This window comes from Hyperolius riggenbachi, chromosome 8 (genome assembly GCF_040937935.1).
Source record: "Hyperolius riggenbachi isolate aHypRig1 chromosome 8, aHypRig1.pri, whole genome shotgun sequence".
In the NCBI taxonomy this organism is placed as follows: domain Eukaryota; kingdom Metazoa; phylum Chordata; class Amphibia; order Anura; family Hyperoliidae; genus Hyperolius; species Hyperolius riggenbachi.
The window spans coordinates 230651177-230788580 of NC_090653.1; the positions used below are offsets into that span (position 1 = coordinate 230651177).

The 137404-nt window shown below is 45.0% G+C and overlaps 1 protein-coding gene across 2 annotated transcripts; it reads right to left on the reverse strand.

Moving 5' to 3' along the window:
* Nucleotides 1-18733: 18733 nt before the first annotated feature.
* Nucleotides 18734-115786, reverse strand: FAM120C (family with sequence similarity 120 member C). Of its 2 annotated transcripts, none has more exons than XM_068248301.1 (16): nt 115021-115786; nt 63652-63898; nt 61895-61977; nt 51783-51911; nt 50130-50232; nt 49008-49090; nt 46603-46886; nt 45055-45325; nt 42800-42971; nt 36605-36854; nt 36408-36522; nt 36109-36318; nt 33910-34111; nt 33693-33831; nt 27626-27686; nt 18734-24521 (listed from the first exon to the last, which is right to left on the reverse strand). In XM_068248301.1, the coding sequence occupies exons 1-16, from the start codon at nt 115537-115539 to the stop codon at nt 24297-24299; spliced, it is 3093 nt and encodes a 1030-aa protein (XP_068104402.1). In that variant the 5' UTR covers nt 115540-115786; the 3' UTR covers nt 18734-24296. The 2 variants fall into 2 exon arrangements, with proteins under 2 accessions (XP_068104402.1, XP_068104401.1); XM_068248300.1 differs by having other exon boundaries at nt 33693-33834; nt 115021-115784.
* Nucleotides 115787-137404: the final 21618 nt, after the last annotated feature.

Sequence of the window (137404 nt, forward strand, 5' to 3'; positions counted from 1 at the left end):
CATGGCTTTAAAAAATTCCTGAACTGAAGATAAAGCCTCATGACCACTAGGTAGACTATAAGCCCATGACTGTGAATCCCCTGAGAACAGTGTCTTAATAAAAGTCACCCTCTGGCTCTCGGAACCTGAAGAAACAGGTCTCATTTCAAAATAAGAAAGGCAGCGGTTCCTAAAATTCTGAAAATCTGACTCATGCCCTGAGAATTTTTCGGGCATGGGCATTCTGGGTTCAACGATTTGAGGGGACTGCCCTGGTGCGCCTGCAGTCTGGAGGGCCCGAACGGCCTCAGACAGCTGGTTGATCTGTGCCTGTTGGTTATTGACCGTTTCGGTTAAATTGTTCACCGCTGTGGTCAAGGCCTCAACCTGGCCGCACAGAGCGTCCATAGACATGTTGGTCTGCTGTTCTGTAACGATAGGTGTCCGCAATACAGATGTCTGGTTATTAGGTGATCTGCAGTATCACCAATAACCCAGACACTATACCTGATTATGTGGTGATCTGCAGAATCATCAATAATGCAAGTATAGCCAGCACAGAAGAGATACTAAATAACTGAGTATAGTGCTTGGTGCAACAGTAAGTACTGATAGGTTTAACTACACCTCACCAGAGGAGCTGGTGGGTACTAACAGTACAGAGCCCCTCACCAGAGACAAGGGCTCCCTGGTGAGAGTAGAGTGGTTAGACAAATAGAGTCGGTAACAGATGGGCAGATAAAGTACAAAATCGACAGGCAAAGGCAACAAGGTTAAACAGGCAGATGTCGGCAACAAGATTAGATGGGCTAAAGTACAGAAGCGTAATGCAAAAGGGTAGTCAGAAACGAGCCAGAGTCATACACAGGAGAAAACACAGAATACAATCAATGAACTAACTATAGATAGATGTATATCAAAAACACTGCATATACATCTATCTCAGCAGGAACCTGACTAGGTCTGAGCGCTAACACGTAGTATTCGCAACAGCAGACAAGTTGCGAGTGAAGATCAGCTGCTTAAGAAGCTGCGGTGACCCAGCGGCAAGCCCCCCGGAGCCCAGCCAATCCAGAGCGGCGGTCGCGTCCTATGACGAGACGCGACCCGTGGGTCAGGTGATGCGCCTCCTCGCCGCATAAAGGTCGCCCCGCTGAGCACGCGCTAGGGCGACATGATGGGCAACAGAAAGACCCGTCCTCGGCGTGCTAGACGCCCGAGGTATGGGAGTGTGACTGGGCAGGGAGGTAGAGGCAGCTGCGGCGGCAGTACCATTCGCCGCAGCTGCCCTAGTGATATTTATTACAGGCACACAGTCCATTGCGCATGGCCTTGTTCTCTCATATATCCCTATGGATAAAGACAAATCTCATATCTTTTAGCCATTCAATTGAAGGTAATTTTTAAGGTACTGGCAGGGGTATATTCCTACACGTGTAAAAACATTTGAAATCAAATTTAGATGCTGCAATGCTAAGCTTCCTTTCTTTGAACCCATGGATCAGTAGCAGTGAGTGCCCCTCAGTTAGGGATGGTCATTTAGGTGCAAATCGTTCCTACAGGATTATGCACATTTTCAACACAAATGTACGCAGCTTGAAAGTGGACAAATCCATCAGTCGTTAACAGAGAGCTTGTCACAGGAGCCCTTAGTGGTCTGACCGCACTTAGCCTTCTAAACGGTGCCAGCGCACAGATCGTGCGAACTCTGGTCGCAGTCAATGCGCAGGAACCGTTAAGAGATAGCCGCAGACAAACCACGAGGGCGCCTGTGAGATACGGGTAATTACAACTCACACACGATTCAGGGTATACTGCCACCACCGCGGTTACCATGGGACCGAGGAGCCCACTGACTGACTAATCCTGCGAATAAAATGGTTAAACACACGATATTCTGTCTAGCCAACAACAAACAAACAGTAGCGTATCTTCAGAGACCCGGGATCAGTTCTGTGTGTGCTGATAAGCAGGGTAGCGGACAGTGAATGACTTGGAGAAAGTCGTTTATTCACGCAATATAAATAATTAATATATACAGACAATTATTAAAATCACAATTATTAAGACAGTCATAGCCAGTATAAAATAAAAAGGGAGAAAATACTTATGGTTTGTGGAAATATGTCCTTTTGTGGGAAAATCATAAAGTTCAAGCAAAACGGTTTCAAGTTCTTAAAGCTCTTGGTTTCAATCAAAGTTCAGCAGAATTCTTTGTTCCAGGTTACAGAAGATGCCAATCAAGATGGCCGCTAGCACATGTGTCCTTTGTTTCAGATGGGTCAGCAAAATGGCCACCAGCCCTATGTCCTCTGGCTGGCAGCAGGATGTTCTCAGATGGGTGGAATGGGAGGACTCGCAGCCCGCCTGCTGGCCAGGTGCTTTTGATGAAGCTGGTTTGGGGGTGTGGCAATGCCGGCCCCTCTGAGTCACCAACCAATGCCAGTCCATTCCCTCTGAGAGATTTTAGGGCTAAACTTATGAAATGCTGTAACTCCTGAACCATACATGTTATATTTAGGGGGGTAACAGCTTCATACTTGGTGGAAAATACAGATTAATATGATATCCGACATGGCTAGTGCAGCAGATCAGGGTCCTGGGTAGATTCATACCTGGGTTGTAGGGGCCCCGGGCCCCTCTCGACTGGTATCAAGAGATCCAGCATGACCCTACGGATAGAATGATACCGCTCTCATAACCGCCCTATTTATTGTATTCTGTAAATGGGCAAAAGATTATATAGTACATTCATTTCTTCCTGCTAAGGCTGGAGCCAGGCTGACTGGAGTCCAGCTGTGTCTGCTTCTTGGGATCTCCCTCTATGAAAGGCCCTGTTGGCTCCTTCAATTAACATCTGAATGTGAGATCAGCTTAGACAAACTTTGAGTTTACACCTCTGGCTTAATCAGCAGTCACAGGGCCAGTCTTCCTGCCAGCTGCTAACAGGGGAAAAAAACTGCCTATTTAAAAAACCAGGAATGTCATTCTCTAAATCGCTGGCCTGACTACACTCACGGGCAATCGGCGCAATAAACCGATTGCGTTCTCGTTTCTCACGGCTGTTCCGTGACAGAGCTCTGGTAGGAATGGACCAGGTAGTGCTATGGACACAAGGACACCAATGTGTAGCCTCAACGTCTGGGATCAATCAGTGTGAGTATACATACAGGTATACTCCTTGTGCTCTGATTTCTGTGCTGGACCCTTAAAAGGACATCTGAGGTGACATGTGACATGAGATAGACGTGTACGTACAGTGCCACGCACACAAATAACTAGGCTGTGTTTTTTCTTTCTCTGCCTGAAAGAGTTAAAAATCAGGTATGCAAGTGACAATTTCTGTCTCTGTTTCTGTCCCTCAGTGATAAGTAATTGCAGCCATAAAACACTTTCCTGGCAGTAAATGGCTTCTGAGAGCAGGAAAGAGATAAGAAGGCTCAATAGTTCATAGATTTTAGCTCTGGAATACTTCAATTAATTTGTCAGAGGTCATGAAACAGTAAAAAACTTAAAAAGCAGATTTAAATATAAAATAAAATAGTGGCATAACTAAAAATGTAATTTTTAGAAGGAGGATAGATAAAATTGTTTATTTCCATCCTGGATGTCCTTTAACCTCCTTGCCGGTTATCCCGAGCTCAGCTCGGGGTAACCTGCGCAGGAGGATATCTCAGGCCCCGCTGGGCCGATTTGCATAATTTTTTTTTTGTTACAAGCAGCTAGCACTTTGCTAGCTGCTTGTAACTTCCGATCGCCGCCGCTCGCCGCCGATCCGCCGCAATCCGCCGCGCTGAGTCGCTCCCCCCCCGCCCCAGAGCCCTGCGCTGCCTGGCCAATCAGTGCCAGGCAGCGTTGAGGGGCGGATCGGGATTTTAGCTCGCTACATGATTTAAAAAAAAAAAAAAATGTGCGGCGCTGCCTCCTTGCCGGATTTTTTAGACCGGCAAGGAGGTTAAGAGGGGCACATCAGAATCTCCTTCTCAGTAAAGGAACCAGGCTCCTAAGCCTCCAGCAGACCAGATAGGCCAGTTGCAGAGGTTGTGCAATCGAGAGTATAATGCTTTGGGGAAAAAAAATCAGCTTTTAGACGATTACCGATGAAGATGAAGAAATTAAAAAAAAAGGCATTTTTATAAAAAAAAATTAAAAATATTTATAAAAAAAAAAGAAACAACTGTGGAGCAATCTGACCCCACCAACAGAGAGCTCTGTTGGTGGGGGAAAAGGGGGGGGGGAGTAAACACTCGTGTGCTTTGTTGTGCAGCCCTGCAGCTTGGCCTTAAAGCTGCAGTGGCCAATTGTAACGGTTGGGTGTCGTAGCTCAGATGTCTGATTATGTGGTGATCTGCAGAATCACCAATAATTCAGACGCTATACCAGATTATGTGTGATCTGCAGAATCACCAATAATGCCAGTATAGCAAGACAAAGAGCTGAGTGTGTGGTGTTTGGTGCAACCGTAGCTTTAATAGTTTAGCGAGACCTCACCAGAGGGGCTGGTGAGGTACTATCAGGACACTGACTGTATACTTAAGTACAGTAACTTTAATAGTTTGGCAAGACCTCACCAGAGGGGCTGGTGAGGTACTATCGGTTCACTAACCGTATAATAGAGTACTATCCCAGCAAGCTGGAGATACAGCAACTGAAGAGAGAGAATCTCCCGAGGAGCGGGTGATTCAGACAATACTGCAGACCTGAGATACAAACAGTCCTGCACTAATGATTACATGTGGAGCAGGTGATTCAGACTGTACTGCAGCCTAGGTGTAGAAAACACAAACAGTACTGCACTAAAGAACAACTTCACCAGCGGAGCTGGTGGAGCTAGCACCTCACCAGTGGCGAGGGCCCACTGGTGAGTAGAATGGTCTGACAGGCAAGGTTCGGCAACAGAGAGGTAGGTATCGGTACAGAATCATGAGACAAGAGAGTAAACGGTAATCAGGCAGAGGTTCAGCAACAGGAAGGTACGTATCGGTACAGAATCGTGAGACGAGAGTAGTCGGGAATCAGGCAGAGGTTCAGCAACAGATAGGCAGATAGGCAAAAGTACAGGATCAGAAAGCAGGATCAGAGTCAGAGAAATCGCTAAGAGTCATACATAACACAGGAGATCAATACAATAAGCAATATCCTAGTCTAGGTGTGAAGTCCTTGGCATCAACACCCGGGAACTAGTCTAACAAATAACAATAGCAAGGTAGCAATATCCTAGACTAGGTGTGAAATCCTTAGCATCAACACCTGGGATCTAGTCTAAGGTCTGAGCACTAACACGCAAGTATTCACAACAACAGACCAGGGCAGGATTACCGACTAGGCAACAAAAGCCGTTGCTTGGGGCCCCATTCAGAGTCAAAGGGGCCCCATCAGCACATAAACCAGCCCTCGCCATCCTGTCAGCGGTGGCTGGATGGTATAATGGTTAAAGGGACACTGAGCAGTGCAGTAACTATGGAAAGATGCATATCATTTTAAAGCTCTCTTTCTCCTCTTTCCAATGATATATAAACCGCCGCCCTATGCCTTTTAGCTTTCGCTATTTTCGCAATCGAAATTACGGCCACTGCAATTTCGATCGCAAAAATAGCGAAAACTAAAAGGCGTAGGGTGGCAGTTTATCTATCATTCGAAAGAGAGCTTCAAAATGATATGCATCTTTCCATAGTTACATTGTATTACACAGGACGACTTTTCTCCAAAGTCGGCAGCTCGATTCAGCACAATGCAATGAAATATAAGGAACCCAGGGGGATATAATTACAAACTTCATGCTGGTAGGTGTGAGGATGTAATTAATTAGTTGTGGGTATGCTTAACCACTTGAGGACCCACCCTTTACCCCCCCCTTAAGGACCAGCGCTGTTTGATGGGATCTGTGCTGGGTGGGCTCTGCAGCCCCCAGCACAGATCAGAGGGCACGCAGAGCGATCAGATCGCCCCCCTTTTTTCCCCCCTGTGGGGATGATGTGCAGGGGGGGTCTGATCGCTCCTGCTGGTGGCATGTTGCGGGGGGGGGCACCTCAAAGCTCCTCCGCGGCGACATTCCCTCCCCCCCCTCTCCTACCTGTCCCCCCAGTGATCCGGACTGCACATCGGCGGCCCGCAGGCTATTCACGGAGCCCCCCGCCGTGATTTGACAGGAAGCAGCCGCTCGCGTGAGCGGCTGCTTCCTAATTAATCAGCCTGCAGCTGGCGACGCAGTACTGCGTCGCTGGTCCTGCAGCTGCCACTTTGCCGACGCACGGTATAAGCGTGCGGTCGGCAAGTGGTTAAAGGCATACCCACAGGCACTGCTCAGAGTCCCTTTAAGGGCTCTGCCTCTGACACAGGAGACCAGGGTTTGAATCTCGGCTCTGCCTGTTTAGTAAGCCAGCACCTATTCAGTAGGAGACCTTAGGCAAGTCTCTCTAACACTGCTTCTGCCTATATCGCACGTCCTAGTGGCTGCAGCTCTGGCGCCAGGAGAAAAGCGCAATATAAATGTTATTTGTCTTGTCTTGTCAAATGATGCCGTGCGCTGCTGATTGTCTTCAGAGCCAGGCTCTCCTCCTAGGTCACCCTCCTGCTACTGTGCGCTCTGCCGCTGCCCACTCCTCCCTCCCTTCCCACAGAGAACCACAGCTGCAGCAAGAATGAAAGCTTCAGATGGCAAACGCTCACTCACCTATCCATGATCCAAGCGATAGAGATCCCGTCATCTGAAACCCATCTGTCTCTTCTACAGTGCAGCCGCTCGCTCTGAACTTCCTGATTCTCAGATCAGACAGGAAGTAGGAAGTAGTAATAGTAGTAGTAACAAAAAGGTCAGCACTCTAGAGGAGACAGATGGGCTCCGGATGACGGGACCTCTATTGCTTGGATCGCAATAGGTGAATGTGAGTCATCTGGTGCTGTCATTCTCCCCCGCTGCGGCTGCCTTCTCTGCTGGACTATTATATTCACTGGGATGGAGGGTGCATGGTGGCTGTCTAGTTTGGGAGAAAATCGGTTGTTCGGTGGTGGGGGGGTTATGTAATTCTGTCTGGGGAACGGCTTCCGGTTTGGCGGTGTCCAGAGCTTTCTGCTATTGCCAGGCTGGAGATGCAGGGGGAAAGTGCTGCTGCTGTGATATCTGGCGCCCTCTTCACAGGGGTGCCCCAGCCCCTGAGTGCAAATGTCCCAGCCATTCATCTCTCACTCTGCATTTTGCCGCTGCTATTCCCTGCATTGTGCACCCACAGAGGAAAGCGGGCTGTTGCCCATAGCAACCAGTAGCTCGGCTGCCGCGGTGTGTGCGGCATGTTGCTGTGCAGCTGCATCTTCTGATTCTATTACGACATGTTGGGGGGGCCCAAATCAGTTACTTTGCTTAGGGCCCCATTTAGCCTTAATCCGGCTCTGCAACAGACAACAGCAGAATAAAGCCCGGAGGCTTAAAGGGAAGGTTCAAGCAAAATAAAAAAATGAGTTTCACTTACCTGGGGCTTCTACCAGCCCCATGCAGCCATCCTGTGCCCTCGTAGTCACTCACTGCTGCTCCAGTCCCCTGATGGCAGCTTGCGGACCTCGGAGGTCGGGGGCCGCATTGCGTACATTTTTACGCATTCCCGCTAGTGCAGGAACATTAATGCATACATTTTTACATGTTACTGGTTCAATGCGTACATTTTTACGCATTGAACCAGTAATGCTTAAAAATGTATGTGTTAATGTTCCTACACTAGCGGGAATGCGTAAAAATGTACGCAATGCGGCCCCCGACCTCCGAGGTCGGCAAGCTGCCAGCAGGGGACTGGAGCAGCAGTGAGTGACTACGAGGGCACAGGATGGCTGCATGGGGCTGGTAGAAGCCCCAGGTAAGTGAAACTCATTTTTTTATTTTGCTTGGAAATTCCCTTTAAGAAGCAGAGGAGACCCCACTGGCACGCCCCCCTTGGATCAGCCAATCCTGGTCGCCATGGGACTCCTCTGACGTCAGCCAACCAGCAGGTCAGCTGACGGGCTTCCTCCTCGCATAAAGGTCCCGTCTGTGCGCGCGCGCGCGCGCTAAGGCGACCCCCTGCACGGAAGAACGTTCTGTCCTCGGCGTCCAGGACGCCGGACGGAAGGATGGCCGCATGGAGGCAGCTGCGACGGCGGTGCTGTTTGCCGCAGCTGCCTCGTCTCTTACACCAATTAAGTTAAAAAGAACCAGGTCTTTAGGGGGGTTTAACACTGCGGTCCTCAAGTGGTTAAGGTTTATTGCTCTTATGCTATTTTGTGTATAAGGGCCCTTATAGGGCTTGTAACATATGTAAAGCCTTTATTTTAGGCATAAAAAATGTGTCAGTCATGTACTTCACAGGCAGTTAGTGATGAAGAGGCCTCCTAGTATAAGATGTAATCCCTTCATTTCAGAAATGCTTAAAGTAAACCTGAGACATTAAAAACGACTTCCTCCAGTCCCCAGTGTTTGTTGACCTCTGTGTCAGTCCCCTCTATTTTGCTGCGGGGTCCACTCTCCAGCCAGGTTGTTGTGTGCCACTGCGCATTCACAGTCCTGATGGCTGCTCTCATGGCCGGGGTGTTCTGCGCAGTTACAGTCTTAAAGCAGTAGGATCAGCCATACTATTCCAGGGGAAAAAAACACATTTAAGTAGATAAATACTACTTACATAACACATGTATTGTACTGTCCAGGTTTTGATTTCAGTGAATGTTATATAGTAAATTACGAGAATTCTGTTCCTGGTGGGGGCCATGTCTTTTGCCCACAGTAAAGGCTAACTCGTGATGTCATTTCTGCCCTTTACTTTTTTTTCTTGTCTCCTCCAATCACTGAGTCATCTCAGCCTTGCTTGTAAACACGAGTGAGTAGGGGGATCAGGTTTCAGATAAGCAGCAGCCAGGGAAATAAAGGGAAGAGGAGGAATATATTATAGATAAAAATAACCCCCAGCATGCAATTCTTTGGCACCGACTACTAAAGAGCCAGTGCTCCTAAGGTATATGATAACTCCAAATCATAACAGCAGAAAATGTTTTGAAAGTTTTGAATGCAGCATTAGCATTGTTATCACTTAATACACTCAGACCAGTTGCTGTTGAAATTAGATTTTTATGGTGACGATACCGCTTTAACGAAGTGGTTATCAACAGGCTTAGTCAGTGACTTTACCAGGGCTGGCAGCGGGGAAATGGAGGGAATAGGGATGATGACAAGGGAGCAAATGGACTACAGGGGCTGGAGAAAGACATCTATGTGCCTCACCCCTCCTATGGAATGCCCTTTCATAGCACATCCGCCACTCTCCCACCTTTGAAATCTTTAAGGGCCTGTTCACACTTATAATCGCAGAACGCCGTTTTGCAGGAGTGATTTTCCCGCGATTAGCGCGGAAAAATCACTGGACACTGCGGCGGTTTTGGAGCGATTGCGATTGGCACGCTAATCACGATCGCTAATCGCGGAACGCTCGTCGCCGGCAAACCGCTGCATGCAGCGTGGTTGTGGTTATCGCTAACCGCAACAGTGAGAACACTGCCACTCGCTACATTGTGTAGCGTTTTTTGCTAAACCGCTAGCGGTTTGCCGTGAGCGAGAATCGCGCGATTCCGGCTCAGGTGAGAACGGGCCCTAAACGCTCCCTCAAAACCCACCTTTTCCGACAAAAGCATACTCTCTAACCTAGGCCATGCAACCACTAAATAACCTAATTACGCACTGCCTGTACATATACTGTACACTTTCCCCACCTCTTGCTTCCACTCCATTCCTTTAGATCAGGTATGTCAAACCGGTCCTATGAGGGCCGAGGTCCTCACACATTTTTGACCAAACTTAAATGAATTGATGGGTCTGAATCAGGAGAGGTGTGGTCCATCAGGTAGAACACATTCCTCTCTTTCTCAGTCCATCCTAAACACTGGCATGGATCTGGCCCTCCAGGCCTGGAGTTCGACACCTGTGCTTTAGATTGTAAGCTCGCAAGGGCAGGGCTCTCACCCTTTTGTGTCATGGAATGTTATTAATTTAATTGCTTGCACTCTGTTAGACATTTATACATTTTAGTCATCATGGCAAATTTGCTATTGTAATCAGCTGTTCTGTATTTTGTATCAGTGTGCATATTTGATGTATATCATTGTCTGTATCATTATGTATCCCTTGTTTGTTTTCTTACATTGTACAGCGCCACGGAATATGTTGGCGCTTTATAAATAAATAATAATGTCCAGTCTGTATTGCAGTTCACACACATTTTAACGTGTGTGTTATACAATACATTAGAGTTCCCCTGTCCTGTCCTCTAGGCCCACCAACAGTACATGTTTTGCAGAAAACCACGAACTTGCTCATTAGTTAACCTCCTTGGCGGTTTGGACGAGCTCAGCTCGTCCATGTACATCAAGGAGGATTACTCAGCCCCTGGGGGGGTCTTTTTACTTACTTTTTTTTTATTTCAGAATATGTAGCTAGCACTTTGCTAGCTCCATGTTCTGTCCGATCGCCACCGCTATCCGCCGCTAAAGGGGCTGTTCCCCCTTCCCCCTGAAACGCCTAGCGCAGCCTGGTAAATTACCGCCAGGCTGCGGAATGGGAAGGATTGGAGCTCCCCATGACGTCATGTCCGATCATCAACATGGCGACGGGAGAAGCGACGATAGGAAATCACGCTTCTCGCGGGATCGCGGACGCGTAAGTATGGCCGGCGGGTATTGGGAGGGTGGATGCGGACGCGAACAGCATGGCGTACTGCTGTAGCTAGCAATCCGCTAGCTACAGCACGCGGAAAAAAATATTTAACAAAATGGGTAATGCGTACTTATGTACGCATTACCCAGAACGCCAGGGAGGTTAATTAGTGTCCCTACAGAGCTGATTAACTACCTCTGTGAATTTATACAACACATGCACTGTTGGTGGGCCTTGAGGACAGGGTTGGGGAACGTTGCACACCACTGTGAATCCATCCTAAGGGCCTATTTCCACTACACACGGATTCTGGATGCAGAAAACTGACTCCAATGAATGCCTGTGGGAAATCTGCATCAGAAAAATTGCGTTTAGTGGAAACAGACCCATAGGCATTCATTGGAGTCAGTTTTTCTGCATTCAGAATCTGCATGTAGTGGAAACAGGCTCTAAGTCAAGGCGAGGAGAAATCTTACAATGGGCAAACACTGACTAAATAATTGATAAATGAATTTTGTAATAAAATTATATTTTTTTACTACAGTTCCTCTTTGATATATTTTCTCCTCTGAGGGATATATTTTCCCATGTAGTTTTTTTTCTCCTCCAACACCCACTACAGCTTCTTTTCCAGAAGCACCTGCAGGGTCTGAAGAAAGATGTGGTCAAGCAGACAGATTTCTGACTCTTCTTTGAGAATGCTGAGGTGGCTCAGGGGCAGGGCCGGCCCGCTCATGAGGCGGGGTGAAACTTTTGCCTCAGGCGGCAAATTTCCAGGGGCGGCATCCGCCCGTCCGTGCGGGGAGCCGGCCGCCGAGCTGGAGGGGTAGCTGGCAGGACGGGGGTATTGGGCCTAGCGGCGGGGAGGGGGGGTCGGACCCCCCCCCCTCCCCTGGGTCCCCCGTCCTCCGCTCCCCTCCAGCCTTACATAGAAGCAGCCGCTATTTGTAAGAGGCACGGGCAGGGAGGACTCACCTCTTCCTCGATCCAGCGTGCGCTCCACTGACGTCACTTCCTGCAACGCTGCAGGAAGTGATGTCAGTGGAGCGCACGCTGGGAAGAGGTGAGTCCTCCCCGCCCATACGTCTTACAAATAGCGGCTGCTTCTTCTATGTAAGGCTGGAGGGGAGCGCAGTTCGGGGGACCCAGGCGAGGGAGGGGGGGTACGACCCCCTCCCCGCCGCTAGGCCCAATACCCCCGTCCTGCCAGCTACCCCTCCAGCTCGGCTCGGGGGGTGGCGGCGGAAAAAAATTTTTTGCCTCAGGTGGCAAAAAGTCTAGGGCCGGCCCTGCTCAGGGGTGGAGGTCCACTCAGGAGGAGTAAATTAAAAGAAAGAAACAAGGAAAGTTCACACTGTTGCCTGAAGAAACAGGTAATTTATTAAACTACATCAAGACTACTTTAAAACTAGTAGCTGAAAAACCTAAACCACCTTCAGTTAAAAATCCATGATTGACTTGACTACTAATGAATAGAAAGAGCCAGATCAGTTTCCATCCCTGAGTGAAAGTATAACTTCCGGGTTTGAACCTGAGGTCTCTGGAAATGCATTTGTAAACGAGGTATCCAATATCTTCAAAAAGAAAAAAACACAATATGCAAGCAAAAAAAAAAAAAAGCGTTTGTGGAACCCATTGCTTTAGTACAAATGTAGTGATTTTAGGTACAAGGTTGCTGAAAGATTAGCGATTTTGAGATTCGTTCTATTGTATGCTCATGTGCGTGTAAGTATGTATTTGGTTTTCTAATCATTTTAAACTGCCTTGAAGGCGCCACAACTATAAACTCCCTAACACATATCGGTTTAACCTCTCTCTCTCCACTGGCACCTTCCCCTCGGACTTCAAACAGACCACTTTACTTCCCTTGCGAAACAAAACCACAACCCCTCACTCCAATCGAGCTACTGCCCTATCTCTCTCCTCCCTTTTGCATCTAAACTCCCGAAGCATCTAGTCCACCAATGCATGCCCCTTAGCTCCAACTCCCTTTTCAATTCCCTACAATCAGGATTTCAGCCAGCCCACTCCACAGAGTCTGCCCTCACCAAGGTCATCAATGACCTCACACTCGCCAAGGCTGAAGAAAAGTACACCATCCTCCTCTGCCTCTCATCAGCATTTGACACAGCTGATTATTCCGTTCCTCCTAGCTATGCAATCTGCAGGTATCCAAGACCTCTCCCTAGCTTAGTTCTCCTCAACCTCAAATCATTCCTTTAAAGTGAACCAGAGACGAAGCACCCTCATGTATTTTACTATATATATATATATATATCTATCTATCTATAATATATATATATATATATATATATATATATATATATATATATATATATATCAGTAGGAACATTAGAGAAAACACCTACCCTGCTCTGTTTAATTCTTCACTGTTCAGCTTGCTTCTCATCAGCCCTGATAAAATCCATGACTGAGCATTTAGTCTGGCTTTGTTATAATGACTCAGCTATAATGATTGCTGAGCAGAGCCACAAGGGGGCAGGCTTGGGTTTGAAAAGACATCAGAGAACACAGACTCAGCTATGATGATTCCTGAGCAAAGCAAGACTGAATGCTCAGTTGGGATTTTATCGGAGCGGATTAGAAGCAGGCTGAACCATGAAGAATGGAACAGAGAGCAGGGTAGGTGTTTTCTCTAATGTCCCCTCTGATATATATGTTCAAATACACGAGGATGCTTCGTCTCTGGTTCACTTTAAGGCCTCCTTCAATGGTTCTTCCTCAACCTCCACCCTCCTCTGTCGGGGTCTCCCAACACTCTTGTTTTTGGCCCCCTGCTGTTCTCAGTTTACACTGTCTCCATCCTTCAACTATATACCGACAATATTAGATCCACTTCCATACCACGGATCTCTCCACCACCACCATGGAGAAGGTATCCTTTTGCCTCTCATCCTGAATGTCAGCCAAGTTCCTAAAGTCAAACCTGGATAAAACAGAACTAGTTTTCCCACCCTGTACAAACTTACCTCCAACAGACATCTAGGCCATGCTACCAAACCATTGCTAGGGCCTGCAATTTCCATTTACGCAACATTTACAAGATCCAGCCCTTCTTAACCTCGGACACTGCCAAACTCCTTGTCCATGTCCTCATCATCTCCTTCTTGGGACTACTGCAACACCATAATGTCAGTCCTCCTTCATAACCGCATCGCCGCCCTACAATCCATCATGAATGCAGCAGCCAGACTAATCTACTCCTCCCACCATGCTGTCTTCACAACTTCTCTATGCAAATCCCTTCATTGGCTTCCAATCCGCTTCAGAATTGGCTTCAAAATCCTATATATGGCCTACAAATCTATACACAAGTACTACCCGACCTACATCTCCAACCTGGTCAGCAGATACACATCTGATCGCCCACTTCGCTCCAACAACCTCCTCCTAACCACTCCTATGCACCACAACAGGACTTCACTAGAGCTGCCCCCACCCTTTGGAACTCTCCCGCTGCCAATCAGGCTTGCCCCCTCCTTCAAACAAGCCCTCAAAACTCACCTCTTCACGGAGGTCTACCCCACTTCAACATTGCCCCAACTCTGCCGAGAACCTCTCAATGCAGCCCCCCTACTTTTGTGTCACCACCCCCTATCTCTAGATTGTAAGCCTTTGGCAGGGCCCTATCTCATCATACTTGATTGTGCACTCTACCAATGTGAACTTGTATTATTGGGACTGCAACTCCAGCGTATGATCTGGCATTGTATTACTACCTGTATTGTGTTGTGCATATATTGGTATTACCTGTATTGTGTTTTCAGTCATCTTATCTTACTGCACTGTACAGCCCTGCATAATATGTTGGCCCTATATAAATCATAACCTTTCAGCAGACCAGGCTATGGACCGAGATAACCAAGGAGAGCATTGCATTTTTTCCACTTAATCAAACAATCTCCAGCCAAACAGAATCTTCACATATTGGGCACATGGTAAGACATTATTTTCCATAGAACCAGTGTGCGTCTCTAGATTGCAGCCACACATCACATGGGACTACAACATTAGCTATAATGGCTACCAAGAGCAGAGGGGATGCAGTTTGTAACATTCCCAGCTCTTTTTTTTTTTTTGTCCCCCTACCCTGCAACTTCCAGACATTTTCACAGCATTCAGTGAACACCATAAAATGATACAGATAATGTGTGCAATAGATCAGTGTTTCTCAACATTTTATTGGTATGTACCCCTTTTAGAACCTTGTACTCACCAAGTACCCCCTAGCATAGTAAACATTATCACAAGTACCTTTTGACAAATATATATCTAAAGAGACACTGAAGCGAAAAAAAATATATGATATAATGAATTGGTTGTGTACTATGAATAATTACTAGAAGATTAGCAGCAAAGAAAATATTCTCATTTTTATTTTCAGGTATATAGTGTTTTTTCTAACATTGCATCATTCTCTAATATGTGCAGATTACACAGCACTCAGCATTCAAAATGAGTCTTTCAGAGCAGTCTGTGAACTAATGACCTCTCCTCTGGCAGAGAAAAAGTAAATAGTTCACTTACAGTTGAGATAATAAAAGTCAGATAACAGCCCTCTCCACGACTTTGAAAGTCGTAGAGATTAATGGCTTTTTTGTATAGAGATAACTGGAGTTTCTTAACTCTTCCTGTACTGGAAACAATTAGACTGATGTATCTGATCTTAATGTTTTATTTCTTAGCTGTACTACACATACAAATCATAATATCATAATTGTTTTTTCACTTCAGTGTCTCTTTAATTGTAGTGCATGAGAATTGGTCCTAAAATACTAATTTGGTGATGTTTAAGTAAGATTTATCTTTTTTCTAAAACTCTGACTGTATTGTTCTTATGTTAAGTATATCAAGCCCGAGTACCCCCTGGAACCATCAGAGGTACCCACTGGGGTACGCGTACCACACGTTGAGAACCTAGGCAATAGATAAATGTGTATATGCAGATGTAGGACCTACAGAGAAGTTGTTCTTCATATTAAAGCATCTCTCCTGAACATAAATTTAATTTTATTGAGATACTGTGCAGCAGGAAGTGACATCAAAGGCCACAAGAACATGGTGGAGGGAATGGCATTTCTAATAGTTAATTCATGAGACACTACCTAGCACAGAATTCCCACAGGCTCTGCATCTATGGTGGTGTTAGGGAAAGCCTGTATTCACGCTGGATTTTCACTTGAGATAATTACAAATGAGCATCCTGGGTAATGGATATCTATAGCATGTGTGCGTGGCTTAGGAATACTAGATTGTATGCTTTATTGGAGGCGATGACAAGGATTTCCCGCCTTCGATCAAAGCTTGGATTAAGAGAGTTGACTATCGTGGCTATGGAAGAATGAATATTGCTCGCCAGTGATCGAACAAATCGATATAGTCTAACCTGTTTTGTCTGGGTGGATTTCCAGTACTGAGGAATGTAAGGCTATTATGAATACCTGAGGGCTGCCATACGCTGGTTGATTGATCAGAGAGGGATCGATCTGTTGGTCAATCTAGTGGCAGAGAGGGATCTATTGGCTGCCCATACACTGCACAGAGATTTCAGCATGAAATCAATTCAGAACCTGTGGAGCTGCCAATGCCTCTGCGCCCTGCTCTTCCGGCCAGCAGCAATACATTACCTGTCTGCCGCCGCTAGTCCCCTGGTCCGTACAGTCCCTTTCTCCTGGCCCTCTTCACTTCCTGTCCCGTCCTATGACAAGCCAAAAGCTTAAACAGTAGAGGGCGCTCTGTTTGAACTCCCCCTTCTCACAGGATGGAACAGGAAGTGAAGAGAAGATGCAGAAGACGACCAGCTGGAAAAAGGGACAGCATGGACCCGGGGACTCACACCAGCGTACAGGGGATGTATTGCTGCGACGGTCGTCGGCGAATCGAACCCCGCTAACAACACGCTCCCATCCCGCCGGCGATGGAGCGAAATTTACTGTACTGTGTAGACGGCGACCCCGCCGTCTAACATTCTCCCGAGCGGTAATAGTTGCTCGGAGACTGAAGATGGGGCGGAGCTCTGTCCCCCCAAGGACATGCACACGCAGCCTGCGTGTGATCTTCAGTAGCCGGCTCCAGGACCTGACGCCAATTGGCGTTAGGCGGTCCTGGGGCTGCCGCCGAGACCACGCCCATTGGCGTGGGGCAGTCTTGAAGTAGTTAAAACATTGCAGTTATACCTGTGGCCATTGCTTTAAGCCTGTGTATGTTTACTTCATTGTTTGTATGTTATTCTTTCATTGACTTTTCATAATAAACTTGAATTGTGAAAAAAAAATATGTGACTGAATGATTTGAGTGATTCCATTCACTCTGTAAAGCACTGCATTATATTAGCAATATGGGTACTTTGAAACTATACACTTTGCGTTGCGGAAGTTAGAAGTGTGATGCAATGCATACAGTACACTGCACTGTCGCGCCAATGTAAAAGTACCACATAAATATAATTGTATCATGTTGTAATTACATTGTCCATTGCAAAAAAGCGCAATGGGCAGTGTGAAAGGGAATAAACTCAAAAATGCCGTGGCTAAATGTGGGCGCAGGGCGAAAACGAAAGGTGGCTCACCCTGCTCTAGCTTAAAGAGAAACCGTGACCAAGAATTTAACTTTATCCAAATCAGTAGCTGATACCTCTTTTTACATGAGAAATCTATTTTTCACAAATGGATCATCAGGGGGCTCTGTATGGCTGATATTGTGGTGAAACCCCTCCCTGAGGAAACTGTGAGGACCACGGTCCTGGCAGTTTCCAGTCTGTGAACCTTGTAGCATTGTGGGAAATAGCTGTTTACAGCTGTTTCCAACTGCCAAAAAAGCAAGCAGCAGCTACATCACCTGCCAGCAGTAAAAATGTCACCATATGATAAATGTCAGAATGTAAATCTGGGATTTAAAAGATTTTACAATGGGCAAACACTGACTAAATCATTTATACATAATTATTGTAAAAATGAAGCACTTTTTTATTACATTATTTTCACTGGAGTTCCTCATTAACTCCTGCCCGTTTTAGAAACGATTCCCCTACTGACGATCTCCTGGCACTTTGAGTCCGCCAGGAGAAAAGCGCGATATAAATGTTCTGTGTTTGTTTAAAAACTTCTCAGGATGCTTAATTCTGGCTTTGGCCATTGCCAGCAGCGAAATTATCCCTTTTGCCATTCGGGCAATTTCTGATACCAAATAAGTTACTGAGCGCCGCTACTGCTGTTATTTACATTATGGCCTCTGGCGGCCCAAATCCTGGCCGCTGTGCTGAAATTAGCTGAAAGGAGCCTAAAAGTGACCCTAGAGCAGATTTTTTTTTCTTTTTTAGCAGATGATTGACTAGTACCTCAGTCAGGTGCTCATTCTGCTTCCTGTGTAAGTTGACCATGACCAGCAAATCCGATAAGTACAAACCGACCACCTGACAAACTGATCAAATATTTCTCCATAATTTCTCCCAGGGGAATTAATCATGTCCAGTTAGCACTATATGAACACTCAACCAAATAAAACAGACGAAATAAAACACAACACTTTTTTTTTTACTAAAAGAATAGACTTTATTAAGCATTGTAAGTCTTTCTAACTGGAAACCAAGCTCCTCCATGAAGCATTCCTAAACATTCTGCATCGTAAGTTCACCATCTCAGCAACAGACATTCCCAGAGTTTAGCCGCTCTAACTTACATTGATAAACTATGGAGATGCTGGGGGTAGGAAATTACAGGACGGGAAGATTCTGGGAAGTGGGAAATAGTTACACATTACCCATCCACTAAACAGGTGACTAGCATAAGGGGGCGTTTATTAACAGGGGAGAAAATATAATCCAGAAGCCATGTTTTATTTTTTTTTTCCATTGTAATTAAACACAGACAGTATCCGTTAAACATCATGAATTACTACTGAAGATTCATTGCAGTGAAAGTTTCACCTAGCTAAAAAAAAATTAAATAAACTCGAAAGAGAAAGCAGAAGTTTATATTAATTGGGTTCAACAGGGAGCAGGCTTACAAAATATATACGTACACTTTGAAAGTCAGCAATAGTTGCTTTCAAAGGCTCTGTTTCTTCTTGGAAAGAAAAATTAATCAGCAATTAGTTACCACTAAACCAGGAATAAAAGAAGCAGTATATCACAAGTACATGTGCAGCAGATACAGATGGGTTAAGGTTACACCCAAAGGACTTTAGGTGCAAGGAATTTTTTTATTTTTTTGTCATTTTTAATTTTTTTTTAAACGGTTTCTTAACATTTAAACCTTAACAAGAAAATGTTGTTAGTTTTATTTTTATTCTTTTGTAGAACATCTAAAAGAAAAAACCTTAAAAGACACATTAATTTAGCAGTTATGTGTTAGAATTATCTCCTAGGATGCGTCACATCCTTAAACTTGAAAGAAATAAAATATACGACAGTAAAAATTAGGAAAAAAACAAAAAAAGAGAAAATTGGTAAAGATGGCTGCCCTTTTGTGAGACATCAAAAATATTTTCACAATAAGTTGTGTTTAAAGAAAAAGATGTAAATATAAAATGCGGACAGCGATACACTTCACCATCTTCCCCGCTCAACGCAATCTAAGCTTTTGGATGATCAAACTACAAAGCACTAAGACTAAGGGCAAAGGAACACAGTTTAATGTGTACTGTTCGCTCAAACTGAAAGGCCTACGAACATTAAATCACTGGACCTAATTTGTTGTGTTAGTGACGGACGCCTGTAAAGGCCCAAAAATCCTGGGTGTGGGTGCTCATCTTTGATACATCAAAGTACTGTACTGCACAGCTACGTAGCATCAGATAAACTGTCAATCTGCACAAAAACAAGGAACATTGAGCAATACCTATTGTTCCCAAAACATCCTACCCTTTTTTTGTGGGGTTAAATTATGAGCAATTCAAGACTTATTCTTGGGAACCTACCAAAATCAACACATTAAAGGAACAGTATTATATCAAAGATACCCCAGCCACCCACCCTCCTCTTGAAGATCAGAACGTAGCAGGATATTTGAATAATGAAAAATATATCATTTTTCTAATGTGTACTAAATGGGTTTTAGCCAGCAATTTGTGGTCAAGTTACCTTTCTGAAGTCAAACCAGGCCTTTCACAAAACAAGAAAACAGGGTTCTTAAAACCACTGGCTGCTGTATCATTATGTATACACCAGCTTGATCAGCATACAATGACCAAAAATAGCTGAAATGTGTGCTTAATGTCAGAAAGGTAGCAGGGAAAGTGCAGCTTTAATACTACTACGTGGCATAACTGAGATTAGCAATAACTTTAATTCAACATCAGAACATGGTTAGTGAAAACATTTAAAGAAGCTCTGGTGATTTATCACTCACCAGCTAAATAATGTGTACAGAACACTAATTTATAAAAAAAAATTACATACAAGGTGTACTTTGTATTTAAAGAGACTAAATCAATACGGCAATTAATGGTGGATCATTAAGTGGATGTTCATGTGTGATTAAAATTAGTTTTCATTGTGAAATGCAGTAAAAGAAAAACACGAATTTAAGTTGTAACGGTTTACAAAATAAAATAAAAAAGTCTCAAAATATCACAAGTTGATATCTCAGGTGGGAAGTGGTTGTTGGGTTTCCCCCTGTGAAATATCAGAACAGGTTCCCCCCATGACTTGTTTTGCCCTTCATCAGTCTGCATAGCTGTACATGAAGATGGGCAAGTTTGGAGGCCACTGTGGAAAAAAAAGGGAATTTTCCAAGTAGAACTCAAGTCCGTCAGGTGGCCATTGTAAGCAGAGGGGAATTTTTCGTCACAATTCCCGGGTTTCGCATTCCCAGGATGCTATTGATAACAATGCCTAAAAGAAGAGGTCTGAGCAGCAGTGCTTCAAATGTCAACATCGGAAGAGAAGAGCTTGTCGTAGTGGTCACAGTTATCCTCCTGTTCCACGACAGAACTCAAGTGACCAAGTCGGTTGCACTGCTGGAATTGTATCTCTGAGGTTTGAAAAGACCATTGTTAATGATACCTCCCTTCTTTAATATATCTTGAAAAAAATGTAATGTACATGCCGTTTTATAGCCACGGCACAGCAATAACATAATAGCCAGCTTGGAACTGGGAAAACTCAACTCAGCTTTTGCTGAGGACAGGCTGGCTTACTCCTCATTAAGGGTACGAGGGGAAAATGCTATGTTGGAATAAAAAGATGTCCTCTTCTGCTAAAAGTCAGTAACTGGTATCTATATCTGTGTCCTAACCATTTGTTTTCATTATGGCAAAACAACTAGATTTTTTTCGGAGACATAGCACATTCATGATGGCGAGTCCAAAGAGTAATATATGCAAAGCATCCGATAACTAGGTTCAAGGATGTATAACAACTTTCTACATAACAAACAGATATAATGAACTTATGGCTGCGCACTTTTGTTTCTTTGCACATAAAGTTCAAAATGTGCAGGGAAACACCTTCAATTCTCGTCATCAGTTTTATGTAGACAGCAGTCAGCTGAATCACTCGCCATTTCCTCCATTGGTGACTGAGTCCGGGAGAACTGTGCCCGGATATCCAGGGCTCAACCACGAGCTACAGCCAATCTCCCTGTAGATGTTGCCTATCGAGTTCCTCTTAGAAATGAAAGAATGGGTGGTTCACCTTAATCAGCATCCCTATACATGAAACATGTTTTGGTGGCCTAACCCTCTACATGGAAGAGACAACTGACAGGAACACAAATACTGACCTAAACGATTGTAACTGCTGCAAAAAGTCAAATATAACTTCTTGAACTACCAGGTCAACGTGTCAAAACTACAATTCTTATAATTGTTGCCAGTACACAACTGCAATTTCTGTGTGGCCCATTTTCAGCTACACTATGTATGTCCAGCCATGAGAAGGCTATGCAGGAAACTAAGGTCTCTGAAACACAACTATATATGGACACGTTTCATGTTTAAGTATATCACAGGGATGACGCCCGTGTGCAGAAATGATCAAGAGCACTTCAAAAAAGTGCACTAAATTGTGTGGGAAATATTTTACAACCATAGAAAAAAAGATGTATGTTTGTGCCATACCAAGTACATGTAGAAAGTCAGTTGGGATGAAACTATCATCCTTAGACCACATAGTACTCTACAGTTACCAAACAGTTAACATATTGGGAATATTAACATATTAAGAGTCCTTACACACAGTCCTAATTTGATTTTACATAAAAATCAACCAAGGATTGCTACACCTATCTACAGGAAATTTGACTTGCAGCCAAGTTGTATCTGAAAGAAGCAAACCTTACTTCAATCGAAACCTTTTATAACTCCCCTCTAGAGATGAATTGTGATTGGCTCTCATCCGTTAGACCGGTAATAAAGAAACGCCAACAAAGCAGCTCTAGGGCAACCGAATCATAGAGAAGATTCATTGCAACTATATCGAGAGACAACTTAGCTCTGCAGTTGTGTGGAGAAACCATATATGCAAGACTATGCAAAAAAAAAATAAAAATAAAATAACCAGTGATTCATGAGCTCAAATGTCCAAATGAAAACAAATGTGATACGGAAGAGGGGGCACTTTAAGGTGTTTAGAATGTGGGCTTATTTTCTATGGTTACTGTAGGTGGATAAGCCCCCGCAAAGATTTTTTTTTCATAAGTTTATATTGTTAGGTGCAGAGCAAAACACTGCAAGCCCCTCAACCAAATTAAAAGCCAATAGGTGCTGGGGTGTTTTTTTTTTTTGTTTTAAAAAACAAAACAAAAATAAAATAAAAAATATAAAAAGTTTTGCTCATATCCATTAAGTTTCATAGAAGTGGGCATCAAGCAAGGTTTCCAACGGGAGCGCTGGACATGAGAGCCAAGTTTGCCCTCTCCTGTTCTATTAAGTTACATGTCCGGAGTACGGTTCCGATTTACCACAAACCTCCCCCCAGCAGCGGCAGCGTTCTCGAGGAATACTGGTTCTGCTCAGGATGCAAATGTGGCTGTTACCTAAATATATATTTATAGATTACATAAATAGATCTTTCTCTGCCTCTTTCTGTACATAAAGTCTGTGCACAAACATATGCATATTCACAATATACACAGTGAGCCTTTTCAGACAAGTTCTAGAAGCTTACTCTGCATGTGCCCATCCGTGGCCTCTGCCGACAGATAAACACCTTATAAACCTACAATCATTCACATTACATTTCATCACGACAGGTTTCACCTCTTTGGCGTCAAGCAATGTGTGGTGCTCTCCACTCGTGCAATGGGTGATCTCATTTGCAAACAGTAAAGGCATATCTCCTAGTGCTAAGGAGTAAAAGCTATAATGTATAATAATTCCATCCTACACCCTCCACCCTTCCCTACCCCCCAAACCCCTCTCATTCTCTTTCTGAAATTCCAACACAGAGGTCTTTATTTAACAATTATGCGCAGTTACCCACAGCAACCAGATTTTAGCAGCTTAGTGCAATCAGATTTGTGAAAAAATAGACTTAGTTGACATGAATTCCTGCACTTTTTAGAATGACGTGCATTATCAAATAAAGGCCTGAGTGTTCGAATGTAAACTACTCATTGCAAATGGCTTAGGCTTCCTCTGAGAGCCCTCAGAGGATCTATAGCAATACTTGACTTTTTACTGGACAAGCATAAAATCCTGCCCTGCTAATTTTACAGGGACTAAAAAAAGCTAAGGCAAATACAACTCTGATTAGGATGGCTTTGGCCTTCTGTAGGAGGAGCAATTACAAGGTGCATCTTAGCAGCATTACGCAATTTGAAAGGTGCTCAAGATTTTCTTTTTTCCCATGAAGGAGATGGAGGCAGCTTACTGCATCAAATGACATAACCCAGCATGACACAGGCTTGACCTTATCTGAAGGCAGGAAAAATCTGCCCAAGACAACTTCTTTCCTGAAATCCCCCTTTGTACAAAGGCCATATTTATATTTATACATATATATATATGTACATATAAAAAATAATTAATAAAATTCAGACAAAAAGTCCCACATTATCTACAGGTTCGCTAGTCTGGCAGGAAGGTTCCTCATTGGAGGATAGAGGAAGGAGAGAGAGAGGGGGAGGTACAGCAAACCAATAGGAACGTGGCATTACTGCTGAGATTGTTCTCTCACATTAATACTGAGAGTTAGCACATCATTATCTGGTCTTTGTAGGATAGGAACCTCCGTTCTTCTACACAGGATTCATTAGATCTCCGTCATTTCTGGGGTGACAGTGTAGAGTTGTTCTGCAGTCTCTCTGCCCCATCTCACACACATACACATAATCTGAAAAGGATAGCTTATTCTTTCCCATGGATGGGGTTAGCAGCTCCACAGAAGTGATAAAGCCATAACTGATCAATTCTTCTACATAATGTAGATCTGTAATAAAGATAATAACTTGTGCAATACACCGGTTCACAAATTCACATACTCATTTAAACTGTATGTGTTCTATAATTGGGGCAGAGGACTGCAGGTTAAGCAACCAGCTCCTGCTTTGATTTCACAGGTAAGGGTAATAAAGAAAACTAAAACCAAAAAAACTGCAGACTGTTGCAGGTTATTTGAACTGATATTGTCTAGGGGCATAAGGTACCTCCCTCTCTCCTCCTCCAGTGCTTGCCCTGTATGTCCCTGCACTGCTTACTCCTCCTTTTGGAGGGCGGTTGGACCCAGTTTGTCGTCTCTGCAATTGTCCCCGCCATCACCACTTATTCCAGTGAAGTGAGTGGCGTTGCCATTGCTGCAAGGGTCGCTGCAATCTCTGGATAAGGCACATGCTATGCTTTGTGGGTTGGATTCTTCCTCTGTAGCAGTGTTTGCACTGGTCCCGTTCACTTGAGAGGGGCTCCGATTGTCTGTAGACCCCTATAGAATGCAAGAGGAAATGCTTATGTTATAAATATTACATTTTGTTCTATACAGTACTAAGAAGGAAAAAGCCTAAAGACAAAGATCACCTTGCTGTATATTACCCTGCAATGAGTGTTGGAGCAATCCTGCAACATACTGTAAATGTCTTAACGTGCAATTTCTCTATGGGTCACACTGGCAATATGGTGGTTAAGAAGCCAGCACGCTCGCCTTGCAGCACTAGAGTCCCAGGTTCGTTTGCCATCCGGGACAATATCCGTATGGACTTTCCAGGTTCCACAGGGGCACTCTAGTTTCTTCCCACATTCAAAAAAATACACTGGTAGCTTACTTGGCCACTACCCAAATTAGCCTTAAAGGATACCCGAACTGAAATGTGACATAATGAGATAGACATGTGTATGTACAGTGCCTAGCACACAAATAACTATGCTGTGTTCCTTTTTTTCTTTCTCTGCCTGAAAGAGTTAAATATCAGGTATGTAAGTGGCTGACTCAGTCCTGACTCAGACAGGAAGTGACTACAGTGTGACCCTCACTGATAAGAAATTCCCCTTTTTTACCTCTTTCTTGCTCTCAGAAGCCATTTTCTGCTAGAAAAATGTTTTATAGTTGGAATTTCTTATCAGTGAGGGTCACACTGTAGTCACTTCCTGTCTGAGTCAGGACTGAGTCAGCCACTTGCATACCTTATATTTAACTCTTTCAGGCAGAGAAAGAAAAAAAGGAACACAGCATAGTTATTTTTGTGCTAGGCACTGTACATACACATGTCTATCTCATTATGTCACATTTCAGTTTGGGTATCCATTAAGGTGGCCATACACCATACAATATTATATATATATTTTACAATCCGTGAATTATGATTGACTTTAACCTCCTGAGCGTACGCCGCTCAGGAGGTTTTGTTACTTTTTGTCAGATTCCAAAATAATTGTACCAAATGACTGTAAAGCTTATAGCTAGGGGGGTAAAGTATAAACGGGGTGATGGGGGGGGGGGGAACGCAGGGGAGCGGCAGGTGCCCGACACTTGTACTAGCTAGCCTAGTGCTAGCTAAAGGGTTTACAGTTATTTGGGACAATAATTTTATAATGGGGGACTCCTGGGGCCACAGAGTGGTATGCCCGACAGTGTCGAGCATACCGCTAAGGAGGTTAAAAGTCAAAACTTTCAATTTTTCTGTACAACCAATAGTTTTTTTTGAAAAACTGGAAAAATCCAATCTTTTTATTGGTATGGTCAGGACATTAGGTTTTGAGCTCCCTTAAAGAGACACTGAAGCGGAAAAAAATATATGATATAATGAATTGGTTGTGTACTAGATTAGCAGCAAAGAAAATATTCTCATATTTTTATTTTCAGGTATATAGTGTTTTTACTAACATTGCATCATTCTATAATATGTGCAGATTACACAACATTCAGCATTCAAAATGATTCTTTCAGAGCAGTCTGTGAACTAATGACCTCTCCTCTGGCAGAGAAAAAGAAAATTGTTCACTAACACTTGAGATAATAAAAGTCAGAAGACAGCCCTCTCCACGACTTTGAAAGTCGTAGAGCTTAATGGCTTTTTTTGCATAGAGATAACAACTGGAGTTTCTTAACTTCCTGTACTGGAACCAATTAGACTGATGTATCTAATCTTAATGTTTTATTTCTTATCTGTACTACACATACAAATCATAATATCATAATTTTTTTTCCGCTTCAGTGTCTCTTTAAAGGGACTCAGAGCTGAACAAAGTAAAAAGATTTATACATACCTGGGGCTTCCTCCAGCCCCATTTGCTCGGATCGCTCCCACATCGCTGTCCTCCACCGCCCGCAGCTTCGGGAACCGGGTCCTGTCACTTACGTCAGTTGGAGCCAGTCTATGCAGGAGAAGTGCACCCTCTACCTATCTCTTCTGCGGCTGCTGGATACCTAGAGGGCGCACTTCTCCTGCGTAGACTGAAGCCGACTGACGTAAGTGACGGGACCCGGTCCCCGAAGCTGCAGGCGGTGGAGGACGGCGGCGTGGGATCGATCCGAGCAGATGGGGCTGGAGAAAGCACTTAGTATGTATAAATCTTTTTACTTTGTTCAGCTCTGGTACACTTTAAAAGGACAGAGGGTGACTTGAATTATTCAGTGTACTGTAAGTCACTACAGAAGAGGCGAGTAGTGCTTTATAAGTCCATAATAAAATGTGTAGGGTTATTTTTTTTTTATTGATCCGTAAATACCTTTTGATGCCTTTTTTTATTTATTTTTTTTAATATAAACTTCTGAGCTCTGCCCCTGGAATTTCATTGGGTAATAACAGTATTACTGCAAACTTTTGGAATGTGGATGGTGGGAGAAAGCTTTGAAGCTGGAATGTTCTAATCCAATCACAGAAATGCAGGAATCGCTAATCATACACTAGTATCTGCAGATCAATATAAAGGCCCAGTTCACACCGAACAGAACAAAAACTGATACATGTAAAAACGGATACATGAAACGGATGCAGAGTTACAGATTGCCCAGCAAGCTCATGGTGAACCTGAACTCCTAGGAGTGCGTATGGGGCTAAAAAGTTTCAATAAGCCCTCTTACTAAAATGCCACTTAAAACAGATGGTATTTGCAATCATTTAGGTTGGAGAGAGCATATGATGTCTCCCACAATGCATCACTACTGAATATGCAAATTGCCCCTTTGTCGTCCCGTTAAGCTAAACACACCTCCAGAATCGCTGGAATGCAATGATGTGTCAGCTTGTTAACTGTACAGAGCCACAATTTTTGATCCGTGACCCTCTACCCCGTTGGCGTGGTGTGAATGCAATGTGTGTCGATCGGAAAAAAATCCCCCCCCCCCTCCCCAAACTTGTGTGTTCGATGGAATGTACCAAGCGGTTCCAACTGAACGAAGCAATGTGAATGGATCCATTGGTTAACATTGGATCCATTTGCATTAGTTCCGGTACGATCCGCTAAACGGACCTCTTAAACTGCCGATGTGAACCGGACCCAAGGAGTAGGCAACTGTACATCAAAATGCATTTAACAATTTGCAAGCAGAATATCTGATAGGTGTGTATTATGCAATTCATTATCACATACCTGCTTGTTCACCTTTTTATTGTTTTTTGCCATTTTATTTGCAGCTGGCTCTCTTCCACGCCTACAAGAAGAAAAGAACAATCAGATCTGGAACCAATCTACCATAACAATTTGTATTAGCAGCAATTCTCACTGCTTACGGATCTGAAAAACACAAATGTTTATAACACAACTAGAGAACTAACATGTTGATGGGTGAAACCATTACAATCATCTCAAGAACATAAGAATTCTGTACCGCTTTATTCATGTGGCTTAGTTTAATGCAATTTTAGAAGCGATGTGCAAGGACTTTTGGCTACAAGTTACTGTATATACTCACGTATAAGTCTAATTTTTCAGCACAAAAAATGTGCTGAAAAGTCCCCCCTTGGATTATATGCGCGTTAGAGGAGCAGAACGGATAGTGTTGTAGGTTTTGTTACTGGAATTGGAGCATAAGGATCATGCACTAGTAATCCTGCTCTTACCATCTGGCTCCATACTGTTTCCGCGCCCCCATCCCCTGCAACATGGTGTGTAGAGTGCGCTGCTCAAGACAACCTGTATCCCCCGGCATGTGGAGCAGAGCATGCCAGCAACCTTTCAGCTGTGCAATGATCGTGAACTCTTCCTGTGTGGCATCTTGAGACACAGTTGTATTATCCCTGGGGCACATCTGGCTATGGGGAGGGGAGGCGACTTGTACTGGGGGCACATCTGGCTTCTGTGGAGAGGGCTATATTGGGGAGGGGGTTTATACATGAGTCAATCTCACTTTTTCTTGTTTTCTTAGTGAAAAGTGGATACCTCGGCTTATATGCAGGTTGACTTATAAGCGAGTATATACGTTCAGGCAGATATCTGGGCAAGTCTCAGCTATATTAGTAAATGGCTTATGTCAATGGTTCCTCTGATTAGAAGAACCTCAGGTTCATCTAAAAGATAAAAGGAGACCAGGAGCCCAATGGTGCAGAATTCAGGTTCAGGAAAGCAAATTGCTAAGGATGTATATACGCACAAAGGCAGGTTGCAAATCCTTGCAACCACCGCCAGAGCAGGCGTGAAATTAACCTTCTCCGCTCAGTTTTCCAGGTCTGTTTACAGGAAGTAGGTGGTCGCACTCGGGAAGTTCTTTAGGACAACTAAAAAACTATCACCTTTTAAAAGGAGGTATGACAAGACACTTACAGGGACACTTAAGTCTCTGAAAAAAATGAGTTTTACTCACGTGGGGCTTCCAGCAGCCTCCTGCAGCTGTATTGTGCCCACGCCGACTTCTTCAGATGCTCCTGGCCCCGCCAGCAGCCATTTCCGGTATCGTCGACAGGCCGGGAACGCAAGTGATTCTTCGCGCTCCCGGCCACAATAGCGCCCACTATGCTGCTATAGCATTTAGCAGCATAGAGGGCGCCATTGTGGCCGGGAACGCAAAGAATCACTCGTGTTCCCGGTCTGTCGGCTCCTGTCACCGAAACCGGAAGTGGCTGCCAGCGGGGCCGGGAGCATCTGATGGAGTCGGCATGGGCACGATACAGCTGCAGGGGGCTGCTGGAAGCCCTAGGTGAGTAAAACCTTTTTTTTTTTTTTCAGAGACTTAAGTGTCCCTTTAAAATAGGTGGAGGCGCCCAATGCATAAAAGATAGGCTAATAAGCTATTAATCTTATAAACAGAGAGGGAATCTTACCTCTCTTGAAGAATTTGGACCAGTTTATTGAAAAAAGGTATTTTATTCAAGCACATAAAATTGACAACGCGTTTCGCGGGTACTTGCCCGCTTCCTTGGGTCAGTAAAAAAAAACAGGTGCCTTAATTGCTATGGCTGTGTAGCAAGCATGAGCACCTCTCTATGACACAGAGGCGCTCATGCTTGCTACACAGCCTTAGCAGTTAAGACATCTGTTTTTTTTTTACTGACCTGAGGAAGCAGGCAAATACCTGCAAAACGAGTTATCAATTTTATGTGTTTGAATAAAAGACCTTTTTTTCAATAAACTGGTCCAAAATCTTCAACAGAGGTAAGATTCCCTCTCTGTTTATAAGATTAAGCTTATTAGCCTATCTTTTATGCATTGGGCGCCTCCACCCGTTTTAAATATTAGTAAATAGGATACTAACCTGAAATCATACCCGAGGCAAAGCTACCTAAGGTAAGTACAGAGGTATGTTCATGCTGGATCCACATACATCTATGCATTCTCCGTTCCTATTTTTGTTGACCCCAGTCTCCATAATTGCTTAAGTAAAATTCTCAGGCAGGAAGACACAGTTTGCCACAATGTTCACTCTCACCTAACCTTTTGCAGACCAGACGGCTCAGGTAGTTTTAAGACCAGAGCGATCCGTATCCATTTTAGTTATGTGATTGTTGTGATTGTCTCACAGCAATCACAGGGTCAGGAGCCAATGAAATTGGCCCCTACCCGATATACAAAAGCTCTGCTGTCAGTGTCACAGCAGAGTGATTGGTGAGAGTGATGGGGATGATTGAAATCTATGAATGACAGGAATAATAGCTACCAAACAGGGTGTAGATTTCAATAAGCATGGTCCGGAAGCTGTTAACCACTCTATGACCGCCTCAGGCGGTTGCAGAGTGGCTCCCCCAGGACCGCCTAACGCCAACTGGTGTGAAGTCATGGGGCAGAGATTAGCAGGGAATCCGCGCACGGATGCATGCGCATCCCCGCTGAGAGATGGAGCTCCGCTCCGTAAACAGCCTGCCAGCCGCGAAATGATTTTTCTTTTGTACAGCTCTGCGATCTAGCGCAGCGCTGTACTGGGGACAGCCCTGTCACTTGGCTGTCCCCTGGAGTGGCTCACATTCGGATCCGTCTCATAGGCTGATGCCTATGAGAGGTGATCTCGCAACTGGATCTCAGAGGGAGGGAAAAAAAAAAAAAGCACAAAGAAAAAAAAAAAAACACAAACCACAACATCGCAGCAGCAATCAGATGCCACCAACAGAAAGCTCTGTTAGCGCCAAGAAAAGGAAGCAAGATTCATTTGTGTGCTGAGTTGTATGGTCGTGCAGCAAACTATTAAAGCTGCAGAATGCTGAATTGTAAAAAATGGCCTGGTCACTAGGGGGGCGTAAACCTGTGGTCCTCAAGAGGTTAAAGGAATACTTAAGTCAAAAAAAAATAAAAATATAAAATAAAAGATTTTTACTCACCTGGGGCATCCCTCAACCCCCTGAAGCTGTATGGTGCCCTCGCAGCCTCGCTCCGATCCTCCTGTCCCCGCCGGCGGCTACTTCCGGGTTCGGCGACAGCCGCCGACAGGCTGGGAACGTGAGTGATTCTCCGCGTTCCCAGCCTCTATATCACCCTCTATGCTGCTATAGCGTATAACATACGCTATAGCAGCATAGAGGGTGATATAGCGGCTGGGAACGCGGAGAATCACTCACGTTCCCAGCCTGTCGGCGGCTGTCGCCGAACCCGGAAGTAGCCGCCGTCGGGGACAGGAGGATCGGAGCGAGGCTGAGAGGGCACCATACAGCTTCAGGGGGCTGAGGGATGCCCCAGGTGAGTGAAAATCCCTTTTTTTTACTTAAAGGGAAACTAAACTGAGAAGGATATGGATTTTTACTTTTAAAATAATACCAGTTGCCTGAATCGCCTGCTGACCCTGTGTCTCTAATACTTTTAGCCACAGCCCCTGAACAAGCATGCAGATCAGGTGCTCTGACTGAAGTCAGACTGGATTAGCTGCATGCTTGTTTCAGGGTGTAATTCAGCCACTATTGCAGTCACAGAGATCAGCTGGACTGCCAGGCAACTGGTATTGTTTAACAGGAAACATCCATATCACTCTCAGTTAAGGTTCCCTTTAAGGGGAGTGAATGGAGCCGGGAAAAAGGAGGAAATGAGGGTGAACTCAGAACTATTTGCATTTCATTGGCCATCCCTATGTAGCATTAATCTTTTTAAAACCAAGGGGATACAACTGCATTTTTTACTTTAGTGATTATTAGTTCTTATGGCAGCTTAACTGAACTGGCACAGATTATAATATAGGAAGACATAGTGGTATATAAACAGTTTCCAAATCTGCTTACTTGCATAGATCAGTCAATTGAAGTTCAGAAATCCTTTAAGCACTTTGTCTTGAATGAGATTAAATGCAGGGTAGCACAAACCCCACCCCTGCTGCTGTAACCGTCATCTTACAGAAAGCTCTCAGGGCTGGTGCACACTACAAGAGCTTTTAGCTAATGCAATGCTATGGGGCATTTTATAAAAAAAAATTGCATCGCTCCGGTGAGAACACACACATAGGAGAACTTTAGCAAAAGCTTTTAAAATCACAAAGCGCTTAGAAAAGCTCTTGTCGTGTGCACCAGCCATCACTCTGCGAAATGAACCTGTCTGGCTAAACCTATCAAGATATTAGCATATGAACACAGTAAAAACCTCAATGTAGAACTAACCATCTGAAGACCAATAAGCTGAAGCTATATTTTTACTCTAGGTCCATCTGCAATCTCTCTGCGATTCAGTAACATCTAGAGAAAAGTATGGATCCTTGATGTAATTCACAGGCAATGCAGGAAGTAACTCTGACATGCAATGATATTAGACTGGAATGCGATATATTAACTAAAGAATCATACTGAAGCAAGTTGAAAAATAATTAGATACTCACCTATGGAGAGGGAAGTCTCTGAATCCCATAGAGCCTTCCCAGGTCCCCCTGTTCCACCCCTGTGTGCAGTATGGATTTGTTAAACTTCGGAAGTACTCAGGGATGCACGAGGGGGGCTGAAGAGGTATTCGACCAAGCTGGTCAAAGAAGTTTACTGGGGCCAAGTTGTGGAACAAGAGGACGGAGAGAAGACTGGGAAGGCTCTATGGGATCCAGAGCCTTCTTTTTCCATAGGCGAGTAACTGGCTGATCCAGAGGCTTCTCCTATTCTCATCCACCACACTTATGCTTGCTGGGACCCTTTTATTCACAATTACAAACCGTAGACGCAAGTTCAGCCTGTGCTTGCGCAGTAGCATAAAGGGAAAAACTAACCTTGCACAAGTGGCTATGCGCTATTGCGCAGGCTGTACTTGTGCCTGCACAGTGGGCCACAGTCATACATGGACAGGAAAGCGGCTGTACTAGACAAGCCCTAGTCTAGTACATTCAGTGGGTCCCAGCACTGGATAGGTAAGGTTGAAGTAGATGGGGGTAGCTTCTGGACTATCCACAGTGGCTTCCCATAACTGAGGTAAGTATTCCCTTTGACTTTTTTTTTAAAAAGTGGACCCATAGTCTTGCATAGCGCACAATGAAAAGTATTTTATTCCACATATAGTTGCTAAATAAATTCACTGCACTGGGCTCTGTGTTCATCTAGATCAATTAGTTCTTAGCAATAGCTGTGACTCAGAGGCAGCTCTCAGCCTGTATAGGAAACACCAAGGCTTAACCCTTATAGTGCTCCCGATAAAAGGACAGGAAGTTACATCTGCAGGTTTTCTTTACGATTTGCATAAACTGTAATGAAGATTTTTTCCCCTAAAGGTCATCATGCTGCGGCTAATCTTTTAGAACAGAGAGGAAGTTCTGAGTTTAGATCCTGGTGGTACGGCTGTCCAGGGAAAAATTAGCTGAAAACTGTTTTAAAATTCACAAGACTGACAAGACAAAACAAATAACATTTATATCGCGCTTTTCTCCTGGCGGATTCAAAGCGCCAAGAGTAGTAAAATTGTGGCCCCGGCAGAAAAGAAAAATTTAAATTTTAGACATGATTTTGCATTTGAAACCTATTATACCCACAATGTATACTGACCCTTGCTTGACACATTTTGGTAAATTACAGGCAAACATGTAATGAAAGTTAATTGAACCAATTTTTTTCGCAGAGAAATCCAGCAGAAATTAAACACCAGGGATGTTAAAGGATTGTCATATGTAAACAGCAGTTTGGATGCTGTCCTACGGTGAGAATATACAAAATACTAACATTGATATGACTGGAATGAGTTATTTTTTTTAACAGTGAGACTTTTAGTTGCTGTTGTATCCAACAGGGAAAACACTACTACTTTCCACTACACAAGATGGGAATGGTATCCACATGCTTACCCTTTTCCTGGACCCCCGACCGAAACCACTTGCATTCCAAAAGCTCCTCGGCCACGGGAAGGTTTACTGCCTGCCCACTGACCAACGACCATTCCAGCAATCTCCAGCTTGCCCCCTTGTGGTGGAATAGGGTGAACGCCTGCTAAAATTGGAAATGGTATGTGAGTGCCATCTGACAAAGACAATTTAAAAATGTTATACCAGTTTAGGTAAATACCTGAAAAGCCTCTGTTTCTTCCAGGAGGTAGTGGGGGCATGGAACCCATGGCTCTTGGATACAGTGGAACAGGGTAAAACGGTGGCATCATTGGGGGCATGAAAGGTGGTGGAGGGAGAAGTGGAGGAGGCGGTTGACGATTCAGATTAATCCCCTCCAAGATGCTCTGTCTCATTTTCTCCACTTTAGCTGCCTGTTCAGCCTAGAGTAAAATGCATGAACAAAACCTGTAAACAACTTGATTTCTTTGTCATTCACTGAAGAACCTGGGGCTTCCACCAGGCCCCTGCAGACATCCTGTGTCCGCGCCAGTCCTCAAGGATCCTCCAGTCCCCCGCAGCCAGCCTGTTTTGGGCCAGAGCGTCTGCATGGCCTTGGCTAAAGGCGTCCCTCAATACAATAACATATCTGTAGCACTTTTCTCCCATAGGACTCGCTCCAGTCGCCGTCCTGCACATGCATGCAGGCGCACTGGCGCAGCGACTGACCAGTTGTCAAAAAGACTGGCTGCAGGGGACCGGAGGATCATTTGCGTACACAGGATGTCTGCAGGGGGCTGGTGGAAGCTCAGGGAAGTGACTTTTTTTTAACTCGGTTAAGGTTCATTTTAATGTGTGTTGAAACTAGACAATCCACTAAGCATTATTGAAAAGTCACCGCACTAAAAATAAAATTACAGAGAAGTGAGGTAAATTACCGATTTGTGCAGTAAATACTTCAATTAATGCCAATTCACAAAGATTAGAGAATTCCGTAAAATGAGTAGAAATGTTTGGCATTTACCTCCAGCCTGAACCTGTCGGTAACTAGCAATCATCATGCGGTAAAATTGACAGACTTAACCTCCCTGGCGTTATGATTATTTCCACATTTAGGATGTAAAAGCTGTAAATTTTTTTCACAAGCTTTTAAACCCTAAAAACAAGAAAAAAACATACCACTGAGAAATCTGTAGCAGCTCCTGCATAAAACTCACTCAGACACGGGATCACCGCTCTGAGCTGCGGATATCTGTTCCAAACCTGAATCAGGACTACTGCTAAGGAGGTTAAGGAGACAGCCAATAGAAAGAGCCACTTGGTCCTGCTACTCACCCCATTTGCTCCAATGCACTGCCGAGTGGGACACCAGAAAGAAAAAAAAAAAAAGAAAAAAAAGAAACCCACAAGAACAGAAAAGGATACATTCAAAGAGCTTTTTTAGTATCCCTTTAGACATGCAGATCTATCATATATAATGATGCACACAGAGGAGGGTCCACTAGTAGCATATATGCACATATAAAGGGATGCCAGAAAATCCTTTTACTAAGTCAAGACCATCACAACTTGCTGCAGAGACCCTTGAAAAAAAGCATAATATACTGAATGCTTTATTTTACCTATTTTTTTTTTCTTTTAAACCAAACTGCCCTTCGCCATAGTCTTACTTTAGTTTGAGGTTTTCCACTCCCTCCATTTATTTTGTTCTGTTATGCAGAAAAGAAACTTTTCCATTGGTTTGGACTAGTTGGTTGGGTACATCCCCTACTGGACCAAGTCACCCAAAAGACAACTATGAATAAGAACCCAAAGGCGTTCTATCTAGGGAAATGCGACTGCTGCAAAGCTTTGAAATTCTGTGTTCTCCATCAATATGTGGGAGGTGAACTGGGCCAGTTTGACAATCTTACCCCACTCCAGGAAGACTCAATCAGAAGTGAGGTGGGGGGTGGGGAGAGATTTGTATTCTAGGCAGGGTGGTGTTTCGGGGCAACAAACAAAGGCTGACTTGCATTGAAGGATTACAGCATAAAGTCAAAAATATAAAGGTACTTACGGGTTAGTGCCTCATATTATGCGATTAATCATTATGTAGGGAGAGGAGGCAGCCCTCATAGCGGGAAAAAAGGGGCAGAACTCTGTGGCAGGAACAGATTTGGGTCAGAGCTCAGTCAGAATAACTAGCTGAGTGGAGAGAAAGCTTTCCTCTCAAGGGAAGATATGATGCAGCTTCCTCTCAACTCTGACCATCCATTGTCTTTACTTAGAAAACCATTGCACAACAATATCCTGAGCTGAAAGTTATGAAATCAACTACTTTAAAAAAACAGACCTTACGGCCTCTACATTCTTCATGCATAAAATCCTAACTGGTGGTTTTATGTAACCTGGCAATAGCTGATGTTATAAGACTTTTATTGAGAGATCCATTTCTTACCTGTCCATCACAAAGGTCAATCAAAGGTGCTTTCTCTCTTCCTGCTCTGATCAGCTTGCTCTGGAACAGCTTCCCGTCAAAGTAAATCCATGGGCAGCAATGTTCCCAGGGCACCGGCTGGCCACAGGCATCATTGGCAAATAGTGCAGTATCCACTCCACTCATGAACAGAGCTGCAAGCTGAACCCCGCGGGCATCTAGCTTTTCAATCTAGAGGGTAAAAATATTAACAGAACAGTTATGCAAAAACTACACTAAAAGTGGATTAAACAAATTAATGTCATCAAGAGGCCCATTACCTTGAGTTCCTGTAATTGGTCTGGTTCATACAACTGTGCAGATACAGCTTGTGCCAGAAAGGCATCCAGCTCATGTCTAAGCAATATTCTTCCTCCTGGCCATTGCATCATATACCTACAAACAAAGAAATTAATATGACTCCTACTAGAAGAGACCGCTATCTCTGCACAGTGCACAGACTATTGTCTCCTCTTACCGTAGTACACAACACATCAGGAGGAGATGTGTGGGCACATTAGCTGGGTTTAGCATGCTAGGTGTGTCTGACTTCATGCAGGCCAAGAAGGCTCTCATTCTGCGATTCTTGTCCTCTACGGCTTTGCCAAGCCACAGCTTCTTCAGATTAGGGCAGGTCCATTCTCTGAATGTCAAGGCTGATACCAGCTCTGGAGTCTGAGGAGACTTCCCTTTATATGCAGACCACTCCTTGATGATCACTGGTGGCACTGAAATGGTAAAAAAATCATAGAAACTCAGTAACAGATTTTCTCTTAATCAAAAAATCAGTAAGGAGGGGGTAGAGAGAAAAAAATATTGCGAGTTCAGTTTACTAGTACTGTAGTACGAGTGGGCTCTTTCTTTGCATACCATACATTGAGTTTCCTGAACACAATGGAAGTTTGAGTTCTGAAAATTTTACCCAGCGAAATGGAAGGAAAAGTGGTTTCAAAGCAGCCATGGATTAACCAGAAGTGGGCTGGAAATAAATGACCGCCAATGCCAATAGACTGATCTACAACAAGAAGGGGACTGGCAACTCACCACTGAAACTGGACCTGTGAAGAACCCAAAATATATTTGTAAGAACCTACATCAAAACTTTCATACCTTCTCCCTCCCTGGCAGGACAGATGGAGACATTGGTTATCTGCATCATCTTAAGATTGTTGCAAGAAATTCCCTTTTTCACTTGGAGGTCTTCATTTTTAAGGCACAGCGCACAAGAAGATGGGTTAAGGTTTTGTGCTTAAAGGGACTCCGAGCAGTGCAGAAACTATGGAAAGATGCATATCATTTTAAAGCTCTCTTTCTCCTCTTTCCCATGATATATAAACCGCCGCCCTACGCCTTTTAGTTTTTGCTATTTTCTATTATTCTATTATATTGAAATTGCCGCGGCCGTGATTTCAATCGCGAAAATAGAGAAAACTAAAAGGCGTAGAGCGACGATTTAGGGGTCGCCAGAAAGAGGAGAAAGAGAGCTTTAACATGATATCCATCTTTCCATAGTTACTTGTATTACACAGGACGACACTTTCCCCAGTGTCAGCAGCTCCATTCAGCAGAATGAAGCTGCTGACTTTAGGAAAAAGTCGCCCTGTGTAATGCAATGTAACTATGGAAAGATGGATATCATTTTAAAGCTCTCTTTCTCCTCTTTCTGGCGACACCTAAATCATCACCCTACGCCTTTTAGTTTTCTCTATTTTTGCGATTGAAATCGCAGCCACGGCAATTTCAACTAAAAGGCGTAGGGCGGAGGTTTATATATCATTGGAAAGAGGAGAAAGAGAGCTTTAAAATGATATGCATCTTTCCATAGTTTCTGAACTGCTAAGGAGTCCCTTTAATTGCTTTCCCCTTATATGTTTGTCTAAAGTTTGATTTAATTAATTGCTCCATGTGTTTGGGTTTCCTGTGAGCACTACCTAATCTACCCACTTCCCAAAAACTGGTAGGTTAGAGCAGAGTTCCCCAACCCTGTCCTCAAGGCCCACCAACAGTACATGTTTTGCAGGAAACCACACACAATCACAGGTGGGGTAGTGTCTCAGCAGAGCTGATTAACCACCTCTGTGGATTTCCACAAAACATGCACTGTTGGTGGGCCTTGAGGACAGGGTTGGGGAACACTGGGTTAGAGGACTTCCCCAAATCAGCCCTTAAAGAGGAACTCCAGTGAAAATAATGTAATAAAAAAGCGCTTCATTTTTACAATAATTATGTATAAATGATTTAGTCAGGGTTTGTCCATTGCCCAAATCTTTTAAATCCCTGATATACATTCTGACATTATCACATGGTGACATTTTTTACTGCTGGCAGGTGATGTAGCTGCTGCTTGCTTTTTTGGCAGTTGGAAACAGCTGTAAACAGCTATTTCCCACAATGCAACAAGGTTCACAGACAGGAAACTGCCAGGAGTACCATGATCCTCAGAGTTTCTTGTGGGAGGGGTTTCACCACAATATCAGCCATACAGAACCCCTGATGATCAGTTTGTGAAAAGGAATATATTTCGCATGTAATAGGGGTTATCAGCTACTGATTGGGATGAAATTTAATTCTTGGTCACGGTTTCTCTTTAAATGGGGATAGGACTCTACGTTAGGAACATTGTATTGTAGCCTCCATTAAGGGACAGTTTGTGACATGAATTATTTAGTTAACTCTAAAGCACTGCGGAAAATGCCAGGACTTTATATAATAAATGGATAATAGCAATAATAAGGACAGAGCGTTCCCAGGAAATTCTTAAATTTTTAGCAGCAGTGGTTAGCCTTAAAAACAGACTCATGATCTAATGGAACACAAGGCCTAGATATTCACCTGAACCGTCTTATTTAAAGGGGAAATCCTGCTTAAAATGCAAGCTTGCTATAAATCTAGATCTGTGCTACTCAAATCATTTTGTAATTTAATGTTATTAGCACTCTAAACACAGAACTCTTGCTATGGTAACAGATTATCATTGAGGAACGCTCATTAATACCCTGCACTAAATCATTGAATGGCAGCAATTTTTAACATGCTTACTTGCCAGTTTCTGTTAGGAGACACTGTACTGAGAAATGAAGCCATGTACCGTATTTTTCAGACGAGAAGATGCACCTAGGTTTAGAGGACAAAAAACAGGGGAAAAATATATATATATACTAAACCTGGTGCATCCATGGTGAAGGGGCATCTCATGGATTATGCCCACTTTGTACCTCATGCCTATGCACCTCTTGTCTCCCTGTGTTCTCCTCTGTCCCCTTGTGTCCTCTTCTACGCCCTCTGTGTTCCCCTTGTGTCCTCCTCTTTGCCTCTGTGTCCCCATGTCCTCCTCTGCATGGGCACATTACAGGGCATCCCCGACATTGCAGTGGGTTGGAGGTTCATATTCGCAGGCGTTCACAAGTCAGGAACTCCCTGCATTTGGACTTTTTCCCCCCACTTTTGGGGGAGAAAAAGTGAGCCTTATAGTCCAAAAAATACAGTTCCTCTTGATCCTGACAGAAATAAGACTATACAGTCAGTACTGCTAGAACGAAACAAACGCTGACAGCTGTAAAATCTTAGATTTGTACTTGCTTCCCATGCAGTGGATGTGTGTAGACCTAAGAGCACTGACACTAAGGGGTTCTCTCTTCTCACCGGCGTACCTACCGGGGATGCGACCCCCTCAGCCGCAGGGGGGCCCGGGGCTGCTCTGGGGCCCGCTCACTGTGCGCGGGGGGAGCGCTGCTCTGGACCCCCCAGCAAGGTGCTCAACTGGCCGCAGCGTCTAATAGACGCTGCGCCAGTTCATTCCCTGCAGCCCCGCTCCAGCAGCCTGCATAGTCTCCGGCAGGCAGAGCAGGGCTACGGCAAGATGGCCGCCGAAGAAGCCCTGCTCTGGAGACTATTTGTGTCTCTAGTACAGGGCTTCGGCAGCCATCTTGCCATAGCCCTGCACTCTGCCTGTCAGCGCGGGAGATGTGCTGCAGGAGGACTCGGGGAGCTGCGAGCCAGATGCCGGGAGAGGAGACTTCTGTCAGGTAAGTGAATTGTTTTTTTTTTCACAGGTGCATTTTTTTTTTCTAGTGTCTGCTGCCCACATTGTGATTTTCAGGTGTCTGCTGCCCACATTGTGATTTTCAGGTGACTGCTGCCCACATTATGATTTTCTGGTGTCTGCTGCCCACATTACGATTTTCAGGTGCCTGCTGCCCACATTACGATTTTCAGGTGTCTGCTGCCCACATTACGATTTTCTGGTGACTGCTGCCCACATTACGATTTTCAGGTGCCTGCTGCCCACATTACGATTTTCTGGTGTCTGCTGCCCACATTGCGATTTTCTGGTGTCTGCTGCCCACATTGCGATTTTCTGGTCACTGCTGCCCACATTGCGATTTTCTGGTCACTGCTGCCCACATTGCGATTTTCTGGTCACTGCTGCCCACATTGCGATTTTCTGGTCACTGCTGCCCACATTGCGATTTTCTGGTCACTGCTGCCCACATTGCGATTTTCTGGTCACTGCTGCCCACATTGCGATTTTTAGGTGTCTGCTGCCCACATTATGATTTTCTGGTCACTGCTGCCCACATTGTGATTTTCAGGTGACTGCTGCCCACATTATGATTTTCTGGTGTCTGCTGCCCACATTACGATTTTCAGGTGCCTGCTGCCCACATTACGATTTTCAGGTGTCTGCTGCCCACATTACGATTTTCTGGTGACTGCTGCCCACATTACGATTTTCAGGTGCCTGCTGCCCACATTACGATTTTCAGGTGTCTGCTGCCCACGTTACGTTTTTTTGGTGTCTGCTGCCCACATTGCGATTTTCAGGTGTCTGCTGCCCACATTACGATTTTCTGGTCACTGCTGCCCACATTGCGATTTTCTGGTCACTGCTGCCCACATTGCGATTTTCTGGTCACTGCTGCCCACATTGCGATTTTCTGGTCACTGCTGCCCATATTGCGATTTTTAGGTGTCTGCTGCCCACATTAGGATTTTCAGGTGTCTGCTGCCCACATTACGATTTTCAGGTGTCTGCTGCCCACATTACGATTTTCAGGTGTCTGCTGCCCACATTGCGATTTTCAGGTGTCTGCTGCCCACATTGCGATTTTCAGGTGTCTGCTGCCCACATTGCGATTTTCAGGTGTCTGCTGCCCACATTGTGATTTTCAGGTGTCTGCTGCCCACATTGCGATTTTCAGGTGTCTGCTGCTCACATTACGATTTTCTGGTGTCTGCTGCCCACATAAGGATTTTCTGGTCACTGCTGCCCACATTAGGATTTTCTGGTGTGTGCTGCCCACATTATCATATTCTGGTGACTGACTGCTGCCCACATTAGGATTTTCTGGTGACTGCTGCCCACATTAGGATTTTCTGGTGACTGCTGCCCACATTACGATATTCTGGTTACTGCTGCCCACATTAGGATTTTCTGGTGACTGATGCCCACATTGCGATTTTCTGGTGACTGCTGCCCACATGGCGATTTTCTGGTGACTGCTGCCCACATTGCGATTTTCTGGTGAACTCTGCCCACATTACGATTTTCTTGCCCACATTACGATTTTCTGGTGAACACTGCCCACGTTACGATTGTCTGGTGAATGCTGTCCACGTTACGATTTTCTGGTGAACGCTGCCCACATTACGATTTTCTGGCCCACATTACGATTTTCTGGTGAACACTGCCCACATTACGATTGTCTGGTGAATGCTGTCCACGTTATAATTTTCTGGTGACTGCTGCTCACGTTACAATTTTCTGGTGACTGGTGCCCACATTACGATTTTCTGGTGAACTCTGCCCACATTACGATTTTCTGGTGAACTCTGCCCACATTATGATTTTCTAAAGGCCCACATTACGATTTTCTGGTGAACTCTGCCCACATTACGATTTTGTGGCCCACATTACGATTGTCTGGTAAAATGCTGCCCACTTCACAATTAATTTACAGTGAAACACTGCCCCATTACGATTATTTGGCACCTATGGGGGGGGCCCCATCCAAATATTCGCAGGGGGGCCCAGTGATTTCTAGTTACGCCCCTGTCTCTTCTATGTTAAATATTTTAATTTGATTCAAAATTTAACAGTGCACACGTTTGTTCTCTTTCATCAGAGGCAGTAGTTTGTCAGCTAAAGAAGCTTCATTATTTTTACAAGAAAATAAAGATGGCAGCCTTCATGTTCTTTTCACTACAATTTTTTTAAGCACCTCTTTCATGCAATTATCTTCTGTTACTGAGTTCTCTGCCTTTATTTTCACTTTACTGTAACTCCATTAGCAGCCACACAAATGCCAATAGTACACATTTCTGCATGAATCTGGCAGTGACAAGCTGGCTGTTAAATAATGTAAGGCAACTCAGCAACAGAGAAAAGATTGATAGCAAAACAACAGATTAAAATATCTTTAGGAAGATTAGGTTTCAGATAAGTTAGCTTAGCAGAACAAGAGACTTCACAGGCCAAGAGAAAAATAAACTAGCTGAGACAGGAAACAGGCAAACCATACACAGACTGTGGTTACTCGTCATATCATGTTAAATGTTGTGAAATGCTCAAAAACGGTGCAACATCCAGAGGACATGAAACCATGATGTAAAACCATTGAACGTACGACCACAAAACAGAAAAAACCAAACAATAAATGTACAATATCCTTACCATCTAGTGGCAAGCGCCGACGCATGGCTAGCCGCTCCAGTCGCCTCTGGGTCTCAGCTAAGCTGAATAGGACTCCGTATACATACTGGCGAGCTGGGCGGAAAAGAATTGCAGCAGGTGGAAGATCAGGGTTGCATTCATCCTCAATGCACACTGGCAGTTTTATCTCACCCTATAGTATGGAACGAAAGGAACCAAAAAGGTTAAAAAGGACCCGACTGCTTTTGACAGTACAAAACTGAAAATTCAGGTTAATGTGTCTGCACTTGAGATATGGGCATTAATGATAAAAATTATTTAGAAAGACACAGAGTTCTTCACCCCTCATCTGCTGTAAGCTACAGAGAAACAGAGGCTAAGCAATACCCCAAACTATCTTTCATGAACCTTTGGCTGACTGTTTGTCCCGGTTAGTGTACAATTGGGCGCTTGACTTGAAGCCCAATCTGTGGTACGGAGAGGGGAGGTGGAAAGGACAAGTATGTGATAAATGTGAACTATAACAGTGAATGATATGCAAATAGTTCCTGTATACAGGTATATTTTATGCAAATTTTATGCAGCTTGGCATTGGGCCTATCAAAATCCACAGGAAGTGCAGCTGACTGACCAAATTCCAAGCTGCATACAGTTTGCATAAAATATTCCATGCTAGTCAGACTGATTTGCATATGGCTATGCAATATCTAGCTTGGCAGATTGTTGTTGAAGAAGCTGCCAACATCAGTGGACGTCTGAAATCATGATACACTTTTACACAAAACAATAACAGACATAGGTTTTGGATAACAAATTTAATGACTGTACATAGCTTTACACCAACAGATTTTATACAATAAAGCAGGCCATACACTGGCTCGATTCACGGCCGTTTCGACAGCAGATCCGATCCTGGGATCGGATCTGCTGCCAATCGCTTGCGCTAAACGCACCCGCCGATCCGATTCCCTCCCGAAATCGGATCGGTCCGTCGATCGCGCCGTGCGGGAAATTACCCTCGATCGCCCGCCGGTAGGAGCGCGTCGCTTGCGGCGTACGATTCGGGCCCGATCCGAGCATGTATACATTACCTGAAGCTGGCTCCGGGGTCCTCTTCTCCTCGCTGCACCGCATTTCCGCATGTCCCAGTGTACGCTTATACTTCCTGTGTCACTCCGGTGACCAGGAAGTTGAAATAGAGGGCGCTCTATTTGAACTTCCTGGTCACGGAGTAACACAGGAAGCGCCGGGATGGAGCAAGAACAGCGGTGCGGTGCAGTGCAGAGAAGACGCCCGGGAGCCAGCCTCAGGTAATGTATACGGGGGGGGGGGACAGGCGGCAGGAGCAGCTGAACAGATTGTGATCGGTTTCAGGCTGAAATCGATTCACAATCTGTTTGCAGTAAAGGCAGCCATACGATCCCTATCTGATCAGATTCGATCAGATAGGGATCTGTCAGCTGGTCGATCTAATGGCACATCGACCAGTGTATGGCCACCTTAAGTTGGTGTGAATGCCCTGAAATGTATGCCTTTACTCATCCTACCTCTTGTACTAATGCTGATGAGTCACACAGGAATATAACTATGACAGACTACACGGAGTGCCTATCCTCACAAAAATTATCCTGGCTGAGGATGGAGGGCGAAGTCTCTTATATCACAGTGGGGGAGCAGTCATTTGTGCCAGCACCTTATGGTTCCCGAGCTGATGAATGCAAATTTGAAAAGTGTTATTTTCCTTTGGGCACAGCATATTACAACAGTATCAAGGGTCTGAGTTTTGTTAGAAAAGAAGTTGTGCTAAATAATAGGAACCATTTCCAATCTGCACAATAAATGTTAACAGGTGACATGTGATCACTACGGTAGCAAGTACTGAGTGTGTAGTACATATTGCGGTGTCGCTGCATCAGCTGGGTGCCAGGAGAGGCTGCAAATAGTAAAATATTGGTAAATGAAGTTACCAGTATTTTTCTATATACTAAACTAAACCTAACCCTTAGGTGTTGGTGTCTAAATTTAGCGCCGCCCCTTGCCTAATGCCTAATCCTTAACCCTCCGATGTTGATGCCTAGCCCTCCTGCCTAATCCTGACACCTGATAGTTGTAGACGATCGGATACAATTATTTACAACCATTAAATGCATTGCGGCACCCAAATCACAGCTAAGGCGCCCGGTAGCTGAAATATAACACAGGCATCTATTAGACGCCTGCCAATCGCAGCAATCAAAGGACCTGATTTGGTGTGTGTCTGTGTGTGTAATACGCACCTTGGTGAGAACATGGTAAATGTATGGGTACATTAGGCCCCGACGGTGTCTGTGTTCTGCCACCCTCAGAACCTCGGGGGCCACTGGAGGTAGAGGGGGTGTGGTAATGTCCATGTGATTTCTTGTTGCCATGGATAGCAGGGATGGAATCTGTGATTCGTTTTGTCCCATATTCTGTGTGGAATCTCCAGGTCCGGATTGGTGTCCCCAGTTCTTGTCTCCAGAGGACTCATCCCAATTAGTCTTGTGTTGTCGGTTGTCAGTGACATGACTGTGTGAGGGGAGATTAAGAAAGAACTATTGCCATCTCGTAAAACACACCATATTTTATTGTTTTTGGCATCTCAGACAGATTCTTGTAGGACATCCATACATTCAAACGAAACAAAAACTGTCTCTTCTGAGCCCTATGAGTGGGAAGCGGCATAGATTGCCTCTCACCCTTCCTCCCATAGTGCTCTTTTGAAAATGGCATGGCCCTTGGCAGAAACCCTCTCTGATGGAGAAACTATAACTGGGTGTGTCACTCGGGGAGGAGGGTGCATCTCAGACAGCCAGACCGATGCAGAATACAGAGTAAGTCAGCCTGTGCAGTTCTATGCATTTTGCTAGCATAGGAAAAGCAGACAGTTTTTTGTAAGAAATACCTGGCATTCTGCTTTAACTCTGAATCCAGTGTTCTCAATACATAAATTCCAACCTTCTGCATGGAATGTCAATGCAGATTAGCATTTCCTGCAAAGCCAATTTCTAATCTGGTTATAGGAATTTCGTATGTTCCGTTTACAGATGTCGAAGGAGTGACATTTACGGTAGATTTGCAAGAAACAGTCTGATTAGTGTAAAAACTGTTTTGAGTTTCCTGGGAACTATGGAGACTAAGGCCTCTTGCACACTACAAGTGATTTCGACAGAATTTTACATGCGATTTTGAATTGGTACTGCATGCTGCCTTTCTCTGTTTTGATAGCATCCAGGGAAAATCAGAATCGCAAATCGGATTTGCATTGTGCAGGTGGCCTGAACAGGATTCAATACTGGTATTGCTTAGAGGCTGCCTTGGCTTCCTTCTGTTACTGGCAACATGTTATCTAAAGAAAGCTTTATAAGATGGGCACAGTTATGATCAATAAATTGGCAACTGTAGTGGGGGTACACAGCCTCAGTAACAGTCACAAAGAAAGCCATAGTTTGAGAGGTTCTTGCCGTCTATCAATTTTGTTGTACTGTGTTGTGTCACTGCCAAGGGCAAGCACAGGAATTAGGAAATTGACAGTTTTGAAATCTAGTTTGAACAGACACAGATGTAGCATTGAGAGCAAGTTAGAGTGCCACATGTTTTGCTTGCAAAAGCAGCAATACGTATATTTATCATAATTGCACTTAGCCATTGACTTTTTAGAATTCTTACATTTTTCATTATTGTTTGAAGGGTAAAAACACAATATAGCCAACCAAAACATATCTTTATGGACAATATTATAAATCTACAAGTATCAAAAAATAAATAAAAATGAAATACAGCTGCTACTATAGATTTAGGCTTACTTAGATGCAGCACCATTCTGGTCTTCATCTGAGGAAGACGATGGTGAGGACTCGTGGCCAGAGGATGGAGAAGGCTTCAAAGTCAAATGATTTTGGAACTTGGAAGCAGTTGTGTCGTAAGGCATGGACCAGCCTGAGAAAGGTCCCCCTTTTAAAAAGTGATCGTCATGAAAGTGAGACATGTCTCCCATAGGGTGGTGAGGAAACACAAAACCAGAATTAGGTCCTGGAGGAAACTGATGATGTGGATATGGAAGCTTCGGTGGCATCTGATGATGGCCAAACTGGAATAAATATAATTATAAATACATTAAATTCCTCATGTGAAATACAAGCCAAGCAAAATGGTAAATCTCTAACGTTTAAACTTAAAATTATGAAAGCCAGAAACATTTCTTAAAAATGAGAAGCATACCTGGCTCAAATGTGCAAAAAGGAACGATTTGCACGCTTATTTCCACAATCCTAAAGTGGTGAATTATGGGTGTTATATTCTAGACAGGTCATACGCCAGGAGAAAGAAAATCATAGATGGTCAGCACTACGTGAAATTGGCTCTGTGTGTGTCGGCAGGATACTCCTTTAATTCAAAAATGTCAACGGTGGCACACTGCGTGCTCAGGACATATGTGTCAGATCAATGTCATAGGCAAAAAAAAAGGAGAAAAACATCCGCCACTGCAATGAGCATATTACATGTTGAATGGTGTTCAGATTGTGTTCATACAATGCGTGTAGCAAAACAGCCAGATTATTAAAAAAATTAACAATACAGTCCTACCGTGGATTAAATGGCAGTGGGTGTAGTATGGGCAGCCTAATGGCCGTTTCGCACGGCGGTGCTTCTTCTGAGGCTAAACCATAATATTTGTGGGGTTCCTCCAAGATTAAAGAGACTCTGTAACATGAAAAACATCCCCTGGGGGGTACTCACCTCGGGTGGGGGAAGCCTCGGGATCCTAATGAGGCTTCCCACGCCGTCCTCTGTCCCACGGGGGTCTCGCCGCAGCCCTCCGAACAGCCGGCGACTGTGCCGACTGTCAGTTCAATATTTACCTTTGCTGGCTCCAGTGGAGCCGCTGTGGCGACTTTCGGCACGGAAATAGACGGAAATACCCGATCTCCGTCGGGTCTGCTCTACTGCGCAGGCGCCGGAAACTTGCGCCTGCGCAGTAGAGCAGACCCGACGGCGATCGGGTATTTCCGCCTACTTCGGCGCCGACAGCCATCAGAGCGCCTGCGCAGGAGCCAGGAAGGTAAATATTGCGTCACCGCTGTACGGAGGGCTACAGCGAGACCCCCTAGGGACGCAGGACGGCGTGGGAAGCCTCATTAGGATCCTGAGGCTTCCCCCACCCGAGGTGAGTACCCCCCAGGGGCCGTTTTGTCGTTACAGTTCCTCTTTAAAATGTTGAGAAAGGCTGGTCGAATGGATGTACAGTAAGCTCTTGAATGGATGTACAGTAAGCTCTCGAATGGATGTACAGTAAGCTAGGCTGTGCTCACTTTTATTATCTAAGCAGTTAAATTATTCTTGTATTTTTTTTGCTCTCAAATGAAAGAATGATTTAAATGGTACCTAAAAGGGGGAAAAAATGGGTTTAACAGTCGTCCCAGTCTCTCGCCATCATTTCTCACTGCTCCATTTAGCTGCTGTTGCCCACCGTATGCTGCCAACTCGGCCAGTCGCAAGTCACCACGCATGTGCAGCCCCGCACATCCTGCGCATACACAGTAGCAATTTTAACTTACTGCACAAGTGCAGAACGCTCCCTGCTACGCAAGTGTGATGGAGGAGGCATGGTGCTGCACATGCAGCATTCAGAGGAGGACAGCTGATGGAGTAGCGCAGAATGACGCCAAGGGACCAGAGTGACTTCAGGGGGGTGGAAGAAACCTCAGATAAGTTAAACTGCCCACTTTTATTACACATTTCTGAAACCAGGGAGGATATTACAGCTTGCTATTAACTTTCCAATAATTAAAATTAATATAACAATAAAACATTTGTAAAGCACTTTTTTCCCTTAGGACCCAAAATGCATAGGCTTGTCTCAGATCATGCCAACATTTGGGAAAAGATGTTGAGCAGCTTGAGCATGTTCAGTTAAAAGTAAATAAATAAATGAATACAAGGCCCTTTTCCACTAGCAATCACAATCACAAACGCCAGCGATTGCGATTTTTCATTTATTTTGCTATGCGATTTTCATTTGCATTGCATTATCCCTCTGAAAATCGCTCCAGAAAGCGATTGCGATTTACAAATCGAATCACTATAGTGAAAAATACTTCTCATGATTTCTATGATAAAGTAGCAACCCTAGCGATTTAAAAATCACTAGTGATTTGCGATTCAGCTATGTAGTGGAAAAAGGCCCTAAAGATCTAGATGACAAACTCACCATGGCCTTCCCAACAGGCATTCCTCCCATCTGGTTGTGTGGATGAGGCGGCACACCAAACTGATTGGGCCCATACCCGGCAACTAAGAGGGATAACAAAAAAAAAAACTTGCTTCAACACATACTGACATAATAAAACGATTTATTTGTGAAGGTCAAAAACCTATTGGGCTGGGGTCACACCTGAGTCCACTGAAAACTGCTGTGTTTTTTCCATGAACGATTCCTTCTCACCACACCTGGCTGACAGCCAACAATAGGGAATAGTGTGCAGATTTTTTTTTTTATTACTGCAGCGGGAAAAGCACATTACTATTACTTTCACTGTAATGCGATTCTCCATTAGGAAGCATTATGTGTGTTTTTGCATTGTGAAAAAACCCCATGCATCTTGGCAAGTATGACCCCTGCCTTATTATAATAATGTTGGAGGATGAGAATGTTTAGTTCAAATTCATTATCAAACTAAAATAAAAAAAAAAAAAAAACCTCAACATTAGTTGTAAGACACAATCTTCATGAAAACACTGTAAAACCCTAGCAGTGACTGGCACACTGGAGTTACTTGGGTCTGAATGGCATTTTTAGCAGACAGCGACTGTTGCCGACATACACTTTTAGCAAGTGTAGACTGACACTGCTAGTGCTTTTGCTAGCAGGCATTTTTCCCTGACTTCTATTAAATCACTAGTCAGCATCACCAAAATGCTTGCAGCAGGATTTTTGGTAAAGCAACCCTGTGCCAAGCTTGCATGTGAACTGGCCTCACTGAGAACAATGGAGTTTACATTGTCCTAGCACTTCGTTACAACTATAATGCTGGGGATACACGGTACGTTTCTGTACCATGTATCGACCAGCTGATAATATTCAGCTGGCCCGATCAAGCCGCTCGACTCCCGCCCACTCTATCCCCGCCGGCGGACAATGGCAGGGAATCGAGCGCTGATTAGGACGCGCCGGCGGGGACGAGCGGCAATCGATCCGCGCGTACGAGTGGGGACGCGGCTGGGCTCGATCCGGCGGCTAATCGAGCCGCCGGTCGACCATTCTATTCCCACCATTACATGTCACCAAATGTCAGGAATCCCTTGCAGTGTTAATTAGCGCTCAATGACATACCAACAAACGGTGACGGGTTCATCTGGGCTGGACGCTGTTTGGTTGCAACTGAATAATATTCCACAGCTTTTTTGAATCGTTCTATTTTGTCTTCTGTCCTGGACTGAAAAGTAAGTACATACAGACTTTTAAACCTTCAAGTATATCATGCCTGTGAGTGATAAATACAGAACCAAAATTAGAGACTTCAATCACAGTTAACCGGTATGGAGCATTCTCTGGTGTTCAAAGATCTATTGATACATAGAGCTGGTCAATGAGATGCCACTTTTTAAGACTTTCAATGCAAATTGAGCGGAAATTGCATGCAGTTTATTTCCCCCTATTGGGCATGCATGGACTGTACTCATGCATGCAGTTGTGTTCATCCACGGCCCCACGATAATGGTTTTCGTGTAAAATGTCAAAATTGCTCTGGTCTATAAAGTGGGAACAACCTCTTGACATGAAACAAAGAGGAACTCCAGTCACGTACACCAGATTAATATATACAGACAGTCCCCTACTTACAACTGGATAGCATTTAACTGCCCAGAGGAATGTCGCCAGGACAGGTATTTCACCCTAATGTATTGCCCCCCCCCCCCCCCCCCAACCCCGTTTAGACTTTAGTTGCTCTTTAAAAACATAGAAAGAACACTGCCTACTTTCAAATGCAGAGCTGCCCAAAAGTAAACCATTTATCCATACATTTTAGTATGTGCAACAAATGACTTCAGGTACAAAAAATTTGACTTGCAAACAACCTCCTATAATAGAACCGGTTTGTAAGTCGGGTGATTGCTTGTATTCAGTTATACTAAAATCATACTTCAAAAATCACTAGTCCCTTTATACTGCATATTCTGGCGTATAAGACTACTTTTTATCCAATAAAATGTTTCTGAAAAGTCAGGGGTCGTCTTATGCGCCGGGTGTCATTGATGTCGGGTGATACGCCCTATCCTGTTACAGACTCTCAGATCTCGCTGCTGAGGACTGTAGCGAAGCGGCGCAGGCGCACATGTGCGAGATCTGAGAGGCAGAGAAGGAGGTAAATAGGATACAAGGGTAGGACAGAAGGGTGAAAGAGGCGTGTTTTATGGGCACAGTGCGATTTATTCTTCCATACCGCTCTGATAAACAGGGAGAAAAGGAGAGCTGACCAATCCAACCAATCACCTATATTCGGTTATATACTGGGTACCACATACAGTACAGCACCAGTATCTGTTCATACATAGCACCAGTATATGATTATATTTTTTGTTTTTTTGGGTGTGCATTGGAAGAAAGGGATAGTCTTATATGGCGAGTATATCCCAAACTCTATATTAAAGTTGGGGGGGTCGTCTTATACGCCGGAATATACGGTAACTGTCGTCTGACATCTATTAAGGTTCATACAGAAATGATCAGTGACATTTAAGGTGCCCATACGCTTATCGATTTTCCTGTTCAATTTCCTCAATTTGCATGAAATAGATTCCCCAAAATAACAGATCTTTCTTTCAATAATAAAAATCGATGTGCAGTGTGTGGTAGGAACTGATAATTTCACCACATCCACTGGCAAACTATAAGTGTATGGCCAGCTTTAAACTATCTACACAGCCTATTCATAATTTTGAGATATCCAAGATAACAGATCTGACAAAAATAAATAAATCTCACCTGAGAGTGTCTGAATATTTCCTTCCCCACTGTATCCAAATTGGAAGCATCCTTGATAGTTGCGACGTATTCGGAAACGGCCTTTATTACAACATCACAAGGTGGCAAGACCAGCTGGTGGGCTCGGACCTGGAAGAAGCAAGTACTTCAAGTACAAGTAGAATGTGTGATCTCCATTAGCCTTTTACTATGCAGCTTTATACTTGGTCTATTTTCCTGCCTGGACTATGGCTGATACCAGACCCGTTTGCTTACCACAGTTCTGACATGTGACAAATATAAATCCTATATGGTGACTTGTTACCCCCCCCCCAGTACACGTGGGAAAGGTGAAGCACTGACTGCATTTGCAAGTCATTTGTAATTTGGGAACGAAACAAAGTTTTCATTGAGCTCATAGTCATATTTAATTTGTTACATCTATACAGTTTGTCCTTGTATTCAATTTTCTGTGTCCATTACCCAGTTAACGGCATCCTGACTTATTAAAACATCCTGTTTGAGCCTGTTAATAAGTTTCTCGTTCCTGCCGCTGCTCTGCGAGTGTTTGTGCCGCTCCCACCGCCGTTTCCATCAGGTCTCCGCGATCTGTGATTGGGGAAGAGGACCGAACGATCCTCTACCCAATCGCAATGCCTGGAATGAATGGACATGACTGCGATTAGCGGCCACATCCATTAATAAAACAGGAAAGAGTCACAGCGTAGTTAATTGTAAAAAAAAAAAAAAAAAGTGAACACTTCCTATAAAAAGGGAGAGTGTTCCCTAGTGCCTTCTTGTGGCCAAAAAGTTAAATTACACATACAGGCACATACATACACAATATTAATAAACATAACTTGCACTTCCAAAGGAACCCCCCCCTCCCCCCCCCCCCAAAAAAAAAACCCACAAAAAAAAGAAAACAGTTAAAAAAAAAATCATAAATAGTTGCCTTAGGAACTATTTTTTTAATCTATATTTTATGAGGGAAAATTACTTAGGGGCTTGTAATTATGGACAGGACAACCCCCCCCCCCCCCCCCCGAAAAATAACACCTATATTTCCAAATAATATATTGTCGATAGGGACATAATTTTAACGGTTTAATAATCAGGACAACTTTGCAAATAAAATGTGTCTGCTTTATCCACAGAACGTTTAATTTTAAAATTATAAGGCTAGGGCCACACTAGCTCCGGGTGCGGGACGCATCCGCGGTCTGGGCTCCGATTGTCAAAAACCGGAACGCAAACAGATCCGTGCTGCCTTTTTTGCAGCACACGTTCTGGATCCGTTTGCGTGTTTTTTTTTGTTTTTTTTTGCTAGGGGGTAGTAGCCACAATAGGGGGCTGCGGGCAAAGCGGCGGCCAGGGGCGTCACATCTGCGCTCCCCCTCCAGCTCGCACATAATGTAATAAATTGTACCTAAGGAAGTTTGGCGAGCCTGGCACTTCCGCCCACACCGCTCAAGTCACTTCCTGCAATGCCGTCTTCTGTATTTCAGTGGGCGGCATTGCAGGAAGTGACTCGAGCGGTGTGGGCGGAAGTGCCCGGCTCGCCGAACCTCCTTTGGTACAATTTATTACATTATGGGCGAGGGGGAGCGGGGACAGGGGGCACCCAGGTGAGCAAGGGGGAGGGTGTGACCCCCCTGGCCGCCGCTTTCCCCGCAGCCCCCCGTCCTGGCTGCTACCCCCTCCAGCATGGCGGCCCCATCCTTCACCAAGGAACACTGGAAACTGATCCGTTTCCAGTGTCCCAAAATGTCAGTGAAGGGGGAGGCCCGTTTCTCCATTGATTTTCACTACCCATACGTGTATACGGGTCCGTGAAAAATGCTGCAAGTCCGGACTCTGCGTTCCGGGTTTAAAAACGTATACTGCGGATCGCACGCGGATACGTTTTTAACTTGAGTGTGTACTGTTCCTATTTTTAACATTGGTATCCGTGGCTCAGTTTTTTGTCCAGGACAAAAAAACGTAGCTACGGATACGTTTTTAAAGCAAGTGTGAACTAGCCCTAATGGCCAAAAGCGGAGAAATAATGATTATTTTCCATTATTTTCTTATTTTTCCCGTTAAACCGCATTTAGAATAAAATAATTCTTAGCAAAATGTACTACCCACAGAAAGTCTAATTGAAGGCGAAAAAAACAAGGTATAGATCATTTTGTTGTGATAATTAGTAATAAAGTTATCAGGGAATAAAAGGGAGGAGCACTGACAGGTGAAAATTGTTCTGGTCCATTAGGGCAGGGGTCCCCAACCTTTTTGAGCCCGGGGCCCACTATCCCAACTAAAATTTTATCCGGGGCCCCCAAGGGGGGGGGGGGGGGGCTAGTGGCGGCGGCAGCTCCCTCTTTTTTTCCCAGATTCCACAGTATAGCAAGTATAGTTAGCCCAGTATAGCAAGTACAGTTAGCCCAGTATAGCAAGTACAGTTAGCCCAGTATAGCAAGTACAGTTAGCCCAGTATAGCAAGTATAGTTAGCCCAGTATAGCAAGTATAGTTAGCCCAGTATAGCAGCCCCAGTGTCGCCAGTACAGTTAGCCCAGTGTAGCCAGTAGTTACCCCAGTGTAGCCAGTAGTTAACTCAGTATAGCTGCCCCAGTGTCGCCAGTAGTTATCTCAGTGTAGCCAGTAGTTAGCCCAGTATAGCTGCCCCAGTGTCGCCAGTAGTCAGCCCAGTGTAGCCAGTAGTTAGCCCAGTATAGCTGCCCCAGTGTCGCCAGTAGTCAGCCCAGTGTAGCCAGTAGTTAGCCCAGTATAGCTGCCCCAGTGTCGCCAGTAGTCAGCCCAGTGTAGCCAGTAGTTAGCCCAGTATAGCTGCCTAGGTGTCACCAGTAGTTAGCGCAGTGTAGGCGGTAGTTAGCCCAGTATAGCTGCCCCAGTGTCGCTAGTAGTTAGCCCAGTGTAGCTGCTCCATTGCATCTAGGAGAGGTGCCCTCTCCCCCCCGCGGCCGCCGCTCCTGTTACCTTATGAGCGGGCGGTCGCTTCCTTATATTCCCCATAGCTCCTCTCCTCTTGCAGCATCTCGTATTATAGCACCACTTCCCGCGCGGCTGCTGTGAGGAAGGGAAGGAAGCAGGGCAGCAGCTTCGTGTAGCGGCGATCGCCGTTATCATGGGAACGCTGCCCCGCCTCCTTCCCTCCTTACAGCAGCCGCACAGGAAGCGCTGCTGTACGAGATGCTTCAAATAGGAGAGGGGCTATGGGAAATATAAGGAAGAAAGTGGCCGCCCGCATAAGGTAACAGGAGCGGCGGCGGGGGGAGAGAGAGAGAGAGAGAGGGAGAAAGGCCAGATCCGCCACGGCCCCCCAGAAATTTGCTCACGGACCACCAGGGGGCCGCGGCCCCCAGGTTGGGGACCTCTGCGTTAGGGTAAAAACCCTTGGGGGTGAACTGGTTAAGCAACTGCCAAGTCAAAATCCTTAGAAGTGAAAACTTATTTGGCCAAATAAAATTATTCCGATTCTGACTGAAGCATCCAAGGAAAGTCAGGCTTTAGTGACAGCAAGCAGACTAATCTACCTATCCTCGCATACCCATGTGGGGTTCAGAAGCGAATTGGTGGGTGGAAAAGATGGAGTAAGAAGAGGAGGATTGTTCATTGTTGCAGCAGGCATTTTCCAATTTACTTTGCAAAATAAACAGAAACTTTAAAGTGAACCTGAGGTGAGAGTGATATGGAGGCTGCCATATTTATTTCCTTTTAAACAATACTAGTTGCCTGGCAGTCCTGCTGATCTATTTGGCTTCAGTAGTGAACTGAATTACACCAGAAATAAGCATGAGGCTAATCTTGTCGGTTCTGACAATATTGTCAGAAACCCCCAATCTGCTGCATGCTTGTTCAGGGTCTATGGTTGAAAGTATTAGAAGCAGAGAATTAGCAGGGGAGCCAGGCAACTGGTATTGCTACAAGGAAATAAATATGTCAGCCTCCATATTATTCTCACCTCGGGTCCAAGCAATTTAAAAATAAAAAATCCACTTACCTGGGGCTTCCTCCAGCCCCCTGCATCCGTCCTGTGCCCACGCCACAGCTCCAGTGGCTCCTGGTCCTCTCCGGTGGAGATGCCGACCTCGCCAGGCCGGCTTCTTCTGCGCTCCAGCATGCAGCTCACTGGTCACACTGACGTCATCCGGGCTGTACAGCGCAGGCGCAGAACTACTGCTCCAGCGCAGTACAATCGGGATGATGTCAGTGCGACTCTGAGAGCCGCTTGTGCAGACGCAGTGGACACCTTGCGCTGAAGGGGACCCTGGGCCATTGGCGATGAGCGAAGCTGCGGTGAGGGCACAGGACGGCTGGCAGGGGTTGGAGGAAGCCCCAGGTAAGTGGATTTTTTGTATTCTTAAATGGCTTGGATGTATCCTTTAACACAAAGTTAAGTCTAATGGACGTAAAAACTACGCCACAACTAAGGCTTTAATCAAGTAGCTGTTCCAAATACAGTAAAGAGTCAGTTTCAACAGCCACCACTTCCGCAGTAAAACATGCACATGTATCTGTGTGTATTGAACTGACAGCTACTCAGCACTGAATCTTTGCTAGCTCAACATGATACACTCTCAGGGAGCACTCATACAGTCAGTAGAAACATGGACAGTAGTCTGTGAGCACATCCCAGAGATTGCAATCATCGTCACTCCTTTCACCAACTTCTGCATGGTCAATAGTCTTATCTCATGCGAGGTACACACCATACAATTTTGTGTTAGATAGAGGGTTCAATAGATAATTTCTGACATGTCTGATCTTATTTTCAATCGTTTTTTTGATCGATTTCTCATAGAAGTGAATGGAAATAGATAAGAAAAGATAACAGAATTTAATCGGAAATCGATCGGAAAATCGACCAAAAAAACTAATTGTGTGTACCCAGCATTAGTGACAGAGGTGCTTTAAAGAACAAGCGACACCCATGCTAACCTAGAAATAAAAAACACATATATAAGTAGATAAATACTACTTCTACTTAGATAACAGATGTATTGTGCTATCCACGTAATTAATCCTGTGAATTTTACAAAGGAAAAGCAGAAAATCCTATTCTAAGCAGTGGCCATTTTGCCAAGCTAATGCTGACATCATATGCTCCCTGACTCTTGTTTTCCCCCCTCCCTTCTCTTGCTCATTGTGTATTCTTTAGCTGCCCTCCTCCCAGAGTCCTCAGACCCTCCCACTGAGGTGTATACTAACAACTGCACTGTCTATTTTTTTATTTACTCATCCAATCAATGAGTCACCTCACCTTGCTTGTAAACACAAGTAGTCAGAGGGTGTTTCTGATAAGCAGCTAGGAAGGGAAATAAATGGAAGAGGAGGAATATATTCTAGATAAAAAGAACTCCCAGCATTCAACTCTTTGGCACTGTTTGACACTGGGGCCAGTGCTCCTAAAGTATGTCATAACTCCAAACCATAACAGCAGAAAAAGTTTTGCAAGTTTTGCATCCAGGATTAGCATCTTTATCACTTAATACACTCAGATCAGTTGCTGTTAAAATTTGATTTTTATGGTGACAATACCGCTTTAAGGAGAGCTCGAGTATAATAGTTCAATAGGATACCAAATGCCTTCCCCAGTGCAGCACCTGCACAGCTGACAGCACTTTTATGCTTACATTTACAACTCTGTGTGAATGATTTGCTGGTTAGCTTTCACTAGCAAATGTGCAGCGCTTTGTGATCATATGTCAACATTTGAATAACACTCAGATTACATACAAAGGAGGAAAGTGAAGACAATGACTCTGGTATTCAAACTGCTAGGCAGCCAACTCTAAAATATTAATAGGAGTACACAAAGTAGCAGGAGAGATCATCATAATGGCGGTCTGTCCTACAAAAGCCATGCGGCCTTCCCAAATCCAATCTCACACAGGCAGATAGTTTCACATCTGATCTCTGAGATCAGCAGAATTTCCCAACAGATGGGGGAGGAGCTGACCAAATTTAAATATTACTGTTGAACAGCAGCCAGAATTTGTTTTACTTAAAAAGTCAATGGGAATCTATACGAAACAACAACAACAAAAATATCAGCCGCATACTTACCCCTAAGAAGAGGGAAAGCTCCGGGTCCTATAGAGCCTTCCCCCTCCGGTGTCCTCGTTGCAACGGCAGCTCCTCCGTTTGAATCCTCTGCAGCGGGGGACTTTGGAAGTCTTCGAGAGCCAGGGCCTCTCGAAGACAAGCGGCTCCATACAGTGCAAACTTGAGTACACGAGAGAGGGGGCGCTCGCTTGCACGTGCACAGCGTGGAGCAGCCTGTCTACAGGAGCACTCGGATTCCCGAAGCCTCCCTTTGGCGGCAGAGAGACCAGTATTTGACCAAATTGGTTGAATACTGCTACAGGGGGAGCAAGCACTGGAACCGAGAGAGGAGCGGGAAGGCTCTACAGGACCCAGAGCTTTCTCTCTTAAGTATCTGGCTGATATTTTTTTTTACTAGATTCCCAATGACTTCATTCACACCAGGGGTATGCAGTGGCCATGTGTAATCTACCACCCTCATAACATTTTCATTACAAGGAGGGGTTAATAGGGAACTATGCCTTGCATATAGATCCTTAATTGCCACCTCGTTCAAGTGTAATTTCTTGTTTGGGGAACTCTTTGCGCAAGCACTCCAGTTCAGCAGATTCTTATTATAAGCATCTCCTGTAGCAATGGTAAAGTACGCCTAAAAATCCAAAGAACAAAGAAAGGTCTGGCACTATAGTTTAATAAAGCATGGTGACACAAAGTGGCAAAGTACAAAAAAATTGCATTGCATGTAAGTGACAGGCTTGACAGACATCAAGGAAACGTGTCAGTGTCATCACAAGAAGTGTCAAATGGCTATACCTGGGTGTCGGTGGGAGGTAGCGGATGTGGGCGCCAATAGGTGCACGGCCTAACGACCGTTTCGCAAGTCAAACGCCAAGCTTCTTCCAGTGCACACCTTGGAAGTGCACACCTCGGAAGAAGCTTGGAGTTTGCCTTGCGAAACGGTTGTTAGGCCGTGCACCTATTGGCGCCCACATCCGCTGCCTCCCACCGACACCCAGGTATAGCCATTTGACACTTCTTGTGATGACACATTTCCTTGATGTCTGTCAAGCCTGTCACTTACATGCAACACAATTTTTTGGTACTTTGCCACTTTGTGTCACCATGCTATGTTAAACTATAGTGCCAGACCTTTTCTTGTTCTTTGGATTTGTATGCATATCTTGCACTTGTCTTGAGCACAGTTTTACTGGGTGTTCACTACAGCATTACCCGAGTGCCTGCCAGCTCTCCCATACAACTTAAAGTACGCCTGAACTGAGAGGGGGATATGGAGGCTGGCATATTTATTTCCTTTTGAACAATGAGGATTGCATAGCTGTCCTGCCAAGCCTTTGTTTCGGATGCTGGGAATACACCATACGTTTTTTTCGGCAGATAGATGGATCGATAGATAATTTCCGACATGTCCGATCTTATATTTGATCAATTTTATGATCGATTTCTCATAGAAGTGAATGGAAATTGATGAGAAAAATCGATCGTAAAATCAATCGGAAATAAGATCGGACAGTAAATCGACTGAAAAATCTCATCGTTTATTACCAGCATTATGCTAGGTACACACAATGAGATTTTCTGACAGATTTCCTGCCAGATTGATTATTACCAACATGTCCAATCTGATTTCCGATCGATTTTTTTTACATAGAAATCATAGGAAAATCGATCAGAAATCAGATCAGACATGTTGGAAATAATCAACCGCTCTGAAAAACTGTAGATCAGAGCAGTTTTCCAGGCGTTTTTGTTACAGAAGCTGTTCAGTAACAGCTTTACTGTAACAATATATGAAATCTGCTACCCAAAAACGCTCCAAAAAACGCTAGGCATGTTTAGAAAACATGCCTAGAATTGCTCTGAAATCTGCTTCAAAAACCTCCAGCGTTTTGCAGATCTGCTAGAGGTTTTTTGTGTGCACTGTGCCTATGGGCAGATCAACCAATTGACAAATCTTGCTCTGATTGGAGAGAGATTTGATGGCTGCCGCCCATACGGTGCAGGCAGATTCCTAATCAATTACAGCATAAAATCTATCAGAAAACAGCCTTATGACGCCGTCTCCGCCGCTTCTCCCCCCACCTACGCATTGAAATCTCACCTGTTCCAGCTACAGCTAGTGTCCAGCTGCCACATTAACATTTGGGGGGGCAGCGGCCGGGGGTTCTGTCGCAATTGTCATGATATCACGCGCCATTACCAATGGGCACCTGATCGAAAACGTAGGCTCAAGATTTCATACTTTCACCTAATTTTGCCCTGAATTCGGTTGAATCCTCGATTATCGAATCAGATGGTCAATCAGGCCCCAAAATTGATAGATGTATAGCCACCTTTAGCCATAGACCCTGAACAAGCATCCGTATCAGGCGATTATGACTGGATCAGCCACATGCTTGTTTCAGGTGTGTGATTCAGACACTACTGCCACCAAAAAGATCAGCAGGCTACCCAGGCAACTGGTACGGTTTAAAAGGAAATAAATGTCAGGATCCATATACTTCTCAATTCAGGTGTCCTTTAAGGCGCGTTGACACGCTAGTCTAGTGTGTAATGCTGGGAATACACGGGTCAACCCGGCGGCTCGATTAGCCGCTGAATCGACCCCCGCCGCCGTCCGGAACGATTCTCGCTCGTCCCCGCGGGCGCTTGCTTATCTTCCGCTCGATTCCCCGCCCGCGGGGATCGAGCGGGAAATCTATCCGGCGGGTCATCGGACCTGTTGGATATTATCAATCGAGCCATCAGTGGCTCGATTGATAAGCCTGCCTCGACCCAGTGTATGCCCAGCATAAGATCCAGAATGCCACATTGTCTCGGCTGAACACATTGTTCCCCTTCTTAACCTCATTAAACAAGAGATAGTATGGCTGACAGAGCTCCTCTTTAAAGCCCCGTCAACACGAGGCGATCCGGCGGCTCGATTAGCCCCCGGATCGCCTCTTCCGCATCCCCGCGCGTACCCGCCGCATCCCCGCGTGTCGGATTCGATCCGCCCTCGTCCCTGCGCCGCTTATCTTCTGCTCAATTCCCTGATTTTGTCCCCTCGTGGTGAACGAGCAGGGAATAGGCGGCGGCAAGATCGGATCTGACGGATCTTATCAATCGAGCCGCATCAGCGGCTCGATTGATAAGGAACATCGCTCCGTGTAGACGGAGCTTAAGACCTCTCCAGCATGGCTAGTTTTCACTAAGTCAACTGAGGATCTTTCCTGATGTTATTACATGCCCCGCCTCCTCAATTAGAGATGTGGTTTCTATTATTATACAGGGAAGCTAGGAAATGTAGTTTGGCATCAATTTTTCTTGCTACGTTTATTGTTACATAGGAACTTTTGACCAGCACACCACATGAATCTAGAGGGTAGGAAGCAAGCCATATTGTAGTTCGGAGCACATTAGGATTATGAAACAGGTATTGTCAACTACTTTGCTTTTTAAAATCTTTATAACCAGTTATTATCCTGATTGCTATTAGAATCTTGGGTTAAGTCAAGCTTTTATGTGCACAACTGTATATGTGCAAAAATATACCAGAGATGTCAACTGTGTTCACCAGTAAACGAGAAGAGAAAAAGGTTTTTTTAAAATCTAGTGAATTCCAAATAAATACAGCTCCCCTTTAATTAGGTGTCGTTTCCACTGTAGCATTGTGTTTTTACATCAATGCAAATTTTCTGAAAATAAAAAAATGCATAGTATGTAATGGCCCTATTTTCTATCTTCTGATCTTCTGCTTAGTAACAACATTACAAGTTCCCTTTTCTGGCAAGAATTTGGATGCGAAAATGTGTATTTGGATGCAATGTTTCGCATTATATACAAAGAAAAAAAAAAAAGCTTACGGCATGTGAAAATATAGAATAGGCTGTCAGCTTTTTTTCACGCACACAATTTCATGGCAAAATTTGCACGGAATGGAAACTAGCCATTCACAATCACTGGTTTTTATACAAATGCAAATTTTCATTGTGAAAATTTGCAGAAAAATCGCACAAGTGGAAATCTAGCCTAATAGTGGAAAGATAACTGAAAAAAAACATCAACAAAAAAACAACACAATCACCTTCAAAGAGGCAAGAGGATGGTCTGGTCCCAGCAAGCTCCAGTGAAATGCAGCTAAATCTTCATCAGGAAGAATATGGTTACCTAAAGAAAGAATATTACATATTTCACTCCAGTGACAGACATGACATACATGAATTATAAAGGGACCCTAAAAAAATAAAATAACACAGAACATGGGATGTGTGTACAGCCCCAATCTTACTTGCAACTAGCCTTCGTTACTGTATTCTCTCTCTCTCTGTAAGGGTAAGGGCCTGTTTCCACTACACGCAGATAGGATGCAGAAAAACTGACTCCAATGAATGTCTATGGGAAAATCTGCATCAGAAAAATTGCGTTTAGTGGAAACAGGCCCATAGACAGACATTCATTGGAGTCAGTTTTTCTGCATCCAATGGTAGTGGAAACAGGCCCTTAAAAGAATGCAGAGCTCCACAGGACAATTTTTCTGTAGTTTTACTGTAGGGAAACTCATAACTAACTATATGTTGTAAACTACTGTGTGGCAGAGAAACACACATTAAAGGGAACCTGAAGTGAGGGATATGGCGGCCCCCATATTTATTTCATTTTAAACAATGCAGATTGCCTGGCAGTCCTGCTGATCCTCTGCCCCCTAGGACCTTTTTACACTTCCTGCGGTCCATATTTCTTTGGAACTATAGTCACTGTATGGTCATATCTCAGTGGTGTGACCTTTTGGGACCGGTGCTGTGGCAGAAGAATCGCACCGGAGGGTTTGAAGTGCAGCCTTATACTTTTAGCCATAGACCCTGAACAAGCATGCAGATCAGGTGCTCTGACTGAAGTCTGACTGAATTAGCCCCATGCTTGTTTAAGGTGGGTGATTCGGACACTACTGCAGCCACAGAGATGAGCAGGACTGCCAGGCAACTGGTATTTTTTAAAAATAAATAAATATGGCTGCCTCCATACACCTCTCACTTGAGGTTCCCTTTAAAGTCAAAATGAAGCGAGGAAACTCACTTCAAAATGAGATAATTACCAAAGGTGAGGGAAGTCTCTGCTTACCAGAGTCTCCCCGGTCCTCTGTCCGTCCCGTTTGGAAGTCCACAAGCGAGTGCAGTTAAACCAGCACAGGAGACTTGGGCGCAGTCTGCGACACCATAGCCTGTAATAGGAATTACGGCTACAGCAGCGCACATTGAATAACTTCGGTGCTGTCAGAAGACTGAGCTGAAGTTGCTTTTAAAAAAAAATTGTAATTCGGCCGCTAGCAATAGCTGGAAGCCGAATGACATAATTCCTCACCATCTGCGTCGACCTGGAGGGTGAATAGTAATCAACACTGATGGGACTTGTGCAGGATAAGCTATATATCGGCTGTATCCTGCGCCCAAGTCTACTGGCGGCAGATTCATAGGTACGCTCCACAAGCGCTTTCAAAGAAGAGTACATCCATACTGCTTTCAAGACTATCATCAATTTACAAAGCTATTTTGTGTACATGTAACAGTATAACAGATAATTATAATAACAGCTGGAATACATGAACTACCGACAATGCATACAACTGTCCGGGCATTTCCTTTACCCCATTATAACACAAAAATTGCTGTAACAGTGATGAAACTAGACAAAAAATATCTAACTGAAGCTACGATACTTATTTTTGGATATCCCAGGACCTGAATAATTGAGAACCTTCACAAAAAAAAAAATCAGACATAAACAACGCTTTGCAGAGTTCTTCAACCTCACCATTGCTCTTTTGCCCATTCATGGTTATCTTACCCAACAGTGCAGCAAAGATGGGGAAGTTGCTCATTTTCAGGCCAAGTTGCTTGGCAACCTCCTGCATTAAGAATTGGTTGGTGGTGAGATTCTTTCCATTCCAGCTAAGCTTGAGAGCGTGAGAGCTGTAGTAAGATGGGATGTTACACAGAGCGTATTCAGAGTCATGGGCAATGAGGCCGTGGAATCCATTCTCCCGAAAGAAGGAAACCACTTCTAGATGATGGTCCTCCAAACTCTGAAATACCTGCAAAGCAAGAAAGGAGGACTGTGAAACATACATGAGGGTTTTAATATGCATCTATACAAAGTCAAAATATTTATGGGCAAGAGTGGAAAAATGTAGTTATAAAACGTTGTATAAACCTCAACCACAGCAGTGCAGATTAACAGGCCCTATCCATCTCTGCTGGATTAATAAACAGAGTCCTACATCTTAGCAAAGTAACATTACCATTACTACCGCCAGCAGCGTGGGGCGATATACACAATTAGCACGACCAGCAGTACTCTAGTAATATGAGCAGTGGTACAGGAACATGCATTACCAAAGCAACGCTCGCAGTACTAGAGTACTGCAGGTCACAATAACTCGCAATACGCTGCCGGTAGTACCTGTAATATTGTCATGTGCTTCTCCACGCTGCAATTTTACCACTGATTAGTGAATTAGGCCCAATGACTGCTCTACAGAAGGAGTCAAGACAGGCATATCAAAGTAATACTGTAGAAGACACAGTACACATCAAAGTAGCAGTCCATTTATTTATTAGGATCTTATGAATATAACAGGTTGAAGGACAGACCTGGAATACCCGGTCAAAATTTGATTCCATCACAGTTTTAACAGCTCTTTTCTTACACAGATAACCACAAACATGCACGGTGAGGACTACACAAAGGTAACTAAAACTGCTTTTACATAGACGAAGTTGCCTTCCACTGCTGCACTCAAAGTGAAAGCAAAGATCTCATGTTAATACTAGGAGGGAAAGTGTTTTGCAAGTGTCACTGGTGCTGATGAAAAAGCAGATGGGAAATCCTACCCAACCATTACCCCACCCATCCAAGAAACACAATCTCATCTGGCCTAGTTCTCAGTTTCTCCAGCAGTAGAAGAGAGAAGCTGAATTGCAGAGGTGGCACAGCTGTTAACGGCCATACACACTTGCAACTAAAGTCTCCTAAAACAATTGTCTGATTGTTTCGGACACCTTTCAAGTGTTTACAGGTGCCACTTGACTGCCCGTTAGTGATCAGGCATGCTAAAAAAAAAAAAAAACACACCAACCCCTAGTTACTTTCTGCTGTGTGCAGCTTGCTCCCGATCATCCTACACTTTCCCCACTCCATAGAGCAGAACAAATTGCTCAGCAGAAGTATGTTTGCACAGGAAAAGCATGCCCAAAATAATCAGAAATGATAGCTTCAGGCAACAATTATTGAGCTAGCATCCTTTCCTTGCAGGCCTGAAGTCCCAGGTTTGGAAGTCATCCAGGACTTGTTTGCCTGGGTTTCCTCCAACAGTCTAAATACATACTAGAAAGTTAACTGGTTTCCCTCCAAAATTATTATTAGATTATGATAAGGATTACACTGTGAGCTCTGTACTAAAAGCAATCTTCCAGCCGCGAACAAATTCAGGTAAAACAAGTTCACCAAATAACAGAAAGTTGTAATTGCAATTGAGACATGCCCAATACACCGAGCTTATTTCTACATGGCTATTTGATGGCAGAATGCAATGTTTGGGAGTATGTTAGAGAAAGGTGTGCACTATTTTTTTCTGTCTTCACGGTCCACAGCATTCTACTTTTCTAACAGGCTCTGTACTTCCATCAATTGTAGAAAAATTACTGTTATAATTTAAGTAGGCCTCAGTTATTACTTCCAGCAATTGTAGAAAAATTACTGTTATAATTTAAGTAGGCCTCAGTTATTTGGCCTGAGGTTTAGGTAAAAGGCTTGTTCGCAGAATATACCTTTAAAATAGAGTTTCTCATGATTCCTACTTTCATGCTCTCTATATGCTGACTGGAACTCCTAATTCTAATTATTTCCTTTCTTTATGTAATCTGGTATAATGGATGCTGTATATAGTTAGTCTAGATGTAACATAGAATAGACACAAGAAGACCTGATTAACTTCAGCAGGAAGGTAATCACGCAGCTGTAACGCAACATTAGAATCTGCTTGGCTAGGATATGATGAACTTTATCTGTATATCGGTTTCCTGAATAAACAACTTATACTTTGAAGATGACTGAGAAAGTCTATCTCCTGCTTGCTGTGATGAATCGTGTTTGCAACTCTCGCTGATGAGTTTGCTGGTGCCGGAGAAAAAGGTGATTTATAACAGTGGTGCCGATAAACCCTTCACTGTCTAGCGAAACAGGCAGACAAGGGCCAGGGGCCGAAGTTTTCAAGACATTCCACAGCGAAACGAGCGGAGTAGACGCGGACTGGGAAGCTTATCAAGCTGATAAGTGGTGTGCGTGAGCCAGCACACGGGCTGCAGTTCGAGGAAATCAGCAGCGAAACTCTTGGACGTTAAAATTAAGCTGCAGGTGCACATGCAGTTAAAAGCCTAAACAGGATCGTGAGTTGTGGGAGCGCTCCGAGGCCGGCTAGCAACTGCCACGGGAGAAGATCCACTGAGTAAAGTGAGACTCAGGAGCTCCAGGTGTGTCGTATCAGAAGTTTAGTGGGGAAGTTGCTAAAGCTAATCGAATTGGCAAGCGAATAGAAGTCCGCGGACCAGGCACGTATGGTTTACGTTGTTATATTGCATTGTCTTTATTGTATTTGGAGTTGTACAAGGTGATAATGCATTCTGTGTTATGTGCAGCTGGTATGTTAGGTTGGAGGCTGCGTACTTCTTCCCCCTCCCGTGAGTGGTGGGAAGGGGGGGGGGGTTATAGCTCCGGTGTAAAGCGTACATAGTGCTGTCTTCAGAGTTTAGGTGCTTTAATGTGTGGGTTCCTGTGTTGCATGTTACGGCTTACATAGTGGTTATGTCCACATTTGTCACAGGCATGTTTTCTTTCGCTGGTCAGATGTTGATTGGGTTTTTTTTTTTTGTCTTTCTCTCTCTCTCTCTCACTTCACAGAGAAGGTCTGGGAGTCTGGGAGTTTTGCCAGATGTATGTGAACTGTCCCCCGCAGCAGAGATAAGGGGGGGGGGATGCAGGTTACAAGTAGTGGATGGGGGAGTGAGAGAGAGTGAGGACTGGGTCAGAAAGATGGAGAGAGAAGCTAGATAAGCAGCGTAAAGATTACTGAACAGTTAGTGCCGGCTGTATTAATTGTTTGTGTGTTTTTTGTTATGTTTCTGGGCTGTGAGGCTAGTTAGTTGTCAGTGGACAGCAGAGTTTAGAGTTATACAGCACGCTCTAGTAGTTATGAGTTATGTCTGAAATAAGCGGGTGGCTGGTTTTATGGAGAATCGCACGTCACTGGGGATTCTAATGTATGAAGCAGCTAGGATCACAGCTGGGACGGGGTTTTTCTAAGGTTTTTGCATGCATCCGAGAGTGTATGTAGCGGAATGCTGATTTTCTGCAGTGTGTAATTATGCTATATGTAATTAGGCATAAAATGTTTGTTCTGTTTGATTTTTTTTCCTAATGTGTATAGGATTAAGAGGTTGCTATGGGAGATTGCATAGCAGCCATCTTAGCTGGCAGTCCAGGACTCAAAATGGCGGCATTGGGGAGGGCCCACCCCCACGAGTCATGGCCCCCACACGCTCCCACCCCCACGAGTCATGGCCCCCACACGTCATGGCAGGGAGGGAGGAGGGGCTGGGGGATCCACATCACGTCAGGCTGTGCTCATGGCCACGGGCAGAGCAGCTGAGAGGAAGGGATGGTAGAAGATAATGAGACATTCTACTGAGTATCTCGGATCCCGGAGTATTTCCCCAGAGCCTGGGTCCAGGAAAAGGAATGCCAGAATATGTGCACCAAGCAGTTGCTGTGAGACTAGCATGGTCACGGATAGGAAGTGTTTCCCAGCTAGGGGCATGGAGACATGTAGAAGTCAGATATTTCCCAGGGAGCGATTTGCAAGCGCAGCGCAGATCAGGGAAGTATCTGTACTGGGTTGCTTAGGGGATTATTCCTTAAAGTAAGGCACCTTAATGGGTGGCGCAGCATGAGTTCCCAATAGAGTATAAGGGGGGACAGTGCATCAGGGGGTGCCAGAGTTGGGGAAAAAAAGGGAAGTTGACCAATCCAGGTATCTGTCGCCGCGGCTGCAGAGCGGTAACGATTTTTTCCGTTTTTTGTCGTGGACAAGGCCAGAGCTTGACGAAGAGGTCAATGCTGGGCTGGGGCTGTTTGTGCGTTTTTCTCGTCCACTGATTGGTCAGATATTTTTTTTTTCCAGCTCCTACCAAGTGTAGCACAAAGAACAAGAACTGGCAGCAGTTCATGGGGCAATTATAAAGATGAAGGAATTGCCATTTACAGAATGACAGTGTATCAGTACAGGTTTGCCATATGACTACCTACCAAGTGGGCATTCAGGGATCTGCATACAGGCATATGACGCTGGAATGCTTTTTTTTTTAACCAAAAAGAAGTTTATTTTGCATATAGTACATGTACAGGCAAAAACTGCATCCACAGAACACAAGGGATACATTATATACACATCTCAATGCATAATTCAGAGATACACAACGCATTGTGAACACCCAATTGCTGTAAATTCAAAAAAAAGGTGTCAAACCATGAAATATTTGCAAATTATAACTATAGAATCTATTATAGTGGGCGGAAGTAGGCTGGTCTGGTGCGTTTTAAAGGACATCAAGGAACAGTAAGGGGGAAATAACCCATTAGGACAACTAAATGCAGCTTAGCGTGACACATAGATTACAGGTACTGGTATACAGTGGAGGAAATAATTATTTGACCCCTCACTGATTTTGTAAGTTTGTCCAATGACAAAGAAATGAAAAGTCTCAGAACAGTATCATTTCAATGGTAGGTTTATTTTAACAGTGGCAGATAGCACATCAAAAGGAAAATCGAAAAAATAACCTTAAATAAAATATAGCAACTGATTTGCATTTCATTGAGTGAAATAAGTTTTTGAACCCCTACCAACCATTAAGAGTTCTGGCTCCCACAGAGTGGTTAGACACTTCTACTCAATTAGTCACCCTCATTAAGGACACCTGTCTTAACTAGTCACCTGTATAAAAGACACCTGTCCACAGAATCAATCAATCAAGCAGACTCCAAACTCTCCAACATGGGAAAGACCAAAGAGCTGTCCAAGGATGTCAGAGACAAAATTGTAGACCTGCACAAGGCTGGAATGGGCTACAAAACCATTAGCAAGAAGCTGGGAGAGAAGGTGACAACTGTTGGTGCGATTGTTCGAAAATGGAAGGAGCACAAAATGACCATCAATCGACCTCGCTCTGGGGCTCCACGCAAGATCTCACCTCGTGGGGTGTTAATGGTTCTGAGAAAGGTGAAAAAGCATCCTAGAACTACACGGGAGGAGTTAGTGAATGACCTCAAATTAGCAGGGACCACAGTCACCAAGAAAACCATTGGAAACACATTACACCGCAATGGATTAAAATCCTGCAGGGCTCGCAAGGTCCCCCTGCTCAAGAAGGCACATGTGCAGGCCTGTCTGAAGTTTGCCAATGAACACCTGAATGATTCTGTGAGTGACTGGGAGAAGGTGCTGTGGTCTGATGAGACCAAAATAGAGCTCTTTGGCATTAACTCAACTCGCTGTGTTTGGAGGAAGAAAAATGCTGCCTATGACCCCCAAAACACCGTCCCCACCGTCAAGCATGGAGGTGGAAACATTTTGCTTTGGGGGTGTTTTTCTGCTAAGGGCACAGGACAACTTAATCGCATTAACAGGAAAATGGACGGAGCCATGTATCGTGAAATCCTGAACGACAACCTCCTTCCCTCTGCCAGGAAACTGAAAATGGGTCGTGGATGGGTGTTCCAGCACGACAATGACCCAAAACATACAGCAAAGGCAACAAAGGAGTGGCTCAAGAAGAAGCACATTAAGGTCATGGAGTGGCCTAGTCAGTCTCCAGACCTTAATCCAATAGAAAACCTATGGAGGGAGCTCAAGCTCAGAGTTGCACAGAGACAGCCTCGAAACATTAGGGATTTAGAGATGATCTGCAAAGAGAAGTGGACCAACATTCCTCCTAAAATGTGTGCAAACGTGGTCATCAATTACAAGAAACGTTTGACCTCTGTGCTTGCAAACAAGGGTTTTTCCACTAAGTATTAAGTCTTTTATTGTTAGAGGGTTCAAAAACTTATTTCACTCAATGAAATGCAAATCAGTTGATATCTTTTATTTAAGGTTATTTTTTGGATTTTCCTTTTGATGTGCTATCTGCCACTGTTAAAATAAACCTACCATTGAAATGATACTGTTCTGAGACTTTTCATTTCTTTGTCATTGGACAAACTTACAAAATCAGTGAGGGGTCAAATAATTATTTCCTCCACTGTATAAACACAATTTAGGATATAGAATGTCACGCCTCTAGCAAGGAGTGTTCTCTTAGGCATATTAAGTTAGATAGGTAGGGTTTATTTACGGTTTTTCCATTGGTCCCAGATTAGGTGGAATTGGGGTGTACGGCTCCTGTGTGTATAGACCAGTTTTTTATAGGCCAGTCCATCATCCAAGCGTTTAATCCAGCTGGGGAGCGGCGGCACCACAGGAGACAGCCAACGTAGGGCTATCTCCTGTCGCGCCGCGAATAGGACCTCACGAATAAATGTCTTAGTGCAGGGCTGTAGGCCCTCATCTTGGATGACCCCCAACACACACAAAATTGGGTCAAGGGTTATTGGGGAGCCCATCTTATCATGTAAGAATTTTATTACTTGCTTCCAAAAAATGGTTATTTGAGGGCAGCTCCAAATTAAGTGAAAAAAAGAGGGGGCATCAAACCCACATTTAGGACACAACCTGCTGGCTTTTGCATCGTATCTAACCACACGAGACGGGGTAAGATAAGCCTGATGTAGAATATATAACTGGGTGGCCCGGTCTCTAATGCACACCGAGACTCTTTTAACTGCCTCCAAGGCCTCATCCCAATCGTCATCCTCCAAAACCAGTCCCTCACTAAGCCACCGCTCTTTAGACACAAGAGTGCGATCGCACGCACCTCTTTCTATTAGTTCTTTGTAAATGTCTCCTATTTGGTGTTTGGTGGGACCGTTTTCAATTAAATGCAGTATACTGTGGGGCTCTATGCATATGGATAACTTTTTAAATTGTGCCTGGAAGGCGTGTTTCAATTGCAGGTATCTAAAATGGTGAGCTGTAATAGTGGGGTAGCGTTCTAGCAGGGTGTTGAATGAGGCAAGGTTCTGTCCATTCATTATGTGACCCAGAAACCTAATTCCAGCCCTTTCCCAGAATGCTGGGTCAGGGATGGATTTGAACTCAGGGAGTTGTGGGTTGCGCCAGAGCGGGGTATGGGGGTCATACTTAGTAGAGGAGTGAAGTCCGCCCACTCTCCTCCAGACAGTGCAGGCTTGTGTTAGAATTGTATTGTGTGATTTATTTGGAGGTATATATTCACGTAGAATGTCCAAGGCGACACTCTCTTTTACAGGGTCATTGCTGTATCCAAGAGCTTCAGGGTTATACGTGTCATTGGTGGAAAACCAGGTAGCTATATGTTGAATCTGGGCAGCAAAGTAATAATGCTGGATAGATGGAAGGGCTAAACCTCCCAGGCCATTTGGGTTTATCAAGAGAGAGTATTTAACACGGGGTCTCTTATTGTTCCACACAAAGGATAGAATAGTGCCTCTAAATTTCTTGAAGATTGATAGCGGTATGTATATAGGGGAGTGGTGGAGGACGTACAGGAGCTTGGGAAGCAGTACCATTTTGACCAGGTTTATTCTGCCCACTACCGATAGGTATAGTTTGGACCAAGCCTTGCATTTTGTCTGTACAAAGTTAATAAGGGGGAGTACTTCCGATGTCATATATTGTTTGGGGTTCGAGTGGATTAGCACCCCAAGGTATTTGAAGGATTGCACTATTTGTAGTGGAGTGGACGATCGGGATAGAGGCATAGGAGGGACATCTAGGTACATCAGGACCGATTTGGATTTGTTCAATCTTAGGCCAGAGTAGTAACCAGATTCCTCTATTGTGTCCAACGCAGCCACAAGAGAGGGGCCCGGGTCCCCTAAGAATAAAATCGTGTCATCAGCATATAGGCTGACCTTTTCTTCTGAGTGTTCTGTACAAAATCCGTGAATCATGGGATTGGCTCTAATGCGACAGGCCAAGGGTTCTACAGCTAAAGCGTAAAGGAGAGGGGATAAGGGGCACCCCTGCCTTGTTCCACGGCCTAGTGAAAAGGACTCCGAGATCCACCCGTTCGTGCCCACCCTTGCCTTAGGGGCCTGATATAGCAGTTTAACCCATTTGCTGAACACCTCCCCAAAGCCAAACCTGGCAAGGACTGCCTGGAGGTAGGGCCATTCAACCGTATCAAATGCTTTGGCCATGTCTAGAGAGGCAACAGCCCTACTGCCTAAGTTGGAGTGGTTGGCTTGCAAGTTAGTCATTAAACGCCGAATGTTTATTGCTGTGTTTTTCCCAGGCATAAAGCCGGTTTGGTCAGGATGAATTAGTGTTAAGATTACTGAGTTTAATCTAATGGCTAGTACCTTTGCTAGGATTTTAATGTCTGTTGTAAGGAGGGAAATTGGGCGGTACGAATCGCATATGAGGGGGTCCTTGCCAGGTTTGGGTAGAACGATAATGAGGGCCTCCGTCATGGAGGGGGGGAGTTGGCCTGTCTTGAAAGCTGCTTCATAGGTTTGTAACAGCAGCGGTATGATAGAGTCAGAGTATTTTTTATAGACTTCAATAGGAAGGCCATCCAAGCCCGGAGCCTTTTTATTGGGGAAGCTTGCTATTGCGGTGGATAGTTCGTCCTGGGTGATAGGGGCATCTAATGCCATGGCCTGATCTGGAGTTAGCCTAGGGAGCGCTATCTCAGACAGGAAGATCTCGGAGTCCGTTTGTGAAGCCAGAGTTTTACTAGCGTAGAGTGACTTATAGTATTTATAGAAGGTTGCATTGATTTCAGCACACCCAAAGACTGGCGAACCAGTTGTGTCACTGATGTGGGTGATTACAGGGGGCGAGGTATAAACCTTTGAGATTCTAGCTAGTAGCGTGCCTGCTCTTTCGCCTTGTTCAAAATGAGCTTGTTTATTGAAAAAGAGCTTGCTTTTAGTGATTTCTTCTATAATTTGTTTGTGTTGGCGCTCCAACGTCTGCCATGTAGCTAAAGTTTCTGGAGAGGGGTTAAGTATATAATGAGCCTTAGCTAGGTCAATTTTGGTAATAAGGTCTGCCTCACGCTGTTTTGAATCAGTCTTACAGGTACTTACGGCCTGTATCATTTCACCCCTGGTATAAGCTTTGAATGTTTCCCATACCAAAAGTACATCCTCCTCGTCCCTGTGGTCAAATATGAAGCTGTCCAAGTGTGCAGTTATTAGGTCATGTGTATTTATTAGTTCTAGCCAGAAGGGGTTCAGCTTCCAGAATTGAAAGGGTGGTTTTGAACCCCAGTCTAAAGAGAGGGTTATTGGGGAGTGATCAGACACTAGACGCGGCAACGCTCCAACTTCCACCACACATCTCAGGGACATGTGGGATGCTAGAAAGTAGTCTAGCCTTGAGGAGGTCTTAAAAGTAGCAGAGTAGCACGTATAGAGTTTATCTTGCGCATTAAAGTTACGCCAAACATCAACTAGTCCCATTTCTGCTATTAAGTTTGCAAAGGAGGTGGGTTTGTCTACCCGAGGGGGAATTCTGTCAAGGTAGGGATTACCCACTGTATTAAAGTCCCCCATCCACAGTGCCTGAGCGCACTGATGCTGTGATGTGAATTTTACACCTTCTTGGAGCACTGTGGCACAATATGGAGGGGGGATGTATACGTTGAATATGAGCAGCTCGGTTCCGTTTATCTTGCAATGAATAAAAACGAATCTGCCGAATTGGTCACACCTAACGTGCAGCGGCTGAAACTGTAGTGATTTTTTTATCAGAACAGAAACACCTCGTGAGTATTGAGAAAAGGTGGAATGATAGGACCATCCGACCCACCCCCGGTTTAATGCCAGTATTTTGCCTCCGGAGATGTGGGTTTCCTGGAGCGCCACCACATCCGGCCTGTGTCTATTGAGGTAGTTAAAGATCATATGCCTCTTCATGGGGTCGTTCATACCCCTTACGTTCCAGCTTATAAATTTCAGCTTAAGTGACTGCATTTATAGGCGAGGTGAGTATCTGAATATAGCGTGCAATTGCACTGGTTATGTTTAGTAACTTTTCTGAAAAGTGGTTCATCCAAAGCGCTGCTGCGCCTGCAGAAAGGCCCGTACCCTGTGTTATTTGTAGCGTTCTGAACATTTATAAACCCAAACTTAACTTGAAATAAAATCCCCGGCCCTAAAACTATCCCTAGCCCTCCCTAGTCGGCCCAAACGTGGGCAGACCCTTATACCCTGAACTGACAAAAGCAACAATCAACAGCTAGCCAAACTTTGACCAATGCTGTTGGGGGGTAACTTGCGGAAGCCTACCCTGCACCTTGATTGCGCTTGTACAGAAAAACCTGCAAAACAGAAAAGAAAAGTTGTATATTTACCTACAGTTGGGGGGTGGCGGGGAAAAGGGAGGCGCCCCAGCAAAGAAAGGGGCCGTCTCCTATTTCCCGGCCCTCCCGCCTTAACAAATCACATATTTCCCAACATTCACATAATGCATCTAAATGGCAATTTATAAGCCTTTAACTATATGCATAAGACATAGTACATACATATGTGCATCACACGGCCTGTGAGAAAATAAAGAACTGAAACATTTGTATTTTGGCATCTATTTCAGTTTGCGTTCATGACCTGGGGGATCCTGGGGGAGTTCCCTCTTGGTGTAAGCGACTGACTTGCAGGGGGTCTACTAATGGTCGGTATCCAGAGCACCATTTAAGGGGAGCACAGAGTGGATTTAACTAGGGTAGTTGTGCACAGGGCATACTAAAACGTATGCAGATAGTCAATCTAATATAGAGCATGAGTTAAGTGGTTGTTAGGTGAAGCTAACAGGTCATGAACGCCAAAATAGTGAAAGCATCTGTATACTCAGATAACGTAGAGAGACGCTTCAGTAGTGTAAGTCTCTGAGACGGGACAAGCAGGCGTATTCCGTAAATGTTTATGGCGGTGAGGTAAAAGAAATCCGGTTGTGTGATGCGGGCTTGGTTGCATAGATAAAGTCATCCGGCTTGAGGTGATAGTTCCGTATTGCCGTGGCACATATGTAGCAGTTATATGGAGTGAGGAAAGGCCCCGGAGATAAATGGCAAAGAAAGCAAGTGTGGAGATATTGTGGACGCGCCATCGCTTCGATACGTGAAAAGAGGCTGGTATACTTGTAGGCCCTAACGGCGTGCTTTAGGAAGCTGGGAGTTCGCCTGGGGGAAGGACCCGGACACCAAGCGTGCCACTGTGTGGGTGCAGCAGGGGTGGGGGGAACAAGCGTGTAACTGTAATGTACTCACTCATCTGTTGAATGTTGGCTGCGTGCGGGAGATCGGTTGGCTGCTGGGTGCTTCTCCAGCCAGTCCGCAGCGGCTTCTGGAGTGTTGAAAAAGTGAACACGGTCGTTTTCCACCACCCGTAACTTGGAGGGATAAAGCATGGCGTAGGCCATACCTCGATCGCGAAGTTTCTTCTTGACATTGATGAAGGTAGCACGTTGTTTCTGTAGATCAATAGAGTAGTCGGGGTAAAACGAGATACGGGCGTTCTCATAGCTTATTTCACCCTTGGCACGGGCTTCTTTAAGGATTGCGTCTCGGTCCCTGAAGTTTAGCAGCTTCATGATGAATGTGCGAGGGGGTGATCCAGGCGGGGGCACCTTCGGAGAAACACGATGGGCCCGCTCTATTATAAACACGGAGGAGAAGGCCTCTCTGCCAAATACCTTGGTAAGCAGCTTTTCCGCAAACAGTTCCGGTGAGTTGCCCTCTAGTTTTTCGGGTAAGCCAACTATCCGAATATTGGAGCGCCTGTTGCGATTTTCCAAATCCTCTTGGCGGTCTCGGAGAGTTTTGACCTCAGTCTGGGTCTGTGAAATGTCGCGCCGCGCAGGCTTCATTTGGTCCTCAAGGCGTCCGACTCTTTCCTCCGTCTCCGCCACTCTGGTACGCAGTGTCTGCATGTCAGCTCTGAGGAGGGAGACATCCGACCTCACCTCCTCAATCTTAGTGGTTATAGCTGAGAGGGCTGCTTGACACGACGTGATGCCTTGCATTATTTGCTGAAGTGACGGGGCAGGCACCTCAGAGTCCGACGTCTCGTCGCCATCTTGGGCCTCGTGTCTGAATTTCGCCAGCTTGGCGGCCGCCTCAGAACCCTTTCTCGTCATGGCTAAGGGTACCTCCGTGCTCACGGGGCAATTTTAAGCCGAGAATATCCAGTTGTGTGCGAGTTGGAGTGGGAAATTTAGGTCAGGATAGCTTTTATCGGAGGTTCAGGCGGGAGCTCACGTCTTGCACGTCTTACTCCATGGACTTCCGGCCACGCCCCCCGACGCTGGAATGCTTAGCCCTGCACCCTGTGTAGTTTAAGTGCAAAGTGCTCCTACAGGGAGGCAGCCATTTTTTTGTAGTCTGGGGGTAGTAGCACAGCAAACATTGGTCAGAGGGTACACTAAACAGGACGTCGAGCAGTGAGGGCTGCAATCGAAGTTCTAGGTAAGTCAATGCGAAAAAGAGTAAGAGCATTGCAGGCTCACCTGCAAAGCAGCAACAGGTGTGTGGCATCCGTAATCTGTGTATGCGCCGGCTGCGTATGTACAGAAGGGGGGATGTGGAGAGAGTTTGCAATGAGGTGAGAGCTTCCGAAGGTGAAGTCCGCGGGAGCAAAATTTTAAACAGGTAAGTACTTAGGATAGTACTTAGGTAGGGGAGAGGAGATTAACTCCAGTCTACCAAAAAGAGTAAACAGAGTTCATGAGAACCATAAAGCAACGAGATCAATTACGGTATATATAATGATCAATTTAAAGTGTACAGAGTACAAGCCGCAGGGCGAAACCCAAATCATTAATAAGAATTGATTTGTTTGTATTTCGATTTCAGGAGTTTGGCAATATGGAATCGAGACAGCTGCAGGGCTGGCAGCAAAGACAGAGATGTCAGTCGGATAAGCGAAAGATTCCAGATGCCAATCCGAGTTTGGGGAACAGCGAGATTCCTGAGATTGGAAAGAGATTAAAAAACGAGATTCCTGAGATCGGAAAGAGACTAAAAAAAACTGACTGAGCAAAGCATAATGCAAAGTGCTAATGTTTTTCTTTCCCAAGGAGGTGCTTTTATAATGAAGAGTACCGTGCTGATGATGATCCTAGGCTGCCATTTCGTCCTAGGAGAACGAAGAGAGGACATTCTCATGAACAATAAGGGGTAAATGAGAACATAAGTGTCAGGTGCAAACAAATTTCATGGCACAAGGTGGGTTCAGAAGCTGGGATCTGCGGATCAAGCTATTTTAGGGGCGATTGTAAGTAGGCCTCAGTTATTTGGCCTGAGGTTTAGGTAAAAGGCTTGTTCTCAGAATATACCTTTAAAATAGTTTCTCGTGACGCAGGCAGAAGCATCTCAGTGTCTGCTTGAAGCAGATGATACAAGCAGATACTGAGAACATGTTCCTGAAGGAAGGCCACAGGCCTACACTGCCCCAGACAAAATGGACTACGGGAACAATCAACATAGGCCATATTTACAAAATACCACATTCTTGTAAGTGAAAAGTAGCATTGAATATTAATCGAGTAGGTGTGTATTATGACACCACAAGGGGTCGAAGCCAATAGCCGGGTCTGGGGGATGGCTAAGATGAGGTCACATTTAACTCTTTCCTAGTCAGTATTAAAGGGCCGGACAGGCCGACGGAGCGCACTCTGATTCCTACTTTCATGCTCTCTATATGCTGACTGGAACTCCTAATTCGAATTATTTCCTTTCTTTATGTAATCTGGTATAATGGATGCTGTACATAGTTAGTCTAGATGTAACATAGAGTAGACAAAAGAAGACCTGATTAACTTCAGCAGGAAGGTAATCACGCAGCTGTAACGCAACATTAGAATCTGCTTGGCTAGGATATGATGAACTGTATCTGTATATCGGTTTCCTGAATAAACAACTTATACTTTGAAGCCGACTGAGAAAGTCTATCTCCTGCTTGCTGTGATGAGTCGTGTTTGCAACTCTCGCTGATGAGTTTGCTGGTGCCGGAGAAAAAGGTGATTTATAACAATTACAATAGTGTTCATTAGTTTTAATAAACGTTCTAGCGTAAGGAAAAAAACAAAAAAAAAACCCAAAAAACAGCCACAGGGTATTGTATATCACAACGGAATAAAATAAAAAAAAAGTTGAAGTTTAAGTCACGTTTCAACAAATCTGAAGAAATACCACATACGCAGCAATATTATTATGCAATGTTTATGTAATGTGATGCCCGTTATGATCAACTATATATAAAAACACTCTAGGTGTGGAGACTGGGTAAAGGCTTGCCATAAGTTTTAACCACTGAGGCCTCTTTCACAGAAGGACGTTGCGTTTTGATGTGACGTTGAAGTTGCAACGCAAATTACAACGCAATGCCCCAAAAAAGTCGCAACGCAACTTAATGCCCTGTTACGGTCACATAAAGTAGAGCATACAAGCAATGAAAAGTATGTTTCCAAGTCATTACGGAGCATGTGCAAACAGTCCAACGCAGCTAATAATGTGTATAACGCACTGCATGCAGTACTTTCACTTAATGTGCAGAGTTAGTCACCAACGCAACGTGTGCACTGTGAACGGGGCATTGATTTTTCATTGCAGTGAGTTATTCTGTGTTAAATGTTGTTTTAACGTGCAACTTTAAAGGGAGGGTTCAGGGTGGCTGTTAAAAAAATAAAAATGCCCATCCACTTACCTGGGGCTTCCTCCAACCTGTGGCAGCCAGGACGTGCCCTCGGCGCCGCTCCGCAGGCTCCCGGTCCCCTCCGGTGGCCGACTCGACCTGGCCAGGCCGGCTGCCAGGTCGGGCTCTTCTGCGTTTCAAAATGCGCCTCACGGGTGCGCGCTGACGTCATCGGACGTCCTCCGGGCTGTACCGCGCAGGCAGTAGTTCTGCGCCTGCGCAGTACAGCCCGGAGGACGTCCGATGACGTCAGCGCGCCCCCGTGAGGCGCATTTTGACACGCAGAAGAGCCCGACCTGGCAGCCGGCCTGGCCAGGTCGGGTCGGCCACCGGAGGGGACCGGGAGCCTGCGGAGCGGCGCCGAGGGCACGTCCTGGCTGCCACGGGCTGGAGGAAGCCCCAGGTAAGTGGATGGGCATTTTTATTTTTTTAACAGCCACCCTGAACCTTCCCTTTAACATTGCACTGTGAAAGAGGCCTTAAGTCTATCTGGACGGATATATCCGTCCAGATAGCCTGCACTGCTGCCCAGCCCTGTGCGCTCGCTCCCGCTGCCCTATTAGCCCGGAGATCAATGAATGGGAACACAGTTCCCAATCATTGATCTAAGTTCCTGTATGAAAGACCGACACCGTCAACGAGGCGGTTCAGTCTTTCACAAATTCCCTTTCTGTCCCTGCCACGCATCACTTCCGCTTTGCGGAGAAATATCCGCATGCAGAAGTGAGCTGCAAGGGCATCTTGTGGCCAAATAGTAAAATTACATTTGGAAATAAAAATTTCCAGATGACTTTTTTTTTACTTTTAAAATTGACCCCTTACCTCCCACACTCCCCGAATGGTACACTTTTTTATTTTTTTAAATAAAAAAAAAATTACATAGGTACCTTAGGGACTGAACTTTTTTAATATGTATATAGTAAAGTATATTACTGTCATTCTTTAAATTATGGGCTTGCAATAAGTGATGGACGCAAAACTGAAAAAATGCACCTTTATTTCCAAATAAAATATTGGCGCCATACATTGTGATAGGGACATAATTTAAATGGTGCAATAACCGGGACAAATGGGAAAATATAATACATGGGTTTTAATTACGGTAGCATGTATTATTTTAAAAACTATAATGGCCGAAAGCTGAGAAAATGAATATTTTCCATTTTTCCTTATTCTTCCTGTTAATATGGATTTATAATAAAATAATCCTTAGCAAAATGTACCATCCAAAGAAAGCCTAAATGGTGGCGGAAAAAACAAGAGAGATAATTTCATTGTGATAAGTAGTGATAAAGTTATTGGCGAATGAATGGGAGGTGAAAGTTGCTCGGATGCATAAGGTGAAACAACACTGAAGGCTGAAGTGGTTAAATTTCTATTATGTATAGGAACAGTGAAACAACCATTTCACCAATGCCCAGGTTCAACAGATATTTATGTGAATCAATAGTTTCTTGTATGTCTAACAGGCAGACTAATTGCTGAATATGGAATCCATAGGTCAGTATACCTGTCACAAAAGTCCACAGATGGCCCATTATTAACCGTTTGAGGACCACAGGCTTAAACCCCCTAGTGACCATGTGGCAAGTATAAAAAGGTACTTTTATTCTTCCATGCAAGAAAATCCCTGACATCTAAATAGAAGCTTAGCATGTTCCCTACATTCCCAAGATTGGATTGATGTGGTGAATGCCAATATGCCTCTCTATAAACGTTATCAGTCTAGAGCGCAGTTCAGTAAATTTGATGAAGTTTGTTCATTCTCATGTTGCAATAATTCATCATCTTGATATTAATGCAAGAGTGAGTGACATGCATGATTACTTATATTATCAAATCTTACTATAAGTTCAAACACTAATGTGTAGTAGTGTTATGTGATGCTTTATAATCTATTGGCTATTACACACCTGAACCCTCTATGGCACCTTTAAACTGTAGTATATGTGATATACCGTATATACTCGCAAGCAAGCCAAATTTTTGACACCCCCAAAAGTGGGCCAAAAGTTGGGGGGGTCGGCTTCCCCCAGTGCCCATCCCCCTCCCCACCCGCCGTTGCTATTAGCTTACCCGGCGGCTTCCAATACTCTCCTCTCCGTCTCCTGCACGGGGCATGTAAATAATTCACAGCAGCTCGCCCCACAGCTGCTGTGTGATGACAAAGGAAGCTGTAGGGAGAGCGGTTCCCATAGTAACGGCGATACACATCGCCGCTAAGGAAGCCGCTCTCTCTAGGCTTCCTCCGTCATCACACAGTAGCCGCCGTGGGGCGAGCTGCTATGAATTATTTACATGCCCCGTGCAGGAGACGGAGAGGAGGGTATTGGAAGCCGCCAGGTAGGCTAATAGCAGCGGCGGCTGCGGGGGTTTACCTACACATACTGGGTCGCTATACTGGGCACTAATCTACCTATGCTAAACACTATACTAGCTATAGCTATACTGGGCACTATACTAGCTATGCTGGGCACTATACTAGCTATACTGGGGCATGATACTAGCTATACTGGGGCACGATACTAGCAATACTGGGGCACTATACTAGCTATACTGGGGCACTATACTAGCTATACTGGGGCACTATACTAGCTATACTGGGCACTATACTAGCTATACTGGGCACTATACTAGCTATGCTGAGCACTATACTAGCTATACTGGGCACGATACTAGCTATACTGGGCACGATACTAGCTATACAGGGGCACGATACTAACTATACTGGGGCACTATACTAGCTATACTGGGCACTATACTAGAACACACTGGGGGGGGGGGGGGGGGAAGGAAATCACACGGCCAGCATTTCCTACCCCCGAATTATATGAGGGTCAATCATTTTTTCCTGGTTTTTCAGGTAAAAGATGGGGGGGGGGGGGGCTTATATGCGGGTCAGCTTGCTTGCGAGTATATACGGTACTTAACACTTTCAAGTGTAACTGTCGGGCATAAAATCAATTCTTTATTTTTATCTGGTAAACTAGTAATAGGGATGCTAACCAGGCAATCCAAAAGTTAAAATCACTATTACTTTTCTGGTTGATAAATGATCATTCACCAGTTTACCTGACTTATTTGGTACACACAAAATTTGGTACACAAAAGAAGTTGCAGGGCATGCTGGGTTGCCCTTTTTTTGCTGCTCTACTTCCCCTCAGACTTCACTAATGCAGCCTGATTGGCTGAAGCCTCTTTCCCTCCTGTTTTCCCCTCACCATACCTCTGTTCCTCTCTGATTGGCCAATAGTTCTCATGCTGAGACAATGCACTTTCTATATTGAAGGGCAGGCAAATCAGGCAGAGGAGAGTACGGGAGGAAATTACATCAGGATTGGCTTCAAAATAGCCACAGTTAATATGGGAAATGCTAAGAAGGATTTTGTCTTTTTACTGTAGAAAAATCACTAAAATCAAAATGTGGACAGTGCAATACATATTTAAGTAAAGCAAGTATTTATCTACTTATATATGTGTTTTTTTGCTGAGATAGTATGGCTGACAGCTCCTCTTTAAAGAGAACCCGAGGTGTGTTTAAAGAATGTTATCTGCATACAGAGGCTGGATCTGCCTATACAGCCCAGCCTCTGTTGCTATCCCAAACCCCACTAAGGTCCCCCTGCACTCTGCAATCCCTCATAAATCACAGCCATGCAGTGAGGCTGTATTTACATCTGTAGTGTCAGTCTCAGCTGCTCCCCCGCCTCCTGCATAGCTCCGGTCCCTGCCCCCGTCCCTTCCCTCCAATCAGCGGGGAGGGAAGGGATGCAGGCGGGGACTGGAGTTCTGCAGGAGGCGGGGAGAGCAGCAGACTGACAGTATAGAGATAAACACAGCCAGCTCTGACAAGCTGTTTGTCAGCAGCACGGCTGTGATTTATGAGGGATTGCAGAGTGCAGGGGGACCTTAGTGGGTTTGGGATAGCAACAGAGGCTGGGCTGTATAGGCAGATCCAGCCTCTGTATGCAGATAATATTCTTCAAACCCACCTCGGGTTCTCTTTAAGGTCACTGTACTGAAATTTGAGACTTTATCCCATTCTCGGATTTCTTGCACAGTAAAACAGGTTTTACTTCAGAAGCATGCAGTGTTTGTCTTTATGCATCTTGTTCTGTGCAATCTGTGCAGTTCGCTAGTCCTAGCTAAAAACATCCCCAGAACAAGATATTAACTTAATCTGTACTTTTCCATTAGCAGGGAATACAATGGGGCAGTGCAGAACCTGAGGGGTGGAGCAAGGAAGAGAAAAATTGAGTTTCCTCGAATTAAAGCAAGATGATCCAGCATGCCAGATTTCTCGCTGACATATTGGGGATCACTGTACACACACTAGAATTTTAACTACGGCCATCTACCTTTAGTCCCCTATTAACCTTTACTAACAATGAAAACTCTGGGAGGGTGAACCAGGGCTTTAAAGTGGATCTGAACTCTTGCACAGGACACAAGGAAAACAGAGAGAAATGCAACTTTGTGTTTTTAGAGAAGAGCCACCGCATCTTCAAGTAATCACAAGTGTAATTTCAGCTCTGAGCTGTGTCAGCACAGAAATTATCCCTTTGTCCGCTTCCATAAATGCAGGAAGTAGACACTGCAGATTTATTGCAGGAGTTCTGTAAGCTGTAACAAAGAAACATTTTTCTTTAAAGAGAACCCGAGGTGGTTTCTAAGAATGCCATCAGCACACAGAGGCTGGGTAGGCATATAATGCCCCGCCTCTGTTGCTATACTGCTCCCCCTGCGCCGTGCTAGCCGATTGGAGGGAAGGGACGCAGGCAGGGAACGGCGCTATGGAGGAGCAGCAAGACTGACACTGCAAAAGGTAAACAGCCGGCTAAGACACGCTGTGTGGCGCAAGCATGGCGTTTGATTTATGGGGGCACAGCAGAGCGCAGGGGGAGCAGTATAGCAACAGAGGCTGGGCATTATATGCAGACCCAGCCTGTGAGCTGATGGCATTCTTAGAACCCACCTCAGGTTCTCTTTAACTACTTTGGCCTCCTGGACGTACTAACTACGCCCAGGAGGCCATGTGCGCGTCCGCAAGCTCCCGCAGCCGATCGCGCACGCGCGCTCCCTGCCGCGGATCGTTAGCCCACGAATCAGTGAATCGGGCTATGGTGCCCGATCCCGGATTCCTCTCCCCCGCAGAAAAAGCGACAGCTTCTCTCAGAAGAACCGCTTTTTCTGGCTGTTGCGTCCCCCATACGTCCCTCTAAACGTATGTTATGCTTAGAGTGATGTCATGTAAACAAACTCATGGCCGCCATCTTGTGGCCAAAAAGTAAAACTACAACTAAAAGTAAAAAAAAAAACCTTAACACACATTTACATTATAAAAGTTCTGTTTACATCCCACCCCCCCAAAAAATACCCAAATAAAATGTTTAATATAAAAAAAAAAAACATTACAATAATTAAAAAAAAAAAAGTCAATATTTACCTAAGGGTCTAAACTTTTTAAATATCAATGTAAAGATTAAATATTTCTATACTTTTTTTTATTTTAAACTTGTAAATAGTGATCGATGCAAAATGGAAAAAATGCACCTTTATTTCCAAATAAAATATTGTCGCCATACATTGTTATAGGGACATAAATTTTAATGGTGTAAGAACCGGGACATATGGGCAAATACAATACGTGAGTTTTAATTATGGAGGCATGTATTATTTTAAAACTATAATGGCTGAAAACTGAGAAATAATGAATTTTTCAGTTTTTCTCTTATTCTTCCTGTTAAAATGCATTTACAGTAAAGTGGCCCTTAGCAAAATGTACCACCCAAAGAAAGCCTAATTGGTGGTGGAAAAAAACAAGATATAGATCAGTTCATTCTGATAAGTAGTGATAAAGTTATAGGCTAATGAATGGGAGGTGAACATTGCTCGGATGCATAAAGTGAAAACGACTGAAGGCTGAAGTGGTTAAAGGTTATTTGCATGATCTTGCTTAAAAAATGCTTATCTTTTAGAGCAGAGAGGAAAGTCTGAGTTCAGGTTTTAAATGCTATATATCTGCAGGCCAGATTTTATTCCAATGTTAAGATATCGACACACTCTAAATATGTAAGTAAAATGTATTCCTAGGGGTCTACTAGCTGCACACTGCACTGATCTCTGCTAGAAACCTTTGCTTCTCAAATGTTACCTTTGCATTTGATTAACCACGTTGCAAGGCTTAACATACATAAGGCTTAACAAGGCTTAAGGTACACAGATGCGACTATAGTCGTTTGAAACGATCGTTCCCCGATCGTTTCAAACGACGATAGTTTAAAAAAAAGCAGCCAACGACCATTAAGTCTAACGTCGGGCGAGCTAGATCGTTAAAAACGAACGATCTAGCTCGGTGGATTTTTTCCAACGACGATCGTTTGCAAAAGCAGTACATTGTTGGAAACGATAGTTCATACTAGGTTTGACATGCGCATTTAGCTATTTCTCCATGGAACTTTTCATTTTTATGCGCAAGCGCAATAGTTGCTTTACGTGATGTAACGTTCGTTCTAACGATCAGATTGTTACACACTTAAAAATTAACTTTACTTAGGTCGTTCTTTCGTCAATTAAAAGTTCGTTCGTCATTCACAACGAACGATCGTTGTCGCATGTGTGTACGTAGCTTTACATTCCCTGTGTAAATTGTGATTAGCACATCAGCATACAACACTGAGGTCAGAGGTATGGAATGACCAGGAATCATTTCTAATTGTAAACAATGGGAGAGATGGGCCAGTGTTGAAACTGGGCTCAACAGTAACAAAAAAAAGAAAAAAATATATGGCATTTTCAGAAAAGGGGATCTTTCATAGTCCCTCAAGTACACACACAGTGGTTTGCAAAAGTATTCGGCCCCCTTGACGGTTTCCACATTTTGTCATATTACTGCCACAAACATGAATCAATTTTATTGGAATTCCACGTCAAAGACCAATACAAAGTGGTGTACACGTGAGAAGTGGAACGAAAATCATACATTATTCCAAACATTAAAAAAAAACAAAAAAAAAACCTGCAAAGTGGGCTGTGCGTAATTATTCAGCCCCGAGTCAACACTTTGTAGAACCACCTTTTGCTGCAATTACAGCTGCCAGTCTTTTAGGGTATGTCTCTACCAGCTTTGCACATCTAGAGACTGAAATCCTTGCCCATTCTTTGCAAAACAGCTCCAGCTCAGTCAGATTAGATGGACAGCATTTGTGAACAGCAGTTTTCAGATCTCGCCACAGATGCTCGATTGGATTTAGATCTGGACTTTGACTGGGCCATTCTAAAGCTGGCCACTAACGGTCCCATTTCTAGCGAATAATCGTTCGAGCGATCAGAAATTCTGATCGGAAGTGAAATATTGTAATACATTGTTCACTACACCATCAACGAACCTATCTTTGCTTCCTATCTATCACAACCAACAAGAAAATCCAAATTTTGGTTCGACGAAAATTCATTCGGACGACATTTTTTTCACTCGTTCATAATCGATTGTGTCCACCAATGGAGATTATTTACAACCAATCCGATCAGAATTTCTGATCGCTCCTACGATTTTTCGCTTAGAAATTGAACCGTTAGTGGTCACCTTAACACATGGATAGGTTTTGTTTTAAAACATTCCATTGTTGCCCTGGCTTTATGTTTAGGGTCATTGTCCTGCTGGAAGGTGAACCTCTGCCCCAGTCTCAAGTCTTTTGCAGACTCCAAGAGGTTTTCTTCCAAGATTGCCCTGTATTTGGCTTTATCCATCTTCCCATCAATTCTGACCAGCTTCCCTGTCCCTGCTGAAGAGAAGCACCCCCAGAGCATGATGCTGCCACCACATTTGACAGTGGAGATGGTGTGTTCAGAGTGATGTGCAGTTAGTTTTCCGCCACACATAGTGTTTTGCATTTTGGCCAAAAAGTTCTATTTTGGTCTCATCTGACCAGAGCACCTTCTTCCACGTTTGCCGTGTCCCCCCACATGGCTTGTGGCAAACTACAAATGGGACTTCTTATGCTTTTCTGTTAACAATGGTTTTCTTCTTGCCACTCTTCCATAAAGGCCAACTTTACAACTTTGTGCAGTGCACGACTAATAGTTGTCCTATGGAAAGATTCCCCCACCTGAGCTGTAGATCTCTGCAGCACATCCAGTCACCATGGGCCTCTTGACTGCATTTCTGATCAGCGCACTCCTTGTTCGGCCTGTGAGTTTAGGTGGACGGCCTCGTCTTGGTATGCTTAGTTGTGTCATACTCTGGAAATCTGCTTTGGAAATCTTTTTGTAGCCTAAGCCTGCTTTCAATTTCTCAGTAACTTTATCCCTGACCTGTCTGGTGTGTTCTTTGGACTTCATGGTGTTGTTGCTCCCAATATTCTCTTAGACAACCTCTGAGGCCCTCACAGAGCAGCTGTATTTGTACTGACATTAGATTACACACAGGTGCACTCTATTTAGTCATTAGCACTCATCAAGCAATGTCTATAGGTAACTGCACTCAGTCCAAAGGGGGCTGAATAATTACGCACACCCCACTTTGCAGTTATTTGTAAAAAAATGTTTGGAATCATGTATGATCTTTGTTCCACTTCTCACATCTACGCCACTTTGTATTGGTCTTTCACATGGAATTCCAATAAAAATTGATTCATGTTTGTGGCAGTAATACGACAAAATACTGAATACTTTTGTGCAGGGGCGTAGCAATAGGCCCTGCAGCCCCTGCGCCCGCGGGGGGGCCCGGCCCCCCCCCCTGGGGCCTGCTCGGGGCCGTTTTGTGGGTGCTGGAGGGGTGGCAGCATGAGGGGAAAGCCTTGCCCACAGTCGGCGGGGAGAGGGGTAGTTCCCCCCTCTCCCTCACCTCGGGGCTCTCCCCTCTGTGCTCCCCTCCAGCTCGTAAGTGTGTGGGGCTGTGGTGGGCAGCGGCGGGCAGATACATACCTGCTTCCGTGCGTTCCATCGGAGACTTCTCGCTCTAGCGGCTGACGTCACTTCCGGAAGTGACGTCAGCCGCTAGAGCGAGAAGTCTGCGATGGAACGCACGGAAGCAGGTATGTATCTGCCAGCCGCTCGCTGCCCACCACAGCCCCACACACTTACGAGCTGGAGGGGAGCACAGAGGGGAGAGCCCCGAGGTGAGGGAGAGGGGGGAACTACCCCTCTCCCCGCCGACTGTGGGCAAGGCTTTCCCCTCATGCTGCCACCCCTCCAGCACCCACAAAACTCCGAGCGGGCCCCAGGGGGGGGGGGGGGGGGCCCGCTCTGAAAATCTGCAGGGGGGCCCGGTGGGGCCTAGTTACGCCCCTGCTTTTGTGTGTGTGTGTGTGTATATATATATGTATATATATATATATATATATATATATATATATATATATATATATATATATATATATATATACATACATACACACACATACATACATACATATACATATATTCTACACACACAGCTACATACACAGTAGAGTTTCACTATGGTTAGTAAAGTTGGTCCCAGAGTCTCAGAACCATGCACCTGTCTGATTATACCAATATATCCAGTTCTAATATAGTACTTGGCCAGGTCCTTTGAAGATTACTATAAGGGGACCTGGGCTGTGGAGTCGGAGTCGAGGCAATTTTGGGTACCTGAAGTCGGACGTTTCATAAACTGAGGAGTCGGACGTTTCATAAAACGGAGGAGACGGATGGTTTTTGTACCAAATCCACAGCCCTGGTAAGTATTAGACTGAGGGAGTCGAGGAGTAGGAACCATTTTGGGTACCTGGAGTTGGAGGTTTCATAAACTGAGGAGTCTGTGTTGGAGTCGGATGATTTTTGTACCAACTCCATAGCCCTGAAGGGGACATTTACTGTTATGCATAGTGTGAACCTAGTCTAAAACAGATAAAGTGACATCTCTTTTACTATGCGTTTGAAATGCGCACACTTGGGTTAACATGCATGGGAATAGTAACTGCTCGGTTTACAATTCATGCCCCTCAGTACAAAAAGAATGCTAAACTTCCAGGTTTAGTTACTAATTGCATGGAGAGACAGTGGTGCGCAGAAGGCATACAGGATGTCTTTGTATCAGCTTCAGAATGTCTTCTGTTCTTTCATGTTGTACCAAAGACACCTCCGGCAGTATTACTGTACAGAACTAGTAAAAGTGCTACAATCAGAAGAGAACATGTATTAACATACTGGCTAAGTTAAAAAAAACCTTACGTGATCGTCCAGTTTGTCAGAGATATCACTGCATCTCTCTGGGACTTTATAGATGTAAGGAACTGTTAAAGTCACCAAAACATAACTATTATGAAAATGATAATTCTATCAGTTAGAATAGAAAGGTGATACGGAGGTGATACAAAACTTGAATGACAGGAGTGTGGTCGGAGTTTGCTGCCCATGTTACAAAGCTTGATTGATTGACATACATGCAGGCGGAGTCTGCAACCTGCCCAGCAAATGATGTGGAAGCGCTGGGAGGAGGGAGTCACCAAAACAAAAAGTGACAAATCACACAATACAAAAAGTGACTCAGCATGCCACCTGCCCAGCTTATGATGTGGAGGTGCTGGGAGGAGTGAACCGCCAAGACGTAGTGTGATAGCCTGCAGGGTGGGCGGAGTCTGCCGCTCATAACACAGTGATTGACAGCTGTGTGGGCGGACCCTGCCGCCCACCCAGCTAATGTAGTAGAGATGCTGGGAGGAGTGAGCCGCCACGAGTGTGAGAGCCTGCGGGCGGAGTTTGCCGCCCGCTTCGCTGATTGGCTGCACACTAGTAGGCGGAAGTTGGGAGGGGGAGAGTGAGCCGCCTCCATCACGGTGACTGTAAGCACTGACCCTGAGCCGCCGGAAACTGCCGCTGCACAGAGCGGGAGAGGGGACTGCTGGACTGGCTGCGGAATGGGGGGGGTGAAAATCGTTGCTTCATCGATCACGTAATCGTCATTTCCGTGATAGCGATTTAGATCCAAAAACGATTTATCGTTCAGGTGTACCACCTACACCCTGGTGGTCTACAGTGGGTGAAAAAATAAATAAATAAAATTATATATATATATATATATATATATATATATATATATATATATATATATATATATATATATATATATATATATATATATATATATATTATTTTTTTCTATTAATTATTTATTTATTAGGCACAAGTACTTTGGGTTGGTCTTCAAATCCAACTAAACCCATAATTACCCATGTTTTATAACTGTGCTCAACTGCAGCTGTACAGCTTGTCCATTCATATACAGTATAATCGTTATAATAAACCAGGGCTGTGGAGTCGGTACAAAAATCTTCCAACTCCAACTCCTCAGTTTCTGAAACCACGACTCCGACTCCGGGTATCCAAAATTGCTCAGACTCCGACTCCTCGACTCAGACTCCTTAGTCTAATACTTAACAGGGCTGTGGATTTTGTACAAAAATCATGCGACTCCGACTCCTCAGTTTATGAAACCATGACTCAGACTCCCACTCCGGGTGTCCAAAATTGCCCCAACTCCACAGCCCTGTAATAAACTCTGATATAGTAAGCATTTGGGTATAATAAACTACCTCTCCAGGTCTCAGCCAATCCCCATTATAAGTCTATGGAAGCAATGCCTGATATAGTAAACTGATATAATAAAACTTCTGTTATAGTAAACCTGTTTTTGGACCCTACGTGATGCTGACTCATGCTTCATGTCAGCATGAAACCCATGGTTGGCTGCTCTCTTCAGACTGGTTGCAAGTGATTTGATGCATTTTTTAACCACTTAAGGACCAGGGGTGTTTTACAGGATCTGTGTTGCGTGGGCTCTCCAGCCCACAGCACAGATCGAGAATAAGGCAGGGCGACCAGACTTCCCTCCCCTTTTTTTCCCCACTAGGGGGATGACCTGCTGGGGGGGTCTGCTCGCCGCCGCTCCGTGTGGCCGAGCGGGGTGGGCTCCTCAAAGCCCCCCTCCGCAGCAGGATTCCTCCCTCCCTCTCCTTCGCTCCATGGGTGGCACAGGACGGCGATGCGTCCAGCGCCGCCTCTGATAGGCTTCAGCCTATCACACGGCGGCGATCCCCGGCCAATCAGAGACCGGGGATCGCCGATCTCCTTTACGGCGCTGCTGCGCAGCAGCGCCGTATTGATGTAAACAGCTGGGATTTCTTCCCCGCGTGTTTACAATTAGGCTGCGAGCCTCGATCGGAGGCTCGCAGGCTGTTCACGGAGACACCCTCCGTGAAATGACATGGAACGGCCGTTTCCATGTAAAACCACAAACGACCAGCCGCCGCCTATCGGCGTTAGGCGGTCGTTATGTCGTTAAGATAAAAACAATGGCACCGGCACTGGATATACAGTACTGTACAAATAAGCAGCCTGGGGAAAATGAGGAATAACGTGAACATAAACAAAAGAGGATACAGTGTTAATACTTCCACTTTACAATCACCGATAAAAGTATTGTCACAGTCCTCCCACAGGATTGTGCACACTCCCAGGTATCTCTTGCCTTGTTACCGATGACGCTCCTAGTAGCACGTGGAATGCAGTACAGGCTACTTTTCCTTGTAATGCAGATCAGATCGTGCCTATTCATTGCAAAACTAGGAGAGTAGAGTCGTCCTGCACGCGGAGGTATCGGAGCCATTCACATTACAGATGAGAGGCTTATTATGTTTGGCTGCATTTTTAAGAGAGGCTTCATGATTGGCTCAAGTGGGAGCAGAAAGTTTTGCAGGATATGTGCTGCAAGTTTCACCCTTGGAGGCATTTCAGCCACTCACAGGAAGCGAGTGGCTGCCTCTATTCAGTGACAGCTGCAATTGTAACCTCCTTGGTGTTAATCCCAAGCTAGGGTCGGGGCGGAAAACTGCAGCTCAGAGCGGTAATCCTGACCTGTGCTCGGAGTAGCCACCGGAGGCTGTGTGCAAAGCAATGCGCGCAGTGAGCATTTCTACATACCTCCCAGGGGATCCAAACGTCGGCCGCCATTCTTCTTCCGCTCCTCCGAGGCTCTGCTTCCTCCTGGTGAGATCGCCAGCTGTTGTTATGATGACAGCCGGCAATCTCACTTTAGAGTTGCAGCGCCACCAGGAGGATGGAGGGAAAACTGCAGCACTGGAGCCAGGGTGGTGAGTGGTTGTGGAACTGCTGCAGATCTCCCTGGCAGCATGATTTTTTTCCAGGTTTTAGGGTCTGGAAGGGTGCAAAAAAATTGCACATCTTTTAGACCCTAAAATCCGGAAAGAATCATAACGCCAAGGGGGTTAAGGAGCCTGGATACTATACCAGCAATTTGTCCAGCCTGGCTACTAAAGTATATGTAACCTTGTGGTTCACCAAATGTGCAAGTGCTTGTACTGTACCGCCAACGGGTGGGGAGTTGCTCCTTTGCAGCAGAGAATGTACCAGGGCATATGCTGGGCCATTTCTAGGACAATTTCTGATATAGTAAACTACAGTATAGCCCCTTAGAGTTTACTATAATGAGATTATACTGTACAAGATCTCTGCACTGGCTACTTCCTGTTCAGAAAGGGTTTGAAAGACCACTTCCTGGAAACTACAAATCCAGAGAAGGCTGTGCCAACATAATGACTGATCCAAGCTGCCAAATGCCTATTGAACATAGAACAGGTGGGGCAGTGAACTGTACAGCCAAACTACTGCTGCTGCTGCTGCTACTACTACATCTGTCAACACCTTCAGACATTATCCACAGTAATAATAGGAAATGTAATCTAGCCTAAATAGTTATTCATAATCCTGGAGTCACATGGTCACTTCCTGACTGACTGATCCACCCACCAGCGAAATCCAGAGGACAACAAGCAAGCTGTACTGCAGCTTCATCAGTCCATTTGACTCATGAGAAAAGTATTCTATACATTACTTATATTCACTTACCCTGACAGCTATTTAAATTGACCTTGTTCAATTTTGAGCTTAGTTGGGCTTTAAAAACATGTAGGCTCATTTACAAAGCCCTGAAATAAAAAGTGGTGTTCCACAGATGAAAACCAAGTGTTGCCTTTTTCCACTGAATTCCACTCACTACAGCCCATTCAAAGCAGCAAAGTGATTCAGAAACTACATTTAGACAGCAAAGAAAGCTCTTGCCCCTTTAGGGCTTGTGTGTACAAAGACTGTGAGTCTCCTCTGCTTTTCTGAAGTATCTCATATGGGTCTTAAAGAGACTCCGTAACAAAAATTGCATCCTGTTTTTTATCATCCTACATGTTCCAAAAGCTATTCTAATGTGTTCTGGCTAACTGCAGCACTTTCTACTATGACAGTCTCTGTAATAAATCAATGTATCTTTCCCCTGTCAGACTTGTCGGCCTGTGTCTGGAAGGCTGCCAAGTTCTTCAGTGTTGTGGTTCTGCTATGAACTCACCCTTTCTGGCCCCTCTATGCACACTGCCTGTGTGTTATTTAGATAAGAGAGAAGAGAGAAGCTGCTCTAATCAGCTGGATAAATCCTCCTCTGAGCTGGCTGGGCTTTCACATACTGAGGAATTACAAACAAGGGCAAAGCTGTTTGCAGGAAGAAAAGAGCAGCCTGAAACTTCAGTGCATGGGGGAAAGAAACACACAAATGATCTCTTGAGATTCAAAAGGAAGGCTGTATACAGCCTGCTTGTGTATGGATGTATTTTCTATGTGTGGACATACTGTACATCAACCTACTTCCTGTTTTGGTGGCCATTTTGTTTGTTTACAAACAAACTTTTTAAAACTGTTTTTAACCACTTTTAATGCGGCGAGGAGCGGCAAAATTGTGACAGAGGGTAATAGGAGATGTCCCCTAACGCACTGGTATGTTTACTTTTGAGCGATTTTAACAATACAGATTCTCTTTAAATGTAGTGTTAACACTGCAAGAATATTAACCGAATAAAAGTGAAGTATAGCTTTGAACATGTACATGTACAGTGAGACACAAAAATTTGGGCAATCTTGTTAATTGTCATGATTTTCCTCTATAAATCGGTTGTTACGATAAAAAAAAAAAAAAAAAAATTAGTCATATAGGACAGTGTTTCTCAACATTGTACTGGTGTGTCCCCCTTTTAACCACTTTTACACAGGAACAAAACGAGCAGACATTACTAAGTAACTAATGTTACTACAGTTACCATAATAGGCTGGGGGAAATGGGTCACCGACCCAAGTCAATGAATGCAAAGAATAAAAAAGAACTAGAAGTCCCCTTTAAGAAAACGATAATTAACCTTCCAGGTTTTCTCAGGCCCTGCTGGGCCGATTTGAGTAATTTTTTTTTTGCTGAACGCAGCTAGCACTTTGCTAGCTGCGTCAGCACTTCGATTGCCGCCGCCCCGCGTTCAATCGCCGCTGCCCCGCGTTCAATCGCCGCTATCCGCGTCACAACACAGCCCCCCCCCCCCTAGACCCCTGCGCTGCCTGGCCTATCAGCGCCAGGCAGCGGCAAGGGGTGGATCGGGACTCCCTTAGACGTCACGACGTCCATGAACAAGCCCCTTGCAGCTTAGGCGGAACTAGTCGGACGGCGTTGGTATTGCCCTTGCAGCTGGTCCTGAGACCAGTTCATCCATTTTATTAGGTGAGCCTTGCGCAGCCATTCTCTCCTTTCTTGCTGTTACTCAATCTTAACTTTGTTTTCACTGTTTGTACCCTTTGGGAATATTCCCTCTTACCTACGTGGTTATCAACTTTTTCTCCTTGTCTACCTCATCCCTTGATTTCCTGATATGGTTTTTCACTACATGTATATATTCCTTTGCTCATAATTATTGATATAGTATGTATTTCACTGCACAGGCACTTTATTATTGTATTTGGTGACAGCGATAAATTAAGATTATATATTTAAACGGATGTGTGTGCCCCCTTGGGGGGTTTTATTCTCTGCAGTTTAGTGCCCTAACTATTGTGTCACTTATTATGTTTTTTAAATACAACCTTTTGGGCACTGCTATACATATATTTTTTGTATGTATATATATATATATACACACATATATATATAAACATACATATATACATATATACATACATATATATATACATACATTTTCTCTGCAGAGATCCCCAAGTAGGCACACACAGGCTTATTACCATTTATTGATACGCAGGGCTTGCATTTTTATACTGATATACTAGGGGCTTAAGGCTCAGGTCTGGCTGCCTTGTTCTTAATTGTTTTTAATCATGGTTGGTTTATAAATAAAAAAATGTTGTACCTTCCACGCATTCTATATCTGCTTTGCTCATTTGCTTAATTATCGTTTTCATAAAGGGGACTTCTAGTTCTTTTTTATTCTTTGCATTCATTGACTTGGGTCGGTGACCCATTTCCCCCTTTTAACCACTTCCGGGTTTCGGGTGGTTTGGATGATCTGTGCTGTGGGGGCTCTTCAGCCTGCAGCACAGATCAGATAGCAGGCAAGGCGATCAGACTTCCCCCCCCCCTTTTTTTCCCCACTAGGGGGATGTCCTGCTGGGGGAGGGGTCTGATCGCCGCCGCGCTGCTGTGCCTAGCGGGCAGGGGCTCCTCAAAGCCCCCCTCCGCAGCACTATTCCTCCCTCTGCCTCCTTCCCTCCCCTCTTCATTATGGGCTGCTCAGGACAGAAATCCGTCCTGCGCCGCCTCAGATAGGCTTTAGCCTATCAGATGCCGGCCGCCGATCTCCTTCACGGCACTGCTGTGCAGCAGCACCGTATGTATGTAAACAGCGGGGAAGATGTTCCCCGCTTGTTTACATTTACCCTGCGAGCCGCGATCGGAAGCTCGCAGGGTGTTCACGGAGACACCCTCCGTGAACTGACATGGAACCCGCTTCAGGATTCAGGGGCGTACTTACGCGTACGCAAAATCCTGAAGTGGTTAAAACCCTGAACTCACCAAGTACCCCCTAGCATAGTAAACATTACTACAAGTACCCCTTAAATATATATTTAAATCATAGTACATGATAATTGGTTATAAATAATTTCCAAGCATTTCATTTTGCTTTTAATTAGCTAAAATACTAATTTAGTGTTTAAGACTTATTTTCTAAAACTCTAAATTTGTTATATTTGGTTAACCTCCTGAGCGTAATGCCGCTCAGGAGGTTTTGCAGCCGAGAGTCCCCCAGTATAGTTTTAACTTATCCCATGGCTGTAATTCAGCTAGCACTAGATAAATTATACTGGGGGACTCCTGGGGACAGCCAGCGGTATGCCCAACACAGTGTCATACCGCTAAGGAGGTGAAGTATATCAAGCCCGAGTACCCCCTGGAACCATCAGAAGTAACCCCAGGGGTATGCATCCCACATGTTGAGAACCTAGGATATAGGAGAGACACACAGTGATATTTGAGAACTGAAATAAAGTTTATTGAATTTACAGAAAGTGTGCAATAATTGTATAAACAAAATTAGGCAGGTGCATAGATTTAGGCACCACCAAAAAAAAAATAAAAAAAAAATGAAATCAATATTTAGTAGATGCTCCTTTTGCAGAAATTACAGCCTTGTAACGCTTCCCGGGCATGGACAGTTCTCTAACTCACACCACAGATTTTCAATTATATTGAGGTCTGGGGACTGAGATGGCCATTCCAGAATGTTGCACTTGTTCCTCTGCATGAATGCCTTAGGGCCTGTTCAGACTATGCGCGTTCCTAGCCGTTTTCAGGGAATGCGTACTGGTACCAAAAACGCATAGAAACGGCTCCTAATGCTTTTGAATGGGCTAGTTCACATGTATGCGTATGAGACGCATACGTTTCTCATCCGCATTGCTGCACGCAGTTCTGTGCGATACGCATAGAAACGGACGCAATGAAAGTCTATGGACGCGTATCAAAAATGCGTACTATTGCGTTTTTAGCGTCCGTTTTCCTCTGCGGTTCCCATAATTCTTTTTTTCCCCTGGGTCACGTGTTTATGCAAAACGCAATAGAAAACGCATTCAAACGCAAGAAAAACGCATGCGTTTTTCAACTTGCGTTTCTTTGAATTTATACGCGTTCTACAAACGCAGCAAGTATGAACAGGCCCTTAGTGGATTTTGAGCAGTGTTTAGGGTCATTGTCTTGTTGAAAGATCAAGCCCCGGGCGCAGCTTTAGCTGTCACTGATTCCTGAACATTGGTCTCCAGAATCTGCTGATACTGAGTGGAATCCATGCATCCCTCAACTTTGACAAGATTCCCAGTCCCTGCACTGGCCACACAGCATGATGGAACCACCACCATATTTTACTGTAGGTAGCAGGTGTTTTTCTTGGAATGCTGTGTTCTTTTTCCTCCATGCACAACGCCCCTTGTTATGCCCAAATAACTTAATTTTAGTTTCATCAGTCCACAGCACCTTATTCCAAAATGAAGCTGGCTTGTCCAAATGGGCTTTAGCACACCTCAAGCGGCTCGGATTGTGCTATGGGCAGAGAAAAGGCTTTTTCTGCATCACTCTCGCATACAGCATCTCACTGGCCTCGATTCATTAAGATCATGCTGGAGATAAGGCAAGAGATAACTTGCCACCACCCAGTGAGAGTTATCTTATCTCTTCATTCCTTAAAGAGTATCTGTAACGTCAAAACGTCCCCTGGAGGGTACTCACCTCGGGTGGGGGAAGCCGCTGGATCCTAATGAGGCTTCCCACGCCGTCCTCCGTCCCTCAGGGGTCTCGCTGCAGCCCTCCGTGCAAGATGTAGTCAATATTTACCTTCCCGGTTCCTGCGCAGGCGCTCTGACGGCTGTCGGCTCCGAAGTAGGCGGAAATACCCGATCGCCGCCGGGTCTGCTCTACTGCGCAGGCGCAAATTTCCAGCGCCTGCGCAGTAGAGCGGACCCGACTGAGATCGGGTATTTCCGTCTACTTCGGAGTCGAAAGCAGCCACAGTGTCCCTGCTGGAGCCAGCGAAGGTAAATATTGAATTTACAGTCGGGTCTGTCGCCGGCTGTTCGGAGGGCTGCAGCGAGACCCCCGTGGGACAGAGGACGGCGTGGGAAGCCTCATTAGGATCCGGAGGCTTCCCCCACCCGAGGTGAGTACCCCCCCCAGGGGATGTTTTTGATGTTACAGAGTCTCTTTAACCACCCTGGCGTTCTATTAAGATCGCCAGGGCGGCTGCAGGAGGGTTTTTTTTTTAAATAATAAAAAAAAACTATTCCATGCAGCCAACTGAAAGTTGGCTGCATGAAAGCCCACTAGAGGGCGCTCCAAAAGCGTAACTCGATCAGAATTAACAAGGAAGGCCGCAATGAGCAGCCTTCCTTGTTTCGCTTACCTCGTCGCCATAGCGATAAGCGGAGTGACGTCATCCAACGTCCTGACGTCAGCCGCCTCCGATCCAACCCTTAGCGCTGGCCGGAACTGTTTGTTCCGGCTACGCTGGGCTCGGGCGGCTGGGGGGGCCCTCTTTCGCCGCAGCGTGCGGCGGCGATCAGGTAGCACACACGGCTGGCAAAGCGCCGGCTGCTGTGCTGCTTTTTATTTCATTAAAATGAGCGGCACCCTCTAGCGGTAATGGACGAGCTGAGCTCGTCCATACCGCTAAGGAGGTTAAGGCACGTACACACGCCATACCGCCAGCAATAACCATCAGATACTCCCGCTGGGCGGACATTAAGCTGACAGTAGCACGTGTGTACGCGCTGTCAGCAGACTGATAAGGCTGTTTCTGAACGGTCCGCTAAGAGGATCATTCAGAAACAGCCTAATCAGTCTGCCGACAGAGCGTACACACGTGCTACTGTCGGCTGAACGTCCACCCAGCGGGAGAGTCTGACGCAGGGCTGTTTCTTGGGCAGTGTGGGCGGGGCGACCGCCCTGGGCACAGACCAGCAAGTAGAAGAAGGGGGGGGGGGGCGCAGGCAGGAGGACATAACTGCTAGGTGGTAGTGGGCCATTGACACGTGGTGCAGCTGAATGGAAGAACACCACCAGCACAATCACCTTCCTTGAGTCCTCCTGGCTGCCTGCGTCCAACGTCAAGTCATCATAACGTCACCACCGCGTGATGACGCCTGATGTCCTGTAGCGGTGCTGCAAGCTGTCAGTGGGCGGCACCCATGGAGGAGTCAGCTTTCTGGGGTCTCTTCGCCTGTGTGTTCTCCTGGTCCCTGCTTCCTCTTGGATGTGCAACTAATCACAGCAGATCTACCTGTGACCTGTGGCTGTGTAATTGTCCCTAAAGAGTAAGGAACGAGTCCATTGGGGGGGGGGGGGGGGGGGGCACTTTTTACACCTCGCCCTGGGTGCAATGTAGCCTAGAAACTGCCCTGGTCTGACGGAACCGTCGTTGCCGGCGGTATGGCGTGTGTACGCGCCTTTAAGTTACCTCTGTAGTTACGTTACATTCTCTGTAGTTATTTTCACACACAGTTAATTAACAGCCTGTCTTTAAATTTAGAATTCTGGGAGTTATTTTAAAGATTAAAGAGTTAAACTTTAGAGATCTCACCTTAAAAGGAGTGATCAGGGTTTTAAAAGAAAATAAGTGCTACTTAACCGGGGCTTCGTCCAGACCCAAGCTTCCTGCCTGTCCCTCGCCGCAGCTCCGCCGTCGCTGCCTCCCGCTCCCCGGCGATTTTGTCAGTGTACTGCGTCTGTGCAAGCGGCGCTGTCAATCACCGCCACGTGGACCGGTGCGTGCTGCGCAGGCACAGAACTACTGCGCGTGCGCAATACGCTCCGGTCCACGTGGTGGTGATTGACAGCGCCGCTCGTGCAGGTGCAGTACAGGCCGACCTCCAGATCAGCCTGACAAAATTGCTGGGGTCCGGGAGGCAGCGACTGCTGAGCTGCGGCGAGGGACATGCTGGGACCTTGGGGCTGGACGAAGCCCTGGGTAAGTAGCACTTATTTTCTTTTAAAAAGCCTTGATTACTCCTTTAAAGCGGTATGGTCACCATAAAAATCTAATTTCAACAGCAACTGGTCTGAGTGTATTAAGTGATACATATGCTAATCCTGCATTCAAAACTTTCTCTGCTGTTATGATTTGGAGTTATCACATACTTAAGCAGCACTGGCCCTTTAGTAGTCGTGCCAAAGAATTGCATGCTGGGGGTTCTTTTTATCTATAATCTATTCCTCCTCTTCCCTTTATTTCCCTGCCAGCTGCTTATCTGAAACCTTATCCCCTACTCACTTGTGTTTACAAGCAAGGCTGAAGCGACTCAGCGATTGGAGGAGACAAGAAAAAAGTAAAGGGCAGAAATGACATCACAAGTTAGCCTTAACTGTGGGCAAAAGACATGGCCCCCACCAGGTACAGAATTCTCGTTATTTACTATATAAGATTCACTGAAATCAAAACGTGGACAGTATAATACATGTGTTAAGTAGATCAAGTATTTATATGTGTTTTTTTTTCCCTGGCATAGTATGGCTGATCCTACTGCTTTAAAGACAGAAGAGTTAACTTTAGGTTTGCTTGAGGTAAAATGTTTCCTGAATACTACATGCCTCGTCACCATTGTGATAACTCTAGAAACGTTATTAAAGACAGGAGATAAACTTAGTGAATTGAGGCCTTTGCGTAAAGTACAGCAAATGGTTTAACAATGCACAGTGACTCCATTTGCAGCAAGATGTTGTAGGTCTTTGGTGCTGGTCTGTGGCTGACTGTTCTCACCATTTGTCGCTTCTGTCTATCCGAGATTTTTCTTGGTCTGCCACTTCGAGCCTTAACTTGAACAGAGTTTGTGGTCTTCCATTTCCTCAATATGTTCCTAACTGTGGAAACAGACAGCTGAAATCTCTGAGACAGCTTTCTGTTTCCTTCTCCTAAACCATGATGAACAATCTGTCTTCAAGTCATTCGAGAGTTGTTTAGAGACCCCCAGAGAAAATTAAAAGAGGGAAATTTACAATTGACCCCCTTAAAGAGACACTGAAGCGAAAAAAAAAATATGATATAGTGAATTGGTTGTGTACTATGAATAATTACTAGAAGATTAGCAGCAAAGAAAATATTCTCATACTTTTATTTTCAGGTATATAGTGTTTTTTCTAACATTGCATCATTCTATAATATGTGCAGATTACACAACACTCAGCATTCAAAATGAGTCTTTCAGAGCAGTCTGTGAAGTAATGACCTCTCCTCTAGCAGAGGAAAAGTAAATAGTCCAGGAACAGTTGAGATAATAAAAGTCAGATAACAGCCCTCTTCATGACTAACTTAGTCGGAGCTTAATGGCTTGTTTGCATAGAGATAACAACTGGAGTTTCTCAGCTCTTCCTGTACTGGAAACAATCAGACTGATGTATCTGATCTTAATGTTTTATTTCCTAGCTGTGCTACACATACAAATCATAATATCTTTTTTTTTCGCTTCAGTGTCTCTTTAAATACTCTCACAATTGGATTCACCTGTGTATGTAGATCAGGGGTCACTGAGCTTACCAAGCCAAGTTGATTTCCAATAATTAGTTCTAAAGGTTTTGGAATCAAAATGCCCAAATTTATGCACCTTGTAACGATTGTGGGATTTTCTCCGTGATCAGCACACAAGACGTGCGCTGACACTGCGGAAATCCTCCACAAGCGTAGAATTTGCGGGAACCCAGCTAAAGGTGCAATGCACCTGTAGAGGGAAATAACTGTCGACAGATGAAGCTGTGGAGTGCAGAGGAACAGCTCCTCTGCCCTGCCACACACGCCAGACAGGAATTGCACGAAGGGAAGAAACGCAGGGCAAGATAGCCCTGAAGGAGAGAGAGCAAAGCGACAGATTGTATGTGTGTGCACCAAACTAGTCGCCAACCCGCGACGGTGCACACACAACAGCAGATATGAAGTAGGAACGCAATCACGGGAGAGGCGATTGCCAGAGGTGACAAGGCTACAGCAAGGCAGAGCACGAGAGTAGCAAAGGCACAGCAAATGATACAATGAGGAGATAAGGAAAATAAACGCTAGCTAAACGCAAATACCGCACTCATTCGCAATAGTGCACGGTCCCCGCGTGATAAGCACAACAGAGACAAGCACGCCTAAATAACCACCGACAAACAAACATGAAACAGAGGACGCGAGCGCTTGCTTAACGGTTACCTCACCGAGCCTCCAGCAAGCGGTCGTAGCAGACAAGACAGACACACGAAAACAGGAATACGTAAGAGATACGATCCACTGCTCTTACCGTCAGAGCGAGCGCGATCCGAGTAAGGCAACAACAGAACAGAGGGGCCTACCAGTAACAACCGCTGCTCTGGTTAGCACCCCACAGACAGACAGAACAGGCAATACAAATAATGCAATCCTAACTGCACTAGGGAAACCTGCCTAGTGCAGTCCCAGGAATTACTCTAGGCTAATCTTCAACAAAGAGCAAGGCTGACACTCCAGGCGAGTGTTACACAGGAACTAACTCTTATGACCAGCAACTTACTGTGGGAAACACAGCTCTTTATAGAGCAAGCCCAAAAAGGATGTGGCTAGGCAATCTGCATGACAAACGTATGCAAATTCCTCAGCAGCAAGCTGCACAACTGACAAAAGGTCTCTCTTCCAGAGACCTGTAGAATGCAGACCTGAACAGTGGTCAAAAGGCTGCCTGCCTGCGCAGGCAGCCACGCGGATCCTCACACACCTGCCTAATTTTATTTAAACAATTATTGACCACTTTCTGTAAATCCAATAAACTGTTTCACTTCTCAAATATCACTGTGTGTGTCTCCTATATGATATATTTAAATCATTTTTTATTGCAACAACCAATGATTTATACATGAAAATAATGACAATTAACAAGGTTGCCCAAACTTTCGCATCCCACTGTAAATATTTAAGTGCTGTAGCTATGGTGTATGGCTTTGAATTACAATAAGTGCTAGAAAATGTTAAATTGTAGAGAGACATTATTTAACAATAAAAGTGACCAGAATCAAAGAGGAGATTCAAACAAACATTAACTATGGTAAAAAATTTAAGTCTGCCAAGAAACAAGTGGCCAAAGTCCACTATAGAAGTCAAGTTAGGAGAACTAAATGGCACTACAACTTATTGGCCTCAATTCACTAAGCTTTATCAAACACTTTACCAAACGTTTGATAATTTACCTCATGGGTAAAATCTAATTTTGTTATAGATTTATTGAATGTTTTATCGATCAAACATTCGATAAATAACACCTTAGATTTTACCCATGATTTAAATTATCAAAACGTTTGATAAAGTGTTTGATAAAGCTTAGTGAATTGAGGCCATTGTGTTCAACATCTGCCTCATCACAAAGGTCGGACGCTCAGTTTGTGGATTTGATGAAGGTGGTCAGGATTAAAAGATTATAACAAAACCAAAAAAACTACTGGTTCAGTTATTGGATATAAACTTACGATGATACAGGTAGGAACACCAGAACTATGGAGACAGAATGTCTCAACAACCCACATCAAGTGGGACTAGGGTGGACGGGGAAGAGGCCTTTAAATACCAAGAGGTTAAATGGTTCAATGAAGGCCTTTAGGTAAGTGCTGGTAAGATAGGATGGCTGACAGCTCCTCTAACACAATATAGGAAACAGAACAAAACTGTACAGATGCCAACATTACATAAATTCTGACTAACTAGTGAAATATCTGCTCAATGAAAGAACAGAGTAAAGTTCCCTTTAAAATCACCCTACAAGTAAGTCACCAACAGTGGCAAACACAAATCTGTATTTTGCCTATGGCACTTCATCATATTAAAATATATTACCGCACTCCTCTAGGAGGAGTGATTTACAGCACAGAGCAAATGCAATCTTCGCTAAGGTTACATATTACATTTAGCCAGTGCCTCGGTAACTACTCCAGTAAATAACAGAGAAAATCCTTTAAGAATCACATCTGCTTGATAGGAAAATAAAATTCCCCAATGGCACCATAAAACTAGGTTTACATGAAAGGTTCCACTAACACGCTCTTGGAGAGGTAACATTTAGTTGGGTGACTGTCAAAAATCATTAGTAAGACAGTGGCCCTTGGTGGCTGTGCTGGAAACCGCTGGCACTTTGCCCAAAGCCATACACAGATAAGATGGGTGAAAAATTACACTGCATTAGGAGGACAAAGTCCAGTCATTAATAAAAGACTAGAGGAAAACTGGGGCAGTGCGAATTTAATACACGGTTTTCAAAACAAACAGAAGGTATGCAGAACACAAGCAGGTAATCACGGCACTGAAACACATTCTGATGACATCAAGGTTCAAGGAGAGAACCTACACATAAAGGGCTTGATTCACAAAGCGGTGCAAACTGTTAGCACGCCTGTGAAAAGCCTTTTAGCACGTCTAAAAGGTTTTCGCGCGCTAATTTGCGCGCGCACTGCACAGAGCGCATGGCCGCTCCGTGCGAAGTGCCCATTAAAGCCTATGTGACTTAGAGCGCGCACAGGACTTTGTGCACGGTACTTAGCGCGCGAGCTGATTGAGAAAACCGGTGCTAACCTACTTAGCACCCTGGTTAGTGTGCCTAAAGACTTTATACGTGCTAAGTAGGTTAGCACCGCATAGTGAATCAAGCCTAAAGTGTGAAGCCAATTATCCTGACCTAATTTTATTAAGATTTTTTTTTTTGAATTTTTCATACAGACTCAAATTAGACCCACCCAAACTGGCCACATCTGCATTTAAATGATCAAATTTAAAGTGCACCGAGATGAATCTCTGTTGAAAAGTCAAATACCTAAGAATAGGGAAGCTGCTGAATGCTGTAGAGGTTTCTCACTCCGCCCTCCAGTCCACCATAGTTGAAGGCAGACCCCACAAAAAGAATGAGTCTAGCCACGTCAGGATCAAGCTGCTGCACCTAATGTGCATATTCATCCTTTTCTTTCCTCTGCGCCGATTTATGGCGCTGCCTGCAACCCGCCATTTCCCACTCTGCACCTCCATAGAAATGTACTGTAATATTCTGGCAGTGCCATCGGCTGATTACAGAAGATTCTGTAGCTGCGATTGGTTGATGCAGAGCAGCTGTCATTTTCAGATTGTCTGCCAAATGGATCTGCAAGTGTGAAGATGTAACAATAACAATAATATTTATATAGCGCTTTTCTCCCTGGGGACTCAAAGCGCTGTATTACAGGCAGCTTACCTGTAATAGCATTTACCCTCGCTCCGCTACTTACTCTACACCATACATGTCATACTCCGGTCCGTGGGCCAAATCTGGCCCTTGGGACCATCAGATTTGGCCCTCAGGTTTCCCCATTTTGCAATATTTGGCCCACTTAGGACCATCAGAGAAGATATATTGGAGGGTAAGCCATAGATCTCCAGGGAAGCCATGTGGGGAGGGGGAAAGCACTAGCTAACAGGGAATTGTATAGATGAGGGAGTAGGGCCACTAGACACCAGGGAATAGTATAGAGGAAGAAGGGGGGACACTGGACACCAGGGAACTGTATAAGGGGTGTATGGGGGCAATTATACACCAGGGAACTTTATAAGGGAGAGGGGTGGCCACTAGACATTGAGGTTGGCCTAGGACTTGGTCCCAGAGCTCAATTTCAGCCCACTTTGTATACGAGTTTGACACCCATGCTCTACACGGAGGTGAACAGAAGTAGAGGGCTGGAGATGCAGAGCAGGAGAAGGAGTGTTGCAGACAGCAACATTGTTCAGCATGAATGAGGAGAAAACAGGTGTTGAGCAGAGTGGGGCATAGACAGTGGAGGGGGACACAGCACAATGCAGCTGAACTCTCTTGCAGGAATACCTTCAGGACTTGGCCAGTCAGGTCCACTCACTGTGTTTTTTGGCCAGCCAAAGCCCAAAAGATGAGAAATTATTTGCATATTGGGTGCAGCAGACACCAACTTCACGAATTGGCAGGCCAGATGGCGAAGTGGCCAAATTCAGGTCAGTTGATGTAAACCAATCAATAGCTCCCAGAAAATGGAAAAAAAAAAAACTCGATCTAACAGGTTAAGAAATTTTCATTGATTGTAGAGGAAGAGTGCATTTCAGTTATATTTCGATCAATTCAGTGTTTGAGCTTGCAAATCAGCAGCTTGGTGGAGGGAAGAAGAGGAATGGCTGTGTTACACTTCCTGGACCGTTTGACAAATATATCAGACATTGATTCCAGTGTGTGGTAAAGCAAGCCCGAGGTGGGCTCATGAAATTACAAATAAAACCCGAGGGGCTGAGCGGATCAGGTAGCTTCCAAAACCACCGTTCCTTAGCACAAAATGACCTATACAATTGTTTCATCAAGCATATGTATGAGGCTTTAGGCCTACCAAAGAGGATGGCATGCTGCACCTTTATGATGTGGGAAGAGATCAATCCTGCAAGTCAAGGTGCGTACACACATGCGACTATAGTAGTTTGAAACAATCGTTCCCCGATCATTTCAAATGATGATCGTTTAAAAAAAAAAACATCCAACGATCATTAAGTCAAACGATGGACGAGCTAGATCGTTAAAAACGAAAGATCTGCCTTGGCGGATTTTTTTACACGACGATCGTTTGCAAAAGTAGAACAAAGTTAGAAAACGGTCGTTCGTACTAGGCTTGACATGCGCATTTCGTTATATCTCCATAGAACCTTTCATTTTTATGCCCAAGCTCAACAGTTGCTTTTCGTGATGTAACGATCGTTCTATGAATTTGTCCTGTGACACGTTATTTGCTACATGATTATACCATAATTGTCATTTTAACAGGAGAGAGTATTTTTGTATGTTTTGTCATCGCTATATTATGTAAATGCTCTACCTACATACCTACAGTATGAAATCTTGTATTGTAATGTAATATACGTAACGTTAGTTTTACAGTGTAACGTACGTTTTGAACTGTTAGTTACGTGTGGGCGGAACTTGCTATGATGTCACTTCCAGGAACAGTATGTAACGTTCCGGGAATTTTTTTTTTTTTTTTTTTTTACAAACCCGGTGTGTGAATGGTGCAGGGGTCTCTTGTGGAGCTTTTTCCCCCAAGCTATCACTATCTCCAAAGCTACACTGTCCACCTAAAGTAACTGCTGCTGCCTTTCCCCAGCTACAATAACCCCCACTGCCTCCCAGCTACACTGGCACCCCCTCCCCCCAGGCATCTGTATCCTCAGCAACTGTAAGGAAAAAAGCTTTACTGTGACCCCTGGCAACTGACCCCCAACGCACGTGTGCTGTTAGGCCACGTGCGCCAAGGGCACGCAGTGAGAGGGCGTCAGCGAGGTTGCAGGCATGAATAGACATGAGAATCGACCTGGCAGGATCAAGTAAGTCTTTCGCTGTAGCGCTTCACTCTGCAATTGCCTGGGGGTTACAGAGGCACATTGGAGCCTGTGGTAAAGCTGTTAGTTATTGAGTTGTTGCCGGGGGTAATGGGAGGCTCAGCGTGGGGAGGAACCGCCGCGGGAAAGGTTTTTTTTTATTCTGCATTTGCGGAGATATGTGAACTTGGCAGGGACTGCCATAGTAATAACGGTGTGTGCAGGGTGTGTGTGTGTGTGTGTGGGGGGGGGGGGGGGTTAGCAAGGACATTTGTTTGACACCTGGCACAATCTGAAATTTACTATTCGGACCATAAGACTTTTAAGACTACCACTTTTGGTGGAGAAAAAGTGTGTCTTATGGTCCAAAAAATACAGTATGCATGCATGAGGAAGTTAGACTATAGCTTTGCAGGAGTAGCTGTTACTTGAGATGCAGAAATGGCAACCGCCCTGATGTCTGGAACTGTGTGTTTTTATAGATCAATCCCATAAGCCAATTTGAGATTTTTTTTTATTTTTTGTGTGTGTGTGTAAATCAAACTATCATGACTGCATAAATCAGCATTTAACCTCTTCCCTACTGCCCACTGGCAGCGGAATGCAGCCGTACGCACAGGTGTATTCCCAGTCCTCCCTCCATCAAAAACAGATTGTTTAAAACATCTGTTTTTTGCACTGAAAAGTTCAAAAATAGGACGTTTTAAAACGTCCGTTTTGCATTAAAGAGAATCTGTACTCTGAAAATTCTTACAATAAAAAGCATACCATTCAATTCATTATGTTCTCCTGGGCCCCTTTGCTATTTCTGCCACTCCCTGCTGCAATCCTGGCTTGTAATTGCCAGTTTTAGGCAGTGTTTACAAACAAAAGACATGGCTGCTAACCAGCAGATAGGCTGAGAGAAGCTCAGTCTGTGACTCATACAGAGCCTGGAGGGGGTGTGTATAGCTTCTTCCTATCACAAGGAGAGCAGCACATTTCAGCCTGAGCCAACAAAGCTGACAAAGGAAACAATATTAGATTATATAACAGAGATAATATAGCCACTGTGCAACTAGGAAAGGCTGCAGTAAGACAGACCACCTTAGAACAGGTATAGGAACTTATAGGATGGAAGAAAAAGGGCTGAAACTTTTGTTCCAGAGTCTAAGTAGTTATACACTAAATGGAGTAAAGGTGCTTTCACACTGTGCACTTCGTGCTATGATTGCAATGGGGCCAAAAAGTCCCATTCCACCTTAGACATGCAGAGGCCATACAGTAAAGCATACTGTACAATGAAAGTATGCTTCATTGCTAGTGTAAACAGGCACAGCATCCAGTAAACGCATTGTATGCGCAACCTATGAGAACGCACTGTAAGAATATTATTGCATCGCATTGGGATGTGATGATTTGGTCTGTTGCGATGGAACGCAAATATTTCGGTGTAAAAAGGACCCTAAAACCTCAACTGTTTCTTTTACAAAGCAACTCATTTGCTCCCTGAATGTTTAGACTTTCAGATGTTCCATTCCCTCTCAGGCACCATCTCCATTCTATCATAATGGGATACCGGATCAATCTTAAAAACATTACACTGAAATAGCCAAGAATCAAAAGTCAGATTGCTGGCAGACTCATAACTTATGTAAGCTGGTGTGCCAGCTTGCTCCAGAGACGGATAATGCACTTTAGCTACATGCTGTGTACCCAGTGGGGGACCGGTGGGTACAGAATGTCATTAATAAAAACAACTGCACATAACTCCTGCACAGTACTGGGTTTACTAAACAAAGTAAGGAAAACAAAATATGCAAATTTAAATCCTAATCACATTTTACTTCCACTTAAAGGGATCCCGAGCAGAAGCTGTGGTTCAAAATAATATAGTAACCAGAAGAGAGGGAAGCCTCAGGATGCTACTGAGGCTCCCTCAGTGGTCTGATGTTCCCCGTCGCTGAGCACAGCCCCCTACACATCAGGGCCACGCTCCTCTGCCACGAGCACAGCTGAGCATGTGCAGTAGCACGCTGAAGAAAGAAGTTGCACTGCCCCAATATGATTAACAAACTTGTCGCTATTTTTCCGGGTGGGGGGATTCCACGCTCAGCGATGGGGGACAGCAGAGCAGTGAGGGAAGCGTCAATAGGATCCTGAGGCTTCCCTCTCTAAGTATCTTAGGGGGCCCATACACTGGTCGATTTCAGCTAGCCATCAATCTATCGATTTTATGGAATCGATCAGAAACATTCTTTCAAATCAGTAAATTGATCAATTTTTGATCGATTGCAATCAATTTCGATCGATTTGATCTGACAGGATGGAAGATCTAGGTCGATCTGCTGCTGGCAGCAGATAGATGGCCATTAGAGTTGCATTGGATCAAATGGTGCAATAATGCATTTAGATCGAATTTCAATAGATTTCATTCTGCAATCTATTGGAAATCTGTTCCTAGTGTGTGGCACACATCATAGATTCCTGTAAGATTCAACCTGACAGGCATCTGACAGAAATCTGATTGTCTAATCTGCTGCAAATCTATAAGAGTATGGCCACCTTTATTTTGTACTCGAGCTGCGGCTCAGGTACACTGCCCAACTCCACAACCTGTACGGCTTATGCACACACCTGCAATAATGGTCATCTGAAACCATAATTTTTGATCGTTTAGGACCGTCTTTTACTTAAATTTTTTTTATTTAATATGCTGCTCGGAAGAGGTCTACTCCATGCAGAGGGGGTAAGCAGAACCTAATTGTCTGCTCCTGCTACAGTACACAACAGAAATTGGACAGGGTATGCCATAAAGCCCAACTGCTATTGAAATGTTGAGGACAATTGTACACCCTTGGAATAGGTACTCAGAACACAAACTATTTTACGTGGGCAAAGTTGTATGGGTGTATGGGTCTTTAGTTTGAAATACAAGGGGGGGGGAACCTTCGTTTTTGCTACCATTACTTTGGGCTGGTGCACACTACAGGAGCTTTTTAAACACTAGAGATTTTACAAGCTCTTGCTAACGCAATGCTATGGTTTTTGTTTTTTTTATAAAATCACATTGCTCCAATGTGAACACACATGGGATAACATTAGCAAGAGCTTTTAACATCACAAAAGCGCTTGGAAAAGCTGGTGTGCACCAGCCCTTTGTGGAAGGATTTATAAATCTAGCTGTTGTGGAGGGACAACAAAACAAAACCCCAAGACCATTTTTGTGCCCGGTGACAGCAAGAGTCTAGTCACACTTGAAAAGGAAATCAAGAGTTACATAGGTTAAAAAGCAAGTTCACACTATGAACGTTGTGTTGCTGCGTGTGAACTCATTGCCCAGACATCTGTATGGGCATGCTCACATTTCTATGTTGTAAGGGACCACATTAGTGAGTAGCTGGATAATCTGATTGAAAATGTGCACGTTATTGAAATTGTTCATGCCATAATAGAATGTGCATGTTCACATTGCAAAGTATGCGCTGCACTATAACGCAGGTCTGTGGAGTTGGAGCAATTTTGGGTACCCGGAGTTGGAGTCGGTGATTTCATAAACTGAAGAGTCTGAGTCGGATGATTTTGTACAAAATCCACAGCCCTGGTAAGTATTAGACTAAGGAGTCGGAGTCTGAGCCATTTTGGGTACCCGGAGTCAGAGTTTAATGAACTGAGGAGTCTGAAGATTTTTGTACCGACTCCACAGCCCTGCTATAATGTGTGTATAACGCATTGTGTTAAATTAGCCTTAACCACTCCTTGTCTTAGAAAAGAAGAAACAAGTTTTAACTGGAGTCTGGCTTCAAAGTGCACGCAATACTTGAACACCACCCATTCCCTTTTTTACAGGGTTTAGTGCTTTAGTGGCACGCCAAAACATTTCTACATGGCATCAAGAGTGGCTGCATAGATAATGTTCTATTAAGCAGCTCTGGAAAAAGCTTGAAAATGCAGACATACCCCAGCATTGTACCGCTTCACATGGTTCAAGGAATACTTTGATCAGCTTATAGCTGCCAAGGTGCACCTGAAGTGAAATATAAGGTACATTTTGAATCAAACCTACGGTGGTTTAAATAACTCGAAAAGTATTCCTGGTGCTTGAGGCCTTCAGGGTCCCTCCACTTCTCAACCTTTTTGATCTTCGACTAGCCCAAATCCTCTCCAGGAGACGCCGCGGCCTGCAGGCGTTCATTAGAACTGAGCATGTGCAAGTTCTCAACTGTGCATGACCAGTAAAAGGAACTCACTCATAGCCTGGTGATCTTCTGGAGTGCTGTAAATCAAAAAGGTAATAGAATGGAGAATGAGAGGCAGTGTTCTCCCCAAGCTCTTTTAGCCGGGTGCTCTACCAGGCTAATTTTGGCAGGCACCCGGCTGTCATTGGCTGTCCCCCTCATATATTAGCAAAGTAGCACCAGCCCTGCATTCCCCGTCATGCTCCACCCGGCTACTTTTTCATGCCACCCAGCTGGGAAAAGAATCTGGGAAGAACACTGGGGAGGAACCTCAAGGACAACTAACAGGCAATAGAGTCGTCATTATTTTCTCTGGCAACCCCAGGGTGTTGACTGAATTTTTTTTTGCAAACCTCAGGTGTACTTTGTATAGGTGCATAGCACTATTTAAAGAACCCACATACAAATGCCCTTTATATCGAACATCCTATGTATGTTAAAAAGAGGCAAGGGAAAAATAAGGCAAATAGTTTGAGACTCACTCCATAATCAGTTAACACAAAAGGTGCATATTAAAGTGACTCTGTAACAAAAATTACGTTTTTTCTACCATCCTACAAGTTCCTAAACCTATTCTTATGTGTTCTGGCTTACTGTAGCTCTTTCTACTATAACCATCTCTGTAATAAATCAATGTATCTTTCCCCTGTCAGACTTGTCGGCCTGTGTCTGGAAGGCTGCCAAGTTCTTCAGTGTTGAACTGTTCCTCTATGCACACTCCAGTGTGTGTTTTATTTACATAAGCCAGCAGCTTCTCTGCTATCTTATCAGTGATAGAAGAGAGCTGGATAAAATTCCTCCTCTGGAGGCTGTGAAAGGAGCTGGTCTGTCACATACTGAGGAATTAACGACATAGGTAGAGCTGTCTGCAGGAAGCCTGCAATGTTCAGTGCATGAGAGAAGCTGGGGACAGAAGGTAAACACACACAAGTGATCTCTTGAGATTCAGAAGTAAGGCTGTATACAGCCTGCTTGTGTATGGATGTATTTTCTATGTGTGGACATGCTGTACATCAACCTACTTCCTGTTTTGGTGGCCATTTTGTTTGTTTATAAACAAACTTTTTAAAACTGTTTGACTACTTTTAATGCGGCGGGGAGCGGCGAAATTGTGACAGAGGGTAATAGATGTCCCCTAACACACTGGTAGGTTTACTTTTGTGCGATTTTAACAATACAGATTCTCTTTAAGATCTCTTTCACATGGGAGGCTGAACACTGAATTCATCACCTGTCACCTGTTCCATGCACTAACCAGGTACTTGCTAGGGCTTGACTCAGGCAGTAGGGAGACAGCCACCGAATCCCATCTGAGCGTGGCTGCACTTAGACTCCACATGATATTTTTTTCTGCCTGGCAACAGCACCACGTGTCAAGCGCTGACATGCGTTGTGTTAAAAATGCTGTCAAATTAAATTGCAGCTTGATGGGGCTTGGTAGCTGGCAGGTTACAAGAGTGCAGTTTAGCCTCATGTGAAAAAGGCCCAGAAGTTGTAATTTGAGGACTTGTTCACATTAGGAGGCAGCTAAAAGTTTACAAAACAGTATTCATTGCACCTACCCACACTATAGTAGGAGAAAGTACAGAACAGCCACCAGCACTGCCACCATACAATAGGAATGCTCCCATAGCATTTTGAGAATCACTAGCTTGAACAGCAAATAATGGTTAAAGCAAAATGACACTCCTAAACAGGAGTTGCCTTCTTTAGCTTTTAGACCTCCAGATTGAATTGGAGCAACATCACTCCCATTGTTAGTCATCTATTTATTGAAATGTCAGAGCCTTTAGGCGATTTCTTGCATATTACTGTGTTGCTAGCTAGGAACTGCCCTGTATGTTATAAACCTTAGTAAACCAGGGCCAATGCCATCACACGTTTCCCATGGGATTACAAGCTAGCCTATATAAAGTAGATACATAGGCTGTCTACACAGACTGCTGAACGGCATACATTGTGGACACAGTAGGTAAAGTACACAGGATGTCTACAGAATGCAGCAAAGCACATGGCATTTCTTAAAAAGACTACACTGTGCTCAATGTAAACTAAATGTAACAGAACATACATGATCCAGCAAGCCTGGCATGGATATACTAAAGATAGTCAGGGTTAATCTTTTTGAGGGGGCCCAGCGGGAAAGGGAACGGTTCTCCAATCACAGCACCCACTAAAACGCAATGCATTGTAAAATGGCAGAATAGTGTGGGCGAAATTATTTACAACCTACGGTAAGTGAAGAGCGTGCTGTCAACCCAACCAATTTAGCAGAATTTCCCTATGATGTTTCCCGTTAGGTCCCCTCATGAAGACTAGCGCAAGAAAATGTTAATAGTTTAAAGTTTGGAGACATCACCCGAGTCATATTAAACCAAATGCAGGTATTGCTGAACACAGCAACACTGACAATTTAGATGTGTTAACAGAAAAGATTATGCAAGTACATGCATTTAATAGCAAACACATAAGAACTAGTTTGCCATTTTAATAAGCCGAGTTGGAGTACAGAAGTGATCCTTCAAACCTGGAAATTTTTAGCTCTTGCCTGGGTCACAGCCAAACGTGAAGATCACTGAAAGGTTAGTGAATTAGCACCTGAGCTACTAGAATAGCATGGGCCTGCAGTAGGTACCTGTCATTTAATAAATCCAGGTTATCATGAGTTTACTTACAGTGTTTCTGCTGTGAATAGCTTTAAAACTGTAATAGAAAATACTACAGCCCTGTATTAAAAAAAAAAAAAAATCTTTGCTGGTTGAAACCTTTTTTGGGCCAACATACTGCAGCCAGTAACAGTTAAAGCATGGTTGGGAAAGTAGCATGTCCCATGTGGAAAGAAGTAGGAGGCTCCCTGACAATCCAATTAAGTGGGATTGTGCCATGACTGACAGCTGGTTTTGAAATGCAGGAGCAAAAGTCAGAGAAGGTACATGGGTACTTTTAAGGCCCATTTCCAGGTTGTCTTTTTTCCCTTCACCTCACAAATATCTTCTGTTTCCCTTGCCTTTAGTCTTGTAACATATCAACACTTTAAAATAAGATCCTAAAAACCTAAAATTTGCTCAATTGAAGACTGCTTCCAGAGCCTGTATTATTATGTGCTGCCATCTGGGAGGCATGGCCGAGCTGTCACTCATCAACCCTCCCAATCAGATTTGCAACTGGGCTGCCAGTCAAGCCCTCTCTCCTTGGGTCAATGAAAGGCTGTAAGGCCAGCCTTGGTGCTGAATAGGGATGGCAGGTTTAACTAAGCCATCAATGGTAGATCTCTATTTATTCAGCTGCCAGTTAACCAATCAGCATTCCTCAATCTGACGTGACCCAGAGCAATCCTTTACCACTGAATAGTATAAACAGTGTTATAATATAAATATAGTTGATCGTTAGGCCCCATTAACACTGGAAACCGCAAACCACTAACGATATTACTAGCGTTTTGCAAAGTGATTTCCCCATGATTTTTCAATGTGGCAAAGCGATTTTGGAGAGATTGCATTTTTTTAACATTGAAATGCAATTGCTCCATAATCACATTTGTGAATTCAGCAAATCTCTAATTGCTGGCAATCACTACATTGCCAACCTCTTTACTTTGCAGTAGTGCTTTCAAAAATGCTAGTGATCACCAGCACTGCTGAAATTGCTGGTAAAAAAAAAAAAAGCTCTAGTGTTAATGGGGCCTTAGAAAATACAGCCCAGAATTGGAATCACATAAGATCTCCAGTGGTTTCCAGCTAAGGAGACCCATACAAATTAAACGCTGTGGTCAGATGTGCCACAGGTGAATGTTGCAAACTTCTGCCATGTAATATCAATCACAGTAGGCCAGGTTTGCAGGATCCCTCGTGTTCTCGCAGAAGCAGCTCAGTCATCACTGTGGTACAAAGACACAAACTGGGCACACTGCGCACTGTCCTGGTTACCTTCACTCTAAACCGGATCATGGCCAGGCGAATGCAGTGGGCCAGACAGGCGGGTGGCAGAAACCAGGCCCGGGGGGGCGGGGTGCCCTTGTTTCCAACGTGGCTGACAATCAGCTGAGCCGTCTGGCGCTCGCCCTGTGCCCGCCGAGCCCACTCGGGCAGCCTCTCCTTGGCCAGCGTGCCGTTGAACATGGCCACCAGCTCCAGGCCGCCCTGGTAGAGACACGCCTGGGAGAGAGCCGCCAGGTACCCCAGCATGGCGTTCCACTGGCCCCCGCAAACCCAGTCCGTCTGATAGCCCCCATAGAGGCGCTGCAGGGCCGAGTCGGCGTCCACAAGTACCCGGCAGGGTGGGGGCGCTCCCGGGGAGGGGGGTTGTGTAGGAGGGGGCGGCGGCGGGGGATAGCCCGCGCGGTGCTGCTGCCGGGCCACCGTCCTGGCCAACTTCAACAGGTCTACGGGCACCACGGCGCCTGGGCAGCGCTTCTCCAGGAACTCCTGGAAGCCCTGTACCCCCATTGTATCGGGCCGTGAGGAGGCGAGGGAAAACGGCGGAGAGGAGCGCAGCGACTGGAAGAACACGTCGGGAGATACGATTAGGAGGCAGGCAGAGCAGCCAGGAATGGGTGTAGCGGGCGGCTTCCTCCCTCACTGAAGCTGGCTGAGGGGGGACGGTCCCTGAGCGCCACCAGCCGCCATCTTAATCGCCTTCTTCTTCTTCAGCAGCACTCACTTGCTACGCCCCGAAGCGCGGTGCATCCCGGGAAATGGAGTACCTGCCCACGCCAGCAGCCCCTGCTGCCCGACCGCCTGGCACTACATCTCCCGGCATGCTCCGCGCCTTGGGGCCCCGTCCTTCCTCTTCGGCTCCGCGAGGAGTTCGATAACAGGCAGCTTTCTCATTAGGGCGCACCGTCAGCTAAATTGCATTTATTGAGAACTGCAGGATAAACCAGCAGCGACAGAAGCACCCACGTTTCTTGTCATAGCGAGAGAGAAACTCGAGAGGCTTTGTGGGTACGGTGTGGCCGCAAAGTATTCTGGACTTGTAGTTCTTGATGCACCATAATCAGGGACGTTCCCTAAAGAAGTGAAGAGATAAGCACTACATTTCCCACAGTGCTCTCGTTAGACAGTAGGACGTCTTTTTCTCGCACCTCGAGCTTTCTAAAGAGTTGAGCAGTCACGCTGCTACAGTCATACTACTCTATACCAGGCCTTTTTTATCAATAGTGCTGAAAGTTGTTAATGTACATAATGCACTTACCAATATCCTATGCTGCTTTATAAAAATTGTTCTGAATTATTTTTTCATTAATTGCATTAGTGCAATTTAAGTAGTAAGTGGTTCCTTTTGGCCTACTACAACAATCCTGGTTCTGTCTGTCTCAAATCTCACTTTTGGAGCCAGGGAAAAGAGGCTTTAAAGTTTACTTGAGACAGAGAATATAAACGTACACGTACCTGGAGCTTCCTCCAGCCCCCTCTGGCCAGATCGCTCCCACGCCACCATCCTCCACTGCCCACATTATTTGGGTATCTGGGATGGAACAAGGAAACCTGAGATGGTGGATATAAAACAATGTACACATACCTAGTGCTTCCTCCGGCCAAATCGCTCCCACCTCGGTAGCTTGTCCCAAAAAGTCGTCCAGTCGATGCAGGCGCAGTTGGGCCTCATTCCAGTGCCTGGAAATGTTCTGCGCCTGTGCTGGCACAGAACACTCCCAGCCTTGGGAGCAAGCCAAGAAGGGGAGCGCGTACAGCCAGCCTGCGCAGTATGCCCCCGGACTTTCCAGGGCAATTTGCAGAGGCTGCAGGCAGCAGAGGACGGTGACGTGGGAGCAATCTGGCTGGAGAAAGCACCAGGTATGTGTACATTGTTTTATATCCACCGTCTCAGGTTTCCTTTAAGACACAGCTGCTGTTCCATCCCAGATACCCAAATAAGTGGGTATGGTAATAAAATAATATAAGTGGAGCCAGGGGCGTTTCTAGGGTCCTTGGAGATCAGTGGCACCTGTGGGCACCAGGCGGGGAGGTACATGCGCGCCGCGGCAAAAAATGGGCGTGGCCATGGGTGGGGCCAAATGTACATGAACTTAGCAGCGGTGTAAGCTACGGATAACGGGCCTGCCCATCGAAATATTGGACGGAGCCCCCTGTCCTTTATTTCGATCATTTACAATCAGTATAGGCATAGATCAAAGATGTATACGCACATACAATTTTGATTGGTCAATCACTGACCCCCAATTTCCCACCCCCGTGCAGTAAGTGGGCCAACAGACAATGAATTTTATGAACAGAGCTAAAATTGGCTAATCAAAATTGTATGTGTGTACCAGGCTTTACAGCTAATACTGTACATACTGAAAGTAGCAGGGATCAGCATACAATACAGCTGGTTTACAATCAATAAAGGCACAGAGTAACACCTTACACACTGGAGGTAAATCAGCACACAGTGCAAGCACTAGAGAACAGCGTATACTGTAGGCAGCAGAATTCAGCACACTGCAGCTAGCGTGCCAAAAATATGACGATCACGTTGTGCGGCGTGCTTATCGCGCCGCACCAAAAAAATGTGTGGGCCATGGACCAGAATATAGGTGTGGTAACGGGTGAAGACAAATTTACATGAACCTAGCAATGGTGGGACATCAGATTAGGACAGTGGTGGCGAACCTTTTGGAGGCCGAGTGCCCAAACTGCAACCCAAAAGTCACTTACAGGTATCTATCGCAAAGTGGCAACAGCAATTTAAACTAAATACTGTACAAACGTTTTAACTCATACATGAACATTATGGAAAATCCAAGTTGAAAATAAACTGTGAAGATAAACAATTTCATCCATCCTACTCCTGAAAAATGTATTCAATTTTTTAGAACCTCCCAGTTTTATTTTCTGTTTTAAAACGCTAAAAAAGTAGGTTTAATGCAATTGTCTCATATGATAAGGATTCAGCTTTTCCCATAGTCTCGCAGTTAGCAATCATGTGACCCCCAACAAGACATATTCAGCAATCATGAGGCCCCCAACAAATCAGGAGGCCCCCAACAAGACAAATTTAACAATCATGAGGCCCCCAACAAGACAAATTCAGCAATCATGAGGCCCCCAACAAGACAAATTCAGCAATCATGAGGCCCCCTGTCAAGAACCGGCCCGCGGCACGCCTGCGTATACGGTTCCCGACTGCGGGTTTGACCAGATTAAGCGGGGAACAGCCTTATTTAAGCTACAAACAAGGCTGGAACCCCTCAAAACACCTCTCACTGCCACCACTAGCGTTGCTAGACACTTCCACTCTGCTGTCGAGTCCTCAGCGCGCACTCCGCGTTTTCGTATTTGGGTCAGCTTTGCGCTTAGGCCAAATACGGGAACGCCACGCACCCACACACACACACAGTTGCAATCTTACACTGTCGTGAAGCAAAGACCCACTAACAGTCGTTCCGAACGATACTGTTAGCTACTCGCACTGGCGTTGTTCGTACGTTGGGTCAGCTGCGCGCTTAGGCCAACGTATGACAAACGCCCCCACACACAATGCAATTACAATTTCCTACGGTAGTGTTGCTCAAGCGTACAATTAGGCATGAACTTATACACGGTTACACTTCAGTCTCTTCTAGGCTATGAGTGTTAGTTTAGTACGGCAGAAGTCAAACTTATTAAATAATAATTTAATATTCTAGAAAAACATAGAACAGTGCAAAACTGAATATATACAAAAAGATTACAAAAAAACAAAGTAAAAATAGTTACAAGATAAAATGTACAAAGATAACACACAAAGCGATTTTGCTTACCAAAATAAACGGGAAATAAACGTACCAGCGTATCGATCTGGTGTTGTTGCGGGCGGTACGCACTTCTGGTCAGGAACCAGGTTAGTTCTAGCCGTGTGAGCTACCTCCAAGAACTACAAGTTGTGGCTATCCTAGCTGCGGTTTTATACTATGAAATACGCCTGGAGGCTGTAAGCCTGTGTGGACGGGGGGAAGCTAGATTTAATAACATCCTCAGACATAATTTGATTTCCCAGAGATCTGACATCCACATGTGAACAGTGTCCTATACAACAAAAGACTTTGTTAACCTCCAATCTCCCCAGGTTACAGGTGACAATTGATTAAGGCTTTCACATTGCAGCAGGATGTCCTGTGTGATCTGCTTCAAAGCAACTGTCTGATTAAGTGTTTCCTAATTACCTGTTTTCTGGCTGTCCAGAGGAACTGTATGCTAATGTCCCAGCCCCCTGCTTCCAGAGAAATTCACTGCAAATGTAGTACAGCCAGATAACCATCCCTTCAAAGCAGAATACACATGTGAGATATAGCAGACAGAAAATAAAAAGAGATATGTTCCTGTATTTCCTAATATCATCAGCACCTCAATATATTCCTGACACCCCCAACAAATCATGAGGCCCCCAACAAGACAAATTCAGCAATCATGAGGCCCCCAACAAATCATAAGGCTCCCAACAAGACACATTCAGCAGTCATGAGGCACATAAATAGACAGCATTTCACATAAATAGGCAGAATGCCCCCTTAATATGGTAGCCCCCCAAGTTAGGTAGTGAGTGACAGGGACCCCCAGGTTAGCTAGTGAGTGACAGGCGCCTCCAGTTAGGTAGTGAGTGACAGGGACCCCGTGAGTGACAGGGAGCACCTTTAGGTAGTGAGTGAGTGCCAGGGAGCCCCTTTAGGCAGTGAGTGAGTGACAGGAAGCCCCTTTAGGCAGTGAGTGAGTGCCAGGGAGCCCCTTTAGGCAGTGAGTGAGTGACAGGAAGCCCCTTTAGGCAGTGAGTGAGTGACAGGGAGCCCCTTTAGGCAGTGAGTGAGTGACAGGGAGCCCCTTTAGGGAGTGAGTGACAGGGAGCCTATTTAGGGAGTGAGTGAGTGACAGGGAGGCCCTTTAGGGAGTGAGTGAGTGACAGGGAGGCCCTTTAGGGAGTGAGTGAGTGCCAGGGAGCCCCTTTAGGAAGTGAGTGAGTGCCAGGGAGCCCCTTTAGTGAGTGAGTGCGTGCCAGGGAGCCCCTTTAGGGAGTGAGTGCGTGCCAGGGAGCCCCTTTAGGGAGTGAGTGACAGGGAGCCCCTTTAGGGAGTGAGTGACAGGGAGCCCCTTTAGGGAGTGAGTGAGTGACAGGGAGCCCCTTTAGGGAGTGAGTGACAGGGAGCCCCTTTAGGGAGTGAGTGAGTGACAGGGAGCCCCTTTAGGGAGTGAGTGAGTGACAGGGAGCCCCTTTAGGGAGTGGGTGCGTGCCAGGGAGCCCCTTTAGGGAGTGGGTGCGTGCCAGGGAGCCCCTTTAGGGAGTGGGTGCGTGCCAGGGAGCCCCTTTAGGGAGTGAGTGAGTGACAGGGAGCCCCTTTAGGGAGTGAGTGAGTGACAGGGAGCCCCTTTAGGGAGTGAGTGCGTGCCAGGGAGCCCCTTTAGGGAGTGGGTGCGTGCCAGGGAGCCCCTTTAGGGAGTGAGTGACAGGGAGCCCCTTTAGGGAGTGAGTGAGTGCCAGGGAGCCCCTTTAGGGAGTGAGTGCGTGCCAGGGAGCCCCTTTAGGGAGTGAGTGAGTGCCAGGGGAGCCCCTTTAGGGAGTGAGTGAGTGCCAGGGGAGCCCCTTTAGGGAGTGAGTGACAGGGAGCCCCTTTAGGGAGTGAGTTAGTGACAGGTAGCCCCTTTAGGGAGTGAGTGAGTGACAGGGAGCCCCTTTAGGGAGTGAGTGCGTGCCAGGGAGCCCCTTTAGGCAGTGAGTGAGTGACAGGGAGCCCCTTTAGGGAGTGAGTGCGTGCCAGGGAGCCCCTTTAGGGAGTGAGTGCGTGCCAGGGAGCCCCTTTAGTGAGTGAGTGACTGACAGGGAGGCCCCCCCTCTAGCCGCCGCCGCTCCCCCCCTACCTCTCAGCAGACCTCAGGATCAGCGGCGACCCGACCAGATGTACGAGCGGGCGCTGGACGCACCCGCTCGATATGCGGAAGTGATGTCACTTCCGCATATCAGTGCGGGCGCTGGGTCCTAGCGCCCGCACGATTGGTCGCCGGCCGCCGCCTGATCCTGAGGTCTGAGACTGTCAGTGACGCGGCGGCTGGAGGGAGCCGCTGAGTCTTGACAGAGGGGGCGGCCGGGCGGAGATCCGTGGCACCCCAGGAAAGATTGGGGGCACGTGCCCCCCTAAAACAGGGCTAGCGACGCCCCTGAGTGGAGCCAAATGTACGTGAACCTACCAGCGGTATGCCTTCTCTCCTTGAATAAAAAAAAATAAGGCCCTAAATACCAAACAGACCCATGAGACATAACAAGTTAACCATTTTCCAAAGTAACCGCTTTGTAGAATACATTAAAGGAAACCTGAGATAGGCAAATTAAAAGATTTTCTACTTACCTGGGATTTCCTCCAGCCCCATGAATACCGGTGCGTCCCTCGCCGTCCTCCTGAGTGGCTCTGTTCGCCTGGTATCGGTCCCAGTAATCTGGCTCAGTCGGCCAGTCAGCTTTTCTGTGTTCCTAGTGACAGGAAATTTGTGGGCCAGTTGTGCTGAGGACGTTTGGGCTGTTATGGGCAATTGAGAAAAACTGTAGCACCCACTATGCAAACTGCGGCTACAGATATTGTTGAATATCATTCTCGGGGATAATAATTTTTCTTATGATGGTCAATTTGTTTTTTGCAGCTTAGGGGTACAGCCATGGGGTCAGACATGGCCCTGTCCTATGCCAACCTATTTATGAGTCTTTATGAATAGGCTTTTGTCTATATCACATGTGTCAAACACAAGGCCTGTGGGCTGAATGCAGCCCTCCTTGTCATTTTATGTGGCTCTCAAGCACTTAAAAAGTGCATCATTGTAAGCAGTATGAAAGCGCATTGCCTTCCCATCGCTCCACCACATACAATGTGGCTGGTAAATCACCCTCCCCCCCGACTCTTTCCACATTGCAAAGTAGCACAGCAGAGCAGTGTAACATTTACCTCCTTCAGCGATGCGTTGTCTATTCTGTTCTTTACAGCAGCTGCACGCTCTGTACTTCCATACCCTCATCTTTTGATCACATGCCATGCATTCAGAGCCAGAGGTATACAGCATAGAGTGGGGGCTGTCACGAAGATAAAAGGAGTCCTGAAGCATCACTGGAGCAGGTAAATATTAAATACTCCACTGCACTGCTTTGCAGAAGAGGAGTGGGCCCCACATGGTTACTATAGTTGCACCATTTAGTTCAAGACAGTAAATGTTAAACCTTCCTCTCCAAATCCCTCACCATCCTTGCTCTCACTGAGACATGACTCACCCCCTCTGACTCTGCCGCAGAGGCTACCCTCTCCTACGGTGGGCTTTACCTCAGTCACACTCCCAGACCAGACAACAGGACCGGGGAAGGGGTGGGTCTGCTCCTTCCCCCATCCTGCACCTTCCGTGTCCTCACTCCACCTCCCTCCCTATAATTCACATAATTCGAGGTCCACACTATCCGCCTCTGCAATCCCCTCCCAGCCATTGTTGCGGTCTTATACCGCCTTCCGTCGAGCTCCATACCACAATTTCTCGATAACCTTGCCTCCCACACATCCTCTCCTTTGACCTCTTCACCATCATTCTCGGGGATTTCAATATTCCCATCGATGAACCCAAGGACTGTCGCAAACCGGCTACTCCCCATAGCCAACTCACTTGGCCTAGTACAACACACCAACACCTCCACCCACACTGCAAGTCTCACTCTCGACCTTATATTCACTAAATCCACCACCATTACAGACCTCGACATCGCACCCTTCCCATCACCTTCTCACCTTCAACCTCCTCACAGAAGGCACCTCCAAACTACCTGCCCACCCACCTGGTCGATGGCAGTGAGACCTACACTTGCTCAACCCTAGTATCCTTGCTGACCCCCTCCATGCCCTCTCCTCCACTCTCCCCACCCTAACCTGTCCTAATCTTGCTGCAGCTCAGTATGGCCAAACTCTCTCATCAGCCCTAGAGAAAGCTGCTCCCCCAATATTCCGCTGCAACTGCCCCCATAACCCCCCAGTCCTTGCGCACTACCCATACTCGCAACCTCCAGAGGGTAACATGCGCCACTGAACGGAAATGGAGGAAAACTCAACCAGGATTTCCTACAGTACAAGACTAACCTGCTGCAGTTCCACACTGCCCTTGCTGATGCAAAGCAAGAATACTTTACCAAGCTCATCGGAGCACAAGCTTCCAATCCCCATCGTCTTTTTGCCACTTTCAACTCACTGCTTAAACCCACCCCCTACCCTCTGTTTCCTCCCTCTCTGCCACAGATTTAGCCACCCACTTCAAGAAAATTGTCTCCATCCGTAAGAAAATATTCAACCTTCACCTCCCAACCAGCTCCTCCTCCATCCTATCCTCCCCTCACCTCCTTTACTCCTACTACCACTGAGGAAGTCAACCACCTACTGCAGACTTCCCATACCACTACCTCCCCCCTTGACCCCATCCCTTCTGATTTACTCCAGCCTCACTTCACGGATTTGGCCCCAGTCCTCACTAACCTGTTTAACCTCTCCCTATCCACAGGCACCTTCCCCTCAGACTTCAAGCAGGCCACTCCTTGAGCATCTGGTTCACAAATGCTTGACCCAGTACCTCAATGCCAACTCACTGCTAGACCCACTGCAATCTGGATTTCGGCCTGCCCTCTCAACCAAAACAGCTCTCACCAAAGTGGTCAATGACCTTCCCTTAGCTAAAGCTGAAGGTAAATACTCCATTCTCCTCCTCCTGGACTTTTCAGCAGCTTTTGACACAGTAGATCATCCCCTACTCCTCCAGTCCCTTCAGTCCATGGGCATTCACAACCTCGCCCTGACCTGGCTTTCATCCTACCTCTCCAACTGCTCCTTCACAACCTCCTTCAATGAATCCTCATCCACCCCCAACCACCTCTCGGTGGGAGTCCCCCAAGGCTCGGTCCTTGGCCCCCTACTGTTCTCCCTATACACAACCTCCATTGGCAAGGTTATCTCCTCCATGGGTTTTAACTATCATCTGTATGCTGATGACACCCATATCTACCTCCACACCCCTGACATATCCCTCACTACCATGGACAAGGTCTCACTACCATGGACAAGGTCTCCTCCTGCCTATCTGCCATCTCCTCCTGGATGTCCGCTGGGTTCCTGAAACTAAATCTAGACAAAACGGAGTTTATGATCTTCCCACCCCAGCCATCCCTGAATCTCTCAGATGTCACTGTTAACCACACTACCATTCGCCCTACCTCTCAAGTCCTCTGTCTGGGTGTCACCCTGGACTCCGCACTCTCCTTCAATCCCCACATCCAAAACCTCACAAAGTCCTGCAACTTCCACCTTCGTAACATCTGTAAGATTCGCCCTTTCCTGACCTCTGCCACCACCAAACTCCTCATCCATGCCCTCATAATTTCCCGCCTTGACTACTGCGATGCCCTTCTGCCTGGTCTCCCTATGACCCGAACAGCCCTGCTGAAGTCCATCATGAATGCAGCAGCCAGAATTATCCACTCCTCCCATCGCTCCACCACGGCGGCTTCCCTCCGTGAATCCCTCCACTGGCTTCCTATCCAGTCCAGAATCAGATTCAAGATACTGTGTCTGACCTACAAATCTGTCCAAAAAACCTGTCCAACCTACATTTCCGATCTTACTCAGAGGTACACACCTAGCCGCTCAATCTGCTCCTCCAATGAACTTCTCCTGATTGCCCCACACATCACCCAGTCCCATGCATGCCTCCAGGACTTCTCAAGAGCTTCTCCAACACTATGGCACTCCCTACCTCCACCCATTAGTGTTTAGTGCAGCCCCCTCCTTCAACATCTTCAAGAAGGCCCTCAAAACTCACCTTTTCACTCTGGCCTACCACCCCTCACAAGTGCTCTAAACCCACAGCTGAACTCTGGTCCCCTACCTTTCATGTTCCTACCTCTCCCTCTAGATTGTAAGCCTTTGGGCAGGGTCCTCCTCCTTTTGTGTCCTACCTGATCATGCACCTCTATTACTGTGCACCCATGCTATTCATCTGAGTGAACCTAACTTGCCTAATCTCCATGCTCCCATCCAGTGACTGACTAAGCATTACCTTGTACTCATACTGTGCTGTGTGATCTGGTTTATCTTGTATTCCTGTATTGTCATATTGCTGTATGTCACCCCTAAATATTGTCTGTAACCTAAAATAATGTCCAGCGCTTTGTAATATGTTGGCGCTTTATAAATATAATAAATAAATAAAATCAACTTGGCCTCCAAATTAGACTAGGTTTTAGAGTTTGGACCCTTACCTTATTGAGTTTTGACACCCCTGGTCTATACTGATGTGCTATTTTTGTCGTACGAAAGAGGTTAGTTGTGTTACATCAATGGTGTTTTTGATTTGTAGGCAGGCGCACATTCAACCCTTGAGACATTTGTGGTCAGTCTTCACTCTAAATGTCCCCATATCAAACTTAGTTACATCTGATCTGACTGGCGTTTCTTTTTTGGATACTTATGTATATACAAATGGGGGGGAAGTTGACCACAGATTTGATTGTTAAAGTGAATCTGAAGCCCAAAAAAAACCCAAAACAAAACAGATACTTATCTAAGGAGATGGAAGGCTCTGGGTTCTATAGAGCCTTCCAGTTCCTCTTCTCATCCCCTCGTTCCTACACAGGCTCCTCCATTTAAATCTCCCGCCGCGGGAGGCTTTGGCACTCTTTGGGAGCCCGAGTGCTCCTGAAGATGAGCAGCTCTGTACAACTCACGCACGAGTGCACAAGAGGGGGCACTTGTGCATACACAGTATAGAGCCGCCTGTCTTCAGGAACCCGAGTGCTCCAGAAGACTTTTGAAGCCCACCCGCAGCAGAAGAGAGCAATCTCCAACCCATGGGTCGCAGACTGCTAATGGGTGAACCAGCGCAGGAGCGACAGGACGAGGAGAGGAGCGGGAACCCTCTAGGACCCAGAGCCTTCCCCCTCCGTAGGTAAGTATCTGTTTATTTTAATTTTTGGCTTCAGACTCCTTTTAAATAGACAGATCGTAATTCAGTACATTTCATTAGTTTCACTAGTGAATTTAACAGGGTAACAAAAAGGAGGGGAGGAGCACTCTTAAGTGTATTATCCTTTTATTCCAAAAACGCAGGTTAAAAATGCACTTACATGAAAGGAGCAGTTTTCAGGCGTGTAGAGGGAAAAGCCCTGTTGAGTCCGCAGGAGGCAGCCTTAGCACCGCTGTGGCCTGCAACGGTGCGGTCCGAAAGGTGGTGTGGGGACGCCGGCTCCTGTTCACCCTGCGGCACTTCCATGTGCCCGTGACGTCACTGGTTTGCAGGAGGAAAAGCCTGTTGTAGTGTACTGGATAGTGTACTGGTTAAGGGCTCTGCCTCTGACACAGGAGACCAGGATTGAAAATCTCAGCTCTTCCTGTTGAGTAAGTAAGCCAGCACCTATTCAGTAGAAGACCTTGAGCAAAACTCCCTAACACTGCTACTGCCTACCTATAGAGCGCATCCTAGTGGCTGCAGCTCTGCACGTTGAGTTCACCAGGAGAAAAGCACAATGGGCTCTATTCTCAAAGAGCCAAAAGTACCGCAAAATTTTACCGGTAAATTCCCGCCAGCGGTAAACTCCGCATTTTTTCAGCATTCACTAACTTTTTCCGCATGTTTGCCGCATGCGGGAAAAAAGATGCGGAAGCGGCCATTATTCATGCGGGAATCATGCGGTAAAAAGGTCGCATGAAAAAGTGTTTAAAAAAAAAAAGTTAAAGTCCACCAAGCACAGCCCTTAAGCCTCCACACTTCATTAAAGTCAATGGGATGCGGAATATATCACCTACTACTTGTAGGTGATAAAAATTCGGTAATTAACGAAGAAATGATGCGCCTAAACATCTTTGAGAATTGATCTTTTATTGCGGAAAATACCGACTTTTGCGGAAATTTTACCGCATGAATCCCGCACTTTTATCACACTTTTTCCGCATGCGGAAAAAACATGCGGAACATTTTGAGAATCCCAACTTGCCGGTATTTTGGGTGCAAACTTCCCGCATGTACTTTACCGCATGCGGGAAGTCTTGGAGAATAGAGCCCAATATAAATGTTATTTGTCTTGTCTTAGTGACTCATGTATATGTGTGTATGTTTTCTCTCAGCAGAAAAATGTATTTCCTGCAAGAGCGGTGAGTCCCTAATGCCTGGTACACACCAATTTTCCATTAAATAGGTGTGTCAGGTGTTTTGATTACTTCTATACAAGGTCGATCAGGAAAAAATGATCAGGAATCAAATAATTGATCTATCTGATGGGAAATTGCATGGTGTGTACCAGGCATAAGTAGTGAAGTAGTAGAGCAGCGTTCATCTCCCTCTCCTGTAATTGGAGATAATACAATAGTCTACTGCAGTACTGCAACCTTTAAAGTGACACTGTAATAAACCACCTCCCTACTTCTCCCGAGGTGATACCTCGGGAGGGGGAAGCCTCTGGATCCTAATGAGGCTTCCCCCGTCCTCCTCTGTCCCTCCGTTCCAGTGCTGGCTTCCCCGAAACCACAGTAGCACAACCGCAGTAGCACCTGCAATATTTACCTTACCAGGCTCCAGTGCAGGCGCAGTAGCGGCTTTCTGATCGGGCTCAATAGTCGAGCCTGATCGGGTCAGGTCTACTGCGCAGGGGCAGGGATCTCGAGCCGGGGAAGGTATATATCTACATGTCAGCTTGGGGGCTGCCAGCGCTGCAAACGAGGGATGGAGGTCTACAGAGGAAGCCGCATTAGGATCCAGAAGTTCCCCCTACCCCCCTTCCCCGGGGGGGGGGGGGGGTATTATTACAGCTTTTATGGTTTTCTTAAAAATGAGCCAGCAAGGGGTAAAGTTTTAGCTTCTAAGGGGCTGCCCTTCTCTAAGGAAAACAAAACCTTATTCAAATAGGAAGAAAAGATGTATGGCACTTCTCCCATATACTGAAATGAACATAGTATCAGCGAGAACCCACTTAGCTGCAAACATTAATATTCACCATTGCGCTGCATAGCTGCCAACACAGCGACCAAAATGGATGTGACTAAAAGGTCGCATCCACCCCATATATGCAACGCGGCCAAAGGGACGCGTTACATGCATATACCGCCAGGGTGCGCTAGGGCCAAAATTAAGCCAAACTAGGTATTGGTCACTGGTCAAAACATAAAAATTTTTAGACTACCTCTACCCCATCATAGGTAGCAGGGCAGAAGTGCAGCAGCGCTGCAGAACATAGTTTTACAGCTCAAAACAGTGTGTGTGACAAAATTGTGCTATAAAAACAGTTCAATTGGGAGCCTTGAAAGGACCACTATCGCAAAAAAAAAAATTCTATGCGAATTTCACTTAGAGTAGGTAGCAGAAATCTAACAGAACCAACAGGTTTTGGACTAGCCAATTTCCTCATGGGGGGTTCTCAGGGCTTTCTTTATTTTCAAAAATACTTAGTGAATGGCAGTTGCTCTATCCAACTGCCAAAAAAAAAGTGTTCAGCAGGCAGGAAGGCTGGCCAGCATCTTTTTTCAAATCATTTTCAGGGAGTATCTTTATAAACAATAAAGGCCATACTGAGAATCCCCCATGAAGAGATGGACTAGTCCAAAACCTGTTGGTTCTGTCAGATTTCTACTACCTCCTGCAAGTGACAGCAACATAAAAGAAAAGTAGTTTATAGCTCATTTTACACAGGAAGAAACATACTTCTTGTTTGTATGTGTTTGCATGTATTTAAAATTTTATGATTTCCGCAATAAATCACAATAAGTTATAAGAACAGTTACTCTTCATTAACATGCCCTTATGCTACAAGGAGGGGTCTTTGCTGGGGACACCCAAATATATGTATTCACAAAACAAATTGCGAAACAAAACCTTATCTCTTTCTGTTTAATATTTACAAGTGTGTGACAAACAGCTTAAAGAGTAACTGTTAGCCAAAAAAATCAAATTTAAATCTCTATTGTAATGTGTTAAATAGTTTGCAAGGGAACCAAAAAGGCAATGCTGAAGTTAAAAAGCAATCTAATTTTTTTGTTTTCTGAATATCATTCAGCCTTTTCCCCAAGCTCCTAAGGAGGACGCAAGGCCGCATAACAGATACTGCAGAGCATGCCCATGTCTGCCCGACCCCCTCTTCCCCCCAGGCAGGGCCGGTTTAAGCAACAATGGGGCCCCAGGGCAAAATAAACCTGGGCCCCCCCCCCCCCCAACATATACCACGGAACAAAAATCGGCATTAGGGGACCTTTTTTGCAGCTGGTATAGTCAGGGTGTGAAGTCCCAATCAGTCGGAGCTCCACATTCTGGCTATCCCAGCCTGCATGGGGGACAAGGGATTAAAAAGTTTCAGGAGGGGGGACCCCACATAATTTTTTTTTTAAATTCCCACACTCTAAACATAAAAAAAATTGGGAAAATAGGAAAAAATGCCAGGGATCTTCATACAGCCATATTGCGGCTGTATAGCGATCCCTGGCCAAAGCGCCTGGCTGCGTATAGACCCCCTGGAAACCCCGTCAGGAAATTTATTGCGCTCTCGTTTGATGCATGTAAAATTACACTATCGTTAGGTTAGCTACTAAAAGTGACATTTACCGCATTTAAAAGTATACTTTTTTCCTTCGAAACTTTAAAATCGATTTTCTTAAAAACTATAAGGTCTTTTTGAAAAATTGTTTTTTTCCTCTTATTCCCAATGATCTCCTTAACATATCCTGCAAATTTAGGGTTTCTAGCATTTAAGGTGGATTTGCTATTAACCATTAAAGTCGGCAGGTTTTTAAATGTGCATTTTTTTTCCTTTGAAACTTTAAAATCGATTTTCTCAAAAACTATAAGGCTGATTTGAAATTTTTTTTTCCCTCTTGTAGCCACTGGGGGCCCCTACAAGCTCTGGGGCCCTGGGGCAGCTGCCTCCTCTGCCTCTATGGTAGCGCCGGCCCTGCCCCGAGGACCAGGTGCCGATGTCTGCCCGACCCTCTCTCCCCCCCCCCCCCAGGACCGATGTCTGCTCGATGGCCCCCCGCCCCCCCCCCCAGGACCAGGTGCCGATGTCTGTCCGACCCCCCCCCCCTCCCCCCCCAGGACCAGGTGCAGATATTTTCTCACCCCAAAAAGCTGACACTGAGAGAGAGCGGGAGCAGAGTACATCTACACACTTCCAGCGCCGCCACCGCAGAGCAGCCGCCACCGTGCATCTCTCTCCTGCTCGTGATTCTCTCACATGTGGCTCGGCGGCGGCTGCTCTGCGGTGGCGGCGCTGGAAGTGTGTAGATGTACTCTGCTCCTGCTCTCTCGCGGTGTCAGCTTTTTGGGGTGAGAAGATATCGGCACCTGGTCCTGGGGGGGAGGGGGGGGTCGGACAGACATCGGCACCTGGTCCTGGGGGGGGGGAGCATCGAGCAGACATCGGCACCTGGTCCGGGAGGGGAGAGGGAGTCGGGCAGACATCGGCACCTGGTCCTGGGGGGGAGAGGGGGTCGGGCAGACATGGGCATGCTCTGCAGTATCTGTTATGCGGTCTTGCGTCCTCCTTAGGAGCTTGGGGAAAAGGCTGAATGATATTCAGAAAACAAAAAAATTAGATTGCTTTTTAACTTCAGCATTGCCTTTTTGGCTCCCTTAGCAAACTAACACATTACAATAGAGATTTAAATTTGATTTTTTTTGGCTAACAGTTACTCTTTAAGGGCACAGAGCAAGGACCCCCGAGATTAATCGGAACCTTCTCAAGTCAATCACACGAAATATTTAACATCATTGAACACTACTGGCCCATACTGCACCAAGATAAAGAACTCACAAAGGTCCTACCAGCTAGACCATCTACAGACGTACACGGAACCTAAAAGATATATTGGTACACAGTACGTTCAACGAAAAGACTGAGGTGAGACCCACCTGGCTCCCCCCAAAGCCGAATGGGTCTTTTAAGTGCGGCCACTGCAAGGCCTGTCCCAATATGCCGACAGTCAAAACGTTCACCTCTCCTGCAAATGGACGTACATTTACCATACGGTCGTTCATAAATTGCAACACAAAAGGTGTGGTATATGCTGCTAGGTGCACATGCAATAAAATATATATTGGCAAAACCACTCGCGCCCTTAAAGAAAGAGTCCTAGAGCACGTGGTAGATATAACTAAAAAGAGGAACACAAGCTTAACACGGCATATGAGGGACAAACACCTGTCGGACCCCAGACAAATACAGTATCTTTCTGGGGAGTCCAACAGTGGAAACTGGGCATACGTGGGGGCAATTTAGATAAGAAATTACTACAATTGGAATCAGAGTGGATTTTCCGTATTGATACGTTGGCCCCAAAAGGTTTGAATGAGGCCTTTGCTTTGGCAAGCTTCCTGTAGTCCTCATACAGCATTTACTTGCATCTTGTACTCCTGTACATACTTTTCTCCCCCATGTAACATATACCGATTGATTTAACATAACAGTTGCATTGTACATGCATTGCTGAATCTATATCCCCAGGACTTTGCTCCTATTCTATCACAGTGTTGTGGTCTTTCGACTGGACTCTTCTACCCCCTTTCCCTCCCCTCATCTATGTACAGAAACATATGTATGTCTATCCACATTATGATGCTAGCCCACCGTGGACCCAAATTTGCACTCAATGGAGAGATATACTGTCACTAACAAGGATACTTGCTGATTATGGGTCTGTGAGCCCTTTACTCAACCGATGTGGAGATATGCAACGATATTGTCGCATCCACAGTGGTAGGAATATGCACGAGTATTGCGCATTGCAGTTTATATTGTGCATTCACATTGCAGGGAGATTTTTCCATAGCTATACTAATAAAGGTACATGAGACGATGTGGTCGCACAACATGCATGCATATGCATGTTGCTACACTCCATCTGTAGTGCGCCCACAGGGCATGTGTAGTCCTGGCGATCTAAATGAGGCGCACATTTGTACACAATCCGCCACATCCAATTTGTAGCATTAGTCTGATTACGGGCAAAAGCTTCTCATTACCATGGTAATCGCCATAGCGGGCCGCATACATATGTATGCATTGAACCCGACCGTGTGTAAGCGTTGCCAAGGCAACGCGGAAGTGACGCCACATGGAATCGGTAGTTCAGCAGCGGTATGTGACAGCCGCTAACAGGTGAGACTACTGGCGTCTAATCACATACAGCGTTGTGTAGCCAGTGCCATGTGAATTATACAGGGTGCAGGATTGGACTAAAAGTACGATGTGGTCGCATCCACAGTGGTGGGAATATGCATGAGTATTGCGCTTTGCTGTTTATGTTGTGCATTCACATCGCATGGAGAGATTTTTCCACAGTTATATAAATACAGGTACATGAGACGATGTGGTCGCACAACATGCATAGATATGCATGTTTAGGGCCAGAGTAATATTACTACACTCCATCTGTAGTGCGCCCATAGGGCGTGTGTAGTTATGGCGATCTAAATGAGGCGCACATTTGTACATACTCCGCCACATCCAATTGGTAGCATTAGCCTGATCACGGGCAAAAGCTTCTCATTACCATGCAACCGCCATAGCGGGCCGCATAATTTTGTACGCATTGAATCCGACCGTGTGTACGCGTTACCGAGGCAACGTGGAAGTGACGTCACATGGAGTCGGAAGTTCAGCAGCGGTACGTGACGGCCGCTAACAGCTGAGACTACTGGCGTTTAATCACATACAGCGGTGTGTAGCCAATTGAATTATACAGGGCACAGGTTTGGACTAAAAGCCAGCCAGCACACTCACAGTTAACATCCCTGCATGAGCTAATGGGAATGGGCGGAGATGTGTGAGGGCGTCGCCTGGAAGGGGTAGGTCAGTCCCAGCCTCCGCAACATATTTAAACCCATTGTATAGATGGGCACTTCAGCTCTGACTTGAGCCGTGTAATGCTGGGGGATACTTTGGTGGTGGTTGGGGGTTCTCTATTTATTATTTTTGCACTTTATCTTGCTCCTGACGAAATCTGTTTAAGATGAAACATGTCGAGCACTGTTAGCACTGTATATATGTATTGCACTCCCTAATCCTTGTACTATTCCCCTGGCTTGTTTTCAGTAATTGTGTGAGGGAGACCTGCAGCGACTCTGTAGATGCAAAGAGCTGCCATATTTGAGTATTCTGGACAGCTTTATTGCATATCTATTGCACTTGCATAAGCTGCTGCAGGGTGGTTCAATTGTACACCCCACACAATACTGTTTTGATTTTATAAAAGAAATAATAGTGCTGTGCAACCAAAGTCTTCAGGGCTAGCCACACCCCACAGCTTGTGTGCTTAGACCAGCTAACTGTTCGCACATTCTGACAGTGAACTGTGGGGGGGATAGGCAAAGACACCTTCTTTGGTCTGCAATCTATGCACCAACATATATTTTAAAACCTATGAGTATTGCAAATAAAGGATGTAGTAGTCTTTTAGTAGACCTGTGACAACAAGGTGGTGTGAACTACGACACCACTCGAGTACATTTGTAGGAACCTTGAGTCAGATCTTGACTCCCGTGTTGCACGATTCATTTTTCCTGTACGAATACCGGCCTTGTTTATAATATTTACAAGTCCAGGGGTAAGAGAAGAAGGAATGGCTCAAGTCACTAACAGAGTCTGACCAGTTATACTGTTCAGCTCACCTTCAGTTCTGAAATGAAGCTGATATTCCTGAGAATGTGTTGAAACCTTACAGGATCAGAAATTATTTTTTCTAAATTTCTGACACTGAAAAGAAGCTTCTCTGTTAAGTTGAGGTGACGGCTTCTTTCAAGAATCTCCCCAAAGCAATGTCCTCCCTGCAGTCCTACCAATGTCCTCACTGAGGAAGGACGGTTTGTTCTTCAAATGGCAGAATGATATACCTGGCCTAGATACTGAGGAATGGGAAGAATCCTCATTTGTAACTAATGCATGTATCCAAGCCAGTGACATACTTATGTTCAGGGGGGACATTACTATTGTGGTCAACTAGATGCAGTTTTTTTTTCATGTGCTATGGCAATGCTCACAGGTATTTGACACAAGTCCACACCTTGATAAAAAAAAATAAAAAATCATAAAGTATGGATCAGAAATATAAAGTATGGATCAAATGGCTTGATCTACAAGGAATGTGCCTTAACTATTGCAATTAGCCCTAAGTACTGCTGTTTCTAACTTATATTATATCCTGGTGATTATGAGTTGGTTGGGATTTGGGCCCTGTTCTGCACCTAGACGGTTGTGATGTTATGTTTATAATTGTGTTGTTATTGTTGCACCAACAGTTGGTTGAACATTGTTATATAAAGTATGCAACATTCAATAAATTTTGTCTTTAAAAAAAAAAAGAAATGTCACCTTTGTGAAGTTTCTTGAAGCGGTGGTATGGCCCATTTGTGTGAAGGTGAATGATCTGCCTAGCAATGTAGCATAAGGTATTATTTTGCCACCTTTGCACACTATGCTACATACTTTGAATTTCTCCTGTAATTTTGTAAATCTTTTGCCAGATCATGATTATACCCATTCTTCATCCCAAAACACAGCCAGCGGGACTTTTCTTCCTGACACATGGATTCTTACCTTTTTCTTTTTGAGACCATGATGCTGTCACGTCTGTGCATCGAATATACTTGCCTCATTACTACTGTGAGATTTGTATACCATCCTGATATGTAAATGTGTATAGATAAGGACAAATAACATTTATATTGCGCTTTTCTCCTGGCAGACTCAAAGCGCCAGAGCTGCAGCCACTAGGGCGCGCTCTATAGGCAGTAGCAGTGTTAGGGAGACTTGCCTAAGGTCTCCTACTGAATAGGTGCTGGCTTACTGAACAGGCAGAGCCGAGATTCGAACCCTGGTCTCCCGTGTCAGAGGCAGAGCCCTTAACCATTTCCAGCCACCAGCCACATGTTATGTGAATACTGTATACCATAACAAACAATGTGTAGAGGAAAATAATTGGGCATGGGCTTCAATCCGGACAAGGAGAAATCATCCACATCTTTTGCCACAAGTTCAGTTTCTGTAAATGGAGATGGTCACGATTGTTTTACCAGGACAATTCACGCATGGCGATTAGGCAATTTTCCATTAATAGCTGATGTGCCATCATCAGTGGGGCCAACATGAGTGGAGTCAGATTCAACTGTTGTCCTTCTACATGTAAAACCTTTTCTAGATGCCAAATCTTGAGACCAGGCACCGGCAACACTTCCACATGCAGCATGGTCAGGCTTCCACATACCCTGGTCCCATATGTAATTCACTTTTTCTCCTGAGTTTAAAAAAGAGAATTGAATAAGGGCCCAGGGCCCATATGTAATTAGCTTTTTCTCTTGAGTTTTCTCATAAGTGATATTTTTAAAATAGTCAATAAAATGCCTTTTAAACCACCAAGCAAGAAAATACTTAAAATAGTTTTGATAGTACTTTTCCACCTACTTTTTGGTACTTTTTAAAAGTGCAAAGTGCTGAAAGGTTATCGTATATACTCGCATATAAGCTGACCCGTGTATAAGTCAAGGTACCCACTTTTTCCTCAGGAACCAGGAAAAACAGGTTAATTCGCATATAAGCCCCCTCCCAAGTATAACCCCTTGCCATAGTAGCTAGATGTGCTCCCAGTAGAAGTAATTCCCTCTCCCCATAGCCAGATGTGCCCCAAGGATGATACAGCTGTATCTCAAGATGACTCTTGATGGCGTCATGGATATGAAACTTTGAAACTTTCTCCACCATCTATTCTGCTCCACTGACTCGCACATAAGCTGAGGGGATAACTTTTCAGCACATTTTTTGTGCTGAAAAATTAGGCTTATATGCAAGTATATACAGTATGCTAAATAGAAGATGAAAAAAATTATCACCTAGGAGAAAACACAAGAGAAAAAGATAATTGCATATGGGCCCTGGATAGATCATGTGATTATGATGGTATGGTACTATTATAAAAACTAACCCATATAGACAGATATTATCCTCAGAAGTTCTAGAAAATTTTCTGTTACTGACATAGCTTGAGAACAAATGAAATCTGCCAGTGAATAACTCACAAGAAGGAAGCATTTTAGATAACGGATGAAAATGGCTTTAAATGGTGGAGTACCTGTGTCTTTTAGTGGTTTGTGTGAAGAGTTAAAGGAGGCATTGAATTCGGGAACATGTAACATATAAGATGTTAATTTTCCCTTGACATTCTAAATGTATACTTGTGAAAAAATAAGTTTGCCTAAATATTCTATTTCCTCTGTGCACCAAATTCAGATGACACATGTTGGTACATGGGAATCTGGAGCATTCTACACACTTAGGGCCTGTACACACTGCTGCGCTTGCGTTGCGTTTTTAAAAAAGCATGCGTTTTTAAAAACGCAAGGTCTTTTGAAAAAGAGAGAAAATCGGGATGACTTGTACACACTGGTGCGATGCGTTTTCAGAAAAACGCAATCGCAGTGCCTGCTGCGCTCTTTTAGGCGCAGCGCATTAAAAACGCCTGCGCTTGCGTTTTTGCCTGCGTTTTTCAGAAGTCCGTATCCCAGAAGACTCTGCAATCTCCTGATTCCTGTTGAAATGTAAACTAGAAAAAAAAACAAAGGATTCTTTAGCCAATCAGCAATTACAAGAAAAACGCAAACGCACAAAAAACGCAGGCAAAAGCGCATGCGTTTTTAAAACTACAGGCACTTTAAAAACGCATGCGCTTGCGATTTTGCTTGCGTTTTTCAGTGTGTACAGGCCCTAAACCAGGCATGGGCAAACTCGGCCCTCCAGCTGTTTCGGAACTACAAGTCCCACAATGCATTTGCCTTTATGAGTCATGACTGTGGCTGTCAGACTCCTGCAATGCATTGTGGGACGTGTAGTTCCGTAACAGCCGGAGGGCCGAGTTTGCCCATGCCTGCACTAAACAGTCTGCTGCCACATGTTTACAAAGTGAAACTTTACTTTACCAATGGACTTGTAATGTCACTAAATATTGAACATTGTTCTGAGATCGAGGTAGCACCAACTACAGTATACTTTCCAAAGAAGTATTGGGAAGAAGCCCTCATAGGTGCCCTTCAAGCAGAGAATGCTCCATAACTATGATGACATTGTCAATGGAGTATTATGCAAGAGGTAGCTTGGCATTTGGATATTATATATTATGGTTCTGCTGAGTTGGAAATTGCTCTCAGAGGGGCATGATATCTGCTGTTCATTTAAGGGACATGGTGGCAATATGTATAATATAGTGTATGGATTATTTCAAATGGGATGTGCCTTATAGTGTGTGCGCGTGCATGTGTACGGTATTGGAGTGGGGGGGGGGGGGGGTTCCTTGCATAGGGTGACAAAAAG

Excerpts from the sequence above, each read along its gene's own strand:
- FAM120C (XM_068248300.1), bottom strand. The coding sequence starts at position 115,539 with ATGGGGGTACAGGGCTTCCAGGAGTTCCTGGAGAAGCGCTGCCCAGGC. Across the intron at positions 49,091-50,129 it reads GAACCCGTCACCGTTTGTTG|TTGCCGGGTATGGGCCCAAT; the intron begins GTATGTCATTGA and ends TATCCCTCTTAG. Across the intron at positions 45,326-46,602 it reads CAGAATGGTGCTGCATCTAA|TCATGTCACTGACAACCGAC; the intron begins GTAAGCCTAAAT and ends CCCCTCACACAG.